Genomic DNA, 144179 nt, shown 5'->3' with positions numbered 1-144179 from the left:
CTTAAGGCATTTTAAGACTATTCTGAAATTTAACTTGTCATTTAAATTTTTATTGTTGTTGTTGTTGACTACCTCACTATACAGAGTTCCCTGACTTGTGATAGTTCCACTTAAAATTTGTTGAATTTACAATGGTAAGAAAGTCATATACTTTTGGAAGACACATACTTAAATTTTTGAAGTGTGATATTTTCATGGGTTAGGTCTGACAGTCTTTCTTGAATGCAGCTCCCTGTCAACCCTGCAATCAAATGGGTAACAATCAATAGTCTATAGGTTGTCATTAAATGCATTTGACTTGCAGCATTTTTTAACTTATGATGGCTTTATCAGAATGTAACCTCATCATAAATTAAGCAGCATCTATATTGAAACTTCTTTGGATACGGGGACTTAGGATAGAGCTTTCAGTTCTAACTGACAAGGCATTTTTTCATACTAGATATTTATTCAACAAAATGAAGACAAATAGCGGTGAATTTGCCACTAAGTGGTGTGTCCCATACCACAAAAGAAAGCATTCAGATTTGCAGATTCAGCTTATCTGAACTTCTGAACTCAATTGCCATGACACGGATGTGTTTGGAACTCTTGTGCTTATATCGTGGAAAAGACACTTTAAAATACTGTATCCTTTTTAAGAGATTCTTAGGCAAAATGTGAAGCAAAGTTCCCTTGGAAAAAGAGTTAAGTTTTAGAAAAAATGATTGGCCTTCTTTACTTGATCTTTAGTAAATAGAATTGAGCTGAGATGTTTCAGCTTTGACAGTTTTAGATAACTCCACTTTTTCTCTAATTTCTCTAATTGAAGGAGCAATGACAACAGATATTCTTCTCTTCCCTTGTCTTATGTTTCCATTGCCTTGGTACCCATGTGGGAAGTAACCTAATAGGAAGGTAACAAATAGATTCAGAACCCCTCATGTAACTTGAGACTTCCATACAGAAAATACCTTAGGTTCTATATGACAAAATCCATACTTATGATTAACAGCAGGTGATACTTTACCCATTTCCTCTATCCAATGTGAAAAGTAAAAATGGACATTTAAAAGATAAGTGTATCACTTTTACTTAATCTAGTGGTTGAATTGTCACGCAGAAAAAGTACTGATGACCGGCACTTGGTGTTTCTAGATACAGATTAATTAGAAGCCAATATTAAAACTGTGCTCGAGGGCCGGCATTATAATGCATCAGGTTAAACCACCCTCTGTGACACCAGCATCCCATATCAGAGCACTGGTTCTGGCCTCCCTGCTCTGCTTCTAATTCAGCTCCATGCTAATAGGCCTGGGAAAGCAGCAGAAGACAATCCTAGTGCTTGAATCACTGCCACCCATATGGGAAACGGATGGAGTTCCAGGCTCCTGGCTTGAACCTGGCCCAGCCCCACCTGTTGTGGTCATTTGGGAGTAAACCAGCTGATGGAAGATTTCTGTTTGTCTTTCCCTTTCTCTGTCACTCTACTTTTCAGTTAAGTAAAATAAATCTCAGGAAAAAAAAAAAAAAAACTGTGTATTTTAGCAACCCAGGGACTTCCTTTAAAAGCAACACATACATGATATTTTTGTTTAAATTTCATTTTCTTTGAGATAAGACCCACATATTTCATATTAAATTATGTATGAAAGATCAACAATAAAAATTCTATATAAATGTTAATACCCAATCTTTCTGAGTAGAAAAGTCATGTCTACTCATGGACTGTATAGTATGTTCTACACATACAAACAAATTTCTAAGCACAGAATGCAAAATTTTTAACCATTTGCATGTAAAAGAACATAGATAGGTAAATTGATTTTCTGAATATTTATGTCATTTACTAGTAATAAATAATTTTTTGTTAAAAGTTGATATAGATTTTATTATTAATTATAGTTCTCAAGTTTGCAGGTTGGGTCTCATTTGTTCAGATAAGTGAAAAAGTACATTTGGTGTATTTCTTAGCATGTTTTATTGACTTTTTTATATTTATTGAATGAAACGTGTTCTTTCTTCTTGGAAAAACATAGTAAACAGCATAGTCTCTCACAATAATGTACTCAATAATGAGAATATTTGGACAGCCTTTTAGGCCTAATTCCCCAGCTTGGGGGACTAAAAAGATCACATTTCTTCTACTAATTAAATTGATATAGCTCTACATACCCTGGAATAATCTCCCATACTTGGGAGTGTTAATCTTATAATTAAGACATTGTTGCTCCTGAATTGGAGGCATTATCAAAAACCAGGAGCACCATTTGGAGGCTAAAAGATACTTTGTGGGTTATTTTGGAACAGGTGCCTCTAAGTTGGATGATCAGTAGGAAGTCCAGCTTTCTGCACCTCTACCAACAGCATAGAAGCATTGGAGAGCTGTCTGGAAATTGTCACTGCCAGGGAAGTATGATACATAGAGAAGTGCTGATTCCATTTAACTCAAGGAGAATGACCTGAAACAAGAGTCAATATTGCATGTGGTTTACGCCCATTCCTTTGCATATGTGGTTATTTCGTTGCTGAAATAGCAAAATCTTTTGAGGGTAACCCAGGGAGAAGAGAAAGGTAAGTGGATCTCCTTGTTCTTCTTCCAAAGTAACTATGGTCTCTCCATACTTTAAGATACCTGAGCTCCTATTTTTACAATAAAACATGATCTATGCATGGCTGTTAACTACAAAGCATGCTTTTAACATTTTTGACTTCAGGAATACTGATCCCACAATCGGCTGTTCCCACAAACATCTAGTCCCTGACATTGTGCCTTGGTGCCAGTTTCAGTTCCTTGCTATCAGGACCAGTTCCTCTTTGAGAAAATGTTAACCTTTCCTGCTTGCTAATCTCTGTTGGTATTTCCTCAAAAGGAAGAGGAAACGGGATTTTGATCTCTTCTTTTACTGGAAGTTCCTTGCACTTTGCAATTTTTCCCAGGAAATTTTGAGTTATTCTGTATAGCAAGGGGTAGCATGGTTGAGGCAGCTGGAAATATTTAGAAACATCCAAATTGTGTTACTTTGGGATGATGAATTACAGCTATAAAATAAGGAAAGTGTTTTTATTTAAGTTTTTAAACTACCAGGTCAAAGCAAATTTTTATTTTTAAGAAAATCTCTCTTCATTCTTTCCACTTCAATTTTGCCAAGAAAATTACAGAAGCAGCTCTTCCCCAAATAATTTTAAATTGATACTCTTTCATTTTTCTTAAATTACATACAATAATTGTGATTGAAACTTTCAGGGAAAATTAATGAACTCTGTTTGGAAAATTAGTTTGAATTTCCTGTATAAATGTAAACCCTTAAAACATAGAAGTTTCTACACGTTTAGCTATATCTTTCTAATGTTAGATAGAAAAGAGTTTCTTTAAATTTTATTTATTTGAGGGCATATATTTAGATTCTATTTTTTATTTGAAAATATTCCTTACCTGGATATTTCCTTCCTTTAGGAAATAAGTCTGAAAATTAAAAACATTCTAAATAAAATATATACTTCTGAAACTGATAAGGTCATTTTGTTAGTATAGTTAAAACAAAATCAATCCATTCAGATAATAAGCAGTTTGAATTATTATGCTGCAAATATAAACATCCTACATGTTTAAGCATCTTGACTTTTCTTTTCTATGTAAATTCAAAATAGTTGCTTCTCAAAATATTTTGAATGAGTAAGCAAAACTTGAAATAATCTTAGGCTATGTGAAGATAAAATAATTTCCATGTTTACTAAAAGAGGATTGAGAAACTTTTTTTAAAAAAGTATTGTCATTACAGAAATACAGTTCAGGACCCTTGCCCAGAGCAGAAGCTGGCCTCAGGAGGTTGAGGTCAAGATTGCTTCAGCCTCTGCACCTCAAGGATCCAGAATACACAGTTCCCTCTCATTCCCACTAGTCCCATTAGGAGACAGTCTTATTTTCCTTTTAAACCAAAGAAGTAAAAATGTTATAAAATACATGCTACTTTCTGGAAAAGGAAGTCCATGAGCACTGCACTCATATTTCTTAGTGTAACTTCCTAAATTTATTCCAGGGTCCCTGACTCTCCCCTTTTTAATAAAATAGGAGGCTTTCAGTTGGCCATAGCTGTTTTCTGGTATAGTTTGTCTGAAAAACATAAAAAGAGAGTATTCTCGCTTGCGGTGCAGCTCATTAGGCTAATCCTCCGCCTGCGGCACCGATACCCCAGGTTCTAGTCCTGGTTGGGGCGCCGGGTTCTGTCCCGGTTGCTCCTCTTCCACTCCAGCTCTCTTCTGTGGTTAAGTCTGGGCCAGGCTGAAGCCAGGAGCCTGTAGCTTCATCCAGGTCTCCCACATCGGTGCAGGGACCCAGTGACTTGGACCATCTTCCACTGCTTCCCAGGCATGTTAGCAGGGAGCTGGATTGGAAGTGGAGCAGGTGGGACTTGGACCAGGGCCCATATGGGATGCCAGTGTTGCAGGTGATGGCCTAACCCTATGCCACAACAGCGGCCCCCAACTTGTTTTCTTTTGTATATTGAGAATCACTGTTAGTTTCATCTAAAAATTATTCTGCTGTAAAATAATGCATGTGAAAACTTCTGATGTAGGCAATGGATTGCTAATGAAATGTTTTAGGCCTGACAGTAAGATGATCATCTCTACAATTTGCAAACAGTATGCTAACAGTAGCATGGAAAGTGGTTTGCAACCTAGATTCAGGATGACCAATACTGATGTTATTTGTAATAGTTAAAAGATGAGGGTGTAAACTACAGGAAGTTTTAGTTCCATATCTCTTCTGTCCATTAGAACAACAACAACAACAATACAGTGGACAAATGAGATATATCAAACTGTAAACTTCTGTATAGCAAATGAAAGGACAAAATGAAAATGCAATCAATCTACAGAATGCGGGAAAATATTTGCAAATCATCTCTCTAAAATGTGGTTAATGTCCATAATATATGAAGAACTCACACAACTCAACACCAGCAAAATAAATTTTTAAGTGGGTAAAAACTTGAAATAGGCTTTTCTCCTAGACACACAGATAGCCAAAAGGTTTATGCAAAAATGATCAACATCACTGATCATCAGGTAAATGAAAATCAAAGCCAATTGAGACACTGCCTCAATCCTGCTAGATAGCTGATGCTGGGGCTGTCCTTGTGGAGCAGTGAGTAAAGCTGCCACCTGCAGTGCCAGCATCCCATCTGGACATGGTTCACGTCCTGCTGCTCCACTTCCAATTCAATTCCCTGCTGATGGCCAGCATAACATGGCCCTGGTGTCTGGACTTCTGCCACATCATGGGGAATCAGAAGAAGCTTCTGGTTCCTGGCTTCAGCCTGGCCCAAGCACTGGCTGTTTCAGCCATCTGGGGAGTGAAACAGTGGATGGAAGTTTCTCTCAATATACAACAAGATGACATTAACAAAAAAGATAAATTTTACCAAAAAGAAAAGAGATGACAAGTGCTGGCAAAGTTGTAGAGATACAGTAAACCTTATACACTGCTGTGGGAATATGAATTCATATGGCCATTTTTATGTGATCCAGCAATCACTCCTTAATACACACACAAACACACATACACATAGGAAATGAAATCAGTATTTCAAAAATACACCTGCAGGCTGGCGCCGCGGCTCACTAGGCTAATCCTCCGCCTGCGGCGCCAGCACACCAGATTCTAGTCCCGTTCAGGGCGCCGGATTCTGTCCAGGTTGCGCCTCTTCCAGGCCAGCTCTCTGCTGTGGCCTGGGAGTGCAATGGAGTATGGCCCAAGTCCTTGGGCCCTGCACCTGTATGGGAGACCAGGAGAAGCACCTGGCTCCTGCCTTAGGATCAGCGGTGCACCAGCTGCAGTGCACCAGCCGCAGCAGCCATTGGAGGGTGAACCAACGGTAAAGGAAGACCTTTCTCTCTGTCTCTCTCTCACTGTCCACTCTGCCTGTCAAAAAAAAAAAAAAATACACCTGCACTCCCATGTTCATTGCAGCATTATTCCTAACAACCAAGATGTGAAAGCAATCCAAGTGTCCATCAAAGGATAAACAGATTAAGATATATTTATTATAGAATACTATCCAATCATATAAAAGAAGGAAATCCTATCATTTGCAATATCATAAATGAACACAGAGGACATTATACAAAATGAAGCCAAGTGCAGGAAGACAAATCGGTATGATCTTGCTTGTACGTGGAATCTAAAAAAGTCAAAAATAAAAATAGAGTAGAACTGTGGTTGTTAGGAGTTGAGCTATAAGAAGAAATGGAGAGATGTTGATTAAATTCTGGGATCTAATGGACAGCATGGATAGTGATGGATGTGATAATTAATTTGATTGAAATAATCATTACACAATATACATTTATGTAAAATAAAGTAATATATAAGAAGAGAACACTCATGACTTTTTTAGTCAGAGTGAAATTAATCTTCAAAAAGAAATGGTTAAGTGAATATCTATATCAGTCTGTATATCTGCATGTATATACCAACACATACATAATCCCGTTAATCAATTGTTTTCTACAATTTTCCTGGGACCACAAAAATTTCTATTATTGTTAAAATTTCCTTATCGCATATTAAAGAGCAGGACTCAGAATTTGTACTTTTTTTTTAGACTTATTTATTTATTTGAAAGTCAGAGTTACACAGAGAGAAAAGGAGAGGCAGAGAGAGAGCAAAAAGTCTTTCATCCACTGATTCACTCCCCAGTTGACTGCAATGGCCAGAGCTGCGCTGATCTGAAGCCAGAGACCAGGAGCTTCCTCCAGGTCTCCCATGCATATGCAGGGGCCCAAGGACCCGGGCCATCTTCCAATGTTTTCCCAGGCCGTAGCAGAGAGCTGGATCCGAAGTGGAGCATCTGGGACTCGAACCAGCACCCATATGGGACGCCAGCACTGCAGGAAGCAGCTTTACCTGCTACTCCACAGCGCCAGCCCCAATAATTTGTACTTCTAACAAATGCCCAGGTGATGCAGCTGCTACTTGTTTGTGACCACACTTTGAGAACCATGTCCTAGAGAGAATTTTAAGTCCCAATAATGAAAAATTGAATGTCACAGGTGCCAAAACACTAGAAATGAAAATTGCTTTGATTTTCATGAAAACAAAAACAGTCAGTTTTTAATTTAATTGGTAAAAAATATTAGAAATATAAGCCATAAGGGTGATAAAGATATAGAAGGATTGATTAAATAATGATAAATTCAAGAAATTATAAAAAATAAAAAGTTGAAGGCAATCCATTCAGTTACTTAAGAGATGACTGAGTAAGCTACTATTTTTGAAAGAGTGATACCAAGGGCTCTTATCTTCTACAGAGGGCAGTTCAAGGTGAAATTTAGTATGAGATGATGCATGAAAAACAGATATATGTAAGGAATAATTCCTTTCATAATGGTAGTAAAAATAGCTTATTGCTGGGGTAGGTGCTATGGTGCAATAGGTTAAACACCTGCTTGGATGTGTGCATCCCATATTAGACTGCTTGAGATTGAGCCCCACCTCACCTTCATTTCCAGCTTCATGTTAATACCCACCTTGGGTGAGAGTACATCATGGCTCCTGGACTAGGGTTCCTGTCACTCACATAGGATACCCAGATAGAGTCCCTGGTTACTGGCTTCAGTCTTCCCCAGACCCAGCTCTTGTGGATATTTGGGTAGTGAACTGGTGGCTGGAAGGTTGATAACTCTGCCTTTCAAGTATAAATAAATACATACATAATAAATAAAATGTTTATCTTCCAAGTTTTGCTTTTTAGGCAAGAGATTTATACACCTTAACTCTAAAATAATTTTAATATAAATTTTCTCAGATTTTGTTTATGTGACATCTGCTTTCCCCACCCTCATATTTTTACATTGCTTGCTCTTTTGCTATTAAAAAAAAGAAGCTCAAATTATATAGTGGAAAGGGGTGAGAAGGCATAAACTAAAATTAATTCAAACTTTAAAAAATGTATGACATACTTAAGTCATTCAATAGCTTTATAAACTCTTCTTACCAGATTTATTTTTACTCAAATTAGTTTACACACTTGAAATTTATTAGTACCTTCTTACATAATCATCATTTTTAAATATTACAACATTTTGTGAATCTCCCTGAGAATAAATGTTATTTTTGCTAAACAATAGATTACCACAGAGAAATATAAGATAAATTGTAGTTATTCATGTATGCTGTCAGCTCTAAGTGACCTATTCAACACAAATAGCAAATGATGTTATCCATGGTGTTTGATGCTGTTCTTTCAGAAAAAAGGCATTTCCTGTTATTTCTTTTACAGCTTATCTGCATCTTAAAACATAATAACTACAGATGAAATCATTCTAATTTTAAAACATTTATATTTTTACATATGCCATTTTGTTATCATGAAATTCCTATGAAAAGCTTTTTGCTTTTGTTAAAACTAAAGCCTCAAAAATAGCCTCTTTAAAACCAGATGATAAAATGTATTCTGTCATGAACTTAAGGTTGTCTGTAAACACAAATAACCTTTCAATTGGCTACAAATAATCATTGATAAAGTAATTTATGCCATATAGTTGATATTTACTTCACATTATTTTATTCTTTCCTTGGTCATTCATCATATTTTCCTAAATTTATTTCTGTATTAATTATTTTTAATTTATATACAGTTTATATTTTGCAAATTGCCATAAATTCTCTTGAGAAAAAGTAAAGAAAAATAGCTAATAGAGGGATGGATTAGAATGCATGCTCATACAGATAGAAAGATGAGCTATATGTGAAGTGAAGAAATGGAGGGAAAAGGAGAGTAGGAAGGGATGGGAAGGAGAAAGAGGAGGGAGGAAGGGAGAGAAAAGTTCTGTTTATATTTTTGAGTAATAAAAGTTAGATTAGATTCTGGAAATGCCACTAAAAAATTACTGAGTTGTGTTTGTTGTATACCTTAGTTTATTGCTGCCTCCACCCTGAAAAACAAAAACAAGAACAAAAACAAAACAATGAAAAGACTAAGAAAATATGCAAAAAAACCTGCTGTATTCTTTTATGCACCTTGCTGCTACTCCAATTTCAACAGCTCCAAAACTTAATTTCTCAACTTCTCTATTTTTCATCTAGTTCCTCTATTTTCACAGCATGCCATGATGAAGGTAGACCATTAGTCATTTAAAGGCAGGAAATATTTTTTTTCCTTTTATCTGTTTACCCCTTCCACCTTCCTTTCACTCTTCCTATACTGACTTGAAAGCTTCAGAATGTGCAGCTAGCAGGGAGGTAGAAGAATAACAACATAAAGCAAGTACACCATCTTCTTCCTGCTATTTGTAACAAAACTACAATCAGACACTAGTAAGGGGTGAAGAAAAGCTTAATTCTTAGCAAAGATTGGAATTATTTTTAGATATTATTATTAAACTGTAGTAAAGCAATAAATTACAAAACTCAGACTATTCCTTTGTCTAGAAGGAACAGGAAGACTTTTTTATTATCTAAATATGATCAGATTTATTGGGCCTGTCTTAATTTTCATTCATCTGTTATGAGTAATGTTAAGCACATAATAGAGAAAATAACAGAGTTGTTTTCTAATTACACACTAAAAATCTTCTTTGTTCTATGTACCAGTTTGGGAAAGGGAAGGATGTAGGATCTAGTAATGGAGTGGTAAGTGAGAATCAGAAATCATGAATGTGTGTGTGATGTTTCAAGTCCTAAGATCTATCTGGTAAGCACAGGTTAACCTTGGGATAGAAGGCATGTGGCAATGCAGAAAAATCAACTGGACCTGTGACTTATATGGAAACAGAAACAACACATCAGCTCCATACTAATCAGCTACAGACTCTGATTACAGAGCAAAATATATCTCTACAATCTTAAGTAGATCATATACATATATATTCCTAGTACAATTTAGATTCATGTCTATTACATCAATGTAATCTTTATTAGAACCTCTTTTTATTTTAAAAATTTCTTATTTCTATAATATGTTTCATAGTCACAAACAAATAACACAGAGATTAAAGATACATGAATAAGGGGCAGGCGCTGAGGCATGGAAGGTGAAGCCGCCGCCTGCAATGCCAGCTTCCCATATGGGCGCATGTTCGTGTCCCGGCTGCTCCACTTCTGATCCAGCTCTCTGCTATGGCCTAGGAAGGCAGTACAAGATGGCCCAAGTCCTTGGGCCCCTGTACCCATGTTGGAGACCTGTCAGAAGCTCCTGGCTCCTGGCTTCAGATTGGCACAGCTCCAGCCTTTGTGGTCAATTGGGGAGTGAAGCAGCGGATGGAAGATCTCTCTTTCTTCTCTCTCTCTGTAACTCTTTCAAATAAATATATAATTCTTGTAAAAAAAATACATGCATGAAAATTTGATGTATCTTTAAGAAGAAATGGACAAATTCAATTGTAGGTATTAATTCTACTGTTTGTAATTGATAGAGCATATACACAGAAAATCATAAGGCACACAGAAAAATTAAACAACAGTATCAATCAGTTTGGCCTAATTGACATTTATAGGTAATTTAATTCTATTGCAACATAACACACATTGTTTTCAAGTATATATGGGAACATTTAACAAGATAGAACATGTTCTCTCAGGAAAGAAAAAAAGACTAATAAATTTAGCAAACATTCAGTTCATACAAATTACTTTCTCTGAGCACATGAAATTAAATTGGAAGTAACAAATTAAATTATTAGTATATCCTGGTTATCACTAAATATATAACACAGGTATGAATAACCCATAAGCCAAAGAAGAAATCGGAAGGCAAATTAGAAAGTATCTTACCTGAATGAAAATTAAAACACAAGATGCAAAAATTTGTGTTAGCTGATTAAACAATATTTAGAGGAAATTTACATTATCAAAATTCTATGTTATAAAAGGTAAAAGATCTTCAGTTAAAAACCTGTTTTAGGAAATTTTTTAGAGAGAAAGGAAAAATACATTAAACTCCACATAAATAGTAGTAAAGATAATTAAGATGAAGGCTGAAATCAATGGGAAAACAAATAATTTAAGAAAAATTATTGAAATCAAAAATTGCTTCTTTTAGAAAATCCATAAAATTCATAAACCCTTACCTAGATTTTTGTAGAGGGGAAATGATAGTGAACTACTAGTATCAGGAATGAAAGAGATAACATCATCCCAAATTTTAAGCATATTAAGTATATTTAAGTTTAAAATAAAGGATAATGTAATAATCTGAAAAATTTTGGCTGGTGCCGTGGCTCAATAGGCTAATCCTCCGCCTTGCGGCGCTGGCACACCAGGTTCTAGTCCCGGCTGGGGCACTGGATTCTGTCCTGGTTGCCCCTCTTCCAGGCCAGCTCTCTGCTGTGGCCAGGGAGTGCAGTGGAGGTTGGCCCAAGTCCTTGGGCCCTGCACCCCATGGGAGACCAGGAGAAGCACCTGGCTCCTGCCTTCCAATCAGCGCGGTGCGCTGGCCGCAGCGTGCTGGCCGCGGCGGCCATTGGAGGGTGAACCAGCGGCAAAGGAAGACCTTTCTCTCTGTCTCTCTCTCACTGTCCACTCTGCCTGCAAAAAAAAAAAAAAAAAAATTCATGCCAATAAATGTGACTTAACCAAAATGAAAGAAATCTTTAAAAGGTACAAAACACCAAAGCTCATTTAAGAAGACACCAATAATTTCAATAGACCTCCATTTATTAAAGACATTGAATTCACAATTAAAATTAGTACAGAGAAAACTGGTTCATATGGCTTCAATTTTTTTCTGTGCCAAGAAAAGAAATAAATACCAATTCTGTGCAAACTCTTGCAAATAACCCAGCAGCAGAAGTTTGTTTTGCCATTTAAAAATAAATCAACATTATTCATCATAGGAAGCATGCATGATGGTAAATTTTAGGTGTCAGTTTCTGCCATTCACATGGAAGGCTCTGATGGAGTTTCTGGCTTTGGTTTGACCCCAATCCAGGTGTTATGGGCATTTTTGGAATGAACCTGCTGATGGAAGTACTCCCCCTCTTTATATGTCCCACTTTCTCCTTCATTCTGCCTTTTAAAGAAAGAAATGAAAGGGAGAGAGGAGAGGAGAGGGGAGGGGAGAGGAGTGGAGAGGAGAGAGGAGGGGGAGGGGGAGGGGGAGGGGAGGGGAGGGGAGGGGGAGGGGGAGGAGAGGGGGAGGAGAGGGGAGGGGGAGGGGAGGGGGAGGAGAGGGGAGGAGGGGGAGGAGAGGGGAGGAGGGGGAGGAGAGGGGAGAAGGGGGGAGGAGAGGAGAGGGGAGGGGAGGGGAGGAGAGGGGGAGGAGAGGAAAGGGGAGGGGAGGGGGAGGAGAGGGGAGGGGGAGGGGAGGGGGAGGAGAGGGGAGGAGGGGGAGGAGAGGGGAGAAGGGGGGAGGAGAGGAGAGGGGAGGGGAGGGGAGGAGAGGGGGAGGAGAGGAAAGGGGAGGGGAGGGGAGGGGGAGGGGGAGGGGAGGGGGAGGAGAGGGGAGGGGGAGGGGAGGGGGAGGAGAGGGGAGGAGGGGGAGGAGAGGGGAGAAGGGGGGAGGAGAGGAGAGGGGAGGAGGGGGAGGAGAGGGGAGAAGGGGGGAGGAGAGGAGAGGGGAGGGGAGAGGAGGAGAGGGGGAGGAGAGGAAAGGGGAGGAGAGGGGAGGAGGGGGGAGGAGGGGGGAGGAGGGGGAGGAGAGGGGAGAAGGGGGGAGGAGAGGAGAGGGGAGGGGAGGGGGAGGAGAGGAAAGGGAGGAGAGGGGAGGAGGGGGAGGAGAGGGGAGGAGGGGGGAGGTGGGGGGAGGAGAGGGGAGGGGGAGGAGAGGGGAGGAGGGGGAGGAGAGGGGAGAAGGGGGGAGGAGAGGAGAGGGGAGGGGAGGGGAGGGGAGGGGGAGGAGAGGAAAGGGGAGGAGAAGGGAGGAGGGGGAGGAGGGGGGAGGAGGGGGAGGAGAGGGGAGGAGAGGGGAGGAGAGGGAGGAGGGGGAGGAGAGGGGAGAAGGGGGGAGGAGAGGAGAGGGGAGGGGAGGGGAGGGGAGGGGGAGGAGAGGAAAGGGGAGGAGAAGGGAGGAGGGGGGAGGAGGGGGGAGGAGGGGAGGAGAGGGGAGAAGGGGGGAGGAGAGGAGAGGGGAGGGAGGGGGAGGAGAGGAAAGGGGAGGAGAGGGGAGGAGGGGGGAGGAGGGGGAGGAGAGGGGAGGAGGGGGGAGGTGGGGGGAGGAGAGGGGAGGAGGGAGGGGAGGGGAGGGGAGAGGAAAGGAAGGAAAGAAGGAAGGAAAGAAGGTCAAGAAAGAAAGAAAGAAGGTTATCTGATATATCATAATTACCAACTGGTTTTCCGGTAATTTTTTAAAGATGTATTTATTTATTTGAAATAATATTTTTCCTTAAGTATGAGGGCTGAGGGTGAAATCAAAATTGATGAATTGGGGCATTTCAAAAAATACTTGCATAATCATGGTATATGTGCAAAATGTGAGTTGAATAATGTTATGTATGCATTATGGCAGGAAAATAATATATGTCAGTATACACATGGAGAAAAAAGGTAAGTGAACAGTTGATATGAACAATGGAGAGTAATTTAAAATCAGATGAAAATTCTATATTGCATTAGAAAAGGATTAAATAGAATACAAGATAATCTAACACATGTAAATAAAGGCATGTACCAATGCCAACTCACTAGTCCCAGTGATCAATTTATGTTCACAATTGATCATAATGATAGGACTAAGAACCAAAGGGAGCACATAAACAAGACTAGTGTCTGCAAATACTAGCTGATAGAATCAAAAAGGGAGAGAACGATCCAACATGGGAAGTGAGATACACAGCAGACCCATAGAATGGCAGATGTCCTAAACAGCACCTGGCCTCAGAATCAGCCCTTAAGGCATGCGTATCTGGCTAAAAAGCCCATGAGAGTATTTCAGGCATGGAAAGCCAAGACACTCTGGAAAAAAAAAAAAAAAAAAAAAAAAAAAAAAAACAAAACAAAACAAAAAAAAACCTAAATGAAAGATCTCCACGAGTGAGATCCCAGGGGAAAGAATGGGTCATCAAAGAAGGAGGTACCTTTCTCTGAAGGGAGGAGAGAACTTCCACTTTGACTACTACCTTGTCTAAATATGATCAGAGTCAGTGAACTCAGGGGGCTTCCACAGCCTTGGGAGCTCATGACAAGAGCCTAGGGTGATTACTGAGGCTATAAACAAGAGTGTCAATTTGTTAAGTCAACAACAGGAGTCACTGTGCACTTACTCCTCATGTAGGATCTTTGCCCTTAGTGTGCTGTACATTGAGATTTAATGCTATAACGAGTACTCAAACAATATTTTTCACTTTATGTTTCTGTGTGGGAGCAAACTGTTGAAATCTTTACTTAATGTATGCTAAACTGATCTTCTGTATATAAAGAGAGATGAAAATGAATCTTGATGTGAATGGAAGGGGAGAGGGAGTGGGAAAGGGGAGGGTTGCGGGTGAGAGGGACGTTATAGGGGGGAAGCCATTGCAATCCATATTCTGTACTTTGGAAATTTATATTCATTAAATAAAAGTTTAAAAAAAATAAAGGTATAATATCATTATACATACACTAGAAGTTGAAGAAAAATATAGCACCAAGTAATTTGTATAAATTATTTGAGAAACACAATTTCACAGAAATTAAACACATACACACACACACAGGTGTGAGCTAAGATTGAAACGAACTGCAATGCTCTAAGAAGGTCACAAATAAATTGCTTTAGATACAAAATAGTTAAATAATATCAAAAACAACAGGGAACATTCTGAATTTTTTAACTAGAAATATGAATCATCTCACAAGGAAAAGCATCATAGAGGCAATATAAGGCTCTGCTTAATCTCCAGAATCTAGGCTCTGCCAGTGACCAGTTTTAGAACACTACACAGGACACTTAACTTCTCATAGACCAGTTTCCTCCTTTATATAACATAAATCATAATAATTCCTATATTAAAATATTTCAGGAGTACTCAATACATTAGAATTTGTAAACCCATAGAAATGTGGCCAGATACATAATAGGTACTATACAATATTAGGTACTATCCAGATTATGCAATGTTTGATGAAGGAAAGTACTTAAGAAAGTCAGAGTTAAAATTTTATATCTACTTGAATAATCATTAAATACAAGGATTATAAAACAAAATAAATAAATGATTCGGATATCAGATATATTATTCATAAAGAAATTATATATTAATTAGTAATTATTATTTATGCTCTATTCAATATTTACTGAGAGACTATTGAATGCCAAGTATGATTTTAAATTCTTTAATCAGATTAACAAATTTAAGATTCACATAAACCCCATGTGGCAAAGAAGAGTTCACCAAAGGTCACCCAGGGGAGAAGTGACAGCCCATCAAAGGAGTTACCTCCATAGTAAGCCTTCTTTGTGAGGTCTGTGAATGTGAGGCAGGTCTTAAATGCGAACCATCTGTTCCTTGTTCTCTTTCTGAGTCTTTCCTGCATGAAAGCTTGTTTACAGATGTTATCTCTGAGCAAGGGTCCTTGAGCATGGTTTCTGTGGAGGCCGAAACTTTTCTTTCTAGGGAGTTTTGATTTTCGTTACCTGCCCTTGCTGTGTTCTCTTCCACATAAAATGTAAAAATTCGTGGTTGATTCCTATTATGGATGAAACCAAATCTTTCAGAACAAACAACTGGCAGTAACTGGTTAGCACTCAGGAAAAGGTGTGTGAAATACAGAGCTTGATTGTTTTGGCCACTTCTCCCAGTATTTGAGTCATACCAAAGATTCAAAAAGTAAAAATAAAGTTAGAGACCTTGAATTGTCACTAGTAAAACAAAACAAACAAAACAACTCTGGTTAACTATCCAGAGCCTTGAGCCTATCTACAATGATGAAAGAAAATAGTGAGAATCAAAATGAAAACAAAAACCACAACATTTAAAAACAGCATGCAGATTGAGTGCAGCCACAATGTCCGCATTTACATCTAGTTCTGTAGGCTGTAGATGGAAGCTGTCACTTTTTGCAGTTACCACCTTGAACCACAGCTTGGTGGTAGAAGCTGTCTCCCTCCAAAGGCCATCTGCTTCTGAAGAATTCCTAAGAATCTCTAATTTTAAATACCCTGAGAGGGTGTCAATCCGGATTTTTGTAGGTTAAATGTTGTGTCTTTTTAGCTGGAGATATGAATCCAGGTATCTACATCTTCACATTTAACTGCTATTGTAGTCAAAATTTATCTGCTATTTCTTTCCAGTGTGATTCCTAGATTTATTTACCCTATACTTTCCTTTCTAGATAAGAAAGTCTTTTCTTCTAAGTTGTATAGAGGCTACTTGGGGAATAAGAAAAAGATGCAAACAATATTTACTAGTGGTAAGGCTGAGGATGTTGCATGAGTTCCTTGTAGTGCACTGCATGTCTGCCCAAAGTAAGATAGAGCCCCAAATTGTGGGAGAGAAATATTCAACTTCAAGGGGAGATCTATGACATGTTCTTGTGGTAAGAGTCACTGAGTGGTAGGGCCAGCGCTGTGGCATAGTGGTTAAAGCTGCCACGTGCAGAGCTGGCATCCCATATGGGTGCTGTTCTAGTCCTGGCTGCTCCACTTCCCATCCAGCTCTCTGCTATAGCCTGGGAAAGCAGTAGAAGCTGGCTTAAGTCCTTGGGCCCCTGCACCTCTGTGGGGGACCTGGAAGAAGCTCCTGGCTCCTGGCTTCAGATCAGCCCAGCTCCTGCCTCTGTAGCCATTTAAGGAGTGAACCAGTGATGGAAGACCTCTCTCACTCTCTCTCTCTCTCTCTCTACCTCTCTGTCACTCTGCCTTCCAAATAAATAAAAAGATCTTTAAAAAAAAAGTCACTGAGTGGTAATTTGAATTTTCAAATACCACTAGCGCTGGCTCTCTCTACTTTTCCTGAGTATTCAGAGCGACCAGAACAATATAATTGCTGGAAAAAAAAAAAAAAAACACGGAAGAGTTGCTAACTATCCTAGATCAACCTATGTCACCACTATTAGAGAAAGCTTGGAATTTCCCTGGTTTAAAAACACAAATTTGAGTACTGCCACAAACACTGTAGGCTGTAGATGCAGCCTACAGTAATTTATGTTACTGTCAGAATCATACCTTTCCAGCAACAAAAGTTTTATTCTACCTTGGAAAATAGCAAACAAGGGCTAAGACAGTCAATGTCCATAGCAAGGAGGTGATTACTTGAAGCTTATTTGTAAGGATTCTAAGATTTTTTTTATTTTATTTTAAAGGCAGAGTTACAGAGAGAGAGAGGTTTTCCATCTGCTGGTTCACTCACCAAATGGCTGCCATGGCTGGAGCTGGGCCCTTCCAAAGTCAGGAGCCAGGAGCTCCCTCCAGGTCTCCCATATGACTACACAGGCGCAAACACTTGGGTCAGCTTCCACTGCTTTCCCAGGCACATTACCAGTGAGGTGAATCAGAAGTGGAGGAAGTGGGACTCGAACCCAAACTGGTGCCCACCTAGGATGCTTGCGTTTCAGACCATGGCTTTACCTGCTGTGCTACAATACTCACCCCTAAGATACTCTTTAAATTGGGTGCTTGTTCATGCCATATGTTTACAACTTTACCACAATAATGCTTATGCAGATTAGACATGCAACCAGAGACATCCTCAGGAACCTTAACAAAATGTCCCACCAATATGGATAAGTTCAGTGTTTTTTTTGAGGAGTGGATAATTTTTGCTTAATGTATCCACAAGTTTCCAGTTGAGGGCTGATGGGGAGAGCAAGCAGCCATTCTGAATGTGACAGAGATTATCTATTTTATTTCAATAACTTTTCATATTCCATAACAGTTGAAATATCACAAAAGATATTCCTCAGTAAGAGTGTGGAAATGTGTGTAAGGTTCAGGATGAAACAAAGAGAGGGCCTGTGAACTATTAGAGATAGCTATCACTGAATATGTTAACTGTGAGGAAGAAGTTGTGTAACAGTGGCTAGGCTTTTGGTGAATATTCTAGGACCTGTAGTGAACAAAAAACTACAGGCCATCTTGCAATATTTAGAGCTTCTCCTTGGGAATTTAAGGGTAAATGGGAATTTGAGTGCTTCATTCTCATGGCAACTTTATTGATTTACTATTTCCTTTTTTTTTCCCTCTTTAATTTTGCTCAGCAAGGGATTGGAGGCCTTTTTATTACTATTCCAGTATTTGCTTGCATATTAAATCTCATATCTCTGAGTTAAGGATGTTCAGAGAAAGTAAGATGAGAGCTAGCTCATCTTACTGCTCCAGCATGTGCACTTGAATATTTTAAAAATGTGTGAAGAAGCATCTCTCTAACATCTCCAATGTTGTCTTTTTTTTTTTTTTTTTTTTTTTTTTTTGGACAGGCAGAGTTAGACAGTGAGAGAGAGAGACAGAGAGACAGACAGAAAGGTCTCCCTTTTCCATTGGTTCACCCCCCAGTGACCACTGTGGCCGGCGCACTGCGCTGATCCGAAGCCAGGAGCCAGGTGCTTCCTCCTGGTCTCCCATGCGGGTGCAGGGCCCAAGCACTTGGGCCATCCTCCACTGCACTCCCTGGCCACAGCAGAGAGCTGGACTGGAAGAGGAGCAACCAGGACAGAATCTGGCGCCCCGACCAGGAGTAGAACACGGGGTGCCAGCACCACAGGCGGAGGATTAGCCTAGTTAGCCGGGGCGCCGGCCCATACTGTCTTTTTAAAACAGAGATTTATTTTTTATTTATTTGAAAGGCAGAGTTAGAGAGAGAGTGAGAGAGAGCATTTCAATCCTCTGGTTCATTTCCCAAATGGCCTCAATGGCCAGGTCTGTGTCATGCTGAAGCCATTAGCCAGAGCTTCTTCCAGGTCTCCCATGTAAGTGCAGGGACCTAAGCACTTAGGCCATCTTCTGTTGCTTTCTCAGGCATATTAGCAGGGAGTTGGATCAAAAGTGAAGCAGCTTGGACTGGGACTGGTGCTCATATGGGATGCTGGTTTTACAGGAGGTGGTTTAACCTGCTGTGCCACAACACCAGCCCCCATACTGCCTTTTCTATCCCTTTTTATTGCATACAAGATTCCTAATCACATAAAAATAAATTAATAGAAATCCAGAAAGCCTGAATTGTATGTTCCTAGAACTATTGAAAATTGATTTGAAAATTTATGCCTATACTGCATAAATCTTTGAAAATAATTCTCAGTGCAGACCATAATCAGGGTTTACAAATCAACCAAAAAGGGATTATTTGACAAGAAATAGAGCTTTCAGGGTTTCTGGCTGGCTAGAAGGAAAAGGAAGCTAGTTAGAAAGAAGTGGGACAAAGGAGAGCCATAAGATGCAAGAAGAGGGTTTCTAACATAAGGCTGTTAGGTTCAAGCTGTGATTTGGGCAGGTTTTAAAAGACAGATAATCTTGGCCCCAGCGCCGTGGCTCACTAGGCTAATCCCTAATCCTCTGCCTGCGGCACTGGCACCCCGGGTTCTAGTCCCGTTTGGGGCGCCGGATTCTGTCCTAGTTGCTCCTCATCCAGTCTAGCTCTCTGCTGTGGCCTGGGAGTGCAGTGGAGGATGGCCCAAGTGCTTGGGCACCCGCATGGGAGACCAGGAGGAAGCACCTGGCTCCTGGCTTCAGATCCACACAGCGCACCAGCCCGTGGTGGCCATTTAAGGGGTGAACCAACGGTAAAGGAAGACCTTTCTCTCTGTCTCTCTCTCTCTCACTGTCAAACTAACTGTCTAACTGCCTGTCCAAAAAAAAAAAAAAAAAAAGACATAGTCTTTTACACTTTTCATCTGCCTTTTTAGAATATTTGTTGGAGCAGATGTGGGATATTCTACTATAAGCTTTCATGGCCCAATCAGAAAATAAAGATCACTGAATGTGTGGAATTTCTTTTTCTTTCCACTGTAAGGCACTTCTCAAATGAACATTTTTATTCTTGTGAAAGGTTTCCCTAAGTGCCCTCTGAAATTGTAAATTGCTGTTGGAAAAATTATGCCATTCAACAGTCACATGTATTAATTATAGTATAAGTACACGTGAGAGGTAGGACTCTGGCTTGGAAGAAAATCTGGCAATGACCAAAGAAGTTGTGCATATTATGTCCTGGGTTCCCCAATCTAATGGCAAGTTGATCTCCCATGGCAATGCTGATATATATGCAGTTCTTGGAAGAAAGAAAATTTATACAAAACATCTCTTTCAAACCCAGTGTCTCATGGACAAAACAAGACTCAGAAGTTTTATAAGCTTTTGATAAAGCAAAGTTTGTTCTGTGGATGCCAGTCTGAGGAGACACCTTCTACTCAGGGCTAATCCAAGTGAATTGACTTAACAGGACCTATGTTTATCTTATTTCTTAGGAACTTCTTATTATCAATTCCCTGAAGAGAGTAATGAAGAGAGTAGTGACGAAAATCATGTTGCCAACATAACAGGTTTCTACAAGGGGTAGATGTTTTAAGTTCAACCACATGATCAAATGATTCCTGAAAGTGAATCTTAGGCAAGAAAACACACTTAGCAATTGCTAGTTTGATAAAGGGAAATGGAGACTGAAATCTAATGGGAGACTTATCCTATCTTTGCAGTCACAGAGATTCTAAGCAAGGGAACTCAGGAGTCCTTAATGGTTTGAACTGAGGGTCTTGGGCTTGAGCTGGAAGGGAAATATCAAAAGGATTGTGTGTGTGTCTATGTGGGTGTGTGTGGGTAGGGTGGGGTGGGATTCTCTTAAGTTGCTGAATTCCCCAAAATATCAGCAGAAGACCTTTTAATAAATGAAATTTTCATTTAGTAGAACTTATTGGAGTAAAGCAGAACACCAGATTGACAGTGGTGTCCCAAATGACCAGAAATAGAATAACTGAAATACTTTAGGATATGAACTCAAGTAGTTAAGGTGTGCCTTTCAGAGTGTAGAAGTGAATAGGAACGGGCAAAGTTCATGATTTAACAGTTTATGATTGGCTGACACGTTAATAAGAGCCTTGATAAGTAAAATGTAATTGATAAACAGGCTGTTTGCCAGAGTGAAAATATTATTGTCTTCACTATAGTGATTTGTCAGCATTTCCTGAAGTAAGCATTAAATTTAAGAACTGGTTTGCAACCTGTCTTCCCCAGGCTAAAACTTCCCAGAAGTAACCAAGCCATGTCGACATGAGTGACATCACTTATGTCATGTTCACAGATGATCTCTATTCTCAGAATGTAAGATTCTAATGCCAGAAAATAGAATTTCAAATAGAAATATCAGAAGGTAAAAACTGGTTATTTGGGGGTCTGTGCTGTGACATAGCAGGTAAAGCTGCTGCCTGCAGTGCCAGCATCCCATATGGGCGCCAGTTTGAGTTCTGACTGCTCCATTTCCAATTCAGCTCTCTGCTATAACCTAGGAAGGCAGTAGAAGATGGCCCAAGTCCTTGGGCCCCTGCACTCTTGTGGGAGACCCAGAGGAAGCCCCTGGCTCCTGGCTTCAGATCAGCACAGCTCAGGCCACTGCAGCCAAGTGAGGAGTGAACCAGCAGATGCAAGACCTCTCTCTCTCTCTCTCTCTCAATCTCTTTCTCTCTCTCTCTGCCCCTGCCTCTCTGTAACTCTGCCTTTCAAATAAATAAATATTTTTTTAAAAAAGCTGGTTTTACTAGTAAAAATTATATCAAAATTACACAGCATCAAAGTATGTTTAAAAAAATACAACAATTATAACTGGAGATCTTGACAAGTCTCTCACAAGAAATATTTGAATATTATAATTAATATTCTAAAAATTGAAACAACTAAAGGAGTACACACAGAATTAGCTGCAATGATCAAACATATCCATGGCCAAAAAGAAAGCCTCAAAGCATTTCTATAATCAACCTCACTTATAATATAGCTAAATGTAATAAAATTAAAAGTAAAACTCAATCTATAAACTAAAAAGACAAGTATTCATTTCTATTAAATAAAAATAATAAATTAAGATATATTTTCAACTGCCTGCCTAAGAAAGCACATCATAACTGACAAACATAAAAAAGCAAAATTTATTTTTATTTATGTATTTATTTATTTTAGACAGAGGGAATGAGAGAGAGAGAGTGCTTCCATCTACTGGTTACTCTCCAAGTAACTGGACTGGGCCAAGCAGAAGCTGGGAGAAGGAAACTCAATCCAGGCCTCCTATGTGAGTGACAGGAATCCAATTACTTGGGCTATCACCATTGCCTCCGGGGGTCTGCTTTAGTAAACAGCTTAGAGTCAGGAACTCTGTGGATATTGAACCCAGGCACTCTGATACAGGACACAGGCATTTTAACTGGCATTTTTTTTTTTTTTAATTATTTATTTATTTGAAAGGCAGCACTACAGAGAGGTAGAGGCAGACAGGAAGTCTTCTAACTACTAGTTCATTCCCCAAATGGCTACAACAGCTGGAACTGGGCCGATCAGAGGCCAAGAACCAGGAGCCCCCAGGTCTCCCATGTGGGCACAGGGTCCCAAGGACTTGGGTCATCTCTACTGCTTTCCTAGGCCATAGCGGAGAGCTGGATTGGATGGGGAACAGCTGGAACCAAACTGGCGCCCCTATGTGATGTCAGCACCAGAGAAGGTGGCTTTATTCACTATGCTACAGTGCTGTCCCTTTTAACTGGCATCTTAACTGCCAAGCCAAATGCATGCCTCCACTGAAGCAGAATTTAGAACAAAGCTAATACTTTTTAAAATATGTTAATCAGAAACTAGAGAAACTAAAAACAAATGGTCAGAGCAATCAAATAAAAAAATCTGAAAGAGAACAACAAAGTAAAACCAAAGTAGTAAGAAGTAAAGACGTAACTGAAATCAGAATTCAATAACTTAAAGATTATCAGAATGAATATTAGCATTGGCCAGTAGGTCTATTTTTCACTATTTGTCTTAAAGAAAACGCCAACCAATGTGTAAAATAAACCAAAGGTGTTATTCTGGCCGGGGCCCTACTCTCTCTTTTTCCTCAGTAACCACTGACTGTGGAATGTGTTCTCTGAAACAAACACCAATTTAGAAGTACTGTTGTAAAATAGGTCTTGCATGAAGCTAGTGATGAACTAGCAAACCTGTAAAGAAATTTTTTTAAGACTTAAAACCAGCTGGTAGGACAAAGTATTTTCCAGGTGGTAAAGAAAAATATAAAGAAAAAAAAGTTCCTAGCAACTCCCTTATTACTTTTAAGACATCCTTAAACAACTAATTCAACTAATTCGGAGACTTCTTTTGTTTATTTTTGTCACTCAGCTTTATCTTTTGTCAGAATTTTATTTAAAATAGTAATAAGAACGTTCTTGAGAGGAAAAATTGCATGTGATTAGTGTTGTATTTAAATATTACTGCAGTAAATGTTGACTTTATTGATTTTGCAGTCTTCACATAATGCTAGGTTCCCAAGGTGTTGGGAACGCCTGGGCTTCAGTTTTGGGTTCCTGATAAGATCCTGTTGTCCCAGACTCATCCCAATCATCAATTAACCAGGATCTTTGATGGTGCACTTAATCTTCTGTTTTTGAAATCGCCTTTTGTGCTTCCAAGTGCAATGTTGAGAATCACTGACAAAGGAAATGGTTAAAAGAAAACACTCACTTCGATGTAAATCAATCCCAGTCTGTCCTTAGCTCTTCTGTTGTCACAGCTTTATACATCTTTGGAGATAAATACAGCAAACTAATCAAATACAAACACAGCAGGAAAACAGAAGTAATACATTGACAGTGTCAGGATCCCAACATACCTCAATATGTAGCTGTAGACATGGACTGAACAGGACAGAATCAGAACAGGACAGAATTTCATAAATGGCCAAGCTCAAATCTTGGGTACAGTAAACTGACTCCACAGACACAGGGTAATGCAGACGTGACTAAATAACAGTACACATGAAAAGTTCTTGAGGAATTCAGTTGACTTCAAGTGTTGTGTGAGTCAGCTCTGTGATTTAGCTGCCAGAAAATAAACTTGATCCAGAGTAACATCAACAAAGGCATGCTGTCTGGACAAGGATGACCCTCTTCTGCCTGCTCACTGGAACACTTTAAACACTGCCCCATGCTCTGAGCACCAAACTTCATGAACGTCGAAAAATTTACAGTATGGTCAATGAGGAAAGTTGGGGCTGTCATATGGCAGAAAGGGAGATATTTAGATGGGAGGACAGCTTCCATAGGGAGAACATGACCGATAGTTTCAAAAATTTGACAAACTGAACACGTGGAAGTTAGATTACATTCCTTATGTAAAACTTCAGGAATCAAAAGCAATGGGTAAATGGAAGGAAACACTTTTCAGCAATGTGGGCCATCCATTAAGGGGATGGGCAGAACCCACATAGGGTTCCCTGTCTCTGAAAGCCACTTCTCCATCTAAGATTTCAGGAACCTGTAAGATCAGTGTTTTTAAAGAGAATGGGAGTAACTGTGAGACTTCATTTTCTGCACACCGTAGGCGCTCCAGTCTACCCAGTCCGCCCTGGGGAGGGGGAAGGCCAAGGCCTCCAGTACCGTGGGCTGGCCCTGGATGTTTTTCCAGCTAGGGAAATGCAGTCTCTTTGCTGCAGATGTCTCATCCTTCAAGTGTCTCTTTTACCCCTTTTCTTGTAAACCCAACTTCTTGCAGAAACTGACCCCACGTCTCCTTTTTTTCTCTCTCTGTAAGGATTCTGACCATTCTCCCCATCAGTCAAAAGCTTAGTATCCCATTGTGATCCACAGCACCTATCTCTCTAGCCTACACCGCATTCAGAGAACCCCTGTAGTTTCTGCTTGGGCAGCAACTTGAAGTCAACCAGAGGGGGAGAGGGGGCCACTGAGGACTACAAGGTCCCATCAAGGTCTCGCTCCAAAGCGTTGGGTTTCTCTTGGAACTCGAGAACTCCCGGGCTGTTTCCACGCTTTGGACCAGAACCTGAGGGCCAGAGAAGCCAGGATGAAGCCCAGGGACCTGGGCTGCAAAGGACAAAGGGTCTGCTCTCTTCTCTCCCACTGTCCCCACTGTCCCCGCCGCTCCCACCTCTGCCAGGTCGCCTCTGAAGCTGGTCCTGCAGAACGCCAGCCCCGAGATCAACTCGCACCTCCAATGCGGCTCCCGGCAGGGGAGAGGAGGAGGAGGAAGAGGAGGAGAAGGCCGAGAGAGAAGGGGCTGCGGGGAGGTGGGGCCGCTGGGGAGGAGGCCCGGGACGCGGAGAGCTGGAGGGAGACAGCTTCCGAGGGAAAGTGAGAGGGGAGGGCGGCCCAGGCTCGGCACGCTCCCTCCCTCGGCCGCTTTCTCTCACATAAGCGCAGGCAGAGGGCGCATCAGTCATGCCCTGCCCCTGCGCCCGCCGCCGCCGCCGCCGCCGCCGCCGCCGCCGCCGCTCAGCCCCGCGCGCTCTGGAGGCTCCAGCGCCGCGGAGCTCCCGGGCCTCGCCGCCGCCGCCGCCGCCGGGCGCCCCGCCGCCCTCCTCCCGCCCCCGGCAGCGCCGCCGCCGCCTCTCCCGCTCCCCGGCTCCACTCAGTTCGGGGAAGGGGAGGGAGGAGGGGGACGAGGGCTCTGGTGGGTTCGGAGGCGGTGAGAATCGCGGGGTGTTTTCGCTTTCTCCCCCTCTTTCCAACAAGCAAAAACAAACACGCGAAGCGCGGAGCCGGCCGCCCTCGCCCTCGCCCTCGCTTCACCTCGCGGCGGGCTCCGAATGAAGGGAGCTCGGATGTCCGGTTTCCTGTGAGGCTTTTACCTGACACCCGTCGCCCTTCCCCAGCACTGGTTGGGAGAGCGCCTTGCAAAGTTGGCAACGCGGAGCCCCGGACTCGCGCCCACCGCCTCCGGCTCGCCCAGGGGGGTCACCGGTAGGAGATCGGGAGAAAGGGACCAGGAGGGGACCTCAGCCTCGCAGGGGCGCCCACGCCCCACCCCTGCCCCCCGCCAGCGGACCGGATTCCCCGCTCCCGGTCCTTCCACCATGCACTTGCTGGGCTTCTTGTCTCTGGCGTGTTCCCTGCTCGCCGCTGCGCTGCTGCCGGGTCCGCGCGAGGCGCCCGCCGCCGCCGCCTTCGAGTCGGGACTGGGCTTCTCCGACGTGGAGCAGGACGCTGAGGAGGCCAAGGTAGGGGTGCGATCCTGCGGGTTCCGACTTTGGGTGCCGCCGAGGACTTGCGTACTTGTTTAACCTTGGGTGCATGGGATAGCCAAAGTTACTTAGCTCAGAGCACGCCGCATCGCGGCAAACTTTTCTTTTTCAATGGAAAGTTGATCTTTGATAGGAAAGCAAGTTACCCGCCTAGAAGGGCCCTCCTGAGGGCTCCCTGGTGATAGGGACCCCCGCAGTCTGTTTCAGAGTGGGCTCTGCTGGTGCAGCGAGGGGGTCCGGAACTTTGCGCGGCTGGGCACAGCATGAGTTCCTTCTGATCCGCAAGGGCGTTTTGCTTTGCCCAGCTGGTTCTTGGGACTCCTTGCAGCTTCTGAGGCGCAGAAGACCACTCAACAGAGGCTTGTTCTCCTGGAGCGTTCTTAGGACGCTATGTGCGATTTCAGAATAAAGTGTAAGGGAATTTGGTTACTGGGCTTAAGACTTAAGAACCTGAAGTTGGTCAAGCTTAAGATTTAAGAGAAGGTTAGAGTCCTATCGGTCGTAATCTAACAAGGTCATTTTCAACCTTGCATCTCCAAAACCATTGATGACATACTAAAAATTGAGGTTTTGTTGGCGTTTTTTGGTTTGTTTTTGTTAAATAAGTGTTTAATCCTTTCAGGAAAATGTTGCTAAGACACTTTTGAGGTACTCTGATTTTCAAAAAAGAGTTATCATGTTTATGCCTGCTTCTACCGACTCTTCTCAAAGAGTTGTTACCTAAAAAGTTCATACCTGACATATGATAAAAGGTATGCTTAAGAAAGCTCTTGAACTCCTAAAGAAGTTTTATATCGGACATACTGTGAGTTGTCTCAGCTCAAACACTTGCAGTACCCCTAGCTGGGAACTAGGCTGCTGTGGTTTATTTCGACCCATGGCAGTTGGAGAAGTGCCAGCAGTGTGTTAATGCCAACTTTGAGTTGACTTTATTGATTAACATATACTGGTGGTGTAGATTAAATTGCCTTCCCAGATATATTTTTGAAATACAGTTAAGATTGAGAAGACTAATTGTTAATAATCAAACTGCTTCTGTACTTAAATTCTGGGAAAAACTAAAATGTCAGATTTTTTAGTTCAATATAGGAGTCAAGAACCGTTTGAGTAAAAAAAGCAATGTACATATTAAGTTATAGAATAGAGTGCATTCAGAGAATTGAAAAAAATTATTTTCAAGGTGAATACTTATATTGCTGTAACTATAGCAATGATAATATCTTTCTATCCTTAAATATTGCAAAATGTAGTGTTGGATTCAGTGACACTTCCTGTAATTTGAGTCCTTGAATTTTTAGGTACCTATTCACTTTCTGTTTTTGCAAAGTCAAACGTAGAAGTATGACTTAGTAAAGCAACACTTCTCTATTGCCTATAGTGACTTTGGTTTACAGTAAGGAAGTGTGAAGAAGTAAAATGAGAAGCAGTTCCTGATAATCCAATAAGGTGTATGAGAATCATTCATTGCTGGAGTGAACTTGAATGAATGAGCCCCTGAGTGCATGTGGTAATGGGCATTTCATGTATAGATGTGGGATTGGAGGATAATAAGGTTAGTTAATTTTAATTTTCAAAATTATCTTCATTAATGATGTCATCAGATATTCCCATTGACATTGAATTATCTTATGTTGTTTTGTTTGCAAAGTTTCCTTTCCATATTTAACTATATTTTAAATTTTGCATAGTGAATATGGATTGATACTCTGTGTGTGATATGGGTTCTTTTCCCATGTGATGAAACATCATATGAAGTCTGTGAGCTCCAAAGACTACAGCATTGTAGTATTGCTATTTTGAAGTGTTCCCCAGTGAGTGAATAGAGCCTTGACAGGGCATGTGACATTATTCCTTTGGTGAAACTGCTATGTCCTGCTGTCTTGACATGCAGCTGATCCAAAGACTGATCCAAATACTCCATGTCTCTCCCTAGTGGCCTATAGAAGTGTCTCATTTAGACTTAAGCACTAGAGAAGAACTAGGAAGGAGGGAATTTTTAATTTTCTGTGAATTGTATACATCCAAGAAGATATTTAGGAAGACAAATAGAAGTTGCTAAATATACATAATCTCAAAAAATGCAAATTTTGGAAATTTACATATTGGTAGTTTGGGTATTTTTTAACTCAAAATATTTTTAAAAATTTAAAAATACTAACCAAGGTTAAGCCATTCAGTCCTTCACCCTGCACCCAAAGCCATACTAAGAAATGGATATGAAATTACATGTGGAGTCAAGATCTTCATGTTCCTGGGTTCCTTTTTTCTAATTATTTGTGGTTGCATGGTTCACTGAAAAGTCCTAAAATGTTACTCTGAAGGATGTTAGTGTAGATTGGTTAATGTCAGAAAAGTAAGATAGGCTAAAGTAAAATTTAACTGGAATGATATGGAAAAAAGAGGAAACATTTTAAATTGTCATTAAATTGAAGAAAATTTTAAAACCTAGAATAAGCACTAGATTGCCTACATCTATTCATTTGCAATATAAGAATAAGTAGAATTCATTCTGATTGGAGTTAAGGAGTTCAATTTTAAAAGTTGGTTTGTGACCAGTTGTTTTAGGACCATATGTATCTGGATCTTGACATATTTTGAGATTAATAAATGCATGGAGAGCATATTTTACATTGCAAGTGTTTTCATTGTTGATAGAACTTGACAAAAAATTTTAAAGATTAACAGTCTTGTGTCAATTAAGTAAATAGCCTAGAAGTATTATTGAATGATGTATTTTGTTTTATATTAATAACTGTAAATAATCCTACATCGACAGCTTAAATATAAAAAGCACATTAGCTTAATATTAGTACTAATTGCTTTAAAGTAAGTAGCTTTTTAAAGGTAACATAGTAAAAGTACTTATAGTTTGTGTTGAATATCTAAAACAGCTTCCTAGTAATGGCAACTAGTTTGAAATGTCAGATTTTCATCTTATATCCTTTATAATTCTGCATACTTTAGACTTGTCTTTTTTTTGTTTACTGTTTCAATTTAATCAATGACAGTGTTTCTCAGAATACTATCTGTGTGCCAGCTGCATCAGAATTCCTTGGAAGTCTTTAGTTTATTCCCCTTACCTGAGATGAACCAAATGCTGAGTTTGGGTGAAGGGAATATACATGGAATTTTAGCCATCATCCTACATACACTGAAAGTTTCAGACTCACTAACCTATGATGTATATCAATGGCTGATTCCATTGACTTTATCATCTTCCTTATGTAATTTTTGAGTTTGCAAAGTAGCTGTAGGTCGTCTTAAAAGGGGTAAGCCATTTTTCCTTCCTTCAAGGAGTTTACAAGCCAAGTTAAAAAAATAAAGGCTTTTGAACAAATATCATCATCTTGTCTAGCATTTGGTACCAAAGCATTGTCATGTCCTGAAGTTTAGGTGAGACTCATCAGTGTGACCTAGTTGGTCTGGGAGGTTTGACATAGGAGCAGAGTTAGAGTTGTCTTGGATATGAATTTCCAGCAGATGAATGCATCAAGCACGAGAATCCACTTAAATCCATTTAGTGTCTTGAGTCAGGTGAGAAGGTGAGGAGTTGAGGAGGTAAGTAGAACTCTTTGGAGTTGAGGGGCAATGTAGGATAACAATGAACACTCTTACAAACATTTAGAGCAACAGTCAGGGTCATATTGATATGGCCTGAGCCAGTCAAAGAAATTTACACTTCGCGATGTAGATCATGGAGGCTTATTCCTGCTTTGAGCTGATGAATGACATATACAGTAAGGAGACTCATGGAATGAGATTGATTAAAGTCAGAAGAACTCATACTAGAGGAATGGTGGTGTGAAGAAACTACAGAAACAATCTAGATGGGAATATGGGAATAGATGGAGCAGAACAGTGGCCTTGGGAACAGAAGAGGGCGCTGTTACAGAGGAGGAACCCCTATGTCTTGCCACTGGTTAACGGGAAAGTTGAGTGGGAGGAATTAACCTTGACATCAGTGTTTTAGTGATAGGACAGTGTTGATCCTTCTTGTGGAATTGGGGTGTTCCAGAGAAGAAATTGGTGTTCGTGCATAGAGAGTAGATTATGACAGCATTATTCTATAGAGCACTTAAGATTTAACTAGACCAGAGATCATTGGGGAAGCAAATTAAGTTTTAGAAATTCACATCCCATTTAGGAAATTAATTGTTGGGGGTCAGTAGTACTTAAATTGTGTAATATACTTACAAAGTATTGAACATTTCAAACATTACTACACCCTCTATGGAGACATTAATAATATATATATAATATATATATACTATTATCCTGTATTAAAAATGAAAAGATAAATTTTATTCAGATAAAGTAGATCATTATCATGGGTGTAAATTTTAGTCATTGATTAGGGGCTTCTTGGTGCTTCGTGTTGTAGTATCCATACTTCCTAGCAGGAAACCCCTACCCCCAATAAATCTTTAGAAAGCACTTTTAGGATTAGGGAAATGTTTGATGTTTGTGGAAGTAGAAACCTTTGAACTCCTTTCCCCCCTTCACCACACCCTGCATCAGTTTATGGTAGAGGCTCAGTGTTCCACTTAAGAGCCTCTTTCTGAGGAGGCAAAAGGTTGCAAATTTGAAGGCCTGGGCCCTTGCTCCCTTTTCCTAGCTATCTGATTCTTTAATGGTTACTCGTTAATGGTTATGTTGGCTTTTCCTTAGATTGTATGAAAATTTCTTTAAAAAGATTTGTGGGACCAGTGCTGTGGTGCAGCGGGTTAAAGTCCTGGCATGCAGCACCGGCAACCCATATGGGTGCTGGTTCCAGTCCCTGCTGCTCCACTTTCTGTCTAGCCTCCTTGCTGCTGGGCCTGGGAAAGCAGCAAAGGATGGCCCAAGGCTTGGGCCCCTGCACTCATATGACAGATCTGGAGGAAGCTCCTGGCTTTGGACTGGCTCAGCTCTAGCCTTTAACAGTGGATGGAAGACTCCCTCTCCCTCTCCCTCTCCCTCTCCCTCTCCCTCTCCCTCTCCCTCTCCCTCTCCCTCTCCCTCTCCCTCTCCCTCTCCCTCCCAACCTTCCTTCTTTCTTCTCTCTCTTACTCTGCCTCTCTGTAACTCTTTCGAATAATAAATAAATAAATAAATAAATCTTTTTTTTAAAAAAGAAAGTTGTGGTTTTGACTTCTGAAGTCATTAGGAGTTTACACATTTATTTTGCAATTTATTTGAACCTAACCTAAAGCTTGGTCTCCAAATTACAAATTGTCCTTGCTTTTTTTTTTTTTTTTTTGCAATATTCAAGTATTCAGTCTTAAATGGTAAAATTTGAAAACAAAACTAGCTGATTTTCTCAGTGCAGAGCCCAGCCATTTTGCTTTACACATGCTAAAAATGTCTAGAACTCATTGTCAACATTTCTGGGGGTTTCCATAGCATTAACTGTCACTTGTTTCAGTGATGTAACTGTTTAGGCATAAGTGAGGTGACATGGATGAAAGTGCAGGCTCCATAACCTATGTTTCCATGTTTGCAATCTGGCTCTATGAGTTTACCTCCTGGCTATGCCACTTACTACTTGTTTGGCCACGGACAAGTTCCTTAGTTTCTTTCTACTACGTTATATGTAAAATAAAGACAATAATTAATACCCGTTTTATAAGGTTGTTTTGAGGATAAAGAGTATATCTAGATATATGTCTTTTGAATTTGAGTTTTTCTACATTTAAAAATTTTATAACAGCAGCTAAAAGTTACACTATTTATTTAGCTTATTCCCTTATCCCACCTTCCTTCCTTCCTTCCTTCCTTCCTTCCTTCCTTCCTTTCTTTCTTTCTTTTACTATCAACAGGTTCTACTTTTAAGCAGATTTTAAGAGGATTTTTAGGACACTTGAAGGTTATCACTCCTTTGTTTTTCTAAATTGCCAACTGACCAACAAATAAGTGTATAAACTACAGAGAATCTAATCTCATACATTTCTGAATTGTTTTGTTCTATTTCAATGAACTGTCTAAAAATACTTGCCAAACAAGAATATATATTTATATATAGTATCTCCATCCCTTGGAATCATGACTGGCACATAGTAGGCATTCTGTAAATTTTTGTTAAGTCTAAAGGTTTCATAATTAGAAAGAAAACATAGCCTGTAAATATTTTCTTTTTAAAAAATATTTTATTTATTCATTTGAGAGGTAGAGTTACAGACAGGGATAGGGAGAGACTGAGGGAAAGGTCTTCCTTCCGTTAGTTCATTCCGCAAATGGCCGCAACAGCCGGAGCTATGCCGATCCAAAGCCAGGAACCAGGTGCTTCTTCCTGGTCTCCCATGCAGGTGCAGGGGCCCAAGCACTTGGGCCATCTTCCCAGGCCGCAGCAGAGAGCTGGATTGGAAGAGGAGCAGTCAGGACTAGAACCGGTGCCCATATGGGATGATGCCAGCGCTGAAGGCTGAGGATTGACTTGCTGCACCAAGGCACCTGCCTGTAAATATTTTCAAGGCATATGATGTAACTGATTCTCCAGCAACCTGCATCTAATTTATTGCATGATTATATTATAAGCTGACCAACACACTTCCCCAGTTTATAAATTATGGCAAGAGGATGTAATGTTGATGTTTCATTTTCACATAGCTGGAGAAAATACAAGGTATTGGTTCATTCTCATACGAAGGCTATGTACATATTACAGTTCTGCTTATGATGCATTTCCAGCTCTCCCGGGTGCCTTAGTTTATGCCTGTCTTAGAGGGCGGCAACCCTGGTCCATGACCACAAACTGCAGAATCTGAGATGATGATCTTCCCCTAACCGGCTTCATACCTAGATTATTGGGTGAAAAGGCCTTTAGCATACACAACATTTTCCAATGCCTTATAATTCCCTATTTCCCTATGCACTCATCCTGAACACATTGACAGGTTAAACATTCAAGTTTAAATTCTGTAAATGAAAAGTGCTGGTGTTGCTTCTTTAATATGTAAACATCTCAGGTTTTTATAATGTAACAATAAATATATAAACATGTTGGAAAATTATGGGGGAATTTTTATATATTAAAAATATACTTTCATTGAAGAAAATATAAAGAAAATATGATGGTAGCACATTATATGCAAGTGGTAAACTTGTGTGAATTTGTTTAGAATATGTAATTTCCCTGTGGGCCCACTTCCTGAATGGCGACCAGAAAAGTGGGTGTCATTGGTACTGTCATTGAGATGAATCATGAAGTAGACACTTTGCTTCTCAGAGGGTAAGTGTGGTATTGCGGGCACTCTAATTGATTCAGAAATACTGTAGTTGGTTTTTTGGATGGTTCAGTTTGCCAGTTGCCAGTCAGTCAATGCTATGAACTGCATGGTCACTGTGTGCTGAACGCTTTGCCATGACGGAGGTGTAGGAAGCATTTGAGCAGGCAGGAAAGGGGAATTAAGAATAAGTATTGCATGCATTTTCCAGCTCTTGAAGAGCTGACAACATATTTTTTATTACATGACATCTTGAAAGTATTCACTTCCTTAGAATTCCAGTACAGATGTTGGAGTATTTTAGGAACTTCTGACCAGATACCATACAAATATTTCTAAATAGAGATTTTTTTTTACTGACTGAATCTGGAAGAAAGGACTAAACATCACATAGATACTCAGGCAATATATATAACTGAATAAAAAATTAGAGAATACTATACTGTAAGTAGTCTTCTACATGTAGTTCCTGGAATGACCTTTTTAATAAGTGATTTCTATATTTTTAGTTCAAGATTATAACTGAATATATTAATAAAATGAAGGTTTACTTTAGGTACTATTGTTTTCTGCAGTTACAGTGTTCAAATTTAAATCTTACTAAAAATTTTTCACAGTAATTTTTCACTCTCATACTAGCTTATTTTTCTAATGAAAGTGATATGCTTTTAACAAAGCAGAAACAGGAAAAAAATAGATTGCTTATTTAATATTCCTTTGTATGAGGGAAAACATCCATGAAATTAATAATACTTTTGGTTCCAACTTGCTAAAGTGCTAGAAAAGAATTTTTAAAAATTACAAAAAGTAGCAGACTTCAAGATTGTGGTTGATAGGGAAGATTTGTGCATATGTGACTGGGATGAGCAATGCCTTTTGGGAACTGACTGGGAGTATGGGAAGATGCCTGTTTCTCTACCTCCCCAGACAAGTAATGTTCCAAGGTTTAAGCCTTTTTCTGAAATGGCATACATGATTACCCTATTTAAAAAGATGTGTTGGTAATGACCTTACAATTTTTCACCAAGTAAATAGTTCATTTTCTCTTTCCTTTGTGTACTCTTAAATTACTACAAACTATGGTTTGCCTGTGGTTTAAATATGTCCTCTCAAAGTTCATGTGTTGGAAGCTTGGTCTTAAGTATGGCAGATTAGGAGTTGGGACCTCTACGAGGGAGAGTCTCATGGAAGGGCCTAGATCATTTAGGGGTGTGCTCTCAGAAGGGATGTTGCTCCAGGGTCTGTCTATGGCTTCCTGTGTCCAGACCCACACTCCTACTATTTTGATATCCTTAGCTGTTAGACAGTCAGTCAGGGATCAAACCAATGATGGCCCCACCCTGCCTGGTCTTGTACTTTTGAATCCCCAGAGCTGTGAGTTAATAAACCTTTATTTCTAATAAAGTTACCCTGCCTCAACTATTTTGTTATAATAGAAAAAGCAGACTAATTTGCTTCCCTCTCTCCCCTTCCCCCTGAATAAAATGTGGAAAAATTGGTCAAATTAAATTAGACTGAAATTGTTTAAAAAATAATCTTGATTTTCTTTCTTTTTTAAAATATGTATTTATTTGAGAGTTAGCGTTACAGACAGAGAGAGAGGGAGGAACACAGAGGTCTTCTATCCACAGGTTCACTCCCCAAATTGCCACAATGGCAGGAGTTGGGTGGATCCAAATCCAGGAGCCAGGAGCCAGGAGCCAGGAGCTTGAGCCATCTTCCATTGCTTTCCCAGGCCATTAGAAGGGAGCTGGATCAGAAAAGGAGCAGTCAGGAAATGAACCAGTGCCTATAAGGGATGTTGGCACCTCAGTAGGAAGCTTAGCCTACTACTACGCCACGGTGCTGTCCCCATTGATTTTCTTTTAATTGGAGTGACCACACAGTTACCTAAATAAGTCCTATAATTGAATTCTTGTAAACTGTAAGTGGGGTTGCTATTTCTGTTCACTCCTAGTTCCTTGCAAGCAACCAATTAATATCAAATACCAGATGTGGGGCTGTTTTAAAATCCTGTGGTCTAATTTACCACAATCTCATTGCCTACATGGAATATTTTTAATTTTTTTTGGTTGTTTGTGTCTGTTGTGTGTATTTAGTTATTTTATCCTTTTGCAAGTCATCTCCAAGTTTATGTTTTGAAAAATAAATCACATATTCAGATTCATGTTTGCTTATGGGTCATGGCATTTCTGACTTCCCTAAAACACAAACTAATGCTTGTATATGTATCAGAGCCAAACTGTAGTTTTGAGAGGGTAGTGATTCACTGTTTGTTCTCTTTGAGTCCTTGGTGTGTCTTTTCATCTTGATGTCCATCCATGCCAAATTAGAATTTTATCAAAACCAAAAGTATTTATGAGTCATGACCATCACACTTAAAATCGGGTAATTTGAAGCTACTCTAGATATACAGATTAAGTAGCTAATGATATCATACATTTAAATGGAAAAGTTTCTTTCCTCCTTAACAATAACAGCAGTGAGTCTTGCTCTGTTATAGACCAATTATGGTTTACTTAGAAAAAGCACCTTTTTGTGATGGCCACATGAGCACAGCATAGTTATATATTACTATAATGTAATGTACAGTGACGTGTATCTTGAAGAATAAAAAGTAAAATAATTTAAAATGAATGTTACTTTCTTTTGCTGTGTTTCTTTTTCAGCTAATGTTTTTCTACATATCTTACACTAGGGATAGTGCTAAGGTGACTACCTCATGTCACACTTAGAGGACACATGTAGGGGACCCTCAAGCTTCCTCTAGAAATCATCTGTAATTTAAATCTTGCCCTAGTGTGCCATTTTTTTTCTTATAAGAGGTACTCTTTATGTTGACGTTAATTTTACTGCATCACTGTAAAATGTTACATTGTGGTGAGAGGGTGAAGGGCGCACATAGCCAAATATCCTTAGATAATAGTGCTTCCTCCCATAGGGAATCTATGTGAGTTTCCAAGACTTGGAATAATACTATTAGTATAAACACAATGTAATTTTTCATTCAAAGGCTAAGATCAAGTGCAAAAAATTGAATGATACATTATTTATTAAGGTATCTATATGCTAAAATTAAATCTGATATTGAGATAAAGTATATGATATACTGTGTGCTCTGTGTATTGTGTCTAAGTATTAAAAACTTGCTTAGTGAGTAAGTTAGATGTTAGTTTTTTGTATTTTTTTAAGATTTATTTATTTATTTGAAAGTCAGAGTTACACGGAGAGAGAAGGAGAGGCAAAGAGAGAGAGAGAGAGAGATCTTCTATTCGCTGGTTCACTCCTCAATTGGCTGCAACAGCCAGAGCTGCGCTGATCTGAAGCCAGGAGCCAAGGGCTTCCTCCAGGTCTTCCCATGTGGGTGCAGGGGCCCAAGGACTTGGGCCATCTTCTGCTGCTTTCCCAGGCCATAGCAGAGAGCTGGATGGGAAGTAGAGCAGCCGGGACTCGAATCGGTGCCCATATGGGACATTGGTACTGAAGGCGGCGGCTTAACCAGCTATGCCACAGCACAGGCCCCTAGGTAATAGTTTTAATACATACCTCTATAAAATGTGGAACAGTCAGTTGCCATTAATCTGAACTTTTACAACTTCCAGCTAAAGATGTGTTTAAAACTTCATTCTTTAACAAAATATCACCTAAATATCTTAACATGGATTTTAATATATGTTATTATGGGTTTTGTTTTAACTTAATGGCACACAAATCTCTCAAGATGCATGATTTACCAGTAACACTGTAGCATACTCTTTGCAGGCAAATATTTTTAAGAACAGCTCAAATTGCTTTTTATAAATTATAAAATAACTGTGACCATCGCTGCCAGAAATGATTCACTGTATATACCACTTAGTGTTACAACATAAATGTTATTACACAAAGATGTTAAATTTTTATTGAGACTTTTTGTAGAATAACTTTAAATTTTAACTTAAATTCTTTTGGAAAATCAAGTTCCAGATGTTCTAATGTGTTTTCATTTTGAATTATACAAATATCTTCCTACTATACTGATTCATAGATAATACTTTGATTTTAGGGTAGCTTTGGCCTTAATATAGTATTAATTTAAAAAAGAAAAAATATTAGTATTAGCTTCATGACTTAAAAGCTTAGTATATAATATTTATCTATAAATACAGAAATATACATTGTATATGCATGGTTTGTGCATTTAGTGTGAAGAACCAGAGCTTTCTCCTCTTCACTGATACTTGGTTTTGTTTTTTGGTTAGGGAGGAAGATGGTCATTGACATGATGTATAAATTTGTTAAAATTTTGTCAAATGAATTCATTCCATTGCTACAAATTGAAATCAGTAAATTTTGGATGATACATCTAAGTATATAAGGGCAGCAGGACACATTCTCAGGAAATTGAGAATGCTTAGTTCCTGTGCATGTAGACCCAGAGGGTGTGTTGGATCAGAGCAAATGTTTTGCAGCAGGGGGTTGAAGCACAGTTACAATACATCTGGGTCATATTTACTTATCACAATTTGACTTCTCTGTGTAATTAAGAGGTAAATATAATTTACAGTAGTCTTTGTAAAATGTTAGCTACTCAATAAAAAACTTGTTCTCATTGCTAGATAAGTTAACCAAATTTTTTACAAGTAGTAATTCCTACTTTATTCAACATTTGATTATTCTATATGTAGTAGTGCTAAATAATTTGGAACTTCTGGCTTCTAACTTTTGGAGAACCTTTTTTCCCCTTTTATTTAATTCAATTAAGGAATTTTTTTCTCTCTGATATCATTCTTATATAGAAGATATTTCTATTGTTTGCTTTTTTTCTGAAATATGCTTTTTCTTGACTTTTGGCATTGCCTTTCACACTTCCAGTTACAGTTATAAGCAAATATCAATAGAAATGTTATGTAACTTCTATTAGTGTTTACTACATCAAAGCTTACTGGAAAAACTTCATGGGCAAATGGAGTTAAAAGCTTATGTGAATTTGTTGTGAGCTTTTTGAACCTCTCTCTTCTTTCTATCTTGAGAAAACTGCACTTGCCACAGCTGGCTCATCAGTGTTGAAGTCACATCACCTCGCATTCTGCTTGCATCCCACTATGTTACAATCTTTAGGTATGAAATAAAATCTGAAGAAAACAATCTATAAGATTCCAAGATATAAGGTGTTTTGTGTATTTTCATGTTATACACACACACAGACACACACACACACATAGAGTTACTTTTTGTGGGACATAATTATAGACAAGAACTTAGACTTGGCAAAAAATAACCAATAGTTATGTGTCCAACTGCAAAAACTATGTGGTGGATTTTAAAATTCAATTAAGTTAAAATATACACTATCTAGTTATGCCAAAAAATAAGCACCAGCATATGAGATATTAGAACAACAATGAAAGGCCTATCCATAATTTAAAACATTAAAGATAAATGCTCTGGGAACTGTAAATATTAAAACTGTGATGAAACTTTTATAACAACACATTTAACATATTTATTTTGGTACGTACAAGGAGACAGAAAGCAAGCAAAATAAAACCTAAAAACTTGTAATAATTTCCTATTTTGCCATAATTTTTGGACCATGCATCATACTTTCCTTAATGAAAGACAGTCATTGAGCTCTGGTCTGGTCCACTGTGGGTCAGGATCAGGAGGAGGTGATTCTGCTCCGACTTTTCATGTCCCTGCACTTTTGCTTCAGCTGTCTTGAAAAGTTAGTCTGTTGGAGGCTTTGGCAACACCTGGGAAGTATCACAGGGCACAGATGTACTGCTTTTTCCTCCTCGCAGACTTGGTCATGTGTTGTGTATTATGCTTTGGCTCAGCTGAGTCATATTTATTTTCTTAGTGTAATTCAAAGTGTTGATTAGAAATTTTAAATTTAGTTAGGACCAAATTGTGTTTGAGGTCGTTAATCTTCTGGTTAAAAAAAATCAAAACAAAAACCTTAGTGCTTCCTAGCTTCCTTTGCCATTAGTGTCACCATGGGGTAGTTCTGGCCAATAAAATATGGTAGAAAATCTAGTAGGGATTTATGGAAAGGCATGTGCTTTTCTGCCAAAGCACTGCCTTTCGTCCTGCTCCCTTATTCTTTCCTAAGGGATTAAAAATGTTTTATAATTTTATAATTTAAAAGTTTACTTTATATTTAGCAAAAGAACACTTTTAGACATATGTACCAAGACTTTTATATTGTTAATATCAGTCTGACTTGGGAGTGACTTTCTAAATTATTCTATTATGACCTGAATCTGTTGAACCTTAGAGTTAAAATCATTTGTATCTTTATAATCCAACATTCTTTGCTTGGGTTGTGGATTCTGTTAACATACTATGTTTATATTTTATGCATGCTTTAAAAGCATTGTTCAATAGCTACATCTCAACATACAAACTTTCTGTCTATTGGTACGGCCATACCTTTGTTCCTTCTGGTTGTTAATTGAGAAATGGTAGCTGTAATTGGAAAATGATAGCTGGGGGGGAGGGTAGGGTGGGAGCGAGAGAGAGAGAGAGAGAAAGAGGAGAGATTTTTATAGGATGTAGATAGTGAGAAAGTTGGATGAGAAGTCTTAGAACTGATGAAAGAAACTGTCCAAGTAAACTATTTTCGTATGCTTCATTCAGATTAATGAATAATTAAACACCTGAACAATTCAGAACTCACGATTGATTCTAGGTCTTTGCAAAGCTGAATTTGTCATCATAGTCACCAAGATGGGAAATTAGGAAAGAATGTTAATTTAAATTTAAAACAACTGGAAGTACAATACCTGGCACGTAAGTTTATCTTCTCATCTGTCAACAACTGCATGCAGATGTCACATGAACTGTTTTAACTGCAATTATAAAACTCAGTGGAATGTTTAGAGGTGATTCAAAAATGTTATTGGCTGACTTACAGAGCACTCAAGAAATGCTCTAACACAGTTTTAAATATGTATAAGCTCTTCTACATTGATTATGAGTTTCAAGTTAACATTTTGAGGAAAAATGCAACATCAAATAAGAGATATATAATGTTTATTTCAACTGTTCTTTTCTAATTAATTGTGTATTTATAAGCAAAACACATTTGTCTTTCATTTAGACTTTTCTTGTCAGTTGTGAAATTTTGGAGCTGGGGTCCACAGGTCAAGCTGTAGTGTATCTAAAATGATGAAAGATTTTATACTTGCCAAGCCTTCTCCTTGTGGGTTGCTTGCTTCCATTTGGAGCTATGGGTTCATTATCTTTCACTCCAGGATAAAAATGTTAAAGTCCTACCACATTATTTCCCATCTGGCAGATTGTTACCATATCTGTGAGGCAGCAATATTTGTACTATGTACTTTGTGTGCTCAAGGGCTTTGATCATATCAGCTTTTCAAATGTGATCATTTGTGCTGAAGCTTGTCCTCATCTTGAGGCTAGATAAATTGATTTCCAGGATATTCTTACCTGACAGTGTAGAGGATGAAGACATGTCAAGTGCAGGAAGCAACATTAAAGTATGTGTTCTGATGTAGTTTTTCAAGACATAATCTGGGCCACAAGGTGTATTTTTTATTTAAATAATTATTTAGTATGTATATAGCCTATTTAATTTTCAGGTAATATTTCTTTGTTTCTTGATTTCTTTGAATTTAAACTTTCTTTTATGTTCCATTTTACATGTTGTCCCCATTTTATATATGCAAAGATCTTCTGTTGCCACAAATATATGCATTGAGCAAACATCACACATAGAGACTAACTGGCATAACTAATGACAGTTGCTTGGTGACAAGAAATGTTTCTCTCATTTGATTTTGTGGCTTCTGAAATTATTAAGTTCATTACATACTACTTTTTATCCTATTTAAAAACTGACACTGAAAATTAATTTTCATAATTATTGCTGAGTTTAGTAACCAAAATATCAATTGGAATTTTTATTTGGTGTTGAGGTGGATTCGTTTCTGGGAGGAGAGCGTGGTGGGGACAAAAGGCACGAAGTCACCCACAGGCCCGGGGAGTCAGGTGAAAGCAGGCCTGAGGAAAGCAGCCTGCAGACTCGTTTATTTCAGTTGCTACAACAGCTTATATAGCCAAGGCAGCCAATCTAGTCAAGGGGTGGTCTATGCCCTAACCAATCACACCCTGTTGCCAGGCAGTTTCTGTTGCCAGCAGCCATCTTGGCATGGCCTTCTCATTCCACCACATTTCCCCCTTTTCATTTATTTTTGAGCAACGGAGGCATGATTCTTGGCCATACCATTGTTGACCCGTTTCCATATGGTCTCTGTATGAGGCTGTGCCTGTCTTAGGTTGTCCCCCAGGGATCTTACCCGTCGTTGACTAACCAGCGCTCAAAACGGGAGACCACAGGAGTGCTTGCTCAGATGGGGGTAGGAATGAGGAACAATGTTAATCACGAATGGCTTGACTGCACACAGGCTGTGGGCCATTCGAGTGGCTGAGCAGAGCTAGTGGGGTATAAAACAGTAATGGATGTGGCTATGGGCAGTTCCTCAGGGTAGGATGATAGGGCAGGTGCATCTGCTAACAAGGCGGACTCTCAGTCTTGTTCAGCTGCTTCTGGTTGGCTGTCAGTTGCAGGCTTGATGTTTCTGGCTGGTACCCAAATGGACTGTCCCGCATTCTCTGGAAAGACACAAGCATAATTTGGTATGCAGTTTATTTTCTATTTAAATGATGCTGAATGCACTACGTACAAGTGAATCTTGTAAACAGAGAATAGTTGCTAGTCATCTATTCAGTTTTCAAAAGTAATTAGGGGGGCCAGTGCTGTGGCTCAGTGGTTGAAGCCCTGGCCTGAAGCACCAGCATCCCACATGGGCATCGGTTCTAGTCCCAGCTGCTCCTCTTCTGATCCACCTCTCTGCTATGGCCTGGGAAAGCGGTAGAAGATGGCCCAAGTGCTTGGGCCCCTGCACCTGTGTGGGAGACCCAGAAGAAGCTCATGGCTCTTGGCTTTGGATCGGCGCAGCTCCGGCCATTGCGGCCATCTGGGGAGTGAACCAGCAGATGGAAGACCTCTCTCTGTGTCTCTACCTTTCTCTGTAACTCTGTCTTTCAAATAAATAAAATAAATCTTAAAAAAAAAAAGAAATTAGGTTGTCTTTGTGACTGGTTGTCTTGGATTCCTGAAATTAGCATTTTTCAGTGAATAACTCATTTTTGTGTGATCATTAAATGTATTAATGTAACCTCATCCTAATAACTCAGCTAAAACCAGAATTATTGCTACTTCTCCTTGTTCTCATTGATATCATTATTTACCACCACCACTGTTTGCATTTATACTTTTAAAAATCCTTGCTTTTATTTTTCTCTTTGGTTTCCTTCCCCTAAGATTTCTGCTGTGCTTCTGTACACTAATAATTTTTTATAGCTATGGCCAAACCACAAAAGCATTTCATTTAAGTCTCTGGTAATTTTACTAACTATTTTGGATTATCAGTTGAAATGAGACTTGGCTGTATGTAACAGAAATGCAACTGTAGTTGGTTTAAGCAAATTGGAGTTTATTTTCCTCCAAAAACTGAAAAGCTTCAACAGCTGGTGTGACACAGAGCTGCAACATGTCATCAGTGTCCAGGAATCCTGTGGTTTTTCACTTGATCATCTCTGTAACAGCATGGGTTTCTTCCTTGCGTATCTTCCCTGATGGGTACAACAAGGCTGACTCCTCCCAGCATGAAGTGTAATTTCAAGAAAGAATAAAGAAAGGGTAAGTTGGTGCCTTAACAGGAAAGTAAAAGCTTTCTCAGAAATTTGTAGTAAATTTGCTCAAGTATCTTACTGGATGGAACTACCTTGTAGCCATCTCCAGCTGCAGAAGAAGTTATATTATTATTATACACACACACATGCACAAATTCAAACAGTATTATAATTCTCTCTGTGAAGAAGAGTAGAAAGAGCTTTGGGTAGAAAACTAGTAGTGTTTGAGTGTTTGTAACATTGTGTCGTGTGATGTCTAGATATTTTACTGCATGGCTGCTAGCAACCCAGGTGCTTTCTTGTGTACTCACCTAAAAGATTAATGCTATTCAAGTATTGATTTTTAAAATAAGATGAATATTACATAGACTTTTTGGCTTTCTGAAAGATGTTATATACAGCTGGAGGGATAACTCTTACATGAAAAATTTATAGAGTTTGAGAATTTAAACTTAACTAATTTTATTGTGCCAGTCAATGTGTGGCAGAAAGGGGGAAATCTTAGGAACTCCTCTGCTCCATTGGAGGGTGAACCAACGGCAAAGGAAGACCTTTCTCTGTCTCTCTCTCTCTCACTGTCCGCTCTGCCTGTCAAAAAAAAAAAAAATATGTAAGTTGAGGCCTGTGTTGTAGCACAGCAGTTAAGATGCTGCCTATGATGCTGACATCCCATGTTTCTGCCTGTGCCACTTCCAGCACTTCCAGTCAGCTCCCTAAGAATGCTAGGAAGGCAGTAGAAGATGGCCAAAACAACTGGGCGCCTGCCACCTACAAGGGAGACCCGAATGGAGTTCCTGGCTCCGGGCTTCTGCCTGGCCCAGCCCTGGCCAACTGATGTCATTTGGGAAGTGAACAGGGGATGGAAGACCTCCCTCTCTCCTCTCTCTCTCTTACTTTCAAATAAAATAAATCTTTTAAAAAAAGAAAAAGTATTTAGGTAATGTGGATTTAAATAAAACATAAGATAAATAATATTAAAGTAAGTAATATTAAGCTATTTATCTTAAACATACTAATATTGTTTTTCCTTTTACTCCACTATTTTGTGAGACTGGAATCAGAAAATTTCCAAATTTTACCTGACTTCTTTTTAATGATTTTCTCCCCCGGGCGTAAAGCAGAGTGTGGTAAGTCTTCCTTTAGCCAGCATACTCAGTCTTCCCTTTACATTGAGCTGTGTGTTTTCTGAGACCTTACTCATGACTTTACCATGTGATCATGACAGAGAACTAACCATGTGAGGGATATGGATGATTAGAATTTTCTCACATTACCCATCTGGTATCATATGTGATCATTGTAGTGTGTTGTCCTTACAAGAGAAAACAATGGTTCCTTCTCCCAAGGAGAGTGTCCATAGCAGAGGTACCAAAATCTTCACGTATGTACTATAATGTGTCTCCCTGTCCCTCTTCATGTGTCTTATGTAGTCACTCACTGAGAAAGAAAAATAGAGCAAATAAACTTGCAAAAATGTACTTATTGCATTTGTGATGTTAATAGAAACCCTCAACACAGTTGTCTATTATTTTATTATTATCTTTAATATTTTACTCTATCAATTTTATTATTCAAATTTGTAATCATACATATGTGAATCAATTTTTTTTCCGTACTCATATGTATAAAAGAGAACAGGAAATTGAAATGAAAAGACATTTAAAAGGGGACTGAAAGCAGCTATTATTACAAGGGAATTAAACTTTAAAAATTTTCTGTAATTTAATTTCCAAAGATCATTGTCTGATACACTAGACTTTTTCAAATTTGTATTATTCAAGAAGTCTCCTCTGCAACTGGATAATTTGTCCTTAATGATTAGATTTTTTTACTTTGCTTTATGTGTATTTGTCGTATGTGCTGATATTTTCAAAGGAGTTCACATGAGAATTAGAAAATGTATTTCAGGCATTTATTCTATTTTTCTACAGATTTTAAGTCCATGTCCTTGACAGTGGTATACTTTGCATGTTTATCGGTTATTTGCCCCTCCATTTGAATAAAAGATAAGAGTAGGTTGTATTCCAGCACGGGTTATGTTAAAGGCAATAGATTTCCTAGTGGGTACTCAGCCTGGCTGCTCTGTGGATGGTAGTGAAGAGGTGGAGAAGGTGCTATCACATGGAAGAACAATGATATGTAACAGGACTCCATGTTCCCAGCTGCAGTGCCATTCTTATAGCTTTTATTGAACTCTGTCTCCTGGTCCTTTTATTCCACCTCAAGAGATTATGTATTGCTGAAATAGTAGCTTAATTATTTTTCAGGGCCACTGTAATAGGAATAGATAATTTCAAAGCTGAGAATACATTGGGTGCTGTCGTTCCCCGTCTTCGTGGAGGAACGACACAGGACCCTGCGCTGTTCTTTTGTCTGCTCGGCCCTCCCCGGGTTTGCTGCTGGTTCTTCCCGGGTTGGCTACCGTCCCTTCCACCTCCGTGGAAGGGCGGTTCCCCCTGCCACTTTTCCTCACTTCCGCGGGGGAGCGGCACACCGCCGGCCGGCTCTCTCGGGGGCTGCACAGGTGTTCCTTCAGATAGATGTTCCTGGTGCATGTTGTCTCTCTCCTCCTTTATAGTCCTCTTCCACCAATCCCAACTCTGCTACCCACACGCCGAGTACGCTGCTCTCCTCCAATCAGGAGCAAGTCCTACAGTTTATTGGTTGAACTGGAGGCAGCTGTGTAGAAGCTGTTTCTCCCTTCTCAGCGCCATATTGTGGGAGAGCAGATGCATAGAATAAGTCTTAATTCCAGTAACTTAGTCTAGTCCGAGTTGCTCCCCACAGGTGCTATATGTGTCCTCTGTCTAGAAGTCTGCAGTGAGCCTTCATTAAGTTGTTCTTTATGAGGGGAATACACTATCGAGGTCCCTGGAAATAAAACGTCCTTTTTTTAAAAAATATTTATTTATTTATTTGAAAGGCAGAGCTACAGAGAATCAGAGGCAGAGGTAGAGAGAGAGAGAGAATCTTCCATGCGCTGGTTCACTCCCTGAATGTCCGCAATGGCCAGAGGTGAACCAATCCTAAGACAGGAGCTACAAGCTTCTTCCAGGTCTCCCATGCAGGTGCAGGGACCCAAGGACTTGGGTCATCTTCTACTGCTTTCCCAGGCCATAGCAGAGAGCCGGATCAGAAGCGGAGCAGCCAGATCTTGAACTGGTGCCCATATGAAATGCTGGCATAGCAGGTAGCAGCTTTACCCACTACACCACTGCACTGGCCCTAACAAGTCAAGTTTTAAAAGAGGCTTAATAGGTAGCCAAATAAACCTGCTAAAAATATAGGAAAATCACCCTAGTGACATACTGTAACTATTTCCACAGTAAAATTTTTGATAATTAGGATTACTCTTTTCAGTGGGAAAGTTTGTCAGATTTGAAAAGTGGCTTTATAAGTAACCAGCTATTCTTGCTAAGTATGTTTTGAAAATAATTTTAATTGTACAGATTTGTTTTAAGCCGGCGCCGTGGCTCACTAGGCTAATCCTCCACCTTGCGGCGCCGGCACACCGGGTTCTAGTCCCGGTCGGGGCGCCGGATTCTGTCCCGGTTGCCCCTCTTCCAGGCCAGCTCTCTGCTATGGCCAGGGAGTGCAGTGGAGGATGGCCCAGGTGCTTGGGCCCTGCACCCCATGGGAGACCAGGAAAAGCACCTGGATCCTGGCTCCTGCCATCGGATCAGCGCAGTGCGCCGGCTGCAGCGGCGGCCATTGGAGGGTGAACCAACGGCAAAGGAAGACCTTTCTCTCTCTGTCTCTCTCTCTCACTGTCCACTCTGCCTGTCAAAAAAAAAAAAAAAAAAAAAAAAAAAAACCAGATTTGTTTTAAAAGCAGCTTATTCATTTTTTTTTTTTTTTTGACAGGCAGAGTGGACAGTGAGAGAGAGAGAGACAGAGAGAAAGGTCTTCCTTTTGCGTTGGTTCACCCTCCAATGGCCGCCATGGCTGGTGCACTGCGGCCGGCGCACTGTGCTGATCTGAAGGCAGAAGCCAGGTGCTTCTCCTGGTCTCCCATGGGGTGCAGGGCCCAAGCACTTGGGCCATCCTCCACTGCACTCCCGGGCCACAGCAGAGAGCTGGCCTGGAAGAGGGGCAACTGGGACAGAATCCGGCGTCCCCACTGGGACTAGAACCTGGCGGAGGATTAGCCTATTGAGCTGCAGCGCCGGCTGCAGCCTCTTAATTTTAAGCAATAATATGGACCATTGTCTTTAGGTAGCTACAAAGACAAGTTAGTCTGGTTTTTGCCTTATGATTTTTCTAAATAATTTCAGTTCATTGGGAAAAGAAGAATAAGATCCAGCTACAATTGGATGTTTGAATATTTAATCTAGTTAAATTTTATTTTTCAAAATCACTGCTTTTCTATGACTGATACGTCTGTCTGATACATCTGATATATGGCTCTCAGATATTTTGTAAATTGCCATTTTCATTTTTAAAAATTTTCGAGATTTTTTTTAAATTTACATTATAGTCAAGGCTTAATGTCAACTAAATAAAGAGTTCAACAAGTAAAAATATTTACATATTACAGCAGGAATATAGGCAGGAGCTATAAAGAATAATCAAATGCTGAGGACTTTTCTCAAATGAATACATTTCTTTCAAGGTCTTGTAGGAATATGTTTTATCGATTTTTTTTTTTTTGTAATGTGAGGAATAATACTTTCCAGGGATACAATGTCCCAATTTTTTTCTCAGATAATTCAGATGTGCCTTCTTCAATCATCCTATTTGGGTTGTTATTCGAGAGCCTTAGGATAGTTGAAATAGTGCAAATTTTGGAGTCAGAACTAGATTTTAATTTAATACCTCATTTTAGAAGCTATAAGACCTTAGCCCCTGCAGACTCTTGTAAACTGTCTGTGTGTGTGGGGGGGGGGGGGTAGGTGTATACCTTACATGTTTTAAGAGAGCTCATTTTAAATCATTATTTCAGTTAGCCACCAGTTACTCACTAGTTTCCTCTCCAGGGACTGATAAGTAATTAACTCCATCACTGAGTCAGATTCTTGCCATCCGTATCCTTAACTGAGATTTTGTGACCAAAATGCCACAGATTTAATAAAATTAATCTAACTATCCATGTATTAATGTGAATTTTCTACCTAAATACATGTCTATTAAGTATAAATAACAAATTGCTCTCTCACGGTAACAATAATGTCCATGTTTCTGAAGCTAGTACAGCGTCCAAAGAAGCCACAGGGGATTGGTTCCAGGAACTCCTAGGATAGCTAGATCTGTTGATGCTCAAGTCCCTTGTGTAAAATGTCACAGTATTTGCATATAACCAATGTACACCCTTCCATATACATTGAATCATCTGTGGATTATTTGTAAAAGCTCATTTAATGGAAACAGTATGTAAATAGTTGTTATCATGCATTGTTTACAGAATAATGGCAAGCAAAAATCTGTACATGTTAAGTACAGCTGCGTTTTTTTAAAATGAAAGCTTCAATCCATGGTTGGTTGAGCCTGTAAGCATGGAAGGCCAACTGTATACAGTTCTTAGAATACCTCTGTTCTGTGTTATTTATGGATGATTAGTCAGTGAGTGGTAAGAGGTGACAGACAGGAGAGGTACAAGAAAACAGAGTCTATTTCACTCCTAGGTCCTGGCAGAGGGGGATCACCACATATCACAGATGGTTCCAGGAGGGTGTCTTAGTCTGTTCAGGCTGCCATACAAAATACCTTAGATGGAATGATTTACAAACAACCCACATTAATTGTTCATAGTTCTGAGGTTGGGAAGTCCAACACCAAGGTGCTGGCAGCTCAGCATCTAGTGAGGGCTAGTTCCTCATAGGCATTGCCTTGTTGCTGTGTCCTCACACGGTGCATGGGGGCACAGGGTAAACAGACCCATTTTATATGGGCACTAATGTCATTCACAACAGCTGTGATTTGAGAATAAGCAAAAAACTGGAATTGGAAGCAAAGCTGAGCCTCAAATTCAGGCATTCTGATGAGGTGAGTGTTTCTCAAGCAGCGTCTTGATGGCTATGCCAGATGCCAACCCCTATTGTAAATTTAATAAATGTCCAAATGATACTGAAACATGAATTTAATTTGCAATTTCTGAGAGTGAAAATAATATTTATTATAAACCCAAAGGGTTCATATTAGCATATAATTATTATACTGCCAAAGAGTTAATATTTGAAAATATTTGTATTAAGTATTAATTATCTGTGAAAGAGAATTTATAACATGTTTTAGATATATAAAAATAAGACAAATATCACAGCACCACAGTTGAAGTTAAAAATAGAATATTACCATTCCCTTGAGTTTTATATATATATATATGTATTTATAAATATATTGTTGAATTTTACTTGTTTTTGAACTTCATTGGAAATTAAACATTGGAATGATGTTTTTTTCAATTGGCTTTCTTCATTTATCATCAAGTCTGATTCATCCCTATTGATATTTCTCACAGTTCATTTTTTGTTTTCCCCCATTTTGTTTCCTAAAAAAATTAAAAATGCATTTATTTGCAAAGAAATAGAGAAGGGAAAGGCAATTATATAGAGAGAGCTCCCATCTGCTGGTTCACTCAAATGCTCACAATGGCTGAGGCTAGATTGGCCAGGGCAAAGCTAGGAGCTGAGAACTAAATGCAGTCCCCCATGTAGGCTGCAGGGACCAAACTACTTGAGCTATTACCATTGCATTATTAGGAGGAAGCTGAAATTGGGAGCTTGAGCTAGCTGTTCAACTCAGCTACTCTGATATGGGACACGGGCTTCTTAACCAGGATCTTAACATTAGGCCAAATGCTTATTCATCACTAATGTTCAATGTGGTCAGATGGTATTGTAAAATATTCTCTAAATATGAATTTCCTATCAATGGAAATGGTGTGCTATCTGATTTTCATTTTGGATCCTTTTCCTTGGAACATTTTTGAGAATGAGTTAAAGATGATTTTCGCTGGAGCAAATATGTGTTTATTGTGTTAGGCACCTGTAGCCACTAAAAGTACAGACCACTTCCAAAGGAATTTTTGTATGAAGGCAACTTGAGTCTCACAGAATTGTTTAAGGCCACAAGCAAGAATGAGAGATTTATTATGATTGTGTCACAAGAAGAATATTTCTTCCCTCCTTTCACTCAGAACAAATATTGAGAAGGAAAACTTCTTGTCTGTTTCTGTGGACATGAGGTTTTTCCTATGTTGCCTTTATATTGAGAGAATACTGTTTACTTAGAAGGTTTACACTTAATTTAGGGATCTTATACAGACTGTCTGTTTAAGAGAAGACTTTGCCTTCCGTGAGATTGTAACTTTAAAGTCCAGTTTCACTAGTCAAAGAAAAGCCTCCTTCAGAGTGATGAATTTCCAAATTCTCTCTTGCTTCATTTTTTGCCTCCTAGGTGTCTTTATTTTTTTTTATTAGGTCTTCACTTTATATACAGATACACATGTATGTTTGCCTATGCTTGTATGTAGATAGATATGAAAGAACACATAGATGCACTATTTCAGAAAGTGTTTATTCTACCAAAGGTTAGAAACACAAATGCCTTAGTCCATTTTGTTGTTACAGAATACCTAAGACTGGGTAATTTATAAAGAATGGAAAGATGTTTCTTTATGGCTTTGGAAGCTGAGAAGCCCAAGATCAAGGTACCAGCAGGTTTGTTATCTGGTGAAAGTTGGGGTGTCTCTGCTTCCAAAACTGGATTTTGAATGCTGTGTTCCCTAGAGCTGATGGAACACTGATGCCCATGTGGCAGAAGAACAAAGAGAGAGAACAGATTCCTGAAATCCCTCTGTAAGAGGCATAAAACCTAACCGTGAAGGTGGGGTGCTCATGGCCTACTTGCCGATTAAATACCTCATTTCCCAATTCTGTTACTTTAGCAGTTCAGTGTCAACATGGTTTTTGTAGGGGACAAACACCTTAAACTGTAACTAGAAAGAACAAATTTGTTTGTAAAAGAAATGTTAGATTGCACACCGGGTTCTAGTCCTGGTTGGGGCGCCGGATTCTGTCCCGGTTGCCCCTCTTCCAGGCCGGCTCTCTGCTGTGGCCAGGGAGTGCAGTGGAGGATGGCCCAGGTGCTTGGGCCCTGCACCCCATGGGAGACCAGGAAAAGCACCTGGCTCCTGGCTCCTGCCATCGGATCAGCGCGGTGCGCCGGCCGCAGCGCGCCTGCCGCGGCGGCCATTGGAGGGTGAACCAACGGCAAAGGAAGACCTTTCTCTCTGTCTCTCTCTCTCACTGTCCACTCTGCCTGTCAAAAAATAAAAAAAAATAAAAAAATAAAAAAATAAAAATAAATATATTAAAGAAATGTTAGATTGTCCTTAAGACCTAGTGACTTCAAGGATTCACTTTCTGAGTCTGCATCTGGCATCTTCGCTCATGGGTACGTGAGTTGAACAGGAGGATTTCACTTCTCTACATTTAGCTGTCACTGAGGTGTGGGAATTAGCCTAGTCATGGGGAATAAATTTATTGTAAATAAAACTACAATCAATAGGTCAGAGACAACCGAGCTTACTCTCTGTAGGTTTCCTACCTCTGTCTTGACTAGGTTTTCTTCCCAGTTGTTGGCATCTTCCAGCTATCACTGAATTTAGTACTCTCTGCTATTTCATGTTACGCTTCATGCCGTCCTCTCTCCTGTTTCTCTCTGCCTGCACACACATCCCTTCCTACTGTTTTTATGACCATAAGATATAATTAATGTAAGTGCTAAGTAAATGTTTATTTTTCTAGGACTTACATAGGTATATGTGTAAAGTAGCAGAGCTAGCTGGCCAACAGTCTGAATAGAGAATGCGCATTCACACACCTACACACATTTGTTGTCCTTGAAGCACAACTCATTTCTGTAATCTTAGTAAAACTGTGACATAGTTTTGCTTGTGTTTTTGTTATTTATTTCATGGAGTACCTGTAAAACCCACATACTTACTTCTCAAAAAACTTGTATGCACATTTGATTACTGAACAGTTTATATATCAGCTGTTTTTACATTCACTGATCCAGTGTCATGGATACTTGGAGTGTGTACTCTAGAGTAGTCTCTCAATGTACTTGACAGAAAAAGACAGAGCAAGAAAAGGTCAATCTTTTTAGCAATTGTATTGCCTAATTCTCTTGCATTTCAGAACAACTCCATATAGGGTCAATAGTCATACATTATTTAGTTTATTGTTTGAATTGCCACTTGCTTTTATTAGATCAATAGGAACAAAGATACAAAATTTTTCACCTCAAGGAACAAGTAATTTCAAATTCAAAGGATCTCTGACTCTTGCTCATTGCACCAAACTTGCTATATGCCACAATTCTTTATAGTATTTTGGGGGAATAAATAGAACTTTTGCAAAAACCACATGAATGGGAATAAATGTCCAGAGAAAAGGCTAATTCTTTAATTCCAAGTTTCACAGAGCAGCTTTAGGTTATATGCAAAGAGTTCTGGAAGAGATTTGTGAGGGAGACTGCTGGATAAGAAAGGGAAACAGTGAAGCGTGTTGAGGGGTGGAATTATCATTATGCTTTCTTCTTACCTGCTACTCTGGGGGAACATTCAGTTGGTTGGCCAATAATTATTTATTAAAAATATGTAGACACCATAGTCTAAAAACTGAAGGCATTTAACTAGGCATTATTGAGTCAGATTAAAATGACTAATCACTAAAAGATGGCTTTGTCTGTATATATTCTTTATTCTATGGTAGCAGCTATTAGGGAAACTTTTACCCTATTACCAATGTCTCCCTTTTCCTCACTCTCCCAATCCATGGTCCCTGGAAACCACCTTTATGTTGCTGTGGATTCGTTCTGAGAGGAGGAGTGTGGTGGTGGCAAGAGGCACAGAGTCACCACACAGATACTGGGAGTCAGGTGAAAGCAGGCCAGAGGCAAGCAGCCTGCAGACTCATTTATTTCAGTTGGTATAGCAGCTTATATAGCTGAGGCAGCCAATCTGGTCAAGGAGGGGTTTATGCCCTAACCAATCACTGCCTGTTGCCAGGCAGGCTCCTTTGCCAGGTGGGTTCTGAAGCCATTCCTGAGTAACTGACACTTGCTTGCTAGCGGCCATCTTGGCATGGCCTTCTCATTCCACCACACCTCTACACTGTGCTTTTATTATAAATTCAGTTTTGGGGCTGGTGCTATGGTGTAGAGGATGGGGCTGCCGCCTGTAGTGCAGGAGTCCCATATGGGTGCCCCTTGAAGTCTCCGCTGCTCCACTTCTAATCTGGCTCTGTGCTGTGGCCTGGGGGGGCATTGGAGGATGGCCCAATTTCTTGGGCCCCTGCACACACGTGGGAGACCCAGAGGAGGAGCCTGGCTTTGGATCAGCGCAGCTCCAGCTGTTGTGGCCAGTTGGAGAGTGGACCAGCGGATGGAGGACCTCTCTCTCTCTCTGCCTTTCCTTCTCTCTCTGTGTGACTCTAACTTCCAAATAAATGAATAAATCTTTAAAAAATAAATCAATAAATTCATTTTTTTAAGATTCTGTATATTAGTGTGATCATACCTTCTTGTGTTTGACTTAGGTTACTGAGCATAATGTCCTTCAGATTCAGTCAATTTATTTTTTTTTTTTAAATTGAGTGGCTGGGGGTTGGTGCCATGGCTCACTTGGTTAACCCTCCGCCTGTGGCGCCCACATCCTATATGCATGCCGGGTTCTAGTCCCGGTTGCTCCTCTTCCAGTCCAGCTCCCTGCTGTGGCCCAGGAGGGCAGTGAAGGATGGCCCAAGTGTTTGGGCTCCTGCACCCACATGGGAGGCCAGGGGAAAGCACTTGGCTCCTGGCTTCACGTTGGCACAGCACTGGCTGTGGCGGCCATTTGGGGAGTGTACCAGCAGAAGGAGGACGTTTCTCTCTGTCTGTCTCTCTCACTGTCTATAACTCTACCTGTCAAATAAAAAAAAATGAGTGGCTGAAAGAGGGAGACTTCCTAGCCACAGTTTTACTAAGATTTTGTTGAAAATCATTTAGTTTTTAGTGAGCTTTTGAAATTGATGTTCTTTCACAGATTATTATTTTTCTCTTATCTCCATCCTTTGAAATGATTGAAAATTATCTCAAAGTAGAAATGGAGGTGTATTTTATTAGAAGATTTGTGAGTCTGTCTTGAAATATTTTAAATACAAAATATAGTGAAGAATTTTATATTATTTCAGTTCTGTGTGTGTGCAGTTGTAACTTCATCTCCCTATATTGACATTCAAAGAGAAGATTGGAAGAATGAATTTAGAAATCTGCAGTCGAGTCAGTGGTAGCTTAATCTTCTGTGCCATAGTGCCAGCCCCTCAGTTGTTATTTTTTTTTGTTTGTTTGTTTTTTGTTTTTCTCCTCTAAGAACTTAAATCATTTTTTGTGAATTTATTTCTAAAGGGGGTTCCTTATGTTTTCAAAAAGTCTGAATTCTTCTAATAGGAAAGTCTGTTAGGGCATTTAAAAGATAATCCGCTGACTATGGGCTTTCAGGTGAGTGATCTTGGTGCTGTTATCATTGGGCTTGGATGTTGGTGGATGGTGCTGAGGAAGCCTGGAATAGAATTGAGCAAATGCCAGTTGAGGCTAAATACATGTAAGAAACCAGCATTCTGTCCTTGGAATGGCTATGTGATGTGTGAGTACAGAAGAGGGCTTGAACTTGCAGAACTTAGAAGAAAAAGGAATAGCAGCTTGGATATAAATAAAGTCTTATGTTTGGATGCAATATAGGGCATTTCAATGAGGTGGACATTGTGGAGAGGTGTCAGACTTTGTCACTTTGCCTAGACGACATGAACTACAATCAAATAATTTGGGTTGGAAAAAGAGCCCTTTTTCTGGAGATAAGTCACCCAGAGCAAGAAAATCAGCAAGTACAGAATGGTGTCGATTTAGGAAGCTAGTTATTAATGTACCTATATCCTCCTTGACACCTAACAAGATTGATAATCGCAGTTAAGTCAGCTTTAGAGTTAAGAGGGAAATTTGCTGGCACCAGCTGCCAAGACTAAAAGGATGTGCATGCCCTCGCTCTAGGAAGTGTCTGGAATGATTGATGTTTTATACTTGTTCATCTAAATACAAATTTACTACTGGGAAATAGATGAAACCTTTGGGTATTCATTTGGTAGATCAGCAAGGGAACTAAAGTGAGGCAAATCACAGAGTGACTATGAATAAACTTTATTAAGAAAAACAGAGGCAATTAAACTTACTTGTCCTCTAAAAATGAGCCCTCCAATATAAGGTGGTATATAATTTGCTGCTGGTAACCAATTTTTCTTTCCTTCTAATAACATATTTGTGATTTAAAAAAAATTCTCACCCTAATTGGAAGATGTCTAAATAATTAACTTCTCTCCTATGAATTCAGAAGTTTTTTGCACATAATTGGATAAGAAACAAATGTGTTATTAAATGAATGAATGAATGATTTATGAAAGAAATCACTGAGTAGAATATGCAATTTGCATAATTTCATATTTATGAAATACAAAAAATAACTGGTGAAATTATATGCTTTCACCTTTACATAAATTAAGGAAAATATAATATATTAAATATAATAAATATTTTTACTTCCTTAAATATATTAAATTTATAATTATCATGAATATAATTTTTTCTCAAGATATTGAATATTATATTAGATTCATTATAATTCAGGTAGGTTAAAGGGCGATATTTCTCATTAAACAGGAATAAATGTATGAGAATGAAATTTGTGGAAAAAAAATTGCAACGTGCAGGAAGACAGGGTAGAAAACTTCTAGAAGGTATGATGAGACAGAAGAAGATAATTTAACAATTGAACTCAAGGTGATGAACAGTCATAAGAAATGTTTAAAAAGGTCATAGTTTTTTTTTTTTCTTGATACTTTTCTGAGTTCTTTAGACCAGGTAATGCATAGTTTTAACTTTACATTAGGGGGCCAGTGCTGTGGCAAAGTGGGTAAAGCTACACCCTGCCATGCTGTCATACCACATGGGCACCAGTTTGAGTCCTGGCTGCTCTTCTTCCCATCCAGCTCTCTGCTATGGCCTGAGAAAGCAGTAAAGGATGGCCCAAGTGCTTGGGGCCCAGCATCTGCCTAGGAGGCCCAGAAAAAACTCCTGGCTTCCAGATGGGCCCAGCTCTAACTGTTGCGGCCAATTGGGGAGTGAACCAGCGGATGGAAAACCTCTCTCTCTCTCTCTGCCTCTTCTCTCTCTGTGTAACTCTTTCAGATAAAAAATAAATCTTTTAAAAAAACTTTACATTAGCATTTGGTTATCTATGATTGCACTAATATTAATTGTGCTGGCAATGTGAATTTGGCTGTCTTGTATTGTCTATTTAAAATAGTTGTTAACAAATCAAAGTATTAAATGAAGTTGAATGTCCTGTGCATGGTGTGGCATAACGTAGATTAGAAGAGGTTGTTTCTATATTAATATCATATGCTTATATCATAGGTTCAAAAAATTTTTATTAACTTTTATGTAGCAATTATCCAAGCAGCAGTGAATATGTTACCTTAAGGGCAAGTGTCATATGTCTCCCATTATAACCTTTAACACTCACTATCTAGTTACAGAGATCTAGATTATGAATGGTACTTTGAAATAATGTACTAATAAGGAATAATTATTAACCATATACTATTTCCACTACTGATCAACATACTCTGTCCATTTATTTCTTATTTTACAAGTCCATGTTTAAATTTTCTTGTTTACTCACTAACTCTTATCTTTAGCTATCATTTATTGACTGCATATTATGTACCATGCATTGAGCAAGTTGCTTTGTATATAATACCTAAGAATCTAGGAAATATCCTTGATTTTTCATTTTACCTAATTTTACCATTCAACAATCTATCAGCATATCAAAACTTCTCTTCCTGTAAGATATATTGCAAATCTATCTAATTCATTGCATATCAACACTTCTACTGCCAGACTAAGCTGTCATCATCTCTTTCTCTGATGATTGCAATGCAACTTGATTATTTTCTCCTTTTTTTCATATTTTTTACAACCTTTAATTCACCCAAGGAAGCCAAGGCACATTTCTCATTGCAATGAGATAATATTATTCTTAGATCTCAATTTACTGGTGGCTTACTACTATCACATGTAGACTAAAATCTAAAGTCACTACTGTGGACAATAAGAACTACTATATTATGTCCCCTGAGTACCTATTTGACACTCTCCTCACTACAGTATTCCAGATATATGCTTCTCCAAAGACTATAGCTCTTTAAAAAAAAACTACTATATAAACATACTGTTTTCATAGAGCTGGAATGTTCTTTCTTAGATGAGCATGGCTGGGTTTTGTTGTAGTTGAGGTACCAACTTTAGTAGCAGTTTCTTAGTGGGATTTGAGACCAAGAGATTACTTGGGAAGTAATCCCAGGTTTCACCAAACAGAAATGGTAAATGAGACAGGGTAGAAGACTTAGTAAGTGGTATACCATCAAGCAAGCTATTACTGTGGACATCTAGAGTTTGATTCCACTGCAAAACTCTGTAAGTTGCTTTAGAAGATGACCTTAGAATTATCCCAACTAAGGGGTAAGGGAGTTGGGGTATTTATATTTATACACAGACTGTTTCTTTTTTAAAAAATTATTTATTTTTTATAAAGATTTATTTATTTAACAGGTAGAGTTACAGAGAGAGAGAGGGAGAGACAGAGAGAAAGGTCTTCCATCTGTTAGTTTCACTCCAACTGGCCACAGTGGCTGGGACTGGGCAGAGCCAAAGCCAGAAGCCAGGAGCTTCTTCTGGGTTTCTTACATTGTTGTAGGGGCTCATGTACTTGGGCCATCTCTGGCTGCTTTCCCAGGCTGCTTTCCCAGTAGAGAACTGGATTGGAAATGTAGCAACTGGGAATCAAACCAGTGCCTATATGGGATGCCAGCATCTCAAGTGGGACCTAACCTGCTATGCCACAATGCTGGTCAACACAAATCTTTGAGGCTCCCACTGGGAGGCATAATTTCCAGGAGATCCTGCTTGTTATAAATGGGAAAAATGAGTCCTAGAAGTTAGAGCAAAAACCCATGAAATAAAATACAAATACTGACAGATCAAAGTTGAACTGGTATTCACTGAAAAGTGAGGATATGGATATATAGTCATATCACTAATAGGATATTCTCAAATACCCATATATAGATGGTAATTGGTATGCATTTATCAATGGATACATCTATCTGAATTCTCATCAACAAATTAAAAGTAGATAAATGAAGACTATAAAATACAGGGCTTACTCAGGTATAAGAGCAGAGATAGAATATATAGACAGTGTGCTAAGTAAGTTGATTTCTATCTGATGTATATATTGTTGTGGATCATGGAATAATCTATAATTTAGGAATTTTCAGTGTAATTGAGAAAGCTATATTTTTATAAAACAATCCTCTTCAAGACATATCAGTAAATAACCTAAGAAACTTTTCTAAATTTTGCTTTATTTATTCAGTCCCCACCTCACACTGGCATAAATACATAGTTTTTTAGTGACTCAAACCTACTACTAGCAGAATAATGGCTCCCAAAGATGTTCATATACTACTCCTTGGAACCCATCAGTGAGTTACGATGGACGGATTATAATCCTGGATTATCTTGGGGACACCCTATATAATCACAAGGCTTCTTTTAAGTGAGAGAGGCAGCAGAGTCAGATTCAGAGCGATGTGATGTGAATAAACTCATCTGGTCATTGATGGCTTCACCCTGCTAGCATCTTGTTCCCACCCCAGTGAGAACCACCTTGAACTTTTTTCCTCTAGAACTGTAAAAGAATACAATTGTGTTATTTGAAGCAGGTAAGTCTGTGATAATGTAGTCCAGCATCAATAGGAAACTAACATGTTACCTAATAAGACGCATAAGTGTAAGATCAAGTAAAAACATAGTTGACCTACATTTTAAATATTTCATAGTGCTGTTTCTTTTTTTTAAGATTTATTTATTTATTTGAGAGTCAGAGTTACACAGAGAGAGGAGAGGCAGAGAGAGAGAGAGAGAGAGAGAGAGAGAGGTCTTCCATCGCTGGTTCACTCCCCAGATGGCTGTAATGACCGGAACTACGCCGATCCGAAGCCAGGAGCCAGGAGCTTCTTCTGGGTCTCCCACGTGGGTGCAGGGGCCCAAGGATTTGGGCCATCTTCTACTGCTTTCCCAGGCCATGGCAGAGAGCTGGATTGGAAACGGAGCAGCCGGGTCTTGAACCGGCGCTCATATGGGATGCCAGTGCTTCAGGCCAGGGCGTTAACCCACTGCGCCAAAGCGCCGGCCCCTCATAGTACTGTTTCAGCTGTCTGTTTATAACCAGATAGTATGTTTGATCATTGGAAAGAAGTTGAAATTTGGATAAAGACATTGTTGGAATACTGCCTAGTTACACTCTGTTTGATGCCAGATAGCTTTTAATTTCTTTTAGCTTTTATCATATAGATAGAATATGGTTACAGTAATAGTATTCTTGCTTCTCCCAGAAATTTACTGTACCAATTTGGATAGTTCACATAAAAAAAAAGTTCTAGACTACAGCGTAGTACGTACAGTCTTACTTTGCTTTGTTAGAAAATATGAATGCAAAAGAGGTCATCTAGGGGTCAGCATTGTGGCTCTGCAGGTTAAGCCACTGCGTGAGACCACAGCATCCCATATCATAGCACCAGTCAGAGTCCCGGCTGCTCCATTTCTGAACCATCTCCCTGCTAATGCACCTGCGAAAGCAGTGGAAGGCGATCCATGTGCTCGGGCCCCTTCCATCCATGTGGAACACCTGGATGGGGTTCCAGGCTCCTACCTTTAGCCTGGCCTGGCCCTGCCTAGCCCAGCTCAGCCATTGCAGGATTTGGGAGAGAAGATCTTTTTTGTTTTCTGTCTTTATGTCTTTTTCTTTCTGTCACTCTGCCTTTCAGATAAATAAAGCAAATCTTTAGAAAAAGAATCTCAAAAACAACATATTCAAAAGATATAAATTGTGTAATTTTAGTTTATTTATAGATTTCTGAGTATTTCTGAATCAAGCTAGCAAATTTATATTGCAATGACTAAGTTATAACTCTGCATCAAAAGGTTGACTATTTAGAGAGTGAAATATTTCATAGTTACTTTTCTGTCATACATTTTAACATTTCATTATTCTGTGCTTTTTATAAAAATATTCTTAGGTCATTTGTGTGGGAATAAAAGTGCTTCACTGATATTGAACTCTGCATCATGGAGGAGTCATAAAAATGTTGTAATTTTAGCTTTCCTAAAGCTTGATAAAATAGCATTCTGTGTCCTCTTCCTTTTATATCTGTCCTAATACTAGCAGAGACTCTTCTGGGGCACAGAAAAGAACAAACCGCCTCTGATGAAAGGGTCATCCTAACTGCCAGTGAGGGAGAAAACTCCCTGCTGAGCAGCTTTGTAGCAATACTCCAGACTGCCATGGGCTCATGGGTGAGGAATCCACAAACTAATGAATTCCATAAGGTGACTTGTCTCTTCTTAAGCCCTCAACATACGACATCAGTACTCAAGTTTTTTGTTTTTTTTTTTTTTTTGATCCTGTAGCCTGTACATCATTCTTTGACTCGCTCTTTGCCATTTCTTGCCCCTGCCAAAAATAAGCCCCAAACCAAACAATAATAAACAATTTGCTGTTTGAATTTTAGATAGCGCTATCCTCAAATAGCCCATAAGAATGCCACAGCTGCAGCCTGTCAATATTAAAACAGGATTACACTGGAGGCAGAAGAGAGAGGCAGGGAAGGCCAAAATGTGTCAAAACCTTTCCTTCTCAGGGATTTTAGTTCATTTCTGTTGCTATCCACCAGCTGATTTGAATCTATCTCTATATATTTAGTTACTGCCATCCATCAATAGATCATAACTTAATTATTGGGCATGCTATATGTGTTAACTATACTCATGGTCCTTAAAATAACATTAGAACCTAGGTATTAGTGTTGTCATTTTACAAATGTGGAAAGTAAGACTTCTGAAAATCACAAATCTCATTAATAAGTGTGGAACCAGACTTAGAAGTCTGGGTTGTTTTGCTCTGTGGCCTCCCTTTCTGATAGACAGATAAAACTTCTGTTGTGGGAAAGTCTTGTTTCTTAATTATGTGTCAGAAGCATCCTTGTTCAATATATAGAATATATACATTTATATCTTATATAGGACACTTTTATTAGAGGTTGTCTTTTCTTTGCATGAACATTGAAGTGACTAAAGACTCACAAGAAATTTACATTGGAATATTAAGTGAATAAAGCAATGGTTATCTTTCCATTTTAGTTCTTCATATGGAAATAACTTATGTTTCCCTTGATCACTGAAGACTGGAGGAGATGGGTCTTTGTTGGCAACATCATTAGTAATTTCGAGCCCAAGGATCTTGTCTCTATTACATTCTGATTGTGGGGGAGTCAGGAGGCTATGATGAGTGCCTGTGTGAGCTGTTATAAAAGCCACAGCGTTACAGGAGGAAGATTTACTCTTCAGACTTCTATTTACCATATAAATTATGTGCTGTGTTTCCTGGCACCTTACAAAAGTCTGAACAGTCTGTCTGATGAATTGCATTTGTTTAGTGCTATAACATTTAAAAAATTTTTTCCTTTAACTGTGTGGACCTCCAGTCTAATATTGAGGATACTCAACTATCCTCAGGGAATAGATATAGTTCAAAAATTTTTAACACAATTTAATGGATACATTTAGAAATAGCATTACTATATTTTAATTTTTACAATATTCACTTATGTATTTGAAAAGCAGAGTGACAGACACAGAGGAGACAGAGAGACAGAGATCTTTCATCCACTGGTTTACTCTCCAGATGGCCACAGTGGACCAGGTTGGGCTGGGCTAAAGCCAGGAGCCATGAACTCTATCTGGATCTCCCACGTGGATAACAAGGGCCTAATATGCATTTGAGCCATGATCTGCTGCTTTCCCAGGCACATAGCAGGAAGCTGGATTGGAAGCGGAGCATTCAGGACTCCAGTGTGCACTCTGATATGGGATACCAGCATTGCAGGTAGTAGCCTAGACTGCAGCACCACAATACCCACCAATATTGTTATATTTTGGTAATAATTTTATCAAACTTTACAGAATGTAAGTTAAGTAGAACAAATCATGTATGAAATCTGATGTTATCCATCTAATTCTATTTTTTTTGCTACCATGACGTATTTCAAACATTCAGAAGAGAATAAAGACCTCAACAAATCTTATGCACCTGGGATTCAGCTTTATCAAATATTTACATTTTGCCTATGTTTCTACATATTGTTCTTTTTAAAAAAATATTTATTAAAAAAAGAAGACCTAAATGGAAGATCTCTGCGAGTGAGATCCCAGTGGAAAGAACGGGGCCATCAAAGAAGGAGGTACCTTTCTCTGAAGGGAGGAGAGAACTTCCACTTTGACAATGACCCTGTCGGAATAAGATCGAAGTCGGCGAACTCAAAAGGCTTCCATAGCCTTGGCATCTCATGATTAGAGCCTAGGGTGATTACTGACGCCATAAACAAGAGTGTCAAATTGTTAAGTCAACAACAGGAGTCACTGTGTACTTACTCCTCATGTGGGATCTGTCCTTAATGTGTTGTCCCATGTGAATTAATGCTATAACTAGTACTGAAACAGTATTTTACACTTTGTGTTTCTGTGTGAGTGCAAACTGATGAAATCTTTATTTAATATATACTGAATTGATCTTCTGTATATGAAGATAATTGAAAATGAATCTTGATATGAATGGAATGGGAGAGGGAGCAGGAGATGGGAGGGGTGTGAGTGGGAGGGGAAATTATGGGGGTGGGAAGCCATTGTAATCCATTAACTGTACTTTGGAAATTTATATTTACTAAATAAAAAATAAAAAAAGTTAATAAAAATATTTATTTATTTATTTGAAAATCACAGTTACAGAGAGAGAGAGGAAGAGAGAGAGAGAAACTGAGAGATCTTCTACCTGCTGGTTCACTCCCCAGGTACCACAAATGCTGGGACTGGAGGCTGTAGGCAGGAGCCAGGAACTCAATCCCTGTTTCCCACATGGGTGACAGGTGCGCAGGCACTTGAGCCATCTTTTCCTGCCTTCTCAGGCACATTAACAGGAAGCTGGATCAGAAGCAGAGCAGCCAGGATTTGAACCAGCATTCTGATAAGGAAAACAGATATCCCAAGCTTTAAGGCATGACACCAGTTCCTTCACATAATGTTCTCAAGAAACAAATGCAGATAAAATTGAGGACCTCTGTATAAGCCTTCATAAATTACATCATAAATTACATCATGCCTGCTTCTACCATGTTAACCAGTGTTTCCGGATCTGGTGTTTATATTTCAATGAGTGCTTTTGCAGTTTAACCATATACATATCCTTGATTTATCTATACTTTTTTAGTAAGTTAGTCATAATGAACATACATTCTTTAAAATGCTGTGCCCTTTTTTCTTATTGTTTATTTTGGAAATCAAACCCTGTTGTTTACTGTAGCTTTAGTATTCCTATGTATATGGAAATCTATTGTATGAACCTAATTATTCTCTGGTAGATAGATATTTAGTTTGCTTCAAACATTTTGCTGCTATGATTAGTACCGCAGTGGGTATTTTAATGTTTCTATTGGAAACCAAGTCCTTTTGTTTTGTTTTGCTTTTAGGAATCTTTAGTCATTTAGTGCACTAATCCTTGTTGAATTATGTGGTTGAAATGCCTTCATTTTTAGTCACTTAAATTCTTAGGCAATTCATTGATTTTATCTGTCTTCAAATTTATTTGTATGAAAACATTTATAATATTCCCTTACTATTTTTGCTAGCTGCTGTGTATTTATCCTCATATAAATCCTAAAATCTTTGTGTTTTTCCTCTTTCATTCTTGATTACTCTTACTAGTAATTTATTCCTTCCTTCCTTCCTTCCTTCCTTCCTTCCTTCCTTCCTTCCTTCCTGTGTGCCATTTATCTAATACCTAAAATGCTCAGGCACTGAACTAACTGAATTGTTGAATTTAATTCATGAGCTGCTCAATGATCTTGGATATTATTGTTTTCACTTCATAGTAGAAGAAACCAACACTTAAGAGGTTGTGACATAGCCATGAGTATAATAGATTTTATAGCAATAACTCTCCAAAGCTGAAATTTGTGTTCAGTCCTTAGTTTATTCCAAAATAAAAGTCTGTCATAATGAGTCAATTAGCTTTGCTATTTATTGTGATAAACTAATTACTCTTCACCTCAGTAGTCACCTGTAAGCTATTTCTAAGACACAGATTTTCTTACTTTAAAACAAATTTTATGTATGTCATCACATTGTGATGATCCTTTTTTTTTAAAAAAAATTCTTTTATCTTCACTGCTATTAATTACTCAATCACACTGAGATCACTATAATATAATATATAAATAATCCAAATCAGTTTATTTTAATACAGAACCCTGGTAAAGAATAACATTTTCAGTCTAAAACTTCAATTTTCCTCCATCTTGAGTAGTTTTTAAATGCATCTCATTTCTTTATGCTTCCATTTCCAAAGCTTATATAAGCACAGTATTAAATTTCATGCATGATGTAACAGGATACAATCCATGATATATTCATGTGATATCAGAGCTTTGAATTATGTAGATGGGGAACGAAACAGAAGCATACCACATATTCACTCTGCATTGTTATGCAGCATGATACACAGCCAAGTGATGCAGTTTATCTGCCTATCTGAATATACTTAAAGTGCATATCTCTGTATCTAAGCACTCAAGCAGTAAATAAATTCCAGCATCTGGTTAATAAATTCAAGAAACAAGAATTTATCAACATCAGGCATCTGCCTTACTTTAGTGGCTTTATAGGAAGAACTGATGCATGATGACCTTTGATAATTGTTGTGATGTCTTGGAATTTCAATACTGGTTTAATATTGTATGTGCACTATTAGGAATTTTAATGTTGCAATAAACTTCCTCATGGTTGTTTTACTTATATGAGTAATCATAACATCAACCAACCACAGTCTATTTAGCTTACTGTTTTATCACATATATTCCAACTTGCACAGTTTTCCAAGATATAAGCACCAAGAAAGAAGACAAGTCAATGAAATGTAAGCTTATCAAGGAGAGGGACAGTTTTTCAAAAGTATGTTATTCAGCAAATCAGAGAAATTGACTATACCACCAACCTAAATTAAAAAGGATTTATTTTCCTTTATAAAACAGAGAACTAAGTTAAAAAGATCTGGATCTTAGCAACTAAATTTCACTCCTCTCCCTCTCTCTTACCTCTCCCCCTCTCCCTCTCCCTCTTTCCCTCTTTCTCTCCCATTCTTCCTCTTCCTCTCCCTCTCTTCCTCTTCCTTTCCCTCTCTTCCTCTCTCTCTATTCCTCTTCCTCCTGCTCTCTCTCCCTCCCTCTCCCTCCTTCTCCCTTTCCCTCTCTCCTCTCTCTCCCCCTCTCTTTCCCTCCCTCCTTTTCCATCCCTCTCCCTCTTTCTGCCTCCCTCTTTCTCCCTCCCCTCTCTTCTTCTCCCTCCCTCCTTCCTTCTCCCTCCCCCTTTCTGTCTGCCTCTCCCTCTTCCCCCTTTCCCTCTCCCTCTTGCTCTCTCCCTCTCCCTCCTCTCATTTCTCCTCTGCCTCTTCTTCCTCTGCATTTCCCTCTCCCTCTCCCTCTTCTTCCTCAGTTTCATATTGCTATTCAGGTTGTTCAGTTCCAAAGGCTGTCTCCTTTTTTTTTAACTTTTTGGGAATTCCTGTAATGATGAACATTATTGGCCCAGTATGGATTCATTTTCTCTACTCTTGGACCAATCACAGATAGGTGAGCAGAAATGTACCACACACTTAGCTTCGACAGGGGAAGGTGTTTTAGGGATTTAAAGAGATTTCTTGCTTGTTTCATTTATAAAGTAATGAAAATAACTAGTCACCAATAATCAGAAAATACTAATGCTGTTATCTTCTGTTATTAATGTTTTATACATCATCCCTGGCATAGAACTTCCCTTAGCATTCCTCCAAGGTTACTTGGCTTCTATTTCATTTTGATCTCAATCCTGTACATTACATTATTGGAAAAACTTAGATCTTAGAATACTATTTCTTATAATGAACCAAAATTTTTTCTTTGTACACTAGTTCTACCTCTATGCCCTAAGTGATAGAAAACATGTTTTTCACTTGTCAACAACAATAATTTTTTACAAAGATGTACCTTCCTTTATGTTTATATTTCCCATGTTAGGTATCTCTAGACTGGTAACAGCACTCTCTACTACCCTCATCTGTATCACTCCATTCTATTCTTAAAATAGAGATTAAAATTGAACCCAATAGTCTGTCTGTTATCTTCTCAGTACAGACTCAAGCAGATCACAATACAACTTTAGCAAAACATCACATCTTTGGCTTGTGATAAACTGCTAATAAATACTTCAGGGGTTTTACCATGAATTTTGGATAGGCAAAATATGTTTGTTGCATTATTTTGGATTATGGTCCAACATAATATTACTGGAATCAGGTGGTTATTTGTATAAGCAGGCAATGAAGAAAACATATATACCTTAAGTTTATGGCAAGTTTGGGCAGATCACAAAATATTAGGAATACTCTTGAATGATTGATCCAGAGATCCAAATCACATGGAAGGCTCACTTGTATAATGATGAAAATTTAATCAATTAGATCTGTAGGAAATGGACCTGGGAGTTTGTATTTGTTAACAAAAAAGAAATTGGTATGTGTGTTTGCATGTATGTGTGTATTTTGTAGGCAGTTCTGTTTCATTTTCTCCATTACAAAATTACAGAGAGTAGGAGATTCAGATAAGGCAATTATAATTAACAGTTGAGTAATAAGAGTCATATGGTATCAAAGGAATATGTTTGTATTTTTAAGAGAATTATTTATCTGTTTTATTTGAGCAACAGGAAGACAGGAACTTCGTATCCACTGGTTCACTCCCCAAATGCCCTCGACATCCAGGGCTGGGTCAGCATAAAGCCAGGAGCTGGGAACTCAATCCAGTCTCCTACATGGGTAGCAGGAACCCAGCTGGTTAAGCCATCACCACTACCTCCCAGGGTGTACTTTAGCAAGGAGCTGGAATCAGGGGTAGAATTGGAACTTGACTCAGGCACTCCCTTACAGTATTATATGGGTATCCAAAGCAAAGTCTTTACCACTTTTTCAAATACCACCTGGTTGCAATTTTAAATAAAATTTTATTTTTATTATTCACAGTGTTTTGAGTAACCTGTAATACTTGCATTTTTTATGGTATACAGTGCAGTATTTCAAAAACATATACAATGGGGCAGGTGTATGGCACAACAGGTTGAGCCTAAGACATATGAGCCTAAGACATTCACATATGAATGCCAGTTCAAGTCCTGGATGCTTTACTTCTGTCCAGCTCCTTGCTAATGCACCTAGAAATCAAATGAAGATGGCCCAGGAACTTGGGCCCCTGGACCCACACAGAGACACAGATGGAGTTCCAGGCTTCTGGCTTCAGCCTGGCCTTGCTCCAGCCATTAAGGCCATTGAGGAAGTGAACCAGTAGGTGGAAGATATCTACCTCTACACCTCTCTCTCTCTCCTTCTCTCCCTCTCTCTCTTTCCCTCCCTCTCAGTACCTCTACCTTTCAATAAATAAATTAAATCTTCATATATATATATATATATATAGTATAAACCAAACAAGCCAGGCAATCATCCTTTCCATTTCCTTATCTTTTCCTTGTGTTTGAAACCTATCAGCTCCTCCTCTCCGCCAGTTCTTTTTTTTTAATTAATTAATTTATTTGAGTTACCAGAGAGTGAAGGGGAGGCAGAGAGAGAGAGAGAGGAGAGAGAGAGAGAGAATGAGAAAGAGGTCTTCCATCTGCTGGTTCACTCCCCAATTGGCCACAGCCGTCAAAGCTGCACTGATCTGAAGTCAGGAGTCAGGAGCCAGGAGCCTCTTCCAGGTCTCCCATGCAGGTGCAGCAGAGAGCTGGATCAGAAGTGGAGCAGCCGGACTCAAACTGGCATCCATATGGGTGGGATGGCAGCACTGTGGATGGCTTCACCCGCTATGCCACAGCACCAGCCCTTCCTGCAGTTCTTTATTCAGAATAAAATATGTTATTGTGAACTGTAGTCACTACTGGGGATCAACAGAACTTGTTACTTCAGTTGACTCTGGTTTGGTACCTGTTATCCAACTGCTATGTATCCCTTCTCTCCCATCCTCAGCCTGTAGTAATCTCCCTCCTAAGTTCAGATCAACTTTTTTTTTTTTTTTAACTTCCGCAAATGAGGGAGAAGATACTGAATTTGCCTTCCTGTGTCTGGCATATTTCACTTGATATAAGGATCAGTTCATATACTTAGCTGCGGATGTCAGGATTTCTTTCTGTTTTATGACTGAATACCACTCCATTGCACATATTTATCACATTATTATGTTTTCTTTGTTTGTTCATCTGTGATGGACTCCTAGTTTGATTCCATGTAGTGGCTGTTGTGAATAGTGCTGCAGTGGGCACTGGAGTACAGATAACTTTTTCATATGCTGATTTCCTTTCCTTCAGGAGTTTATATGCCCAGAAGTAGGAAACAGGTCATGTGGTAAATCTATTTTTAATTTTTTGAGAAACCTCCATACTGTCCTCCATAATGGCTGTACTGATTTGCATTCCCACTACAGTGAGAAAAAGGCTCCCCCCTTTTTTGTTACAAATTTATTTATTTATTTGAAAGGTAGAATTACAGACAAAGTGAAAGACACAGAGACAGAGAGATTTTCCATCTGCTGGTTCACTCCCCAAGTGGATACAGAAGCCAGGGCTGGACCAGGCCAAAGCCAGGATCCTGGAACTCCATCCAGGCCTCCCATGTGGGTGGCAGGGGCCCAAGCCTTTGGTCTACCATCTGCTATCTTTCCAGGTACATTAGCAGAGAGCTGGATTGGAAGTCAAGCAACCAGGACTCGAACTGGTGCTTACATGGGATGCCAGTGTCACAGGTGGTGGCTTATCCCAGTGTGCCACGATGCAGGCCCCAAGGGCTCCTTTTCTCCACATCATCACCAGCATTTGGTACTTTTTGGCCTTTTTTATAGTAATAATTCTAACAGGCATGGTATAGTACCTCATTCTGGTTTTGGTTTGAATTTCACTGATAGCTACTAATGTTGAGTATATTTTCATGTGTCTTTTGTCATTTGTATTTTTTTGAGATATGTATATAATTTTAACAAAATTTTTGAATCAGTGATATAGTTAGGGTGTCAGTAGTGGATATTCAGACAAATAATTAGCAACTTGGAAACTCATAACAGAACTGATAAGCTTCCTAAGGGTTTCAAGTAAAAGGTGACATTTGGAAATCCCTAAGGAAAAGTGACAGGGTCTGACTCAGAGCTGTCAAGAATAACTAGCACTTAGTCTCTTTATCTTGCCTGTGAAAGGGCCAGGGGAAAGCTGGTTGTCAAATGAAGGATTCAGATAGAAGGAATAAGGCTGGCTCCCAATTATCAAAGCTATACCACAGCTAGAGATAATAAGATTTTAAAAGTCAGGGCATTCTAGAATTAGTATAGAAACAGTGTAATGTTGTAAGTAGTACAAACTTTGTAATACAGTGTAAAATTCATAGGGCTATAGATTTGAATCTTCCTTGCTGACTGTAGATCCTTTGTAAATTATTTTACTGGGGCCAGCGCTGTGGTATAGTATGTCAGCATCCCATATGGGTGCCAATTTGTATCCCAGCTGCCCATCTGGGAAAAGCAGCAGAAGATGGTCCAAGTGTTTAGGTTCCTGCCACCCACGTGAGAGACCTGGATGAAGGTTCTGGCTCCTGAGTTCGACCTGGCCCAGCCCTGGCCATTGCAGCCATTTGGGGGCTGAACCACCAGAAGGAAGAGTTCTGTCCCTCTCTATAACTCTGACTTTCAAATAAGTAAATCAATCTTCAAAAAAGTTATTTAACTTCTCTCTAAGCTTCGGTGTCCTTATTTATAAACTATGGTTAATATTATCTAACTAGAATAATTATTGTAGGAGAACTGATAATACATTTTTTTAAAAACTAACAGACTCTAGTCATCGACAAAACTGAAATGTTAATAGTTATTACTGTTATAATAAAAGTATATTTGTTGATATCCCCCTTATCACCAGTGACTTTGTTATAATTACAAGAGTGTTTTCCTGTGTTAAAATCTCTCCTGCTAAACACCATAATGGAATCCAAGATCATGAAAGAAGAGGCATTATCTTGCTGAAATTTGTATTTCTTTTTTTTTTAAAGATTTATTTATTTATTTGAAAGTCAAAGTTAGAGAGAGAAAGAGAGAAGAAGTGACAAAGAGACAGATTTTCCAATCACTGGTTCACTCCCCAAGTAGCCGCAATGGCCAGGACTGGGCCAGGCTGAAGCCAAGAGCCAGACGTTTCATCCAAGTCTCCCACATGGGTGGCAGGGCCCCAAGGACTTGGGTCATCTTCCACTGTTTTTCCCAGGCCATTAGCAGGGGCCTTGAACTGGTGCCCATATAGGATGCCTATGTCACAAGCAGTAGGTTTACCCACTATGCGACAACACCAGCCCCAAAATTTGTATCTTTAAGACTGAAACCTTGATTTGTCCTGTGGCTAAGTTTTGAGGTATTAGGAAATTAGAAGCATGATGTTTGTTTAGCCTGCAGAATAAGTGCTTTAAAATGAGTCACTAAGGTGGGCATTTGTAACACCTGCAACCCATATTAAGGTGCCTGGTTCGTGTTTCAGCTCTGCTCCTGATTCCAGCTTCTTGCTAATGTGTTCTCTGGGTGGCAGTATGTGATAGTTCAAGTAACTGGTTACCTGCTGTCAATGTAGGAGACCTGGATTGAGTTCCCGGTTCCCAGCTATGGGTAGTCCTAGCTCTGGCCTTTTCAGGCATTTAGAGAATGAACCAATAAATAAGAAATCTCTCTCAGGGCTGGCACTGTGTCATAGCAAGTAAAGCCGCTGCCTGCAGTGCTGGCATCCCATATGGTGCTGGTTTGAGTCCTGGCTGCTCCAACTCCCATCCAGCACTTGGCTATGGCCTGGGAAAGCAGTAGAAGATGACCCAAGTCCTTGGTCCTCTATACCCATGTGGGTGACCTGGAAGAAGCTTCAGGTTTCTGGCTTCGGATAGGCCCAGCTCTGGCCTTGTGGCGATTTGAGGAGTGAACCCACCCATGGAAGACCCCTCTCTTTCTCTCTCTTCCTATACCTCTGCCTCTCAAATAAATCAATTAAATCTTAAAAAAAAACCCTCTTGCTTTCCTGCCTGCCTGTCTTGTGTGTCTCTGCCTTTCAAATAAATAAGATAAACATCACTCAACATATATTATTAAATGCCCATACACATTTTTCATTCATATGAATGTGGCACTATAAATGTAAAATAATATTTAATTGCCACTGGAGAGATTTACACTGGATATTCACAACTCTGGAGCATCAGCCACATATATCATAGCTATCTATACTGTTATTATTATATAATAATTCATATACTCTGTGTATATAATTATAATAGTCATTTTATATATTTTATATTTTATTCCATGTACACTAAATATTATTTTTGTGTAATGACAACATAATAGTATTTGATATACTTTGTCCCTAGTGTACTGTAATAATGAGGCTTTTAATCTTTATACTTATTTTATGATTCTATTAAATATTTTTGTTGGACATAATTTCAATTTTTATTATTGGTAAACAGCATACAAAATACCTACATATGTACTATCTTGCAGATTTTATTGTACCAAGTATTTTTTTTTTTTTTTTGACAGGCAGAGTGGACAGTGAGGGAGAAAGACAGAGAGAAAGGTCTTCCTTTGCCGTTGGTTCACCCTACAATGGCCGCCATGGCCGGTGCACTGCGGGGATCCAAAGCCAGGAGCCAGGTGCTTCTCCTGGTCTCCCATGGGGTGCAGGGCCCAAGCACTTGGACCATCCTCCACTGCACTCTCTGGCCACAGTAGAGAGCTGGCCTGGAAGAGGGGCAACCGGGACAGAATCTGGTGCCCCGACCGGGACTAGAACCCGGGGTACCTGCGCCGCAAGGCGGAGGATTAGCCTATTGAGCCGCGGCGCCGGCCTTATTGTCCCAAGCATTTTTAGCATTTATGTTTTATTAAAGTGAGAATAAATATTTTGAAAACAGCACCTACTATCTTCTCTGTTCCTCAATCCTCTGAATGCAAATGGCCTTCCTAGAGACACCAAGATGTCGGGAATGTAAAGGGAGAATTGCCAGCAGGGTTCACTCTGGGAAGTTGCCTATCCATGTCCACTTTTGACTTTCCTGTTGACCTATTCTTACTTATTTCAGAAGTCACCCAGGGTTGCCAGCCCTTTGTTGAATGTATCCGCCCTGTAGTATCTGTTCTTCTTCCCTTGACCCAGCACCTAGCTGTGCTCTCTTCTGTGGTTCACTGACCTCAGTTGCTTATGACTGTAATATTTCCTTAACCAGCATCACTACAGTCTCAAATCAGGAAACATTATCCACCTGCTATTTCCAGTCTCTGCACCAGTTCTTGCCAAGTAATTTTTGGAATAAAGTTAATAGTTGACCTTTCACAACACTGTAAGTAGGACTTATCTCACCAGTTATGGAGAAATTTGTACAGAACTGATTAAGATAATGGTTTTTTTTTTTTTTTTTAGAATTTTACAACTTAAAAATTAGTGCTAACGAAACTCATGAAGATAGTCACATGCCATTATTCAACACATTGAGTACTTTAATCTTCAGAACAACCCTGAAGTGTTATTATGCAACACATTTAAACATCGTAAAACTGAGACTCAGAATTATTATTCATAATTATTTGAGTATAAATCAAAAGAAAGCACAGGAACTAGGTTTTAAACCAAGATTTCTATGATTCCAAACCCATGATCTTGCTCTTACGACATGCACTTAAATATATGGAGTCAAAAACACTTAACTAAGTAAGAGGATTAATTTAATAATACACAATTTTAGCTTTTCTTTCTAACTATGGTTATATGCCAAGAATCTGTATAATCTTGTTCACCTTTCCTTCCTCTTGTGTAGATCTTGGTTGCATTACAGCTTTATTTTTTCCTAATGAATAGTACAGTCAATTGCATCAAACAATTCCATGTATAATATACATAAATGATTTTTCATGTAAAGGTTTAACTTTATGTATTAAAATTATCCACAGAATATTGTGCTCTAGAATGTGTAGGAAACCATGTATTCTATTAGTTTAAAATTAGGAACTGGGGGTCTAAGGCATAAACACACACACAGCATAATTCAGTAGCTATTTGGCAGCTTCCCAATTGCTATGATACTGAAGATAACCACACCAGATAAATCAAGCCCCAAAGTGGACTCTCTGGCTTAACTTTCTCATGTTTTAATGTGCTGATGGATATCTCAGTACCGTCTACATCAGTGTTGATAGTCCAGCTGGCACAGCCTTGGGCACTAAAGTGATTTAGATAAACTAAGTCATTATTCCAACAATTAAATCAGCTGGAATTAGCACAAGCAATTTTTTTCTATCCCGTACACTATAAACGCTTCCATGCTACAATGTTAGAATTTATGTCAGACAAACACAACCTTCTCTGTGTGGTATAAATTCACAGCTTACTAAAAAATGATTATCAGATTATCAAAAAAGAGCTTTTGCTTTACAATACATATTCAGGCTTTTCTATGTGACAAAATGTATAAATCAGAGTGAACAATAACATCGATAAATTAACTATGTAAAGCTAATATTTATCCTTGCATTCCATTTTGAGTGTTTCTCTTGATTTCAGAGTGTTCTTATCAACCTTGTTAATCAATGGATTAATAACTATATGCAGCAAATATTTGTTAAGTATTTTTTGTTCATTCCTTGACCACTTATTTCAATTAACTTAATTGTTCACTGAAGCCCTATTATAAGTAAAGAATTTTTATTATTTTTTTTTTGACAGGCAGAGTGGACAGTGAGAGAGAGAGAGACAGAGAGAAAGGTCTTCCTTTTGCCGTTGGTTCACCCTCCAGTGGCCGCCGCGGTTGGCGCGCTGCGGCTGGCGCACCGTGCTGATCTGATGGCAGGAGCCAGGTACTTATCCTGGTCTCCCATGGGGTGCAGGGCCCAAGTGCTTGGGCCATCCTCCACTGCACTCCCTGGCCACAGCAGAGAGCTGGCCTGGAAGAGGGGCAACCGGGACAGAATCCGGCACCCCGACTGGGACTAGAAGCCGGAGTGCTGGCGCCGCAAGGCGGAGGATTAGCCTAGTGAGCCGCGGCGCTGGCCTAGTAAAGAATTATTTAAGGTACAATTTTAGGCATTTTTGGACTATTTACTTTTGAACATGAATGCTTTACTTTTGGCAGTCTTTCTTTTGAATAATCTGCATGATGCCAGATATAAAAATAACCAGTTCTTGGAACCAAATCTAATAAATAATGTGAATATTCCAATTATTAGAGAAGGCTAGTTTTGAACAGAGTGTCTTGCAACAATAAAATAATAAAATTTCTTTTTCTTCTGAATTCTGAAAGCACTTTCAAACCTGTGGGTCAGGCATGTTCCCAGTCATTCTTCATTCTTCACAACTCTGGGAACAAAAATCTCAAGGAACTCAGCAGAGAAACACTAGGGCTTGCTTCCATTTTTCTGCTCTAAATAAATAGACATAAAGATGATTGCTTGCTGTAGCAGCCTTACCATGGTCAAGCTATATATATGTTTGAGTGCCATAAATCAGTGTGGAAACTGCCAAATCACTAATTAATTTTAAACTCTAGTAATTATGATTTTTTTTATTTGAAAAGCATAGAGACAGAGAATGAGAGACAGAGATCATCTATCTGCTGGTTCACTCCTCAAATGGCTCCAACAGTAAGTCTGGACCAGATCTAAGGCAACAATTTCATTATGATCTCCCATATAAGTTTTAGGGGCCAAAGCACTTGGGTCATCTTTGGCTGCTTTCCTAAGGGTATTGGTAGAAAGCCAGATCTGAAGTGGAGTAGCCAGGACTACAACTGGACTCCAGTATGGGATGCTGACTTTGCAGTGGTGGCTTAAATTGCTACACCATAATGGCAGCTCCCATGACTTAATTTGAATGTGACGTTGACCAATGTTTCTTTGTCTGATGTTTTATATGGTGGTCCACATAGTGAATTTATATTCTTCAGAGTTTGATTTCACTGTATACTGAGACTCTTTGGCCCAGAGAAGAAATTCTGCAAAATCTCCCCTGTTTTTTTTGTCCAATGCCAGTTACCTGTCATTTAGACTTGAAAATATCAACTAACTACTTATCTTGTTTTAGTTCTTAAAAGCCTTTAAAACCTTTCTCTCTTGATTTCAAGGCACAGTTTATTCAAAACATTTGCCTGTGTATAGCATATCTTTCTTTCAAATGGACATCAGGTAGACTTTTGTTCAAATTATTGTTATTGTCATCATAACCAGTAAACCTCTATTCAGCAAAGAATGTGGCATACTGTCTCTTCAGGCTTACAAACCAATCTACTTATTTTCCACTTTCTTCAACTGCAGCTTATAAAGGTATATAAATGTATTTTAAATCAAGTTTGGTATTTATATATAATTGGAATTGAAAATTTGGATAATTTTTAAGTAGATACTAAGATGTATTTTCAAATAAATTTCAAAAATTGGTTGGATTTTACATGGACTATTTTATTGGGAAAAAGCAAAGTTTCTTAAAAAATTTACATGACTAGACTATTATGATTATTCTGTTGATAACCTGAATTTACATTGCCGTGTGGGGAATTTTTGTCAAAGTGGTTTTTTTCAAATATTTTTTCAAAAAAAATTTTTTTTGACAGGCAGAGTGGACAGTGAGAGAGAGATACAGAGAGAAAGGTCTTCCTTTGCCGTTGGTTCACCCTCCAATGGCCGCTGTTTTTTTCAAATATTTTTGATGGTGAATATGACCTCATCAGTAAAACACAAACTATTTTTCAGAAATATTGAATAAATTCTAGATTAATCTATTTTTATCTGAAAAAATCTCAAATTAACATTTCTATGTTAAATCAATATTAAAGTATTTCCACGAAGACTTCTTTTATACTAATTACTTTATGTTTAAATTGATTTTTATATTAGTTTATATTTCTTTTTCAATGTTGGCTTACATTTGACCTTAGGATGTTTATTAATGTGATAATGTGGGTGGTATTTTATTTATTATTATTATAAATATTAACACTCAGTTTTGTAAATAGTGCATATTTTGTATAAGCATTTAAAAATATACACTGATACATTAGATATTTTGTTTAAGAATACTTGAGAATGTTATCATTTGCTGAACTAGAAAAATTATTATTTTAAAATGTATTGTAAAAATAAAATTATGTAGCTCATTGATAAATATTTAGTTTATAGTGTTCCTCCATCTTTGTGTTTAGCTGAGAATTTTGTTTAGAAATATGAAAAAAAACTTGAAACAATTATGGAATATTCAACAATTTCACAAAAAATAAACATTTATAAAATCATTACCAGAAATATTCTAACTGAAATTCATGTTTATGTCCAAGATAGAATCTTTCATTCCTTATCTGTGTATGAGTGGAAACTTTAAAGCATGTATTTCTCACTGCCTGAAAAAATTAGCTTAACACTTACAAAGTGTTTATTATGTGTACTAAGCATTGTTCTGAATTATATAAATACATCTTTTATTCATCACAAGACATTGGGAGGCAGGTGCATTTATTACATCCTCTTGACTGTAGAACTAATTGTGGCACAGAGGGACAAAATATGTACTCAGTCACAGCTGAGAGTACAGTTGAGTAAAATTCTCAGGTCAGATATAAAAATACAATGTCTCATTAAAGATTTATTTATTTATATTTGAAATGTAGTATGACAGAGTGCAGGACACACACACACACACACACACAGAGAGTTCTCTTCCATCTGCTGATTCACTCCTCAAATGCCTTCAGCAGCCAAGACTGGGCCAGGGTGAAGCCAGGAGTCAGGAGCTCCATCTGGATTTTTTTACATCTGTGTCAAGAACTCAGTTCCTAGAGCGATCATTTGCTGCCATCCAGGTGCATTAGTAGGAAGCTGAATCAGAAGTAGGGTAACCAAGACTTGAAACAGGCACTCAAATAAATATGATGTGTGGGTGTCCCAAGTAATGGCTTCACCTGCTGCACTGCAATGCCTGCTCCTAATACCTAGTTTCTTAACTATTACTGTATTTGGGTGCATACACAGTCTAGAAGTCACTTACTTGAATACATATAGAGAAAAACACTACAAAAATTTAACTATAGTATCTGTTTCAAAATCTTTTTTTTATTTATTTTTTTTTTTTTATTTTTTTGACAGGCAGAGTGGACAGTGATAGAGAGAGACAGAGAGAAAGGTCTTCCTTTTGCCGTTGGTTCACCCTCCAATGGCCGCCACTGCCGGCGCACTGCGGCCGGCGTACCGCGCTGATCCGAAGGCAGGAGCCAGGTACTTATCCTGGTCTCCCATCTGTTTTGAAAAATGGTCCCTTCATTGTGAAGGCTTGTTTGAAATATGGGCAATCTTTAACAAAAATTGAAGAACAAAACTATCATTTTTCCAAAGCATACAACATTTTATTTTTGTATTGATGATTTATATGCAGATTGTTTCCAGCATTATTTTTCTTACTCAAGAAATACTTTCCTGGCCAGTACCGCAGCTCACTTGGCTAATCTTCCGCCTGTGGCGCTGGCACCCCGGGGTTCTAGTCCCTGTTGGGGCACCAGATTCTTTCCCAGTTGCTCCTCTTCCAGGCCAGCTCTCTGCTGTGGCCAGGGAGTGCAGTGGAAGATGGCCCAAGTGCTTGGGCCCTGCACCCCGTGGGAGACCAGGAGAAGCACCTGGCTCCTGGCTTCGGATCCCCACAGTGCGCCGGCCCTAGAGGCCATTTGTGGGGTGAACCAACGGAAAGATGACCTTTCTCTCTGTCTCTCTCTGTCTCTCTCTCTCTTTCTAACTCTGCCTGTCAAAAAAAAAAAGAAAAAGAAAAAAGAAATACTTTTCTGACCTAGAGCCCTTAATTCTGTGCTTATCGAAATTGAGATGTGAGCTTCATAACACACCTGGGTGAAGATGATACCTTTTCTCAAGCATAAAAAATTCAGTGTTTGAATGAACAGGTATGAGGTGTCTTTCAAAAGTTCATGGGAATGTGTATTATGTAAAAATGTCATGTATTTCAGAATATTTTACAATGAAAACTTCATCCTTTAATTGTATTTTCCATGAACTTTTTGAAGCTTTCTCATACATCTAAGACAAATTGGTTTCCAAAGCCTTTATTAATTTAGACGTCTTAGATGGCTGTTTTTATATAGGACATATTTCAAAAGATTATGGCAAAGAACTTTACATACCTCAGTAAGATAGTTTCTTAGTGCTTTCCGGTGATGATTTTGAAATGACTCAAAAATGGGGCCAGCACTGTTGCATAGTGGGTAAAACCTGCCGTGCCAGCATCCCATATGGGCACCAATTCTGATCCAACTCCCTGCTAATGTGCCTGGGAAAGCAGCAGAAGATAATTGGGCCCCTGCACCCATGTGGGAGACCTGGAAGAAGCTCCAAGCTCCTGGCTTTAGATAAGCCCAACTCTGGCCCTTGCAGACATTTAGGGAGTGAGTCAGAGGATGGAAGACCTCCCTCTCTGTCTGCCTCTGCCTCTCTGTAACTCTGCCTTTCAAATAAATAAATTATAAATCTCAAAAAGAAAAGAAAAGAAAATGACAAATGACTGGCACCTCTTTTAAAGCACTATTCATGTTGCTGTTTTGCCCAATGTCTCCTCATACTTTCAAGATCAATGTTCCATTTTCCAGAGTCCAGGATTACACCTTGAAGTGTTCTGTTCAAAGCGTCCCTGTTCAGAAGCCTGCATTTCTAAGCTCTTCAATTTCATGTCTCATCATTTCTTGGTCTATTGTGGTTGTCATGCATATCAAAATTGACAAAAACTTAGAATTTCATTTCCAAGATAAATTTCCATAAGAGCCTCTGTCCAAAAATATCTAGTGCTGAAACAAGAAAAGGTAGAGTAGTAGTGGTGGTTGTATATTAACCAATGTGTAGGAATGGTTCCAAGGCTTATACTGTCTTTCACATCCAGCAAGTGGAATCAATTTGCACTTCTCTGAACAATAAATTACTTCGTAGTGTCAAAATTTAAATTGTTAAAATAAGAACACTCTGTCACTAGGATACTTACCCTGGTTTTAAAAAAAAAAAAAAGCCAAGTATTTACCTTAGGAGTGCAGATAAAACTACTTGACAAAATCACTGAGTAAAAGAAAATGAAGCCATGTAACTAACCTAAGACACATCTTCATTTATTTCTGAAAGAGTGATTTTGAGAATTATCATGGAAAGTTGCATTTGGATCACTTTACAGTCAGTAAATCATGTAAGGAGAAGCTCCAAGAGAAAATGGAGAAGTAGAAAGCCAATAAAGATGGGGGAGGGGGGGCTGGCTTGCTAATAAATGGAAAACAAACAGCAACATTTCATGACAGGAAGCCTCTCAAGAGTCTGTCTTTCAAACCAAGAATTTACTACTTCAACAGCAGATACACCTGCTTTCCTAGTAATTTAAAGTAAAACTTAAGATGGCTGAATATTTTCGACCACATTTATTGAGTTTCTACTTTCATAAGTCAGAAAATTATTATTGAACTTTTTCTAAAAATTATTTTTATAAAATTAGCCTAGAAGGTGGTTAGCATTTATCCACACTCATTTCATAAACAAAATTCTAAATTTTGGATGAGTATATAGTATAAAATAAATATTTTATATAAATATGTATGAACAAACAATTTCATTCTAAGCATTTTGTTTTAAAATATACTCATACTCCTTTAGGTTTCTCCCACTTAACTTTTGCTAATTTTAGTAGTTTATTTCTTAAGATGCATTTATTTGAAAGAGTTACAGAGAGAGAGAGAGAATCTTCCGTAGTATCACTGGGCTTCTAATGAAGAAACTGTACCCTGCCGCACCCTTTCCTGCCCTTAAGTTCTACTCTCCAGAGACAGTGTCTTTGAAGTCTTTTTATCACCGTTGTTATTTGTTAATCTCTCCATACTTCTAGGCATTATGCTTTTGACATGCTTTATTGATTTTACATTTACATTTTTCCTTTCAGCTGGTTATTATAGAAGATAAGGATTTGGTCTGTTACTTTCCACCCTTACACACACACACTCACACACACACATACACACAGTCCCATTCATACTCCTCTGACTCACCACTCCCCACCCCCAACATGCCATATTCATTTCTCATTTAATCACCCTTTATCTTAAAGAAAGAATGGGATAATGGAATTTTGGGGTGAGTATATTTTGTTTGTTTATGTTATTGCAACACTATATTATTTACTATTCACAAACTCTTTCTTTTACAAATATTTAGCATTCTTTTTGAATTAACGCCTTATTTTGCTTGCTTGTCCCTACCATAAATCCTCCTCAGAGTTCCCAAAATAATTGTAAAACTCCATTGAAAGTTGGTAACAATACATAATTGTTATTATAAGAATTCCATTTTCTTTCTTTCTTCTTTCTGGAAGCTTCTCTCTCTCTCCCAAATGACTACATGGTTTCAAAGCCTACGCACAGCTTTCTCTTTCTTTCCAGTGTTAGAGCACTAATTTTCTGTGTTATGTATCTTTCTGTTTCTTCCCTTGTTTTATCATTTTGTAAGAATTCTGGATATTTTTGCAATATAATTTCCATACCATACAATTCACTCTCTGTTAGTAGATATTGATTTGTAGATATGCAACAGCTACCACACTCATTTCACAGTCCCTTTCTATCCAAGAAAGGTCTCTTGTACTCATACAGGAAATCTCTGCTTCCACTCAGCCTCAGGCAACCAACAGTCTGCTTTCATTTCCTGTAGCTTTGAATTTTTCAGAAGTTGCTTATAATTGAGACTATTGAAGTCATGCTCTTTTGTGTCTGGTGTTTTTCACCCATCATAATGATTTTGAAGTTCGTCCATGTTGTAATATGTATCAACAGTAGATTTCTTTTATTTGCTGAACAACATTATCTTATATCCATACAGCATATTCTGCTTATCCAGTTAGCCAGTTGATGGATTTCTAAAAGCTATTCCAGTTTAGAGCTACTACGAATAATTTGACTATGAATATTCACATCTGAGTCATTGTGTGGCTATGTATTCATTTCCTTTGGGTGAATAACTACCAGTGGAATTACCAAATCTTTTGATAAGCATACGTAATTTTTAAGAACCTGTAAAACTAACTTATGAAAGAGTATATATTTCATAGTCTATCAACACTCTATGAGGAGTTCACTTTCACTACAGCCTCACTAGTGTTTTCTGTTACATTCTTTGGGTTACATCCATCCCAGTAAGTGTGAGTAATGATAATTCTTTGTAGTTTTAAGAGACAAAATTTGATCTAACAACTAATGATACTGAACATCATTCGTGTGCCTATTAGACATTTGAATATAATTTTTAGTGAAATATCTAGTCAAATATTCAAATATTTCCCCCCTTGTATCATCGTCTCATGTATTTTGAAGAATTCTTCATATATTCTAGATAGAAGTCCTTTCTCAGCTATATGATTAGCAAATGTTTATCTGCATTTTATCTTGTCTTTTACTTTTTTGTTTCCTTATTAGAACAAAGATTTTCAATTTTTGATGAAGCCTAATCTGCTATTTTTTTCTTTTCTAAATTGTGCAGCTGATTTCATGCTAAGAAATTTTCCCCTAGCCCAAGGCTATCAAAATGAAACTGCATTTGTTTTAACAGTTTTGTAGGTTTTTTCTTTAAGCTCTATTTTATTTATTTTGAAAGTCAGAGTTACAGAGAGACAGGGAAATACAGGGAGGGAAAGAGTGAGAAAGAGGTCTTTCATCTAGTACTTCATTCCCCAGATGGCTGCAAGGGCCATCACTGGGCCAGACCAAAGCCAGAAGCCAGGAGCTTCATCTAGGTCTCACAAGTGAGTGGCAGGAGCTCAAACACCTGGACCACCTTGCATTGCTTTCCTATGCCATTAGCAGGGAGCTGAATTGGAAGTGGAACAATTCGGATACAAACAAGTGCTCATATGAGATGCTGGTGTTGCAGGCATTGGTTTTACCCACTACACCACCACAATGCCGTCCCCTATAGTTTTGTAGTTTTAACTTACATTTAGGTATATGATCTGTTTTGCCTTGATTTATGAGTATGGTGAGAAGTAAGGCATTGTGACACATTAGATTTGGTGATCACTAAATAATTTTGATAATATTTAAGTCATATGGGGAAAAGAGAACTACAGTTGTAATGTTTGTTGCAATGTAAATGTCTTTCCTATCCATGTCCCAAACTGTTGATTTTCAGAATGTGTTAATGAGACCAACCATTATAATTACTTTGCATTACATAGAGAAGGAAAAATGCAGTTAAGAATTTTGAAAATTTCCTATAAATATACAATAAATTAAGGTCTCTGATAATATAATTTGTATTTGTTCATTATATTCACATTAAGAAAATATTTTCCCTTTTTTTCTTTCTTTCCTCTGTCATCCCCCCTCTACTTCTTTTTCTTTCTTCTCTTTCTCTCTTACATTTTATAAAATCAGAAAATTTTAAAACTTTTTCTAATAGTCAACTACTTTTATTTTGAGTATGAAAATTTCCAGTTTTCTATTCTACTATTAACCTAGTTGAAGAGGTTGGGTATTCAGATAATGAAATAATAAGGTAAATGCAAATATTTTACTATTTGTTCAATGTGTTTTCTAAAAAGAAAATTGTGTTTATTGTTTCCTGATTCAGACTAAACAGGTAGTAACTTCTCAAATATAACCTTAGACAACTTAAGAAAATGAATCCATAATTATAAATAATTATTTTTTGGCAATTTTAATAAGATATAAGGTAAATTACCTTTAAATATTCTTAATATTTTACTTTTATTTTATTAAATTATTATTTATATAGTTATTCTGTGTAATGAAGAATAAAGAGAATTCCTATGCCTATCCTGTTATTTCATTTATCCCTTCACTGACTATTATATGCCTAGTGTTACAAGAGAGGTGTATAGAGTAAACAACAAAATAAACAAGAGAATACATAAGCTAAAGAATAAATAAGGTGATGCTTATAATGTCTGAAATGCCATGAGGGAAACAATTATTTGACAATTAATTTGAAAACTTACTGAAGAGAAGGCACCAGACACGTGTAGTACCAAGGTAGTGTAATTACAGGAAAGCAAACAGATTTTCCTAATATTTTAAGCTTGAAATAGTGTGTTGTTTTAGAGACAATAAAGTTCTATGAGTAAGGACATGAATGGTGTGATTTGAAATTGGAGAGAATAGTAGAACTAAGAGGAGCCAGATTATTCAAGGCCTTTGATTATTCAGAGATTTTGTTTGAAGAATAATGGTAAATCAATGAAGCAGATTAAGCGGGGAAGCAGCATCACTCAGTGATTGCTTACCAAGGATTCCTGTGATTTGTGCATGGGAGACCATTAGAGGATCAATAGAGTGACTGAAAAGTCCAATTATAAGGGTAATGCAGTGAATAAGGCAGGAGGGGATGGTAGCTTAAACTAGGAGGTTTGCAGTTGACAAGAAGAAAAAAACTGTTGTATTTTAGCACTAAGATGATTAGGACTTGCTGATAGATTCTATTTCAGAGTAAGGGAAAGTGAGATACTAAATTTAATTCCCAGACTCTTGAATGAGAAACTGTTTAAAAAGGTTTAATTAGGTGGCAAAAAAGAGAAGGAATTAATTTTGAGAAGAAAATAATGAATTTCATTTTAAATATGATAAGAATGAGATCTTGAGAAAATAAGTGGCTGATGTCTTTGGGTAAAAATTTGGCCTAAGGGGCCAGCACTGTGGCATAGCAGGTAAAGTGGCATCTGATATGGGCACCAGTTCCATTCCCAGCTGCTCCTCTTCTGATCCAGCTCTCTGCTATGACTTGAGAAAGCAGTAGAAGATGGCCGAAGTGCTTGGGCCGCTGTGCCCACGTGGGAGACCTGGAGGAAGCTCTTGGCTCCTGGCTTCAGGTCGGCCCAGCTCCGGCCTCTGTGGCCATTTAGGGAGTGAAGCAGTGGATGGAACACCTCTCTTTCTCTGCCTCTGCCTCTCTGTAACTCTGCCTTTCAAATAAATAAATATTTTTTAAAAATTGGGGCTAGATATATGTATTTTAGTCAGTAGCATGATGTGGGGGTTGGAAATAGATGAGGGTAATAAGAAAAGAGTATAAGAAGAAAGAAAGGAGGATATTACTGAAACCTGAGAACACAGACATTTGGGATAATGTTATAGATGCTACGAAAAGTTAGTTATAATAGCAGCCACTAGGGGCTGGGAGAGTAATAGAGAGACATGGATTTTTTTTTTTTTTTTAATTTTATTTAAGTGACGCATTTCATGTATTTCATATATACAGATTTAGGAACATAGTGATACTTCCCACCCTAACTTTCCTCCCCCTGCCATGCTCCAACCCTTCTTCCCCCTCCCTCTCTCATTCCCACTCTTTAATTTTTACAAAAATCTACTTTCAGTTTATTTAATGATCATAAAGTTAACCCTGTATTAAGTAAAGGAGTTCACCAAGTACTTTGAAGAAAAAAAAATGGTCCTTAACAGCAGAGACAAGGGCTGTAAACAATCATTGACTTTCAAAATGTCCATTTCACTCCAATATATTACATTTTAGGTATTCTATTAGTTACCTCAGATCAGGGAAAACATGGTACCTGTTTTTTGAGCACTGGCTTATTTCACTAAGTATAATGGTTTCCAGTTGTGTCCATTTTGTTGCAAAAGACAGGATTTCTTTTTTCTTTTTTTTTAAACATCTGAATATCCCATAGGTTATATATACCATAATTTCTTTAGCCAGTCAACAGCTGATGGAAATCTGGGTGGATTCCATATCTTAGCTACTGTGAATTGTGCTGCAATGGACATAAGGGTACAGAGAACTCTTTCATATGCTGTTTTCTTTTGGTTTGGGTAAATTCCCAGGAGTGGGATAGCTTGATCATATGGTAGATCTATATTCAGATATCTGAGGTATCTCTGTACTGTCTTCCACAGTGGATGCACCAGTTTACATTCCCACCAACAGTGGATTAGGGTACATTTTCCCCAACACGTTCACCAGCATTTGTTGTTTGTTGATTTCTGTATGAGAGCCATTCCATCTGTGGTAAGGTGAAACCTCATTGTGATTTTTATTTGCATTTCCCTGATGGCTCGTGATCCTGAGCATTTTTTCAAGTGTCTGTTGGCCCTTTGAATTTCCTCTCTTGAAAAATGCCCACTCCAATCCTTTGTCCATTTCTTAACTGGATTGTTTGTTTTGTTGTTATTGAATTTCTTGAGCTCTTTATAGATTCTGGATGTTAACTCTTTTACCAGTTGCATAATTTGCAAATATTTTCTCCCAGTCTGTCAGTTGCCTCTTCATGTTGCTAAGTGTTTCTTTTGAGGTGCAGAATCTTCTTAGCTTGATGTAATCCCATGTGTCAATTTTGGCTTCAATTGCCCATGCTTCTGGTGTCTTTTCCAAGAAGTCTTTGCCTATAACAGTGCCTTGCAGAGTTTCCCAATGTTCTCTAGTAATTTCATGGTATCCAGTCCTAGATTTATATCTTTGATCCATTTTGAGTGGATTTTTGTGTGAGGTGTAAGATAAGGGTCTAGTTTCATACTTCTGCATGCAGAGATCCAGTTTTCCCAGGGCTATTTGTTGAAGATATTGAAGCATGTTGTCCATGCTCCAGGAATTGATTTTAACTCCTTTGCCAAAGGATGCATGGATTGATTTCTAGAGTTTCTATTCTGTTTTGTTTGTCTATATGTCTGTTTTTGTGCCACTACCAGGCTGTTTTGATTATAACTGCCCTGTAGTATATCTTGAAATCTGGTATTGTGATGCATCCAGCATTGTTTTTGTTGCGTAAAATTTTTTAGCTATTTGGAATCTCTTTTGCTTCCATTTGAATTTTAGCATATTTTATTCTAGATTTTGCAAGAGTGTCATTGGTGTTTTGACTGGGATCACATTGAATATGTAAATTGATTTTGCTAGTAATGGACATTTTGATGATGTTGATTCTTCCATTCCATGAACATGGAAGGTGTTTTTGATTTTTAATGTCCTCTTCTATTTCTTTCTTTAGCATTTTGTAATTTTCATCGTAGACATCTTTGACATCTTTGGTTAAATTTATTCCAAGGTATTTAATTCTTTTTGGAGCTATTGGGAATGAGACTGATCTTAAAAGTTCTTTCTCAGCCATGCCATTGTCTGTTGTATACAAAGGCTACTGAATTTTGTGTGTTGATTTTATATCCTGCCACCTTACCAAATTCTTTTATGATTTCCAATAGGCTCTCAATGGAGTCTTTTGGATTTTTGTAACATGACTCCATTGGTAGTTTTTTAAAATTTCATCTTCCTCAATGCTAACCCTGCAAGTAATATTATTTGCAAATTTATGCATCGGCTAAAATATGAAAGTTAAGTTGCATAGAGGAAATGATTATTAATTTATAAGTCTGAATAACATAAAATTGAGAAATATATTGTAGGTTGAATTTTTACATAAAGCAGCCTTGACACTGGACAAAATCAAGCAATGTTGTTCCCAAAATATGTAGTTAGGGATCTAGCAGTACTTGACCTGAAATGGTCTGTAGTTTCCTCAAAGTGCTTTCCCCAAAACTAAATGACACTGACTTCAGAAAAATTTTCCAAATCCTTGATGATGAATTAAAATGGTAGTAATCACTGGATATTTTTCCAGGTTGCTTATTTACTAAGAACATATCCTCAGCGTACTCCAACCATCCATCACCACATAACACAAACAGACACACACACACACACATACACATACAGAGAGAGAGAGAACAATTATGTTCCAAAATCAGTGCCATGGAATATAAGTAGATGAGTAAAGAAATAAAGAAAAGCATATTTACTTTTGCTACTCTGAAATAAGTTCTTAAATAGATTTTAATTGTAAAAAGAAATTTAATAGCTCAAGGGTTAGTAAGAATGCAAAATGGAATTTCTTTGTGTTTTCAGGCTTAGTTCTTCTGGTCAAATAATTCAACTTTGTTTTACTCAACATCGTTTCATAGCAACAGATTCTTCTCCGTGCCACTTTAGTGAAGAATCTGGAATCCCTTAGACATAGAAGCACGTAAGCAACAATAAATTCATCTGTAATTAACTGCAGTATACAAAACAGATATGCCTTAAAATTTACAAATTCTTTTTAAACAAAAATATTATTACATTGTCTATCGTGTATATATATATAATATATATAATTTTTAGGTTGTAACTCCATAAAAGGAGAGACTTTATTTACAAATAGCATGCTTAGAACATTCCTTGGTTTATAATAGTCATTTATTAAAATTCATAAAATTACAATGTTTTCCTTTCTTTGCTATTTATTTAAAATATTTTGTTAGAATTAGTATACACACTTTCCTCCTATATACAGGTATTAACGTCTTTATGCACGCAACAGCTTTTTTTAAAGTATTCAGATAAATTCTTTTTATTTTTTAAAGATTTTATTTATTTATGTGAAAGGTAGAGTTACAGACAGAGAGAAGAAGAGACAGAGAAAAAAGTCTTCTGGATGCAATGGCTGGAGCTGAGCCAATCTAAAGCCAGGAACCAGGAGCTTCTTCTGGGTCTCCTATGCAGGTGTAGAGTCCCAAGCACTTGGACCATCTTCCAATGCTTTCCCAGGCCATAAGCAGAGAGCAGGATCAGAAGAGGAGCAGCCAGGACACAAACCAACATCCATTTGGGATGCAGGCACCACAGGCAGAGGCTTAGCCCATGGCCAGCCCAACACAGCAGCTTTTATAAGGTGCATTTCTATTATCTACATTTTATAAATGGGGAACCATAGACTTGAGGGTATTATTATTATTATCATTATCATTATCTATGCCTATATAAAACTTTCTAGGACTTCCATAATGTATATTGGCTTTATTCATCAGTTAGTGGGATACCAAGCAGCATTTTTCAAGAATGAAATAACAGATCAGAATTTAACTTAAGGAAGTGTGTAAAGGATGCATTGTGAGAGAGGAGAAAAAAGGTAGTGAAGATAATTAGATGTCACCTGCAACTTTCCACAACAAAGTTATTAAAGTAAGAACTTCCAGGGGCCGATGCTGTGTCATAGTAGGTTAAGCCTAAATCTGCAGCACTAGCATCCCATATGGGTGCCAGTTCAAGTCCCAGCTGTTCCACTTCTTATTCAGCTGCCTGCTTATGGCCTGGGAAAGCAGTGAAAGATGACCCAAGTGCTTGGGACCCTGAATCATATGAGAGACTCGTAAGAAGCTCCTGGCTCCTGGCTTCAGATTGGTCCAGCTCCAGCCTTTGCACCCATATGAGGATTGAACCAGCAGATGGAAGACCTCCCTCTCTGTCTCTCTGTCTCTCAAATAAATAAGTAATTTTTTTTTTTTAAAAAAAGAACTTCTGGAATAACAACAAATGAAGCTCTAGGTGTTCTTGTGCATTTAACATACATTATGTAGTTCCATCAACTACCTCAAATGCCATATTTAAAATTAGTCTTAGAAGAGGAAGGAAATGAAATTCCAAAAATTGTTATTTAATCCATGATGTGATTAAAATTTGGGACACCACAGGTATAAACCCAAAGATATGCTTAATATTGAGGTTACTGAGGAAGCTGTTATAGCATGATACTGCGGTAAAGTGGACAAATGACCACTGAAACAAATCAAAGGGTTCTTAAATAGACCCAGCATATATAGTGATGTGATTCACAGCAAAGGGACAAGTAAAGTGGTGTGGTTAGAGGATAGGCTTTTCAATACCTGGTACTGGGTTAAGTACATAGAAGAAAAAATAGAATCTTGATCATTGTCTATCACTATGCTAAAAAAAATCAACTCAAGCTCCTTGTAGGTACAAATGTGAAAAGTGAAATTATAAAGCTTCATCAAGATAGAATAGGATAATATTTTCATGACCTTGGAGTCATTAAAGATTTTTCAAAGAATGCATCAAAAGCACTGCAACAAGAAAAAAAATCTTAAACAAAAAGTACTTTTGTTCAGCACAAACACCATTAAGAGAATGAAAATAAAAGTTACGCAATGGGAGAAGATGTTTACGACATAACATACTAATATTTTAAAAAATTTCATATCCAAAATACCTTAAGAAATCTTACAAATCAATAATAAACAAGACAGCCAACACAAGTGAATAAAATGCTTTGAGATGGCAGTTAAAAGATGCAAACACAAGATCCAGTTAACATATGAAAGAGTACTCAATATCATCAGCTATCTAAAACTGCACATTAAAAGCACAAAGTATTACCACATCCCCTAGAATGACTGAAAATTTAAAACTAGCACTTTGTGCTAATTGTTGGCAAAGACGTGGAACAAGAGAACTCACAGACAGCCCTGAGGAATGTTAATTGGTGCAAGTCCCTGGAAAAATGATTTGGCCATATCTGCAAAGCTAAATATATGCATACCTCATAAACCATCAATTCCATTGCTAGTTATTTACCCTTGTGCTCATCAAGATATATAGAGCACAGACAAGATAGACAAACTGTAGTAGTTCATGACATGAAAAGCCAAGCAGCAGTGAACCCAACTGCATCACCTGATAAGAGTGATGTTCACAAACAAGGTTGAGAAAAGGAGCTCACCACTAAAGGTGTTACACTGCAGGATTCTTTCTATATAAATTCAGAATTAGCTACTTTTGTTGATAGAAATCAGAACAATGTTTGGCTACATTTGTTGGGGCGTCATAATGGAGGAGAATAAGGAAGGCTTCAGGGATGTGGTCAACACTCTGTATCTTGATGTGGTTATGATTAAAGGAGTTTGTTCAATTTGTAAAAACTCATCAAACTGGGTACTTATAATGTTTGGGCTTCTGGATGAATATTATTGATTATTTTCTTAAAAATAGAATCATTAATATTAAAACAACTTCCAGTTCAAAGTATCATTAGCATCAGTTGGCTTTTAAAATATCAAAGAGACTAGCTTTTTTTAGTATTACTAATTATTTATATAATTTTTTCTAAAACACAAAATTGTAACATGCTGACAATAGTTGGGAGCATAATATATGATCTATTTATGTCATTCCAGTCTTACTTCAAGTTGCTTAAAATGTACAGCATTTTGAAAGGAATATCAGCAATTTTAGCAATTCTGAGAAAAGGGGAATAAAGAAGTAAATAGCCAAAGGACATTGTCATACCAAGTGTTTCCCTGACCAGGGGTAACTCATAGAGGCTGGCATATGACTGCTTGAGTAGCACACATCTTTTATTATAGTACTGGGTTAAGTCCTGACTCCACCCCCAATTCCAGTTTTCCTTAATGTGCCCCCAGGGAAGCAGCAGGTGATAAGGCAGATCTCCTTTTGGTCCCACCCAGGCACAGTTGTGGTAGGCTTTGAAGAAATGCAGCAGCAGTTGGGCGATCTATCGCTGTCTCTCTTCCTTTTAATAAATGAAATGGCCGGCGCCGCGGCTCACTAGGCTAATCCTCCACCTAGCGGCGCCGGCACACCGGGTTCTAGTCCCGGTTGGGGCGCCGGATTCTGTCCCGGTTGCCCCTCTTCCAGGCCAGCTCTCTGCTGTGGCCCGGGAGTGCAGTGGAGGATGGCCCAGGTGCTTGGGCCCTGCACCCCATGGGAGACCAGGAAAAGCACCTGGCTCCTGGCTCCTGCCATCGGATCAGCGCGGTGCGCCGGTCGCATCGCGCTGGCCGCGGCGGCCATTGGAGGGTGAACCAACGGCAAAGGAAGACCTTTCTCTCTGTCTCTCTCTCTCTCACTGTCCACTCTGCCTGTCAAAAAAAAAAAAATAAAATAATAAAATAAATGAAATAAAAACTTAAAAAGAAATCTAAGATGAAAACAGAACCCTAAAAGAAATATAAAAATGAATTACATTTTTTTAATTTTAAAAGAATTTTATGAATTTTTGAGCTTTTTTAAAGCTTTTTTAACATTTTAAGCAATCAAAATAATTTAGAAACATTTTATATTTACTTACTTAGGAATACTACGCCTAAACTGCTACATCCATTTTTCATTATGCTACAAAGGAACTTTGTTAAGAAAGACTAATGTAGGGGCCTTAGGGTTTCTTAACAATGGCACTATTAACCTGTTAGTCTGGATGATTCTTTTTTTTTTTTTTCTAGACAGAATTAGACAGTGAAAGAGAGAGACAGAGAGAGAGTTATAGACAGTGAGAGGGAGAGACAGAGAGAAAAGTCTTCCTTCTGTTGGTTCACACCCCTAATGGCCGCTATGGCTGGCGCTATGCTGGCCCGAAGCAAGGAGTCGGGTGCTTCCTCCTGGTCTCCCATGCGGGTGCAGGGACCCAAGCACTTGGGCCATCCTCCACTGCCCTCCCGGGCCACAGCAGAGAGCTGGACTGGAAGAGGAGCAACTGGAACTAGTACCTGGCACCCCAACCGGGATTAGAACCTGGGATGCTGGTGCCGCAGGCGGAGAATTAGCCAAGTGAGCCACAGCGCCAGCCTGGTTCTTTTCTTGTAGGAAATTGTCCTGTTCATTGCAGAGTGTTTTACAGCATTCCTGGCCTCTACTAGTTAGTGCTAGCATCACCCTAAGTGTTCTGAAAACCAAAAATGTCTCTAGACATGACCAAAGGTCACTTGAGGTGGTGGTTGGGGGAGTAGGGTGGAAATCACCCTTGCTGGAGAACCAGTGTTCTACCCATATTGGAATACTAATAAGTTTTAGTTCCTTTGAATTTCTTTATTATTCTCTAAACAATTTTTTGTTGGTGTTACTTTTGGCTTCACCTACTTAGTATTATTTTTTAATCATATATGGAAAGAAGAATTAATTTTTGTGAGATCATTTTGTCATTGTACAAAGATTCCTTTGTGAATTCCTTTCCAGAATAAAAGTCAAATAAAGGGTGCTCCATTTTTAGTTCAAGAAATGTGTGTAGAGTAGCTTGTTTCCCATTGCATTGATTATACAGAGATGTTTAACAAACTGTTTATTTTGCATTGAATTAAAAGTTTCCTCCAAAGTAACATAATATAAAATGAATATTGAAAGTATTTTCTAAGAGCCTCCATTATTTAGGATTCAGTAAAATAAATAACGGATTTTGGCTTAATTCATACATTTGGCAAACTAAAAAAGTTACTTCACTATTATAAATAATAATTTACATAATTAATGGTAGACATAAAGGACTCTATACTTTGTTATGACATTATTTTCAACATTTACAGTAGGACATCTCAGACAAAAATCTTCCAATATTAAACTGCAATTTATATATCTGCTTCCAGGGTTACCTCTCTGTGGCACATCAGGTTGGTGTAGACATGGATGATGGGTGGCCTGGGGTGAAAGAATCCTGACTCTGACACCTTCACTGAACATTAGGTAAAATGATTTGTTAAGGTCATGTAAAACATATTTTTTTTATTCCTTAAAAGGATATTATTTGAATTTTCATATTTATGATTTCTCAAATCTAAAACATTCTCCATTCTGCCACCTAATCCAATTTTTGCTTTAAAATGTATTTTAAAATAATTAGAGTATATCAGAGTACTTCAAAAAATTTGAGGAAAAAATGGATTTAAAAGAAAGTGTGCATTTTCCATACACTTTTCAAAGTACCTTCATACATTTGAAATTTGCAATTTGCCTAGCACAGATGTTAGGAAACTGAAGAACCTCCGAGTTCACCTGTTACATGGCTGTCACTGCTAGGAATTCTGGCGATGGAGGAGCATATGTGGAGGAACAATTCCAGGGAGAAGCCAGGTGGAATCAGCTTAAATAACCAACCTTCTTATAAGAACTGTCTTCTAAGGGCAACCCATCAGAGACATGAAGACATCCCCACTGGCCTACCTCCTAGCCACCAAAATTAGATCAAATCTCAACCCTAATCTGTCATCCATTAGCATTAGTCCACTAACTGTTATTGTTAAGACTTTAAGGCTTAACCATCTGCGTGAGTTTGGGGGCCAAGTCCTGTTTGGTCCTTAACATTGACTCCCTAGATTGTGCTAGGTAGGATAACCCACGTGCATTTGTGTCTTCCCCAAAAACATCTGAACAACCCCTAGTTAAAGCTAAACAGCAAGATGAAAGCTACTTTTTCAGTGTGTGTAAAATTTAAAGTAGATGATTGTAAATTAAGGGCTCACTTTACAACTCTTTATAATTAAAAAGAAGTCTTGAGGTCAGGTGAAAACCCAAAGATCTTTCTCATCAGGTAGTTTTCTAGAACCAGAGATAATGCATCCCCTACTCCTGTTAAAGTAGGAAGGAAACGCATTTTTTAAGGATTTTTTTTTTTTATTTGAAAGAGTTGAGAGAGAGAGAGAGAGCGCGCGCGCGTGTGAGCTTCTGTCTGCTGGTTTACTCCCAAGTGGCTGCAACACAAAAGGTTGAACCAGGCTGAAGCCAGGAGCCAAGAGCCTCATCCAGGTCTCCCACATATGGGTAACAGGGGTCCAAGCACTTGGGCCGTCTTCTGCTGCTTTTTCCAGGCCATTAGAAAGGAGCTGGAACTGAAGTGGAGCAGCCAGGATACAAACCGGTGCCTGTATGGGATGGCAGCATTGGAGGAAGTGTCTTTACCACAATGCCAGCCCCAGGAAATGTATTTTAAGTCTATGAGTTATTAAGATGATTTTCTGCTAACTTCTTGCCATTGAGTGTACACTCAGCTTTGACTTGCATGGCATCTCGAAATCCTCCACTGGATGCCGTATGGGTTGCTGTTCGCTACTACATGCAGGAGAAAGTTACATAAGAGTAGTTTTATTTTTTAAAAAAAGATTTATTTGTTTTATTTGAAAGTCAGAGTTACAGAGAGAAGAGGAGGGAGAAACAAAGAGAGAGATATTACATCCCTTGATTCACTCCCCAGTTGGCAGTAATGGCCAGTGCTGGGCCAGTTCGAACCCAGGAGACAGTAGCTTCATCCAGGTCTCTCAGGTGGGTTGCAAGACCCCAAGTACTTGGGACAGCCTCCACTGCTTTTCTCATGCAATTAGGAAGGAGCTGGATTGGAAGGGGAGCAGCTGGGACACAAACCAGAACCCATATTTGATGTCTGTATTGTTTTGTCCACTATGCCACAAGGCTGGCTCCAAAGAATAATTTCTATTATCACCTAATTGATCCACGCAAGTTAGAATTGAAAGTTTGATTCCTTTTTAGATGGCTTAAAATTTTTATTAGACTTGAATATCCATTTTTAACTCACTTCCTGTTTTAAATGACACTCATACCTTTGGAGAATAAAAGGAATATAATAGTATTCAAACAGATGCCCTCAATGTTCTAGAAAACGTTGGTGAACATAAAATGTCAAGAAGGCATTAATAAGGAACTTGATTTTCATGTGCATAGCACTTCTTCTTAAAGATTTTGGGTATCTCTGATACAGAACTCATTCAAGGTTACTGGATATTCTTCAAATTCTTCAAAACTAGGAAATGAATGTGGAGGATCCATGGTTAGATCTTTTACATGTTGGTTATCTGAACAGCTCTATAACTATTCCCTGGGATGTCAGTGAAACAGCCCAATCCGTCACCTTGACAATGACCAATCCCTAAATTACTAGCCTGTTAGAATGAACATGCATAAGACAGATCTAAAGAAGTACTACATCAGAAGTTACACATCACTGACATACAGTTAATAATTATGTGAAGGCTTCAATTTATCTAAAAAACAAACTCAATACTATATTCTTATTCCTTACCATTGTAATACTAATGGGTAATCCCACACCTGAATATAAACGTTCTGTTATACATCATATGTCTATTTGAGTCATCACAAATCTTTAGAAGAAAGATATTCGTACTCCATCTTACAAATTAAAATGAAGTTCAAAGAAATAAAGTCTGATATTACCCAGTTAAACTTGGCTAGCAGCCAAGATGAAAATCATGTCTTTTGGCCTTTCTCTGTATCTCTCTCACTGTCCACTTTGCCTGTCAAAATAAATAAATAAATAAAAGAAAATCATGTCTTTTGATGGTAAAGCTTATTTTTATTCCACATGAGTAAAATGATAACTAAGGAAAAAATTTCTCAGTATCTAAGCCATTTTTTTGGTAAATAGTATCTATTTATGAGAGAGGGAGCTTCCAATTGGTTCACCCCCAAATATATGCAATGGCCAAGACTTGGCCAGGCCAAAACTGGGAGCTGAGAACTCAATCCAGGTACATAGGTGGCAGGAATCTAAATACCTGAGACATCACCACTGCCTCTCTGCATTACAGAGCTAGGTGTAAAACTCAGGTTCTTGGATATGGATCATGGATGTTTTAACTCATGGCTGTCTGGGCTAAACGCCTGCCCCTTTAAGTCATTTTTAGTCTGTTTATCTGTGATAGCTTCTGCTTCTGCCAATGATTGGTACTAATTAAAGAATATATCAAAGGTATGCTTTATGTAAAAATAAGACCAGTAAAATAAAGGAAAGACTGGAATGAGAGCTAATCATATGGACTGCAATATGCTTAGATATAATTACTTTAAAATTTTTGTTCGGGTTGTAAATTCATACATATCTTCATCTTAAAACTTAAAAGAGAAATGTATAGATGAACATGATCACCCTAATTACACAGTTTGCAGAAGATAACTTTTTTACTACTTTTACAATTAAAACTATACATTACTATATATATATGTGCATATTTACTTGTATATATATGTATGATATACATATACACACATGAACACACACATATATGCAATCTATAAAACTTCTGTTAAAAGTCATACTATATATGTTTGTGAGCCGTTTGATTAGTCTACAAATTTCATACCGACTTTTTCATAAAATAGTGTTTCATGGACATCTAAATTTTATGTCTATCATTTTATAATGTCATTACATTGTTTTCATGCTGATTTCTGTTTTTGCTATAAGTTATTTAACAAATACAGTACTATTTTCCTGTTTTTTTAATATTCACAATTTCAGAGATACAGCCTCACAATGAATTTGCATACACACATACACACACACATACATCTTTTAGATAGTCAATTTAATTCCAAAATGGGTTATGTAATAGAGGCCTTTCGATTTTGCAACACTACATATTCCTTGAATACCATCACAAATTTTTATTACCACCACAATTGTAAAGAACTAAAATTACAATTTCTTCACTTTTGCCATTATATATTATGATTATATACAAGTACTGATTTTATTTGTACTTTTGAATATTCAGTTCATGTATATCACTCATTTTCTATTGAAGACACTCTTTGGTTTTTTCATTAACATGTTCATGTGATATTTTAAGAATATTAGTCCTTTTCCATCTGTTGTGCATATTAAAAATAGTTTCCAATGTTACTGTCTTTTGTCTACGGTATTTTCTGCTATACAAATAATTATAGTTTATTTTTATATTCCGTTACAAAGACCTTTTTTTCAGACTAAGAGCACACTAAAGATATAATAACGTTTGTCTTCTACCAGTATATCATTTTGTGTATTAGATTTTTATCTAGTGTGAATTGTGTGCTTATGTTGTTTTGTACACTTATGTTATTCTCTCTGATACATTTTGGGGACATCATGTTTTCTTTTGCAGATATAAATGTCGTAACTCTTATTATTCATTTCTGTATTTTAAAGTGCAAGGATAATTTATTTGGCTTAAAATTTTAAATAACATTTTTGAAAGCCCATCTTCATTACCATCCCCTTACTTAAGATTTGGTATGCATCATTCATTGCCTTCTTGAACAATGCTATATTGCAGTTTCTCTGGGTAGAAGGAGCACTTGGGCTTATTTCTGAAATTAGTTTCATCAGCATAAGTCACAGCCTGACTTTATTCTTTGCTGAACTGGAGGGCAAACTGTCCCAGGGACCCTCCAATCACATACTTGTATAGTTCCCTGTTGCACTTTGTGTTCTATGGCTGTTCAATAAGAACAAGCTAGCAAAAAACTAGCTATGACATTTACTCCAGGTAAATATGCCTATGTATCACTTTTCCAATTTTACTGAGGCATAACTGGTAAAGCATGAATTTTTAAGGGTTATGATATGATAATTTGATGTACATATAGATGGTCAATGATTACCACATTCACATATCCTTCGCTTCACCTAGTGTGATTTTTCTTTAAAGATGTATTTATTTATTTGAAGGACAGAGTCACAGAAAGACAGAGGCAGAGAGAGAGAGAGATCTTTCTTTCTCTGGTTCACTCCCCAGATGGCTGCAATGACTGGAGCTGCACCGATCCAAAGCCAGGAGCCAGGAGCTTCCTCCAGGTCTCCCACACAGGTGCAGGGGCCCAAGGACTTGGGCCATCTTCTACTGCTTTCCCAGGCCATAGCAGAGAGCTGGATTGGAAGAGGAGCAGCTATGACTTGAACCAGCACCTGTATAGGATGCCAGTTTTGCAGACCGGGGCTTTAACCCACTGCTCTACAGTGTCAGCCCCTACCTAGGATGATTTTTAGAATAATTTTTAGTTTTATGATGTTTCTTTGAGTAATCCTTTGATATACTTAAGCACTTTGGTTTCTTGAATTTGTGTTAAATGTGAGATTTTCTTTTTAGGCAGATATTTCATAAGCAAATAATCCAGAAACCTGAGAAAATAATGTGTCACTTCCGTTTAAACTAAAATCTCTTCATTAGTCCCCTCACCTGTTGAACAGAATTTTATTTTGAATAGTTGTATGTAAAGATTCACCCTGCATATTCCAGAGGGTAATCGAATCTTTGAAGGTAATCAGCATCTTTGTAACCTAGACCTAACGTGATTTAATGATGTGTTCAAATCACACAATAACTGGTGGAGAAAGGAGAAATCCAATATGTGTACACAATGTCATTGTCTAATGGGAAGGAATACAGTTTATAATTCCTTACCTCATTTTTTAGGAGATTCTGTAATAATGTAAGAAAATTTCATTAGTCTATATTTGTCAGTCAACATACAATACAATATCATCTATAACAGCATAACTTGGATTACTAAAAAAGTGAGAAAAGCTTTCAATTAAATTCTGTTTCCATTTTAAGGTAATTATGTTCATCTTGTATTTCAAATATTAGAAAGGAAAAGCTATGACTCATTAGAATAAATATAGACTCTTTATTCTCTTCTGTGAATCCATAGGGAGATTGGGGAAAGTTACTTGAAATTTTAACAGTTCTCCTGTTAATTTCTATGCTCACTAAACTGAAAATCAATCTCTAAAGTATTTACTTATATATTTAGTTTTAAAATCTGTGATGATCATGTCAATAGAGAATAAAAATTGTGTTTATTTCATTTTGCAGATAGAAGCTAAACAGTTAAGTTTTCCTAATTTTAGAATAAAATTTAAAAATTTGTTTGTAGATAAGGTAACTACTTTAATATAACATGAAATGTTCTACCCATTTGGATATACTTATAGAAACGATTAACTTTTTTGTATGCATATTTAGTGTTCTCTGAACGATTTAATGTCTTTTTCATAGCAGCATATAGCTGAATGATCAGAACTTTTGCAAATATTGGGATACTCTTTCAAAATATAAACCTTAATCTGATGCTATTGTCAAACTCAGTTATGTAAAATAACCAAATAAATAAAAGCTACCTTTATTTTTAAAGTTATTTCTCATGATAATTTTGTCTTCATTAAATATAAATTTTAATTGCATGAGTTAAACTTCAAAAAGTTTATGGAAATATATATTCAAAAGATAAATGTATCCTGGTGCAAAAAAATTTGAAATCCATGCACATGGGAGACTTTTTAAAAATTCATGCAAAACCCATATTATGAAAAAAAAAACTGGGCATAAATTTCTTAATTTTTGCAACAAAATAACTCCCTTTAGTTCCATTTCTGTGAACTTTTTTGAAGTAACCCTGTTAATTTATAAAAGTGTAACTCTGAATATATTTTTACTAAGAAAAATTAAGTAACTCAGAAAGAGTTAATACATTTTATTAGGTAATATAGCCTCCGTAACATTTCAAGATTTTTAGTGCATCTGTTTCCAAATCCTTTAAGCCAGAAAGTGAATGATCTTGCATTTTTCTTTGACAGGCTTATGTAGGCAAAGATCTGGAGGAGCAGTTGCGATCTGTGTCCAGCGTGGATGAGCTCATGACTGTACTGTACCCAGAATATTGGAAAATGTACAAGTGTCAGCTGAGGAAATCAGGCTGGCAGCACAGTAAAGAACAGCCCGACCTCAACACAAGGACAGAAGAGACAATAAAATTTGCTGCAGCACATTATAATGCAGAAATCTTGAAAAGTAAGTATCATGGCAAAGAAAATGTGTAATAAGTCTTAGACATCAAATTAGTGAAGGTCACCAACCTGGTCCTCTAACATCAGAATTTGTTCTACTGCATATACCTTTAGGGATGAAAATAAAATAAAATAAAGAATTATTTTTAAAATTCAGCATTTTTTGATTTCACATTGAGCATTTAAGTAATTTCCTGAAATGCATAGATAGAAATGTATAAATGCATGTTTTTTTAACCCCACTGTAAAAATTTAATTATATATATACAGGTGTATTTACACAGCATGTGAATTTATTCATTTAAGTATACTGTGTCTTACAAAATAATTATACATAAATTTACTCTCTGATTTGGATTTAGAAATGCTTTATTTCTCTCAAAGCAAACCCAAATAACTTATGAGAACACTGCTAGTTGCCTTGAAAACTGGCTTAGAGCTGGACTTTTGTAAGGCTGAGCTACATAGTATAAAGTTTCACAAAAGATGGTGATGCTGCATATAGCAGCATAATATAAATTAGTGGGCTGTTTTAAAAATGAATCCCTTCAGTTGTTAGATATTAATCACTATAAAGGTTTGATATTGCAAAATATTTTGAGAACACAAGCAAGCAAACACAATGGCTTCATGGTTGAGTAACCAACAGTTTATGTCCTTTTTTTTCCAAAAATTTTATTTTAGGGAAATATGGGAGACATAAACTAGAACACTTAGGAAGTACATCATATGTAATGCAGTAAAGAGTCAACAGTGTTATAGGTAAGCCACTAACTCACTGGAAAGAGAATTCCAAGAGAGCATGAAGGGGGTAGGAAAGTTTGATTTTCCTGAACAAAGTTAGTGTAGGGATACAAGTCTCAGTTGATGGAACTTGGCCTTGCATTTCACATAGTTATTGTCATTAAATTACCTACTATTGTGAAATAGCCTGCCTTTAAATGACTTTTGAATGAAGTCCAAAGCCATAGCCATCTTCTCATTTATATCTCAGTTTAATAAGAAAAAATAATATCATTAAATTGGGTCTGAGACCACGAAAATATAATATCTATTATAGCAAATGAACATAACTCTATTTTTGCACACCTTGTAAACATCTATATACTAAATTCTTATTTTATTAAGTATAAAATGCCAAACATCAATGTTGTAGGATATTAGTGTATTTTTAAGAGAGTGCAATCCTAATTTAGTTTATTATGTGGCTATAGAAATGATTTTCTTAAGAATATATCCTTAGGTGTTCTGTTAAATATTATGTCACAATTTAGTATTCTATCAACTGTTTCTCTAAATTTCTACTTTTAATTTTAAAATCTGAAATGAAATATGAGTGGCATACAATTGCTGTGGCCTTTTTTCCCCTTTGGTGGCTTCTATATGACTTACAAACTTCCTATGACTCGACAGGTATTGATAATGAGTGGAGAAAGACTCAATGCATGCCACGTGAGGTGTGTATAGATGTGGGGAAGGAATTTGGAGCAGCAACAAACACCTTCTTTAAACCTCCATGTGTGTCCGTCTACAGATGTGGGGGCTGCTGCAACAGTGAAGGGCAACAGTGCATGAACACCAGCACAAGTTACCTCAGCAAAACGGTAGGTATTCCTTATTTCAGCCATACCTGAGTACCCTTACAACCAGAACCATGAATCAGTGTTTTGTGGTTCTGATGATACAATGTCACAAAGAAAGTACTCATGCTTTATAAACTCTGTTCATATTGTAGAATCAAGGCCTAATGAAGAAAATAATAAATACATATATGCATATATATTCATGTGTTGTTCTTTAAGAATAACATTTTCATTTGCCAGAAAAATACTTGTGAATAGTTAAGTTTCATGGATATAGAGGTACAGCACAGATTTCATATTCAGAGTACATAACTACATGCACATGATCTGTGAAATGGTTGTGCAGTATTGCAAAAAGCCAATATACTGAACAAATGCATTTTGCTGTTTTCAAAAGCAAAATAATGCCAATGTTAAATACTTTGAGTAAATTGTAAATCCCATTGTATTCGATGTTAAGCATCTAATTAAGGAGTAAGGGACTTTTCTGAAGGTTCAGTTTGCATCCGAGGTTTTCAAAGCAGATGCACAGATGGGTGTTGTAGGTCTTCCGTGACAGAGGGGTCAGTGCATATAGGGCATGAATATTTGCTGATGATAACCATGAGAGTGTTGTTGGAAATCCTGGGTGCCACAGAACCTTTAGAGCAGTCCAGTGCTATGGGCTAGGCTATTGCAAACTTCTCCCTGAAAGACAAGACCATGGTTGCCCTGGGCCTAAAGGCTTTTCCAAGTTTTTTTTTTTTTTTTTTTTTTTTTTTTTTTTTTTTTTTTTTTTGACAGCCAGAGTAGACAGTGAGAGACAGTGAGAGTGCCCTTGGTTCACCCTCCAATGGCACTGCACTGATCCGATTGCAGGAGCCAGGTGCTTCTCCTGGTCTCCCACAGGGTGCAAGGCCCAAGCACTTGGGCCATCCTCCACTGCACTCCCTGGCCACAGCAGAGAGCTGGCCTGGAAGAGGAGCAAGCGGGACAGAATCCGGCGCCCCTACCGGGACTAGAACCCGGTGTGCCGGCGCCGCAGGCGGAGGATTAGCCTAGTGAGCCGCGGCGCCGGCCTTTTCCAAGTATTTTTGAGAGTTGGACTAAGCATGGGCAATCTGGCTAAATTCAAAACTACACCTTTGACCTTTGAAAACAAAAAAGAAGTTGTTTCATGCTCCATGTGATTTTACAAGATGGAATGATAGCAAATTAACATTTGCATTCCATACAAACTTTAGCTGGTGTATATGGTCCCAACTAATAAAAAAAGTATGGACTCTTTTTTTTAAGATTTATTTATTTTATTTGAAAGCAGAGTTACAGAGAGGCAGAGGCAGGGGCGGGGGTGTCTTCCATCTGCTGGTTCATTTCCCAAATGGCTGCAATGGCCAGAGCTGAGCCAATCCAAATCCAGGAGCCACGAGCTCCTTCTGGGTTTCCTACGTGAGTGCAAGGGCCCAAGGACTTGGGCTATCCTTCACTGTTTGCTCAGGCCATAAGCAGAGAGCTGGATCGCAAGTGGAGAAGCCAGGACTCCAATTCTCACCTATATGAGATGCTGGTACTGCAGGTGTGGCTTTACCAGCTGCACCACAGCGCCGGCCCTAAAAGTATGGACTCTTAATGCAATGTAAATAGAAATGAAACCTAAGATTGTTGCCTAAATTACTTCAATTGCATTTTCCCATCCAGTTGAAAATTTCTAAAGTATTTCCTGTAAAGAGTATGTTTTGGTCCCTAAGTATTTTGTTTGTTTCTTAAGATTTGTTTATTCATTTTGAAATTTAGACTTACAGACAGGGAGGGATAGACACACACACACAAACACATAAACACACACACACACACACACACACACAGAGAGAGAGAGAGAGAGAGAGGGATTCTATCTGGTTCACTCCCCATATGGCCACAACAGCCAATCATGGGCCAAGCAGAAGAGCCAAGAGTCAGCAGATTCATCCGCAACTCCCACATGCAGCTTGAACAGGGACTCAAACACTTGGATCATCTTTTGCTAGCTTTTCCAGGCCATTAGCAGGGAGTTGGATCAGAAGTAGAGCAACCGGGACACAGACCAGCACTTATGTAGGACGCCTGCATCAGAGTCAGCAGCTTTACCTACTAGGCCACAACGCCAGCCTCAGACTCTGAGTTTTGAAACACTGTCCAATTATTCAACCCAACTGCATTGCCATTTTTTAAAATTTCTTTGTATTATTCACACACTTAATGAGTAAACAAACCATTTCAGACACAGAGATTTATAGGAAGAAACAGAAAAATAAATTACAGAGTTGAATTTACTCCTCTCCCTTCTGTCTAAACTCTAAAATATATTAAAAAATGATCCTTTGGGGTCTTATATTATTGTTATTATTGTATTAAGTAGGGCCATAAGTAATTTATTTTCTAATTATTTCCTGAAAGTACAGCAAATAATGTACAGCTTATTCTAACATCTATTAGCAAGGAAAACAGTATGGCTCTACATATATACATGCCTTTAGAAACTTTGCCAGTAGAATCTTCTGTTGTGGGAACATTATTACATTTTTCAGTGCTTAAAAAAATTTGACATTTTAATGGACTAACATATAGCTGTACCATTAGGGCATAACAATACTTATCTTTGGTTCATTTCTGTCCCTGAATCTTTACTGAGTAACAATTAAAAATTCGTTCACCAAAACAATGTACCTTTATAGTGTATATACTACACTGTTCTCAACAAAACTTCACTAATTTAAGAGGTTCTGCTAGATATCATGTATTCATCTTATCACAATCCAGAAGTAAAATAGGATTCTTTAACATCCTATCATGTTTGAAACAAAGACTTTTTAAATCACATATAAATTCTATATTATATTACTTTATATATTCAGATATTCTGCAAAAGTAACATGTTTTTAAAAATTAGTATTAAAAATATCGCTGCTTTTATGTTCAAGCCAAACCCCCAAAGGAAATTTTAATCTTCTGAGTCTCTTGAAAATACTTGTTTTTTAAAGTTAGAGAAAACAAATAAGTATTTTTGCAGCACTTTTAGCAATGTATATTGTAAAATAATCTGTTAAGTAATATAATGTCTTCTATATTTTATTGTTAATTGAGGTGTTTGATTTAAACCATTATCAATTTCGTTGATTTTCAAGAGGTCCCGATATACCAATTGAGCTTTTTCAAAATCTAAATTTTAAATCATTTAAAATCTTTAAATCTTTAAATTTAAAATCTTTAAATCATTTAAAAATGGAATGACATGGAATAAACTAAAATGATAGTTTTGAAGATTTCATCAAGACAAATGTATCTAGTGAGAACCCATTAATCATTTCAAAAATATATTATTTGATTTAGTTGTTAGAGGAAATGTTATTTTCAGTGTTCTCATATTGTTAATATGCAGAGTTAAATAATAACTATTGAGATGTTGAGATTTTCTTATTTGTTCATATTTTGAAATTCTAGTTATTTAGTGTTAGTCTTTTTTCTTGGTTAAAGTTGTTTCCAACTGACAATATTCTAAAGCTCTTTAATTGGTAATTCTTCCACAAATTATTATGTCTTACTGAGGTAATACAGGGAAAATATTTTAAATGAGTCTTTTAAAATCGTCTACATCCTTATGGTTGGAATCTTTTAAAAAGTTATGTATTCCAAATTATATCTTCCGTCAGTACTGATGCCCAAATGTTTTGTATAATAGTTCTTCAAAGAAACTCCTTCTCTCTACAACACCAAGCTCACTGTCCCACAAAGCAATAATACCACTATATAAAACACTCCAGTCTTCTACTTCTGGTTCTGGATTTTCTACCTCTCTTGTTGAAATGTCATTGACACTCCCTCCTCCTCCTCCTCCTCCTCCTCCTTCTCCTCCTCTTCCTCCTCCTTCTTCTTAACAAATCCAATCTATCGCCAAATAAAATAATTTTCTCAAGTGTCTTGAATCAAATATCTTGAATATGCATACCACCATCACAGTCCAACATGCATCTGATGCCCTTTCCAACTAATGAGAGAGCAACTTCTCTGCTCTCCTTATTTCATTACCCCTATTCTTTCTTGCCTCTAAATTGCCAGTAATGGCATTTTGAAAAAAACAGATCTGATGTTACCAGTTTCCAGCATAAAGACCTGTACATGATTTCCTGCTACTCTGAAAAATAAGACCAAAAGTTTCATCACAGTCTTACCTATCTGGCCAACAGTTTCTGCTTCATCAAGATCTAATGAAACTCTCCGGAACTAACTTTTTGTGCTTCTAATATTCTAAGCTTCCTTCAGTTCCTGGGAACCACCATTTTTCTTCTGTCCCCATTGGTTTGCATACACCTTTAAGTTAACCTGGCCTAATGGTTTTCATTTTCTCTTTACTAAGGTACAGATTCTTCAGATTTCAGCTTAAATGTCAAGATGCTCAAGGAAGTTCGTGGGCAAGATTTTTGCTGCCTCTGTAGATTAGATGAAGTATTTCTATTTAATTCTTTATAGATCTCATACTTTTCTTCTGTTGCACTTATAGCTTGTAGTTACATAGTATAAATCATATATCCATATTATGGATATATAAATCATTATGGATATATAAATCATATATCCACTATTATGTGATTAATGTCTCCTCCATAAAAACAAAAATAGGTCTGTTTTGTTCACAGTTTACCACAGTTACCTACTACACAGTTTGTGCACAAATGCTTTTTAGATCCCATAAAACCTGTTCTCGGCTGGCGCCACGGCTCACTAGGCTAATCCTCCGCCTAGCGGTGCCGGCACACCGGGTTCTAGTCCCGGTTGGGGCGCTGGATTCTGTCCCGGTTGCCCCTCTTCCAGGCCAGCTCTCTGCTGTGGCCAGGGATGCAGTGGAGGATGGCCCAGGTGCTTGGGCCCTGCACCCCATGGGAGACCAGGAAAAGCACCTGGCTCCTGGCCCCTGCCATTGGATCAGTGCGGTGCACCGGTTGCAGCGCACCAGCCGCGGCGGCCATTGGAGGGTGAACCAACGGCAAAGGAAGACCTTTCTCTCTGTTTCTCTCTCTCTCGCTGTCCACTCTGCCTGTCAAAAAAAAAAAAAAAAAAAAAAAAAAAAAAAAAAAACCTGTTCTCAGCAGAGCAAATGAAAACATAGACACATCCACAGTGTTTTTTTCTCAGTTTCAGGAAGTTGATTCTCTGACACCTACCACACCCACCATACCTACCTACTGTAACCTTCAAGATTAATTCCTTTGCCACACCCACCATACCTACCTACTGTAACCTTCAAGATTAATTCCTTTGCCACACCCACCATACTTACCTACTGTAACCTTCAAGATTAATTCCTTTGCCAAACAAAAACACCAAGATCCATTATTTATACTATAAATTTAGTTCAATCTTTTGAGAATATAAATTTCTTTAAAGAATAAGAGAGAAAATTCACTTTCCCTCCCCCCATCTTAGTAGTTAATATGAGCAAAAGTGAGAATTCAGTTCCTCTTCCAATTGTCCAGCAAATAGATGTGTATTTTATGTATGGGCAGAGTAGATAACAGGAGTTGTCTGTGCTGATTTTTTTTAGGTACTTAGATTTGAACTTAATAAAAAAATGTAGTATTTATGCTTGAGAATTCTTTATCAATCCACCTCTTCTGACTCACTGTTCTCTGCTTATGTTTCCTCATCTACTGTTTTTGTTTTTTCCCAAACCCTTCTCTGCAGCTTAGGCATCTCTTCTGATTTCCATACCACCTACTCAACCATGTGACTTGACTTTCCTCTGGATAAGTCAAAGCTCATCTGCCTCCTACCCTCACTCTAGAGATAAGACCTATTTCTCACCAGCATTGACTACATAAGCAAGAAGTCAGAGTCCTATTATTTTTCCAGTATTCTCTTCATTTACCCAGTTGTTCAAGCCAAATTATTCTTCCTTTCCCTGAAAGTCCAATTGGTGGCTCTTCATAAATCTATGTGCCAAACCTCTGTAGAACCTAGCATCGTGTTTATCCTGATCTTCTGTTTTGTTGTTGTTGTTGTTAACCTGGACAATTACACTTGGAGCAGCCTAGTAACTCATGTTATACTTACACTCTTATTCCCTCCATGCCATTTACCATATTTTAGCAGTGGTTGTTTTCTTCTACAAATACTCAATCAAACACTGCTAAAAACTGTTTAGTAACATTGCACTATTGTGACTGAGGCAGTGGTCTCTTAGGGTCTTGATATGTTGGTCTTTTCTATTTGGATTGCTCAGACCAGCATCTGTTCTGAAGGGTTGGTGAGAATGTTCTAAGTTGTTAACTATATTAAATGACACCCTCCTTTTGGATAAAATCCCTTAACATGATACATTGTGGCCTCCATGATCTGACTGCTATGAAAATCTGTTTTCAATTGCCACTGCTATTCTGTTCAAATACCAGTTTCTAGCAATACCCAAATTATTTTAGTCTTCAGATAATGTCAGTATCTCTTAGTTCTTCTAGATTATTACAATGGTATACTTTGTCCTTGAAGCATCTTAAAAATGATCTGCATATCTCTACTTAAGGAGTTAATTTCTACTCAACTGTAGTCTTAGATACGTGTCACTTCATAACACCTTGCTGTATGTTCCCAAAGCATCCCTTCTTGCTCGTATTTTAGCATCACATCCTTACCTGTCTTTAAGATCGTCTTATTCCCTCATCCCTAAACTCCTCTAAAGCAAAGAGGGTGTTTGGTTATGTACATAGTAAGCACTTGGAACTGAATAAAATTAATACTTGAATAAAAGTAAATAAATTTGGGTCAAATGTGCAGTTTTGAATATGCTGATTTCGAGGAGTATGGGTGTTATTTAGGTGGAGGAAATACTAGTAAAGGTTGAACATTTATTTCTGTAACTTTAGAAAAGTGATTGAGTATTTAGATATAGATTTTGGGAATTAATCATACCAATAAACATTGCTTAAGGCCCGGTATGGTTGTTAATATTTAAAGAATTTTTGCAACAAAAGAGAAGAAGCCATCCCAAAGGCAAGCCAAAATCTATCATGGATAGTCCCATCCATTCCTTTCTTTGATTTTGTAACATTATGCCTTTTTCATACCCATAGAATCCACTGAGATGTTTTTGTTTGTAGTAAAAACAATCATTTAAATTTGAAGTTAATTAAGCAAGTGTTTATTGTGTACCTATTCTGTGGTGCTCCATATTATACTTTATAGCAGGTATGGAGCACTATACAGATCCTACCTTAATGAAGCTTTCAGTTTTGCAAAAAAAAAAAAAAAAAAAAAAAAGTCAAGGTGTATCAAGTGTTTAAAAGTATTGTAATTATTTTGAAAAAGTAAAGTGGTTTGTGGTAATGCATACCAAAAATGTTTACAAATAAAAGAAGGGTGAGATATGCAATTCTGGAAGGCAGTAGGGCACTATTTACATTTATACTGACTTTTACATTTGTAAAAGCTTGTACCCAGGCAGCACCTTTTCCTGATTTATTATTAATATAGTATAAATAGGAATGTGTGGTCATTTGTTTTTAATATAAAGGGAAGTTTCTGTATTTTTGAAGCTAAACAATGAAAAAGAATGTTGTTTAGTGGAAAGAGTTTCAGACATACATTTTAGCAACCAAACTCACCAATTGGAATTATAAATTGTAGGGCCAAAATATTATAAGTAAATTTAAGCCCAAATTTTTATAGAAACTTCGTAGAAATGTTTTTATGGGACTCAGTAGGGGCAGGTTATCAGAATGTGTGAGGAAGCCAGCTGTTAGTTGAGAAGTAAAACCATATGCACTTAGGCATTCCAAAGTAAAGTAATCGATAACAACTGCTTCAAAGTCCTCTACAACCAATATCTAAGTGGCTTTGGAAAGTTAAGTTCATTGGATGTCTATTTGAACTTTTTCATAAACACATGCTTTAAAAATGTATTTTCTTATGAGAAATTGTATATTTAAGAGACAAAACTAAAAATTTGAAAGTGAGTTTTGTGGAAAGTAAATTATGTGGTGAAAGTATAAGCAGAGGAAAATCATCATCTTTCAAGCCACATTCTTGGATTAAAAAGTATTTGATAGTATTTGTTAGTATTTACCTTAAATATTTTGCTGATGATAGGTAGGGGTGAAAAATAAAAACTACTAAATGCTTGAGATCTCATTGGAAATTGTGAGGTTAGAATTCAGTAAACTAGAGTGTATTCATTAATGCCTATAGGAGGAACCAGCAGTCGGGGCTGAGGCTTCATGATGAGCTAGTTCTGGTACACAGAAACTATATTATTTAAAACGTTGTATTTCCATCTTAAAAAAGCAACCACCATTTTGTTCATTTTTTATGAAGACTTAATATACAGTATGATCAATGGCATTCCAGATACGTGATTTAATTGAATGTTTCCTAAAAGTTTACAGGAAAATATAACTTAGTAAATATGCAACTTTATAATGAAACTTTGAGGAATTATTTTTCATTGCAGTCAGAGACATGAGTCATTCTTCCATTAATTAAACAGAATGCTGTGGTAGTCTCAACTTATTACTTTCATATGTATTCAGCAAGCAGAACGTGATTTATAGTGTATCTTTAGCAAGTTAATATTTGGCAAGCACAATTGTTGATATGAGGCTTTATCCTGATGTGGAAAAAAGAAGGTGCTGAATGAATAACTCTTGTGCTAAGAAAATAATTGTCGTCATTGAAAAATATCACTTTTTTCCAACTTAAGTTACGAATCGTGTTAACAAATTTTATTCTGAATTTGTGGTCATTTAAATTATGGCTCTGTATACAAGTTTTATTAATAACAATATATTAAAATTAAGTCAGTACCAGATGTAAATATCTGTATCCTTTTTTCTTCTCAAACTCAATTTAAGAGGCAGAGGGTGTTAATAATAGTCTGTGTAGCTGGAACACTCTGTGAACCTACAATTATCAACTTTTCCAATGTTTTTAAAAATTTTTAAAGATTTATTTATTCTGAAAGAGTTACACACACAGAGAGAGAGAGAGAGAGAGAGAGAGAGATATCTTCCATCTGCTGGTTCATTCCTCAGATGACCACAACAGCCAGAGCTGGGCTAGGCTGAAGCCAGGAGCTTCATCCTGGTCTCCCATGTGGTTGGCAGGGGACTAAGCACTTGGGTCATCTGCTGCTGCTTTCCCAGGCAGTTAGCAGGGAGCTGGATCAGAAGTGGAGCAGCCAGGACAAAACCTATACTGGATGTAATATTGTAGGTGGCTTCTTTATCTGCTATTCCACAATGCCAGACACACCTTTTCCTTTTTTTTTTTTTTTTTTGTTTGTTTGTTTCACTGGCAGAGTTAGACAGTGAGAGAGAGAGACAGAGAGAAAGGTCTTCTTTTTTTTGTTAGTTAACCCCCCAAGCGGCCGCCGATCCGAAGCCAGGAGCCAGGTGCTTCCTCCTGGTCTCCCATGTGGGTGCAGGGCCCAAGGACCTGGGCCATCCTCCACTGCACTCCTGGGCCACAGCAGAGAGCTGGATTGGAAGAGGAGCAACTGGGACAGAACTGGTGCCCCAACCGGGACTAGAACCCGGGGTGCCGGCGCCGCAAGCGGAGGATTAGCCTAGTGAGCCACGGTGCCAGCCTTCCCATTTTTTTAGAGGTTATTTCTTTAATGTTGCATTGTTTTTAAACCTGAATTTTATTAATCATACTCTCCAGAAGCTACAAATAACTTTTGTACTTAATGGACACAAGGTTATAATATTAAAATTTATGTGCTAAATATTATGATCTAGAGAGAAACAGGTTATATTTTAGATATACATATGTTAAAGGGAGAAACTTGGGGTCATACTTGTACCAAAACATTCGTTTGTAATTTAAAACTAAGCCATAAGTGAGGATGTTTTAGTTAACAAAATTCCACATCTCTTGCTTGAATAGCCTATAAAATAAGTAGAATTAGAAATTGTTGCTTTACATCCGTTGCTATGCTATAGTAAATAATCTATTGTTTCAAAATGTGGCTTTATTTGAAGTCCATTCTTTTTATTGAGAATTGACTATTAAAAATCCTTATGAAAGAATGTCAGTGGGTAACAATTTGAAACTTCTCAGTTGGAAATCCTTGCCATTTTCCCTTGTTTATTATAATGTTACAGAATACACAGATTCTTTTTCAGTTTGCAGCATGATTTAACATCTCCTTTGTACCTGTCTTTTTGATCTTTCCAAAACTGAAAGAGTTGTGTTGTAGGCATATAACTATCAATATATTCTTATTTCAAAGTATATGACATTGGGCTTCATATTAAATTATTATTATTACTACATAAATCTTTGATGCAAGTTAGTATTAGCTATTGTTCAAAAGCAGTTAATTTTATAGTGTGAAGCAATTTTAGGAAAATTACTTTCAAAATATCAGGTGATAAGCATATAATCAAGTAAATTATATCATCAATTAGTACTTACTGAGTAAATATACGTGAAATTACTAGCTCGGGTAGAACATAATACATAAATTTTGTACCCTAGCAACGTAAATGTAATACAAAAAACTATTGTGCACTTTGTAAAATTCAAAATACGTAATAGTGTTGGTATTCATATTTCATTAAAATATAACATTTTCTACTTTTGTTTACAACACAATTTTTTTCATAGATCTTGACTCTTTTGAAAGCAAGTTATAACTGTTGCTTCAGATTTTCATTTAACAGCAAGAACAGATTGATAAGGAGTTAAACTGCAAGTGCCTCATCACTAACAGTATTAATGATAAACTTTTTGGTATTTAAACATTCTAGCATGGTATCAAAAATCTATATGGATATACACTTTTTCTCATTCATTCCCATTGTGAGCTTTGTTAAGTGTGAAAAATAGGAGTAAGATTTATTGATGCCTGTTATTTGACATTCCAGCAAGGAGCTTGACATCTCATCATTACTGAATAAGCAGTTACTGAAAACAAGAAATATTTTAAGCAGAAATTTAAAAATTTAGAGTTCCTTTAACAAAGATTTAACTCAATCTTGGCTGATAACAATGATGATTATTTAAGAGGGTGAAGAGGGGCAGTAATCCAAACAACACTACCCGGAAGGAAGTCACCCCCATTATTGTCCCTCCTGCTGCCTTTTGGGATGCCATTAGCACTAAGCTAGATAGGAAGCTGAGGAGCCAGACCCTAATCAAGCGCTCCAACAGGTGTCCCAGTGTCTAAACCATTGCATCAAGTTGCCTCGCCCAATAATGACTAAAAGGAAAATGGAAAGTTTATATGAGAGAAAATCATTTTATATGGGAGAAGATAGTCAATCAAAATATGAACATAAGACCAGAACAGAAGGAACTTGGGAAATTGTTTCGTTGTTAAGGTTTTTTAAAAAAGTTTACTGATATGTTTTAAGAGAAGAAAAGATTTTTTTTTTTTACTTTAATTGTTCAGTTTATTTATTCCTATTGATCAACCTAATGGACATTAGTGGTCCATCACCCACTTAGCCACAGATGAGAGAAGTGAAATACCATATTTTGTTTTCCTCTATTTAAACTACAAACAATCTTTCCCTCTTACTGTAGTTTCAGTGTCCATAAAAGTCCATCAACTTACAGGAAAATCTTTTCTAAACAAATGATTTGTTTTTAGTTCCCCTTTATCTTACTGTTTAGTCTTTCAGTCAGTGTATTCACCAGCACAAATTTCTTCCAGCCTTTGAAATTTAGAGCCGGGCTTATGTTTTCAGGATGACGCCTTCCCCAGGTGTATTTAACTATTCTGTGTCTCACTAGAGCATTCTTCAAAGCCCCTGTCCTGTGAGCAGATCCTGATTGTGGACATTATCCATGCAGGGATGGATGATACTGCTGCATGATCACATATACCGCTCATTGTGACCTCTCTCCCCTTTGGAAATCAGGCTGAGGTGGAATCTGGAATGGCAGGTGTAATTGGTAGCAGAAATGCTGCAGAGTTAGGAATGGGCAGATATCATCCTGGCTATATGTGTTATCTCAAAAAGTGCATTATTCTTCACTATGGAGCTCTGTCTTGCTTTGTGTCACTTGAGACAATGCCTAATCCTGCAATGATTACAAGTGTTCTATAAGCAAAATGTTACTGGTGGCCTAAGCCACATGAACCCTTTCCCTCCAATAATGTGGGGCATTTCTTCTCTCCATTCCCACCACTCTTTCTCTTCTACAGCCCCTAGGCAGCAGCCTTAAGAGTCACTTCTGCTACTGATTGTCTCCACTCAATTATTTTCCTTTTTGTCTTAAAGAATGCTAAATATATTTCACCCTGTGACCTCCTCCCCTTTTTGAGAGGCAGACACAGAGAGAAACAGCAGAACTGACCTAGAGGAACTCCTATCTACTGATTAACTCCACAAACTGGTACAACAGGCCTGGAACAAGCCAAAGCTGGAAGTTTATAACCGAGTTTGGGTCTCCCATGTGGGTGGCAGAAACCCAAGCACTTAAGAAATCACCTGCTCCTTCCCAGGAAGGAAGAAATAACAAGAAATTGGATTCAGGAGCAAGGCTAAGAATAAAACTCAAGTACTGTATAGGATGTGAACATCCCTAGTGGTGCCTTTTTCTTTCTTAAGATTGATTGATGGACAGAGGCTCAACCCCTTGGGCCATCCTACTTAGCAGTGTCGTAACTGCTGTACCAAACACCCACCACACGCACAGGTTTCCAAGTTCTTCTCTCTGCTTTCTTCTGTTTTAGCAGTACCCCATCCTGGTTCTCCATCTTCCTGTTAGACATTTCTTCTTTTCAGTCAGGAGACTTTCACTAATTATCTCATTAGGGATCAAGTGTCAATTACAACTGAAATTGTAATTAAAGTTGGTGACTTTTGTGTAGCTCTTTTTAGATCTAGACATATCATCTATCAGGCATAAATTTGAAGGTTTTATTTTTAACTTGTGCATTTCCTACTATTTTTATAATTATAAAGTTTAAATAAGCAGATGATAAATTATATAAATATAAGTAAATTATAGATTTAATATAAGTTGTTTATCTTCTAAACCATTTTATCTAGTCTACAGTACTGTTTTTTATTATAGAGTCCATAGATGCCGTTAAGAAATAGATACAGTGGGGCCTATGTGGACACTGCAGAATTCTGTCTCTCGAAACAGTTAATGCATAATAGAAAACATTTCTAGAGTTGTTACATTTCACATAATAAAAGATTTCATCCAAACTCCATAAATAATTGTCTTTTTTGAGAAAAAATTCTTTGAAATCCTACTGTTGTCATATGGTATAATCATATGTTGAAGTTATCTATGTAGAACAGAAAATATTTTGGAGAATAATTAGAATCTTGAGCATTTAAAAATAATATTACCTCACCTCTTTGTGGTGAGCACTGCACAAGTCACATTCATGTACATTAGTTCATATAGTCTTTACTTATTATTTTAAAAGTACAGCTTGGAGAACTTAAATGACTTCTCCAAACTTACACAATTAAAAGTGAGAAGATAATATAGGTATTTTGTCTGGGTCTAATCCTATATCCATTTCTCCCAAATTATTGTCCTCATGCTAAGAAAGTAAATAATTTCAAATGAATATATAATTAAATTTTGAGGGAACAAAATTTATGTTTTATAATTTTGATATTTCTGCACTTCAGTGTTCAAAACTCAGTTAAAAATATCTCTGTTGATGTGGAAAAAATCAACAAATAATTCTACCTTCTAAATAATTTAAATGGTTGTTAACTAATGGTATAAAATTATAGTAAGGGGCCAAGTCAAAAGGTTCTTGCATATGTCATTTTTTTGTTTTTAGAACTACTCAGATGGCCACAAAGGTATCAAATAATAGATGTCTCAACTGCTTTTAAATGATCACAAATTGATTGTATCTAGCAGTTACTGGATAGGATTTTACTCTCACAATGTTTACCAAGATGGAGCTTAAGAACCTCAGGAATTTAAATCAATTTAATTTTACTAAGTAATTTATATATTTAATTTAAATAATTTTTCTTAGAGGGGAAACAAAAGAAGTGAAGTGTTCCACAACTAAGGCATTTACTTGTTTCAATTAAATTTTAGGACGGTAATTTAGATTTGTATAAAATGGCCTACCTTATTTTGAGCTCATTTTATTTATGATATCTCTGACAAGATAGTAGAAACAGATTTACCTATGAAGTAATGAATGTGCACATTTTTCTTTCAAACATGATAAATTCATAAGAGATTTGAGAAATGTATAATATCTTTAGGTAGAAATTTAATTTTGAATGAAAATTAATTTAACAGCTATGTGATTTATGTCTGTGTATTCAATTTACATAAAATAGGACTTATCCAAGCATTTCTAGGTTGTGTGGCCAATAGCTTTGCTCCTAAATCACAAAGATGTTTAAATCTCTGGCACTTTTTAAATCCCTGGAATATTTTACATTTTGATATCAAATAATCTAAGACTTTTTGAACAGTAGTTTCCTTGAATGCATTGTTTTGTCACATTTCTGCTCTATAGTTGTTACTTGGTTACCATAATTCTGATATGCTTTATAACTTGTGATGAGAGATAAGCATTTGGACAACTTATTATTCTAATGAAATATATACTTAGGAGCAAAGCTGTTTCTATGTTAATTATGAGAAATAATACTGCACTGCATCTGTTAGACAACATAACCTAATCATAATGAGCTAATCTCACTCTTTTTTGGACTCCTACATTAACATAAAAATGCTTTATATCATCTATATAATTTTTTCTTCTGTTTGTCCCTTCTTTATAGTTGTTTGAAATTACAGTGCCTCTCTCTCAAGGCCCCAAACCAGTAACAATCAGTTTTGCCAATCACACTTCTTGCCGATGCATGTCTAAACTGGATGTTTACAGACAAGTTCATTCAATTATTAGACGCTCCCTGCCAGCAACACTAGCACAGTGAGTATGAACTAAATCTATTGTTTGCATCCTTTACTAAAGTAAAATCATTTTCAAGTAAACATATGATTATTTTAAGATGTTTTATAAAATTTGTTATATTATCATTTGCAGCAAGTACAAAACAAAGACAAAATTTTTTATAATGTGCCATAAAAATAAACTAAAATTGAAAGAGGGACGTTGATTCTATAGGCAAAGTAGTTCACAATATAAAAGAAGTATTTCTATGGAATAACATTATCCCCATCAATGTTCATAACATTAGTAAATTATAATAATTCACTTAATATTCATGAAATCAGGCATGCTCATTCAAAACGATGTTAAAGCCCAAAACATTTAAACCTTGATAACATTTTAGTCCAAAACAGAGAGTAAATATAAATAATTTTACCTCTGTTAGCATTCGGCTACCATTCTTCAGTCTCAGTTATGTCTCTTACTTCAGCAAACATTGAATATTCAAATAGCAATTAATTATTTGAAATAATTTTCTTTCAATATTATCTCAAGTTAATATTATAGACATCATTTTTATTGAAGTTTCTTTCCTATTTCTTAGTTTGGCATATGGGAATACATGCTTCATTTGATCATATAAGGTCCTGACCCTGTGAATAATTAATAATGAATCAAGATGTGCTGCCATCTGTGATGTAGGAGAGTTCTGCCTTAAAATAGGGATGCAGCTCTTTGTTCTTTAGGTGGCTCAGTGCATACGAATAAAGACTAAGTAATTCCAACAGCTGATACAGAATATAAGGAGGTTGATGGGCAAACATATACAGTATATTATAAAATTTTAAAGAAAACCTTGTGTTTTAGAAGACTCATCAATAAATATAACATGCTAATAGGGGTCTTTCCCACTGAATCTATTTGTACTATTTCACTTAGTGTAGAAGATAGGAAGTAGGCCTTGGATGTCCAGGGACATTTCAGAAGAAGAAGAAAAAAAATTTCTCAGGAATTAGCCTAATTTATGTGACATGGATCTGTATTTCTTGGCATGAGAAAGAAAACAGATATCTGTGAACAAATAGATGCCAATATAAACAAGGAAAACTACCATAGGAACCAAAAACGATATCTCTATTCGCTTTCACCCATACAGTCTGAAAACTTGATCCCTGTTAAAAATAAGAGTGGGAATATGTACAGTTACACACAACTCACTCAGACTTACCCCTAATGGTAAAGCTATAAACATGCCATGAGATTCCAAATCCCATTAAGTTTTGGCAGGTACCAATGCCATCTTTTTTTTTTTTTTTTTTTTTGACAGGCAGAGTGGACAGTGAGAGAGAGAGAGACAGAGAGAAAGGTCTTCCTTTGCCATTGGTTCACCCTCCAATGGCCGCCATGGCCGGCGCACCGCGCTGATCCGATGGCAAGAGCTAGGTGCTTCTCCTGGTCTCCCATGGGGTGCAGGGCCCAAGTACTTGGGCCATCCTCCACTGCACTCCCAGGCCACAGCAGAGAGCTGGCCTGGAAGAAGGGCAACCGGGACAGAATCCGGCGCCCCAACCACGACTAGAACCCGGTATGCCGGCGCCGCTAGGTGGAGGATTAGCCTATTGAGCCGTGGCGCTGGCCACCAATGCCATCTTACTAGTTAAAGTGATCAGTTTAAATTCATAATTGATCATAAAGATAGGATTAAGTGTCAAAGGGATCATGTAATAAGACCAGTGTGTGCTAATAATAATTGATAGAACTAAAAAGGAGAGAACGATACAACATAGCAAGTGGGATACACAGCAGACTCATAGAATGGCAAATGCCCTAAACAGCACTCTGGCCTCAGAATCAGCCCTTAAGGCATTCATATCTGGCTAAAAAGCCCATGAGAGTATTTCAGGCATGGAAAGCCAAGACACTGTGGCAAAAAATGACCTAAATGAAAGATCTTTATGAGTGAGATCCCAGCGGAAAGAATGGGCCATCAAAGAAGGAGGTATCTTTTTCTGAAGGGAAGAGAGAACCTCCACTTTGATTTTGGCCTTGTCTAAATAAAGTTGGAGTTTGTGAACTCAAGAGGCTTCCATAGCCTTGGCAGCTCACGACAAGAGCCTAGGGTGATTACTGACATTATAAATAAGAGTGTCAATTGTTAAATCAACAACGGGAGTCACTGCACACTGCTCCCCATATAGGACCTCTGTCCTTAATGTGTTGTACTATGAGAATTAATGGTAAAACTAGTCTTCAAACAGTAATTTATACTTTGTGTATCTGTGTGGGTGCAAAACTGTTGAAATCTTTACTTAGCATATACTAAGTTGATCTTCTGTATATAAAGATAATTCAGATAATTGCAAATGAATCTTGATTAAGAATGGGATGGGAAAGGGAGTAGTTGATGGGATGGTTATGGGTGGGAGGGTGGTCATGGAGGGGAAAACCGCTGTAACCCAAAAGTTGTACTTTGGAAATTTATATTTATTAAATAAAAGTTTTCTAAAATAAAAAGATATGACAACTCATTTACAGTGACACCTATGCACATAAACACATAGACTCAAGAAGAGCTGGAGTTTAATTATTTCTAAAGAAAATTATTAGAATTATTTTCCCCCTAAAGATTTCTCCAGATTTTCAACAAAACATACATATTTAAAAGAAACATGACACTGGAGAATAAAGTAATAATTATGCCTAATTTTTTTAAAAAAAAGGTATTCTAAGAGACTAATCTGGACATCAACAACTTAGAAATAATTTTTTCTAAAGGCATAATAAAACTAAATATCCAATTTTTTGTTATAACAAAAGTTAAAACTTCAAGCCCAAAAATATGCTTACAGTTTTTGTTATTCCAACAGCCTACTAGATACTTCTGCCAGGTGCCTCAAATGCAACAGGTCTAAAGCTTAAATACCAATTTGACTCCTGCATGTACAAAAAACAAAACAAAAAAAATGAAAAAAATTTCTATTGACTTTCCTATCCCTGCTTCTCTTTGAGACGTTCAACCATTATCTTTGTATTCACGATTTTCAAAATGACATTTGAAAACCTGACTATATTTGGCTTACAATGTATTTATCTAAACCAGTCTTACATTGCTATAATATATTAGCTGTAAGTACAGGAATGAAGACATTAAATTCTTATATTCTACATTATTCGTAGCAGTGTGCTTTGCTTTGCTTTGGAGCTTTAAAATCACACAGTTATCATTAATTATTTCTTCTTAAATCCCACCCAAACATGAGTGATTACTGGGGGAGAAGTATCTCTTCTAACATCGTTCACATCTAAATTTGTATTGCCACTCTATCTCTTCCATCCTTCATTCACTTCATTCTGGATATATATCTGATTTTATACAGTGGTTTCCATACCAGTTTTCCAGTATACAGTCTTTTCCCACTCCTGTGTAATGTCACAAAGCAGGCTTTAAAAGACATCACTCCATTCATCTGACCAGAGAAGTTAGTGCTTTTCATCTGTTCAAAGAATTGAGCACACATTTCTCATCATCCTGTACTGGCATCAGCCTTCCTTTCTCGTTTTGTCTCCCATTATTCACCAAGTCTGTGTTTCACAAAGTCACCAAGCTCATTTCCTGCTCGGTATCTTGTTTCTATTCTGGCTCTGGGTTGAAATAGGTTCCTTTTCTTTTCTGACTTTCCAAAGTCCTATCCATTTCTCAGAGTTCAAGTAAAGGTCTTACTCCTGCATTTTTCTCATCCAAACACCAGGGCTACCTTTGCTTTTTGAAAACACATCATAATTACTGGATTAATTTTGCCCTTGCATGGCTTTGTCACCACCTCTAAATGTTGCATGTGAAGCTAGATTGTGAGAGTGTTTGGGGAGGGCTAATACTCTCTGTAATATTCAGTTTATAACACTCAAAGTTATTGAGCTGTAAAGATGCTCTCAACTCTTTTTGTTTCATTAAACCCTCACAAAATTCTTCTATGAGGTCAGTAGTAATGTTAGCCTTATTTACAGGTGAAGCAGGTAACACATTATAAAGTTGTGAGCTAAACAGTGTACTGCCCTAAACAATAAATGCTTGTTAAATAAAAATAACTTACTTGTCTGTATATATTTCATAGCATTGGCATGTTTTACTCATGTTTTCATCATTATTTATAGAACTACTGTATACACTGTTTGAGGTCAAGTGACAAAGCTGAAGCAAAAAGAATATTTATTTCTCCATCACCATGTAAAACAAAACCTCATAAGATTGTAAATACAATGATTATTGATTTCCGTTGTTTAAATTTGCCAATACTTCCTTCAACGTTGTATGTCCAAGTAAAGAAACATAGTAACAAAACAAAAACATGAGCATCACTACTTATCTTGCTTCCTCTGTATTCCTATCCCCATTTGTGATGTCCATATAACTCACAAATCTAGCAGTCATATGCTTAACCAGTTGGTGACTACACAGTGGGATTCAGACAGTAGGGGGCTTTTTTTTCAAATGGCAGGCCTACTGCTCTAAAATAGTTATTTGCATTCACAAAAAAATGAGAAGGTCAGGTGTATCAGTTCAGCTTTTATGTGACTATTCTATTAGCCCTTCAAATATTGTTAGAAAAATTATTTAAATAGTGGTATTTTCATTAATAAGTGTAACCTACCATTTCTCCCTTTTGTATTTCCATCCATCATTTTTTCTGTCAGTAGGCTAATGGAAAGAAACAAATAGTGACATAAACAGATACAGGCACAAATTCATGTGAAATCCGTAATCATCAGTGAAAGAAAAGATAGGCATATTTATTTTATTTGGGCATTTTACTGTGAATGTGTGCCTTTTCATTTTCAATGATATATATATATATCTTAAAATGAATGCGTTTCTAATTGGTTTTTGTATTACTGAAGAAGTTACTTCATAACATTAAAATAAAGGCCACTTTTATTAACTACTTGCCATTCACCGTTAATCATTGTTGCAAAAATATAAGCAAAATGAACTCAAGATGAACACATTTCAAAGATATTAAGGACAAAACTGTTGAGACATTTTGTCCAGGACATTGTGTCTCTGAAATTGAAAGAACATAGCTGACCTTCCAGCTGTTATTCAGACAGAAATCTTGAGCAAGGAGGGTCCGGATCTAAATTCTTTCATAAAATAATTACTGATTTGAAGTTGAGAAAATATCATCTGCTGGCATTTTGGAAACCAAACCTCTATTTTGAAATAGACCAAAATTATTAATGTAGTTAGAATTCCCCTTATCTGCATTCTTAAAGGAGTACACATCTTCTTACTGCACTTCTCATAGAATGATACTCTGATCCTCTAAAGGAGGATAGAGCTCCTATTACCTGCTCTCAAAAACAATTTTCATGAATGTTAATGGATCGCAATTTATTTTACAAGACATAGAGTAGGATAGCTGTTCAAGGCACACATTTTAGGTACAACATGGTAGCAAAAGTTCAATCTATTGGGTTGTTGTGAAAATATCTTATTAAAAGAGCTGCCAGGGGGACTAATTGATTAAGAGCACAATTCACATCTATAGAAACAATTTGTTTTTATTGCCATTGACTACTGCAGATTAAATTCATGTTAAAGTAAAGTTAAGCATTTGGAGTGACTATTGAAATATTTTCTTTTTTTAAACTTTTATTTAATGAATATAAATTTCCAAAGTACAGCTTATGGATTACAATGGCTTCTCCCCCCATAACTTCCCTCCCACCCGCAACCCCCCTTTCACGCTCCCTCTCCCCTTCCATTCACATCAAGATTCATTTTCAATTCTCTATATACAGAAGATCAGTTTAGCATATATTAAGTAAAGATTTCAAGTTTGCACCCACATAGAAACACGAAGTGAAAAATATTGTTTGAGTACTAGTTATAGCATTAAATCATAATATTAAGCACATTAAGGACAGAGATCCTACATGAGGAGTAAGTGAACAGTGACTCCTGTTATTGACTTAACAATTTGACACTCTTGTTTATGGCATCAGTAATCACCCTAGGCTCTTGTCACGAGTTGCCAAGGCTATGGAAGCCTTTTGAGATCACCGACTCTGATCATATTTAGACAAGGTCATAGTCAGAGTGGACATTCTCTCCTCCCTTCAGAGAAAGGTACCTCCTTCTTTGATGACCTGTTCTTTCCACTGGGATCTCACTGGCAGAGATCTTTCATTTAGGTGTTTTTGTTTGTTTGTTTGATTGTTTTTTGCCAGTGTGTCTTGGCTTTCCATGCCTGAAATGTTCTCATGGGCTTTTCAGCCAGATCCACATGCCTTAAGGGCTGATTCTGAGGCCAGAGTGCTATTTAGGACATCTGCCATTCTATGAGTCTGCTGTGTATCTCACTTCCCATGTTGGATCGTTCTCTCCCTTTTTTAATCTATCAGCTAGTATTTGCAGGCACTAGTCTTGTTTATGTGCTCCCTTTGGCTCTTAGTCCTATCATTATGATCAATTGTGAACAGAAATTGATCACTGGGACTAGTGAGATGGCATTGATACATGCCACCTTGATGGGGTTGAGTTGGAATCCCCTGGTATGTATCTAACTCTACCGTTTGAGGTAAGTCAGCTTGAGCATGTCCCGAATTGCACATCTCTTCCCTCTCTTATTCCCACTCTTATATTTAACAGTGATCACTTTTCAGTTAAGTTTCAACACTTGAGAATAACTGTGTATTGATTGCAGAATTCAACCAAAAGTATTAAGTAGAACAAACAAGATAAATACTAAGAGGGATAACGTATTAAGTTTTTCATCAACAGTCAGGGCAAGGGCTGATCAAGTCACTGTTTCTCATAGTGTTCATTTCACTTTAACAGGTTTCCTTTTTGGTGCTCAGTTAGTTGTCACCGATCAGGGAGAACATATGGTATTTGTCCGTTTGGGACTGGCTTATTTCACTCAGCTTAATGCTTTCCAAATTCCTAACAGGGATCACTTTGCAGTTAAAATTTAAACACCTAAGAATAATTGTGTGTTAATTGCAGAGTTGAACCAATAGTACTAGAACAAAAAAAAAAACACTAAAATGGATAAAGTATTATATTGTACATCAACAGTCAGGAGAAGAGCTGATCAAGTCACTGTTTCTCATAGTGTCAATTTCACTTCAAATAGTTTCCCCTTTGGTGCTCAGTTAGTTGTCGCCAATCAGGGAGAACATATGATATTTGTACCTTTGAGACTGGCTTATTTCACTCAGCATAATGTTTTACAGATTCCTCCATCTTGTTGCAAATGATCGGGTTTCATTGTTTTTGACTGCTGTATAGTATTCTATAGAGTACATGTCCCATAATTTCTTTTTTTTAACCTTTATTTGATGAATATAAATTTCCAAAGTACAGCTTATGGATTACAATGGCTTCCCCCCACCCATAACTTCCCTCCCTCCTGCCACCCTCCCTTTCATGCTCCCTCCCCGCTTCCATTCACATCAAGATTCATTTTCAATTCTCTTTATATACAGAAGATCAGTTTAGCATATATTAAGTAAAGATTTCAAGTTTGCTCCCACATAGAAACACAAAGTGAAAAATACTGTTTGAGTACTAGTTATAGCATTAAAGCACAATGTACAGCACATTAAGAACAGAGATCCTACATGAGGAGTAAGTGCACAGTGACTCCTGTTGTTGACTTAACAAATTGACACTCTTGTTTATGGCATCAGTAATCACCCTAGGCTCTTGTCATGAGCTGCCAAGGCTATGGAAGCCCCCTGAGTTCACCAACTCTGATCATATTTAGACAAGGCCATGGTCAAAGTGGAAGTTCTCTCCTCCCTTCAGAGAAAGGTACTTCCTTCTTTGACAACCTGTTCTTTTCACTGTGATCTCACTCGCAGAGATCTTTCATTTAGGTATTTTTGTTTGTATGTTTTTTTTTGTTTTTTTTTTACATTTTTTTTTTTTTTTTTTTTGCTGGAGTGTTTTGGCTTTAAATGCCTGTAATACTCTCATGGGCTTTTCAGCCAGATCCACATGCCTTAAGGGCTGATTCTGAGGCCAGAGTGCTGTTTAGGACATCTGCCATTCTATGAGTCTGCTGTGTATCTCGCTTCCCATGTTGGATCGTTCTCTCCCTTTTTTAATCTATCAGCTAGTATTTGCAGGCACTAGTCTTGTTTATGTGCTCCCTTTGGCTCTTAGTCCTATCATTATGATCAATTGTGAACAGAAATTCATCACCGGGACTAGTGAGATGGCATTGATACATGCCACCTTGATGGGGTTGAGTTGGAATCCCCTGGTATGTTTCTAACTCTACCGTTTGAGGTAAGTCAGCTTGAGCATGTCCCGAATTGCACATCTCTTCCCTCTCTTATTCCCACTCTTATATTTAACAGTGATCACTTTTCAGTTAAGTTTCAACACTTGAGAATAACTGTGTATTGATTGCAGAATTCAACCAAAAGTATTAAGTAGAACAAACAAGATAAATACTAAGAGGGATAACGTATTAAGTTTTTCATCAACAGTCAGGGCAAGGGCTGATCAAGTCACTGTTTCTCATAGTGTTCATTTCACTTTAACAGGTTTCCTTTTTGGTGCTCAGTTAGTTGTCACCGATCAGGGAGAACATATGGTATTTGTCCGTTTGGGACTGGCTTATTTCACTCAGCTTAATGCTTTCCAAATTCCTAACAGGGATCACTTTTCAGTTAAAATTTAAACACTTAAGTGTCGCTCCCCCTATTCGCGGAGGAACGACACAGGACCCTGCGATGTTCTTTCATCTGCTCGGCCCTTCCCGGGTTTGCTGCTGGTTCTTCCCGGGTTGGCTGCCGATCCTTCCACCTCCGTGGAGGGGCAGGCCCCCCTGCCACTTTCCCCACTTCCCCGGGGGAGCGGCACACCCCCAGCCAGCTCTCTTGGGGGCTGCACAGGTGTTCCTTCAGATAGATGTTCCTGGTGCATGTTGTCTCTCTCCTCCTTTATAGTCCTCTTCCACCAATCCCAACTCTGCTACCCACACGCCGAGTACGCTGCTCTCCTCCAATCAGGAGCAGCTCCTGCAGCTTGTCAAGTTGGTGAGAGGCAGCTGTGTAGAAGCTGTTTACTCCTCTCCCAGTGCCTATTGTGGGAGAGCAGATGCATAGAATAAGTCTTAATTCCAGTAACTTAGTCTAGTCTGAGTTGCTCCCCACACTAAGAATAATTGTGTGTTAATTGCAGAGTTCAACCAATAGTACTAGAACAAAAAAAAATACTAAAATGGATAAAGTATTACATTGTGTATCAACAGTCAGGACAAGAGCTGATCAAGTCACTGTTTCTCATAGTGTCCATTTCACTTCAAATAGTTTCCCCTTTGGTGCTCAGTTAGTTGTCGTGGATCTGGGAAAACATATGATCTTTGTACCTTTGGGACTGGATTAATTCACTCAGCATGATGTTTTCCAAATTCCTCCATCTTGTTGCAAATGACCGGGTTTCATTGTTTTTGACTGCTGTATAGTATTCTATAGAGTACATGTCCCATAATTTCTTTATCCAGTCTACTGTTGATGGGCATTTGGGTTGGTTCCAGGTCTTAACTATTGTGAATTGAGCTGCAATAAACTTTAAGGTGCAGACAGCTTGTTTGTTTGCCAGTTTAATTTCCTTTGGGTAAATTCCAAGGAGTGGGATGGCTGGGTTGTATGGTAGGTCTCCTGTGTCTCCATATAAATTTCAGCATCATTTTTTCCTGATCTGAGAAGAAGGTCTTCGGTATCTTGATTGGTATTGCATTGAATGTATATATTGCTTTTGGGAGAATGGACATTTTGATGATATTGATTCTTCCAATCCATGAGCATGGAAGATTTTTCCATTTTTTAGTATCCTCTTCTATTTCTTTTTTTTTAAGAGTTTACTTTTAAGAGTTTAATAAAAAAGACTCCCCAGTTTTACCTAGCTCATGCCTCCTTGGATAACATTAACAAACTGACTTACCCTAGAATCCCATCTCCCAGCTTTTGAACACTAATGCATCATTGTCAGTCTCTCCAATCCCTCAGGAAAGGAGAAGCCCAACATCTACTTCCACAAAAGTCTTTTTAAAACAATTTTACATTAGCAAGTCTTGTAAAAATACAAATAAAATTGTTAATTGCCTGCCATCTTAGTCTGTTTCATGCTGCTGTAGCAGAGTAGCTGAGACTGCGTAATTTATAAAGAACAAGATTTTATTCTGTCACAGTTCTGGAGGCCAGAAAATCCAAGATGAAGGTGCTGGCATTTCATGTAGGCTTTCTTATTATCTCCTCACATGCTGGTAGTTCAAGAGACACATAAACTTTGTGTCATCCCATGTTAAGAGAGAGAGAGAATGGCCTCCGACAAGCCCTTTTCATAGAGGCATTAATTACCCATGAGGGTGGAGCCCTTGTGGCCTCAACACCTCCCCCTAAGCCCTACGCTACACTGTTAGGTTGGGATTAATTTTTCTTTTGTTTAATGCTTTATTTTATTTATTTTTATTTTTTTAACTTTTATTTAATGAATATAAATTTCCAAAGTACAGCTTATGGATTACAATGGCTCCCACCCCCCCATAACGTCCTCTTCTATTTCTTTCTTTAAGGTTTTGTAATTTTCATCGTAGAGATCCTTAACGTCCTTGGTTAAGTTTATTCCAAGGTATTTGATTGTTTTTGTAGCTATTGTGAATGGGATTGATCTTGGAAGTTCTTCCCCAGCCATGGCATTGCCTGTGTATACAAAGGCTGTTGATTTTTGTGCATTGATTTTATATCCTGCTACTTTGCCAAACTCTTCTATGAGTTCCAGTATTCTCTTAGTAGAGTTCTTTGGGTCCCCTAAGTAAAGAATCATATAATCTGCAAAGAGGGATAGTTTGAGTTCTTCCTTCCCAATTTGTATCCCTTTAATTTCTTTTTCTTGCCTAATAGCTCTGGCTAGAACTTCCAGAACTATTTTGAATAGCAGTGGTGAGAGTGGGCATCCCTGTCTGGTACCAGATCTCAGTGGAAATGCTTCCAGCTTTTCCCCATTCAATAGGATGTTGGCCGTGTGTTTTTCATAAATCACATTGATTGTATTGAGGAATGTTCCTTCCATACCCAGTTTGCCTAGAGTTTTCATCATGAAAGGGTGTTGTATTTTATCAAATGCTTTCTCAGCATCTATTGAGATAATCATATGGTTTTTCTTCTGCAGTCTGTTAATGTGGTGTATCACATTGATTGATTTGTGAACATTGAACCATCCTTGAATACCAGGGAAAAATCCCACTTGATTTGGGCGGATGATCTTTCTGATGTGTTGTTGCATTCTATTGGCGAGAATTTTATTGAGGATTTTTGCATCTATGTTCATCAGGGATATTGGTCTGTAATCACTTTCAATGCTGCATCTTTTTCCGGCTTAGGAATTAAGGTGATGCTGGCTTCATAGAAAGAACTTGGGAGGATTCCCTCTTTTTCGAATATTCTGAATAGTTTGAGAAGAATTGGAGTTAGTTCTTCTTTAAATGTCTGGTAGAATTCAGCAGTGAATCCATCTGGTCCTGGGCTTTTCTTTGTTGGGAGCATCTTTATTACTGTTTCAATTTCTGTCTCAGTTATGGGTCTGTTTAGATTTTCTGTGTCTTCCTGGTTCAATTTAGGTAGGTTGCATGTGTCCAGGAATCTATCCATTTCTGATAGATTTCCTTGTCTGCAGGCATAAAAATTCTTGTAGTAATTTCTGATGATTCTTTTTATTTCTGTGGTGTCTGTTGTTACGTTTCCTTTTTCATCTCTGATTTTATTGATTTGAGTCTTTTCTTTTTTTAGTTAGTTGGGCCAATGGGGTGTCAATTTTGTTCATTTTTTCAAAAAAAAAAGCTCTTCATTCTGCTGATTTTTTGTGATTTTTTTTTTTTGGATTCAATCCTGTTGATTTCTTCTCTGATTTTAATTATTTCTCTTCTCCTACTAGATTTGGGTCTGGTTTGCTGCAGATTTTCTAGATACTTGAGATGCATTGAAAGATCATCTATTTGGTGCCTTTCCAATTTCTTGATGTAGGCACCTATTGATATAAACTTTCCTCTTAACACTGCTTTTGCTGCATCCCATAAGTTTTGGTATGTTGTGCTGTTATCCTCATTTACTTCCAGAAAATTTTTGATTTCTCTTTTAATTTCTTCTATGACCCAGTGTTCATCAGGAGCATGTTGTTCAATCTCCATGTGTTTGCATATGCTCTAGGGATTCCTGAGTTGCTAATTTCCAACTTCATTCCACTGTGGTCTGAGAAGCTGCATGGTATGGTTCTAATTCTTTTGAATTTGCTGAGACTTGCTTTATGACCTAGTATGTGGTCAATCCTAGAGAAGGTTCCATGTACTGCTGAGAAGAAAGTAAGTGCTTTATGTGTAGGATGAAAAGTTCTGTAGATATCTGTTAGGTCTATTTGGGCTATAGTGTCGTTTAAATCTACTGCATCCTTGTTGATCTTCTGTCCTGTTGATCTGTCTATTTCTGAGAGTGGAGTATTGAAGTCCCCCAGTACTATTGTATTGGGGTCTAAGTCTCCCTTTAAGTCCCTTAACAAATCTTTTAAATAAACCGGTGCCCTGTAATTAGGTGCATATACATTGATAATCATATCTTCCTATTGAATTGATCCCTTAATCATTATATAGTGCCCCTCTTTGTCTCTCCTAACAGTTTTTGTGGTAAAGTTAATGTTGCCCCATATTAAGATGGCTACGCCCGCTCTTTTTTAGTTTCTGTTGGCATGGTATAAATTTTTCCAGCCTTTCACTTTCAGTCTGTATGCATCTTTGTTGGAAAGATGTGTTTCTTGTAAGCAGCAAATAGATGGGTTTTGTTCCTTAAGCCAATCAGCCAATCTGTGTCTTTTAACTGGACATTTGAGGCCATTAACGTTCAATGTGACTATTCATAAGTAGTAACTTTTCCCTGCCATTTTCCAAAGATATTTTCTAATATGCTTTGAACTTCCTGTGATCTTTTGCTGTGAGGTTTCTTTCCTTTACCTTCTTTCATATTGATGACCGTGTTTCTGTGTTTCTGTGTGTAACACATCTTTAAGCATCTGTTGCAGGGCTGGATGAGTGGTGACAAATTCTTTCAATTTCTGTTTGCTGTGAAAGGTCTTTATTTCACCTTCATTCACAAATGAGAGCTTTGCAGGATATAATAATCTGGGCTGGCAGTTTTTCCCTCTTCGTACCTGGGCTATATCTCTCCATTCCCTCCTAGCTTGTAGGGTTTCTGATGAGAAGTCAGCTGTGAGTCTGATTGGAGATCCTCTGAGAGTAATCTGACATTTCTCTCTTGGACATTTTAGGATCTTTTCTTAATGTTTCACTGCGGTGAGTTTAATTACAACATGTTGTGGTGAGGATCTCTTTTGGTCATGTTTATTAGGGGTTCTATGAGCTTCCTGTACTAGGATGTCTCTGTCCTTCTCCAAACCTTGGAAATTTTCTGCTAATATCTCACTAAAAAGGCCTTCTAATCCTTTGTCCTTCTCCATGCCTTCAGGAACTCCTAGAACCTGAATGTTGGGTTTTTTAATAGTATCGTGATGATTCCCGACAATATTTTTTAGATTTCTAATTTCCTCTTCTTTTCTTTGGTTTGACTGTATCCTTTCCTGTTCTCTGTCTTCTAAATCTGATATTCTCTCTTCTGCTTCACCCATTCTGTTTTAAGGCTCTCTAATGTATTTGTCATTTGATCTATTGAATTCTTCACTTCATTATGATTTCTCATGACTATCACAGTTTCATGTTCTACTAGTTGTTTCATTTCGATTCCTCCTTAATATTTCATTTTCACGAGAGAGATTTTCTATCTTGTCCATTAAGGATTTCTGTAGTTCAAGAATTTGTTTTTGAGAACTTCTTAATGTTCTTATCAATTTTTGAGATCTGCTTCTTGCATTTCTTCTATCTCACCATCTTCATAATCTTGAATTGGGGTGTCTGTTTCATTTGGGGGCGTCATAGTGTCTTCCTTGTTCTTGTTACCTCAGTTTCTGCATTTGTTGTTTGGCATATTGGAGATATTCTTTGGTTTCTTCGGTGTGGCGTTTTTTCTTGTTATACTATGACTCTAGATTAAGTGGACTGTCTGCTTTTGATGGATCCTTAGAGGCTGTGATGGGTGTGGCCAGAGAGCTCTGTTTGGTTCTTCAGGGTTAAGGGTGTTCCAAAGGTGACTCACCCAGATTGTTCTCTCTCTTGCTCTCTCTCTCTCTCTTTTTTTTTTTTTTGACTCAGTTGGGAAGTAATTCCACACAGCTGAGTGGGATTGAGGGTAGTTGATGTATGAAATCTGGCCGCTGTGGGTATTCGTCTGCTTACCCCTGGGACCACACAGGGAGTTTATGCAGCCCTCAGTGTGGTCTCAAATTTCTCTGCAGTCTCTCACCAGGTTGCCCAGGTTACTGAGTTTGTGTACTCGGTGAGTTCTCTCGCCTCCCCCCTCAGATTTTCACAGTCTCAGTTCATTAGCTCCACAGTTTCACTAGGTCTTAACCTCCTGTTATTTCTCCCAACCAGAGTCAGGTTTTTCTGCTTGGATAATGGCTGGCACCGCTTTACATACGTAAAATGGCACCAGCTCTTTGTTTTGCTCTGCTTTGTAAAGTGAATGGAAAGAGAGGGTAATGTCCATGCCCGGTTCCCCTTATTTATTTGTTTTCTCTCCTCCAGTCAGCCTGGTGAACTTTCCCCAGTGGGGCTTCAGGCCTCATTCCCTGTAGGCTCTTTCTGCCTTTCCCCACCAATGTCTCGGGTTACCAGGATTTTTGTCTCACCTCCCCTTCCAGCGCTGGTGCGCAGACTCTGCAGCTCGGCTTCTGTGGTGGCTTGGCTCCCGCGGCTCGGCTTCCACGTGGTGGGCGACCTTGCTCTCCCCGTGGGTCCTCCGTGTCACATCCACTAGATCCGGAAGAGTTTCCTCTGCAATTTTTTCCTGAGGCTGCAGTAACTCCACTTTTATTAAGCTATCTTTTCCCGGACTATCAGTGTGCGCCCTCACTATTCCGCCATCTTGGCTCCACCCTGACTATTGAAATATTTTCAAAAGTGGTTAGTAAAGTAGTTCAATAAGAAGTTAAATACAAATCAAGGTGGAATTAATTTTTAACAGGAAGTATAATATCAAGATCCTATAATTTATGTCAACATAGATGAACTTGGAAAACATTGTACTAAGTGAAATAAGCCGGACACAGAAAAGCAAATATTGCATATGAACTCACTGATGTCTATAATCTAAAAACGTAGAACTTAGAGCCAGCTTGTAGCCAAGTAGTTTAGTCAGTGGTTAAGATACCCAGATTCGCAATGGAGTGCCTGGGTTCTGTTCCTGGCCCTGGGATCTGATTCAAGTTTCTTACTAATGAAGATCTTGAGTGGTAGTAGGTAAATAATTGGGCTTCCTCCACCCACATGTGAGACCTGGACTGTGTTCCTGGATCCCTGCTTTTAGTCTAGACTAGCCTGACATTGGAGACATTTAGGGGGTGAACCATAGATGGAATCAATCTTTCTTTCTCTATCTCTCTCTGCCTCTCTCTCTCTCTCTCTCTCTCTCTCTCTCTCTCTCTCTCCCCCCTGTGTGTTTGTGTGTGTGTGTGTGTGTGTGTGTGTTGGAAGGTGGCTGTTAACTAATATGGACAAAAATAGAACTCATAGGAACCACATGGAAGAGTAGGGGACAGGTGGAAATGTGGAGTGTTGGTTCAGCCTCTCTGTTATAAGATGAGTGGGCTCTGGAGACCCAATGTGCAACATAAATATAGTTAATAATAATGTATTACACACTAAAATCTTCTAAGAGAGTAGACCTTATTGACTATCAAAAATAAAAGGGTAATGGTGAAGTGATGTGTATTTTAAGTAGCTTGATTATGTTATTATTTCACAATGCATATATATATATATCTCCAACATCATTTTGTACACATTAAGCTATACACTTTTAATATATCAATCATAAATATAAAGCTGGAAAGTATAATAAGGTAACTAATGAAAAGAGATTTAGCACAAATATCATAGTTCTTTGAAAAACCATAACATTTCAGTTTAGTTCTCACTAATGCTAAACTAAATGTGGTAGCATATCCTAGTTACATAGGTGTGGGTTTGGAAAGTTAAAAATTCTCAAAGTTTATTAAAATCCCAAGAGTCCCAGTGCCTGAAAGTGGCATAAAAATAGCATGTACACGATAGTTTTCTACAGTGTTCAAAGTTTAGAAGTTATCACCCTAAATTTATATTATAATAAAATAACATTGGTAGAATGTTATCTTTTAAAATTTCTAAGGCAAGGTAATTGGCTAAACAAGATTGATTTAATCATTAATTCACTGTTCTAAAATTTCAGAAATATATATGCCTTTATGTTTGCTCCTCTCTTTTAACCAGGAAAAGGCAATAACTCCCAAATGAAAGTCAAGTGACATTTGAAATAGTTAATAAAACAATTTTGGTTGTATTTATGCGGGAAAATAGGAAAGTTAATATGATGACATGTTTCTCAACAAAGATGTATATTAAAAATAGTTGCAAAATTCTCTGCTTTACTTTGTAGACAAAACATGTCTGTGAATCCATATGTTTTATAAATGTACTGCACTAAACAAGTTTACTGGTAAAAACTAGGAGTATGCTTTTATACCTACTAGATTACAGAACAATATTCAGAACTTGAATAGAAATTTCTATAGGACAAAAGTGCTTTAGAGCTTAAACACAGAAACAGTAAGTGAAGTGTTGTAAACCCATCCAACGTGACAGAATTTCTTTTCGTTCTAAAATATCAATATTTTGGAAATGTTTCCTCTGTTCTTTTTCACTTAAAAATCGTAAGTGCTAGGACTGTGCTATTCCTGTTTGGATCAAGAAACTTCATTTAGGAATTGTGGAAATTTGTGATATCCAAATATATATTTATTTAATTCAGTAGTGTCTAGGAGTATTTCAAATTTCAACATTAAAATATGTCAAAATTCATAAGTAATAGTTTCTTATTTTAAAAAAGTATTTACTTATTTACTTGAGAGGCAGAATTACAGAGAGGGGGAAACAGAGAGAGAGGTCTTCCATCCACTGGTTCACTCTCCAAATGGCCACAGTGGTCAGAGCTGAGCCAATCTGAAGCCAGGAACCAGGAGCTTCTTCCAGGTTTTCCACGCGAGTGCAGGGGTCCAAGATCTTGGGGTATCCTCCACTGATTTCATGGGCCATAAGCAAAGGGCTAGATCAGAAAAGGAACAGCTGAAACAGGAATGGTGCCCAAATATGATGCTGGTGCTACAGGCAGGCGCAGCTCTGGCCCCGTAGTTTCTTATTTTTGGTAAAGCTTCTCAAGTTACACTTTTCAGAAATGTGAATTGTTTTAAGATCGTTAGAAATGTAAATAGTTTTAAGACTGTTAGAAATGAAAGTATTTAGTTCCCATTAAGAAAATCATAATTAGTCAGTAACATCAAGTTTGTAATGACTTTGAACAGCGCTTTTGAGGAGCAGTTTTTGTTTTCATACTATTTCTTGAACTCTTTACTTAGTGTAGGGTTAATCTCATGTATATAAAATTAATTGAAAATAGATCTTAGTTAAAAATAAGAATAGGAGTAAGGTTATATTATATTATTAATATCATATTATTATTATAATATAATTAGTCTTAATAATAGATTATTATAATTAAGAATAAATAACCTGATAGTTATATAATTAATAATTATAATGACTATAATATAAAATAAATATTATTTAATATTTAATTGATGAATATAATTATTAATATTATTATTCTTGATAATATTTGATTAATATTGTTAATATTATTCTTAATAATAATTGATTAAGAGAAGAGGAAGAAGGGTGGGAGTGCAGATGAGAGTTAAGGTAGGGTGGGAAGAATCACTGTGTTTCTAAATTTGTATTTATAAAATGCATATTTTTTGTTTATATAACTTAAATAAAAGTTTTCTAGGTAAGAAAAGTTTGTATTGCCAATTATACTTCAAATGTAATATTGTATTAAGGTCTATGTTGTTATTCAACATGCAAAAGCAAGAGTTAGTTTAACCAGATTATGCAAATTAATCATTTAAGTATATAAAACTAATATGTGTTTTATATAATATTTCTGTAATACTTTGTATTTTGAAGACAATGAAACAGTAAAGGGGAAACCATGTATTTTTTTCCTGACTACATGAGACAGGAAATTGTTTTGTTTTCATACTTACAGGACAATTTTGTGAATGTATTTAGAGTTTAAGCACAGGGGAATTAACACATACTCTTGCAGGAGCAGATCCATTATTCACTACTATCACTTAGGCTAAAGATTAAGATGATTCTTGACACTTTTTGCTATTTAAGTAGCTTAGATCTGTATTTTGTCAGTCAATTTTTAAATTTTTATTAGTATAAAGAGAATAAATTTCATTTAGTTCATAAATACATTCCTAAGAAGTTAATCATAATCCATCCCCCACCCTCCTTCATTCCTTTCTGTTTTTCCTTTAAATTTTTTTAATAACATGCTTTTAATTTACTTTATAATCACAGGCTTAAAGCACTAACCATATTATTCAACAAGTGAAAAATAGAAAGGCCACGGTACCACAGGAATATAGGCAAGGTCTACAGACATAAACAACTCATAAGATGTTTCATTCTTGTAAACTGGAATTTTTTTCTATACTATGTAAACTACTGTATATCAAAGAAAACACGTGATATTTGTCTTTCAAGACTGGCTGTTTTCATGAGGCATAATGGTCTCTAGTTACATCCATTTTGTTGCAAAAGACAGGACTGTAAGTAAAAACAAATATATTTGATATAGCAAGCAAGTACACAGATAAAAATACATACAGTCAAACCTGTGGGAGAGGAAGAAGTTGTGTATGTGTGCGAGTGTGTATGTGTGTGTGTGAAGGGGTGGGTGAGTGAATGTCTATGCAAATTACTGTGTATATCTATACACACAGTCACATATATATAATTGAAACAGTATTTCAGAAAACAATCTTTACCACATTCAATCTAGTATTTTTATTTCATTTTATTCCATTATATTACATTAAAAATGCATTTCCCAGCCTTTGGAATTGATTTAAAGATTCACCAGTGGATTGAAATCAACTACCTGAAAAACTGGCATTATAAATTACATATTGATAAATACATATTGCCACACCCACAGTACTGTTCCCACTTGTTAATACCATGTCAGTATGTTACTTAAACTTTGAATAGGTCAGCAGTGAGGTACATGGCCAAAATGATGTTACCATCTATAGAGGAATTATGAGGATTACATGGAATCAGAATTAATTCATTCCTATTATACAACTAAACATCAGTTGTGTTCTATTTGATGGATAGATGATAAGCTTTTAACAAAATGTTATTTGAAAATGATGATACTGTTTTTGTGAAAGTTGATAAGTAGTGTCTACATTTTTTCTAGGCAATGTACATTGCTGACAAACCAAGGAAATGATGATAAATATGTAATAAGTAAAGATTTACTCCTGAAGTTATCTAAAATATTAAGAAGATAGAATATTCTTCAGGAAATATTGTTAAATGAAAAAAGAGTTTTAAAATAGTATGTAAGGGGCCGGCGCCACTGCTCACTAGGCTAATCCTCCGCCTTGTGGCGCCGGCACACCGGGTTCTAGTCCTAGTCAGGGCACCGGATTCTGTCCCGGTTGCCCCTCTTCCAGGCCAGCTCTCTGCTGTGGCCCGGGAAGGCAGTGGAGGATGGCCCAAGTGCTTGGGCCCTGCACCCCATGGGAGACAAGGATAAGTACCTGGCTCCTGCCATCGGATCAGCGCGGTGCGCTGGCCACAGCGCGCCAGCTGCGGCGGCCATTGAAGGGTGAACCAACGGCAAAGGAAGACCTTTCTCTCTGTCTCTCTCTCTCACTGTCCACTCTGCCTGTCAAAAAAAATAAAATAAAATAAAATAAATAAAATAGTATATAAGGGGCATTATTTTCAGTGTAGCAAAATAAGGAAAAATATGTACATACATTTTTTTCCTAAAAGAAACACTAAACATGGAAGCTGGTAAGCCAGTATGAGGAACAACATACCGGGGACGTCAGCCAGAAAGATCTTCCTGAATATGCATTTTCTCTTAGTCTTCATTCTGATAATTACATATAGGTTTTATATCTTTAATAACTAAAAATAAAAATAAGATCATATAGTATATGCAGGATAAAGCATAATCATGTTTATATTAAAATAGTGAGGAACCAAGATTTTCATGGAATTCTTTAAAATCAAAAGGATAAAGTTAAAATCCAAGCAATGTTAATTTATGTTTGATAGTAACAATATGGATCCTTCATTTCCCTCAAAACCTTACAGGAATCTCTTAAGATTGATAATATATTTCCCAAAACACACAGAAGGATCAGATTTTTATTGCTTAAATGGGGAAAATTGTGACAAATTACATATAACCTTCAAACATAGCTGATTTCCTATAAAATATTTATTAAAATATTTATAAACAATAATGATTGCTACATTGATGGGATCTAAAATGCTTAGACTTTGTTTCCTGGTCAGCAGTCATTACCGTTATTAACACACCTGTTGATTTGTGTGCAGTGACATGGACTATTTGCCTGGTGTAGGACAAGCTGTTAATTTATTATGTAGTATAACAAATAACACACAATGATCAGAAAGTTATTTGCAAATTAAAATTAATTCAAGAAATCACTTGTAATAGAATGTTCTTCATCAAGCTGAAGGAGACATGACCCTTGAAGAAGGTCACAGAAAGATGAGGTGATAAGAGTCAGCAGTCATCGACTGCTTGCAGAAGGTGATGGTGTGAAGAATTAGGGGGTGATTTTAGCCAAACTGTCATGCTGAAAATAAGTGATAGAGATAACCTGCATCTTGGAGCTGCTGTAGAGACTGCTAAGCAGGAAAGCATTGATAAATCCTCATAGGTGGTTTTCAAGCTGACAGAAAATAGAGTTGAAAATTAAGATTTGCTTTTTCTTCTATTCAGAAATTCTTTTCATATAGCGTTAAGAGATGTCAGGCTATTTTCAATGAAAGGTATACTATCACACTGAGTATAACCCAGTGAAGATTTCTTTAGGACTATCTGAACCATTCAGAGCACTTCTTCAGATTTCTACACACTATTCTTATATTCCACCAATTTGAAATATAAGAATACTTTGCCACCTGTAATGTGGTTTATGATATTGTACCAGGGTGAAAGATACAAATAAATGTTTCCACTTGATGTGTACCACCAACATCAATCAAAAAATGAAATAGTGATAGGTTTAGACACACTGTGTAATTTGATAATTAAAAATATAATCTTTTTGGGGGGTGTAAACATTAACTTGGGAAACATTCTACATTTTCTAGATCTACCCTATGAGATCTAGAAATGTAGTTGTATGGCACTGAACACATCTTATCTCAAATAGTAGCCTCTAAATGTCAGTTTCCAACTAAAAGAACTAGGGCTCCTTGGAGAAATACTGGCTCCAGTTGTGGAAGAGAAAAATGAGCAAGATGATTTTATGATATCTGTGCATCCTGGACAGCAGAGGATCTGTCAAATAAAGGGCTGATATCATTACAGGCACAAACACACAGGTGTCCCAATGAGCCAAAAGTGGGATAGCGAAGCATCCAAGCACTATTTAGAACACTTGACTCAAGTCCAGACACATATGTTCATAATTTCTAATAAAATAAATAAGGAAGAAAGGGAGGTGGAAGGAGGATGACAAAGAAGGAAGAGCGGTAAGAGGGAAGAGAGGGAAAGCCAGAACAATGTAACAAAAACATGCTTAGTAGTGACTTTTCGATGGAGCACAGAATGGAAATCTTCAGTAATGGGGCTTTACAACTGTGGAGAGCTATATTTCATAACAAAATAACAAGGGTATGTATATTAGCAGTCAGAAGTTCACAGAAGATGTGTAATTGTGAAAAAATACATGAGTTTCAAAAATTGGTGCATCAAAGTAAACTTTTTAAAATTATATTTTCCACAAACCTTTTGATGCACCCTCTTGTATAGATGTTTCTTTTATCTATTTTTGGCAGAGAGCTCAAGTTTTTTAAGATCAATATCTGTTTTTCATATGTACAATTCCAGGAATATAAGAACACATCCATTCTTCTCTCTCTTCATATCTCTCCTTCCTTCCTTCCTCCCCCCTCCCCCTTTCTTTCTTTCTTTTTCTTGTTCTCAATTTTTGAGATACCATATTTTTATTTACATTATGGTCAAAGGCTTAATGCTCTTCTAAATAAAGAGTTTAACAAGTAAAATAAAGACACTAGTTCAACAGGAATATAGGCCAGAGCTATTAACAATACTCAAATCAAAAGATGGCCATTTCACTCATATACAGCAAGTTTTAAAATAATCACAAATCATTGTTTGAAGAAGCCAAAAACTGGAATCACTTAAATAGATACTATAATGTATTAATAAAATGCAAATAGTCCTTGCTTTTATGGAGTATTATGCAGACACTAAAAAGTAGCAAAACTTTATGAAATTATATATACATTTTCTCATAATATATTGTTTAGTGGAAAAAAGGAATTTTGAGTAATAAAAAGGCTTTATTGCATCTTTTTTACAAAATAAAATACGATGTGATTATAAAAATTAATATATTTGATTAAAGGAGGAAAGACTGGCATCTTAAGACTATACCACTAACAGTGGTCTCCACTGAAATTAGAATTCGAATGCAAGTGTGGGTGGTAGTAGTTTGAGAGGCTACTTCACATATCATTTTATATATGTTTATATCTTTCAAAGCTTTTTAGAGGCACGTACTGATATAAAACATGAGAGGAAAGCCAGTGATCGCGTCCAGGTACTAGTTATACCATTCCTTAAACCTGTCTGTTTCTTCCAAAGGTGTGATGCAACAAACAAGACTTGCCCCCCAAATTACATGTGGAATAATCACATCTGCAGATGCCTGGCTCAGCAAGACTTCATTTTTTCTTCAAATGCTGGAGATGGTAAGCGGAATAATATTTCAAAAACTAAAGGCCAAGAGTCTATATTTTGATTAACACATAATTTAATATTAAAACCACATGTGCAATATTCAGATCATCATTCTTTGAAATAAGTGACTACAAAATGGAGCATTTTTTTTATTCATCTTGGTATTGTTTTGAACTTTTTTGTAAAGGAACATACCCATGTTTGTACATAACCACTTAATGAAAAACATAAAAAGGAAGATTTTTAAAATGCTTTTAATTAACCCATACCAGAACCAACTAAGGTATAGTCAGGATGTTCTGTGTTTGTCTAGACTCTGCAGATGGATTTCACAACATCTGTGGACCCAACAAGGAGCTGGATGAAGAGACTTGTCAGTGTGTCTGCAAAGGGGGCCTTCGGCCTTCCAGCTGTGGACCCCACAAAGAACTCGACAGAAACTCATGCCAGTGTGTCTGTAAAAACAAACTTTTCCCCAGCTCATGTGGGGCCAACAGAGAATTTGATGAAAACACATGCCAGTGTGTATGTAAAAGAACCTGTCCAAGAAACCAACCCCTCAATCCTGGAAAATGTGCCTGTGAATGTACAGAAAATCCACAAAAATGCTTTCTAAAAGGAAAGAAATTCCAACATCAAACATGCAGGTAAGAGTTCTTTAGAAATAGTGTAAGGTCTCATACTGGAAATAAAATGTTCTCAAGTAAAAGCAGGTTTCTTAACCAAAACTAGCATTTATCAGAATGTAGCTAATAAGTTCTGGAAGACAAATTCTAGCATTTTCATTAACCAATGCTAAACTTGCATGAGATACTTTGCTCCCAAAAAAGTGAGACAAGCTGCCTTGGAGACCAAAATCAGGTCCAAATTCAGAGTAAAGTCTACATCCTTGACCCAGAGGCTAAGGAACTGATGATCAATAAGACTCAGAAATCTTGTAAAAAATTTACAAAATACTTGCAAGCACTCACATTCACACCCAACAAAAACCATTACACCTTCACATGGAATTTAGGAAAACTATTCTAAGTACAGGTGATTTTTATGCAAAAACTCAAAAAAGAATACTACCACTTACTGTAGAATTATATCTAGAAATATGTATACTAAGTAATGGAATTGGAGAGCCCAGTTAATATGTTGTTAAAAGTTACTGAAAACTTACTTCGTAAACCTTGGTTTTATTCTCTTCTTCATCAAGAAAAAAAAGTAAGATTAGTGGACTCAAGAACGTTCTGTGTTAGTCTGAGAAATTCTTTAACCTCAAAGAATAAGGTGATCTGTTTAAGGCAGATCTGTGCTGTTGGTATTTTCTCCCACATTTCTTCTATTTGCTTCCCTAACTTATGCATCTTCGTCTCTGTTTTCTTCTATCTATCAGTTTCTAAATGTTTCTGATTTCTTCTGGTTTGTTGGCATCTGTGATGCTGAGTGTACTTTGGCAACCAAGCTCTTGGTCCTGTTCAAAGTTGCTCAGTAACTAGGTATTTGGCATTAGAATTCACCTTTCTTTCATCTCCCGTTCATTCAACTCTGCTGGTTTTCTACAGCCTAGAATTCTACGTTAATGTTCTCTGTGAGGTGTCAGTAACCTTACAATTTCCAAATCCAATGAGTAGTTTTGTTTTAATGTAACCTGTCCTCTCTGTAGATTTTTTTCTTTAAGTTTTCCTGTTCTTTGCCTTAAATAAAATTGCACTTTCCTGGTTGTTCACTTAATTTTCAGACAGTTTGTTTTTAGTCATGTTCATAGGAGTCTCCTCTGTCTACTCTTTAAATATGGTTTATAACACCCTTTTCAACAGCTAAAACTTGTATGTTATTCATTTATAATTTAGTATCTTTACTAATGCCCCTCAAGTAAATAGAATCTGTCTTTTTTGACTCTCAGGAGTGTTAAGCTCTGCTTTTAATTTATGCTTCTGATGTTCTCTCTACATTTACAGTTCAGCTACTGCATAAAGAGACTTTGATGTATCTCGGTATTCTCATTGATTATATTTTTTTCTTCCCTTATCGTTGCAGATTACCTTTTAGGAATCCTTTTAGTTCATCTTTAGAATTTTTAGCAGTGACTTAATTCCAATTTTGCTGCATAACCATATTCTAATTATCATAAGGATATTTCAAAAATGCTCAGAATATTCAGGATGAGACATGATAAATTTAGGAAACAGTTTTACCTTGAATCTTTCCTGAGTGAGTCTAGTGTATATTGAAAACCCTGAAACTGTTATGTCTCTATGCAGCCATTTTTCTACAGAATTCTTAATTAGCATAATAGATAATAGAAGACTTCTATGATTATACTTCTTCTTAATTATATATATTCTTTTATAAATATTTTCTGTTTACTGTAACTCTTACTATGTTAATTTTTCCAAGTGTATGATTCTAGGTTTTGTGTTATTAAATGCAACAAAAGAGAAAATTTAGTATTTTGAATATATATACCCCCCTCTCATTCTCCCTTAATATTTACTCCGATAGTTTGATAGACCGAGCATATATTCCTTGGTCCACTGTTTGAATCAACAGTTTTCATTAATCATTGGAAATTGTGTCTCATTTTAGTAAAGGAACACCCGTTGTCTTATAACCTTGAATTTGTGTTTAGGAAGTAAAATAAATGAAATTAAGCTAAATGTATAGGACATTTTGTAGTCCACTTTTGATTTCCACCTAGATCATCTCATATCTTTCCATGTACACCCATTCCCACTTGTTCTGCAACACTCTCATACTGTACTCATGCAACACTCATGCTTCAAAAAGTTCTTCAGAGAAGAGTGCCAATTCTTCAGAGCCGCAGAGCTGCCAACAGATTAACTAATTGGTAATTTTCCCCTTCATCACTACCGCAAGTTGAAAGTTTAGGATGGGAGAAGTTGTAAATACTGCCCTGGCCCTCCACTTGCCCAGTATCTCATCTGTCTGAGTTGGAGCCCAGGTGGAGAAGGGAGACAGAACCTCCATCATGCAGCCAGCTGTTGAGTAGGGAAGCAAGAGTGAGGATAGGACTGCTCACTGAGGACAGTCCTGCCAAGATGCCTGCGTCCCAGACTCTTGTGAATTCTGTCACGCTGTGTGATCACATGTGTTACTTTCTTCCACAAAGCAGAGCACTTCAAAAGAAATGATGCTTAAAACATCCCATTCTTTCATTTGTTCTATCAGCAAGCAAAACATTCCTCAGGCTTTTCCATTCCTCTTGAATTTTGTAATTCTAAGCACAAACTTTATAAACACTTATAAACCTACAAACAATTTTATAATGAAATTGGTAATTTTGTTCTAGTTTGAAATGTTGAAAAACACAAGACTACATGCTTTGCATGATGAATTCACTGCCTTGGTATTTAACAAAAGTGTGTTTCTCTGTGTTTTCCTAGCTGTTACAGACGACCTTGTACAAATCGACTGAAGCATTGCGAGCAGGGACTGTCATTTAGTGAAGAAGTGTGTCGCTGTGTCCCTTCATATTGGAAAAGACCACACATGAACTAAGTTTGTACTGTTTCCCAAGTCACCATTTTTCTCTCATGGAAAACTGTTATCACAGTAGAACTGTTTATGAACAGAGAGACCCTGTGGGACCTTGTCACAAAGGCAAAGGTTGGTGTTTCCTGAACCACCTGTGTGGATAACGTTACAGAAATGGACTGGAGCTCATCTGCAAAAGGCCTCTTTTAAAGACTGGTTTCCTCCCAATGACCAAACAGCCTAGGTTTTTTTTTTTTTTCTCTAGTGATTTTTTTAAAAAAGAATAATGACTATATAATTTATTTCCACTAAAAATATTGTTTCTGCATTCATTTTTATAGCAATAACAATTGGTAAAGCTCACTGTGACCAATATTTTTATATCTTGCAAATATGTTTTAAATAAAAATGAATATTGAATTATAAGTTGGTAAGTTGAGTCCATTACTGCCTTCCATAATAAGCAAAACTGGAATCATGAAAACACAGAAGTGCCCTGTCCCTTTTTCTTTTTCCCTCACCAAATAGCATATTTTATAATTATGCAATTGTGACCCTATAAGAGGAAGTTTCAGAGGGACAGCAGTATGCTACTGCATTGTCTGTAAATTCATCTATTAACTTAACTATAATGGCTGGTTTAACACCTGATACTTTTGAACCTAAAATCTTATGAATCAATATAGAACCCTTTGTAAGATAGTCTGCCTAGCATGTCCATGGGATTAAAAGTTATTCAGTACACTAAGAGCTCAGACTCTAACTTGGTACTCAACCCTTCAGTGTATTTTAAAAATGTATTTAACATATTTTCTCAAAAGATTCAAGAATAATCTTTTCCAAATATTTAACTTTTTCTAGCCCACTAAAATGAATTTTGTGAGCAAAAGTGCCCCTATCCATCAGTTAAAAGAAACTAGAAATAATATTTAAATGGTCATATAAATTTAAAAGGAAACACTTCAGTCAGAAGTTGTTTCAGTGTTTAAAAGGACATCACAGTAAAGTACTTTTCTCTGGGAACAAACATTTTGCCTGCATAAATACAAATGCACAGTTTGCTTGTCGACAGAGATGGAATTATATGTACATGAGACATAACTATCATATAAAATAATTAGTCCTGAGAGGAGAAGATAATTCTCCACAAACTGGATGAAGTTAATTTTCCAGAAAGTAACACATTTAATATAATGGCAACATTTGAAGTTACTATAGTTGACCAAGAAATACGAGATATTATTATCTGTGTGTTTTGCTGTAAAATAAACAATTTTTCACAATATATAATTAGGAAGTTGATATACTGACAGTTAAAACATTTTACATGTGTTGTATACTGAATTCCAGTTGTGTCTACTGTACAACATTAGCACCTAGTTTATGAAGTATGATTGTTTTCATGTATTGGAAAAGGAAAAGACTTGCAAAATTCTCTCAATAAACATTTTTGGACCATGTACTTATTTTTAATAAAGATAATTCTGAAGCCTATAAGGAGACATTTATAGTCTACATTATATGTACTAGACCTAGCCAAAATCTAGCTACTTTTCAAATTCAGCCAAAGAGAGAAAGAGGGAAAGAGAAAGGAAATTTGACAGCAGCTAGATTTCCTAAAATTTATTTAAATAAACAAATTTGGGGTGACTATAGGAGGAAAATTGAAATCCAAATAACCTCTTTCCATCTGTCAGAGCAGTACAGTCCCTAGGGCATAAAATGTTTATCACC

General features: G+C 37.5%; 1 protein-coding gene across 2 annotated transcripts; it reads left to right on the top strand.

Annotated features, from left to right (window-relative positions):
* The first annotated feature begins 25371 nt into the window (after positions 1–25371).
* Positions 25372–142871, top strand: VEGFC (vascular endothelial growth factor C). Of its 2 annotated transcripts, XM_051832528.2 has the most exons (8): positions 25905–26028; positions 92488–92584; positions 99270–99483; positions 100893–101083; positions 115804–115955; positions 138867–138973; positions 139276–139609; positions 142355–142871. In XM_051832528.2, the coding sequence occupies exons 3-8, from the start codon at positions 99330–99332 to the stop codon at positions 142467–142469; spliced, it is 1053 nt and encodes a 350-aa protein (XP_051688488.1). In that variant the 5' UTR covers positions 25905–26028; positions 92488–92584; positions 99270–99329; the 3' UTR covers positions 142470–142871. The 2 variants fall into 2 exon arrangements, with proteins under 2 accessions (XP_002709527.1, XP_051688488.1); XM_002709481.5 differs by lacking the exon at positions 92488–92584 and having other exon boundaries at positions 25372–26028.
* The last annotated feature ends 1308 nt before the right edge of the window (positions 142872–144179 follow it).

The sequence above is a fragment of the Oryctolagus cuniculus genome, chromosome 2 (genome assembly GCF_964237555.1).
Source record: "Oryctolagus cuniculus chromosome 2, mOryCun1.1, whole genome shotgun sequence".
Lineage (NCBI taxonomy): Eukaryota > Metazoa > Chordata > Mammalia > Lagomorpha > Leporidae > Oryctolagus > Oryctolagus cuniculus.
Note: the sequence above shows the minus strand (reverse complement) of the source record. Positions and strands in the feature narration are given on the sequence as shown.

Coding starts and splice junctions, on each gene's coding strand:
- VEGFC (XM_002709481.5), top strand. CDS start 25,885: ATGCACTTGCTGGGCTTCTTGTCTCTGGCGTGTTCCCTGCTCGCCGCT. Junction 115,956..138,866: donor CTGCCAGCAACACTAGCACA/GTGAGTATGAAC, acceptor TTTCTTCCAAAG/GTGTGATGCAACAAACAAGA. Junction 138,974..139,275: donor TTCTTCAAATGCTGGAGATG/GTAAGCGGAATA, acceptor GTGTTTGTCTAG/ACTCTGCAGATGGATTTCAC.